This window comes from Scyliorhinus torazame, chromosome 6 (assembly GCF_047496885.1).
Source record: "Scyliorhinus torazame isolate Kashiwa2021f chromosome 6, sScyTor2.1, whole genome shotgun sequence".
In the NCBI taxonomy this organism is placed as follows: Eukaryota; Metazoa; Chordata; class Chondrichthyes; order Carcharhiniformes; family Scyliorhinidae; genus Scyliorhinus; species Scyliorhinus torazame.
Window position 1 is genome coordinate 190476329 of NC_092712.1, and position 126147 is coordinate 190602475.

The 126147-nt window shown below is 48.3% G+C and overlaps 1 protein-coding gene across 5 annotated transcripts; it reads right to left on the reverse strand.

Moving 5' to 3' along the window:
• Positions 1 to 41650: 41650 nt before the first annotated feature.
• Positions 41651 to 121657, reverse strand: LOC140425190 (uncharacterized). 5 transcript variants are annotated; one of them, XM_072509195.1, is made up of 8 exons: positions 121526 to 121657; positions 99466 to 99633; positions 89180 to 89238; positions 88479 to 88657; positions 71556 to 71687; positions 69989 to 70101; positions 67295 to 67554; positions 41651 to 43841 (listed from the first exon to the last, which is right to left on the reverse strand). In XM_072509195.1, exons 5-8 carry the CDS (start codon positions 71557 to 71559, stop codon positions 43481 to 43483), a joined length of 738 nt encoding a protein of 245 aa, XP_072365296.1. In that variant the 5' UTR covers positions 71560 to 71687; positions 88479 to 88657; positions 89180 to 89238; positions 99466 to 99633; positions 121526 to 121657; the 3' UTR covers positions 41651 to 43480. The 5 variants fall into 5 exon arrangements, 3 of the variants coding, with proteins under 3 accessions (XP_072365296.1, XP_072365295.1, XP_072365294.1); XM_072509194.1 differs by lacking the exon at positions 71556 to 71687 and having other exon boundaries at positions 88479 to 88643; XM_072509193.1 differs by lacking the exon at positions 71556 to 71687.
• Between the last annotated feature and the right edge of the window lie 4490 nt (positions 121658 to 126147).

Sequence of the window (126147 nt, forward strand, 5' to 3'; positions counted from 1 at the left end):
GCTTTTCTTACCTTTAAGTCCCCATTGGATTGCGTATTCTTCACAGTACTTGGCGAATTTGCCCATGACTGCCTGGTAATCGTGCCTTTGCTGCCTCCTGAAGAACCTGAACCTTCTGAACATTGCTCTTGCCCTTGCACCGGCGACGATGAGGAGAAATTCAATTTTTTCCTTATCATCCAGGTCTTGGAGTTCAGCTGCCGCCAGGAACAACTCGAACATTTGCCGGAATCGCCGCCAGTTTTCGTGGAGGTCGCCGTCGCACTGGAGCGCCTGCGGAACCGGGAGCTCGTGCATCATGCCTGGGCACTGCTGGTTGTCTGTGTACACTGAGGTATGCCGGCAGGTATCGATCCACTCCTGTACCATGTGGTGTTGGGTGCTCTGGTGCACAGATGAGCCAACACAGTTGTATGTGGTACAACTCTATTTTATTATAACTCTTATAATACAGTTCGTTCTGGATACTCTGCACGTGCTGTCTCCCTGAGTGTCCCCGGCAATAGCTGTGTCCTGGTTCTCCTCTGCAGCTCTTACTGACCACCAGGGGTCGTGTCTGTGCTTTTATATCTTTCTGTGATTGGTTGTGGTGTTGTGTGTTCTGATTTGTCTGTTGGTGTGTCTATCATGATGTGTGTGTTTGAATATCATGACAGTAATCAAAAAGGGCATTGAATGATGAAGGAAGGAAGGATGGGGGGATTGAAGGGGAGAGGGAAGCAGTGAATTGGATGATAATGAAAGACACAGGGAAAGAGTTAGAAGCAGTAGGGAGAAGCTGGGAGCTTGAATTGAGTGCCAGCATTAACTTAGAAAGCATAAGAAGGGAGAGTGCCAACATTAACCATGGAGGTGAGAGGATGGGAAGATTGTCAGTTTGAACTGAGAACATAGGTGAAGAATAGCAAAAAGGTTGAAGAATACCAGGTTGAATGAATGAGGGAAAAGGCGGACAATACCAACCTGAATTGACAGATTTTGTAAGATGGGGCAATTAGATAAGGTACAATGGCTCTGTGACTGGGGAAGTGGGGGAAGAGCCATTGTAAATGGAAAGGGAGTACTGAGCCAGCATTTCAGGAAGTGATGGTGTGGTTAATCATCTGAAAATCAAAATATCACTTTCCTTTCCATTTTTTAAGATTGAAAATTATTGATCAGAAATGTAAACGTTTTTAAAATGGACCAGAACGGATTACTTTAATGTAAAAGTTCAAAATCTTACAGGGGAGCCTGTCGTTAGATCCCCTTAATTATTCCCCACCAATATTGTACCTCCAATATTTAGATTTCTCCTTTCAAGCTTTTCTGTATTGACATTTTTTTCTCCTCCACAAAGCAAACGCAGCCCTCCTCGCCGACAAGGTGTTCTGTGAGAGAATGTCACAAGCCATCGATGGGTACATAACCTGCAGCCAGAATAGGGAGGTCTCACCTTCCACATTCTGGGAGGCACTGAAGGCAGTGGTACAAGGCACTCAGGGACAGAAAGGAGAGGGTGGCTGGGCAACAGCTGATTGACTCCATATTGAGGGGGATCGGCGACACTCCACGGCCCCGCCATGGAGCTACTGGCAGAGTGGAAAAAGTTACAAATACTCTCCATTAGGAAAGCAGCACATCGAATAAATCAGGCACAGGGGTCCTTCTATGGACATGGGGACAAAGCCAGCCATCTACTGCTCACCAACTAAGAAAGCAGGTAGCCACAAGGGAGATAATGCAGGTGAAGGACAGGAATGGTTAGCTAGTCACTGCATCAGATAAGATCAATGAGGCCTTTGCGATCTTCTACCAGGAGCTGTACACCTCCAAACTCCTGGAAGGGGACTCAAAAGATGAGGCAGTTTCATCTGCAGGGGCTGTGGTACGTGTATGAACTGTTTGTTAAAATCACTTTCACACCTACAGAAGCTGCCTTTGTGATCTGTCCGATGCGTGCAGGGGTGTGGTGTGAGATGAGCGCCAGTGTGTGTGTGAGGGGTGATAAAACATCGGCCTCAGGTGAGTCTGCCCCCCCTCCCCCCGGGTCGCCCTCGCCATCCCCCTGGGCAGACGACGGGACCGTGCGCTGCAGTGTCACAGCCGCATGCAGGGACGGTCCGGGTGGAGGGTGGTACTGTGGCCATGGGTCAGACATTGTACAATGATGTAGAGCCCGGAGCTCATCGCAGAGCAAGTTGTCATCATCCTCCATGGCCTGCAATAGACACGTGTGAGCCCGGCCTGTTGTGCCGCAGGTGGATGTGCAATGGAGGGGTTGTGTGAATGCGGGTGGGGTGTGGGTGGTTGGTGGGTGGGGTGAGGGTGGCAGGCTGGTGGGCGGGTGGGGTGAGGGTGTTAGGCTGGTGCCATAATGTGCAGTCTGTACCCATACTCGGCGATTCCCACGCCCCGCTAGTCCGTGAACCGGGCAGTTATCAGCCTGTCCTGTGCCCGCTGGCCCAGCCAGTAACGGTGGGCAGCCTCCCGTCCATTTCCAGCCTGTCTTTCCTGACCATTGCCCCCATCCTCCTCATCTGGGGAGGTCTGCGCCTCGTCTTGCTGCTCCTCCCCTTCCCCCTCCTCTGCCTGAAGCACATCGCCCCTATGCTGGGTTATATCGTGCAGGACGCAGCAGACCACAACGATGCGGCCGACCCTATCTGACGGGTACTGGAGAGCCACTCCAGAGCGGTCCAGGCCAATGAAGCGCATCTTTAGCAGCCCAAAGCACCCCTCTATCACACCCCTGATCGCTGCATGGGCATCTTTGTAGCGGTTCTCCTAATCAGTCTGTGGCCTCCGTATAGGCGTCATCAGTCACGACCGCAATGGGTAACCCCTGTTACCAGCAACCAGCCCCTCAGCCGGGGGGGGGCGTCCCTCGAACATGGTGGGGATGAAAGATTGCCCCAATACAAATGAGTCATGTACACTGCCTGGGTACCAGGCGCAGATATGCAGGATCATCATGCGGTAGCGCAGACCACCTGGATGTTCATGGAATAGATCCCCTTCCTATTGGTGAACACGGCCCTGTTATCCGCAGGTGGCCACACGGCAACGTGCATCCCATTGATCGCCCCCTGGACCATGGGCATCCTGGCCGCCACAGCGAAGCCCGCTGCCCAGCATCCTGGCTGGCCCGGTGCACAGGGAACTGGATGTAGCAGTCCGCAATGGCATATAGCGCGTCTGTCACTGCACGGATGCACCGGTGCACCGATGCCTGCGAGATGCCGGGCAGGTCCCCACTCAGCGCCTGGAATGACCCGTGGCATAAAAGTTCAGGGCCACCGTAATCTTGATGGCCACGGGGAGAGGGTGTCCTCCCCCGGTGCCACGCGGTGCCAGGTGTGCCATCAGGTGGCAGATATGGGCGACGGTTTCCTGGCCCATCTGTAGTCTCCTCCTGCATGCCCGGTACGTGAGGGCCTGGTACGACGAGCGGGGCCAGTACACACTGGGCCTCATCGGGCGTCTCTGTCGCCGTGGCACCACCACCTCCTCCTCCTCCGTCTCCTCCTCCTCGCCTGTCGGGCGGGCCCCCCTCCAGCCTGGGCGCCTGCCACCTGCCTCCCTGCAGCACGCTCCTCTGCAGCAGCCTCCGACGCCTCCCTGGCACGCTCATCCTCCTGCTCCCCCAGGACAACATAGAGAAGTGCGGCTCCCACCACAGCGGCCAACATCGCTGGATGATGACCAAACATAACGGCCTGCAGGGGGTGGGGGGTGGGGGTGGGGGGGATAGACGACATGTCATCATTGCCCATACCACCCCCCCCCCCCCCGCCCGCAGCCAGGTGCCATGGGCTGCATGGTCACGGCTGTTGGAACCAGGCAGACAACCTCCCCAAACCACCCCCTCCCCAGCACTCACCCACCCCCGCCCCAGCACTCACCCTCCCTCCCCAGCACTTGCCCCCCCTTGCCCAGCACTCGCTCCCCCCCCCCTCCCCAGCACGCGCCCTCTCCTCCTCGGCACTCACCCCCGCCCTCCCCAGCACGTGCCCCCCTCCCCAGCATTCACCCACCCCCGCCCCAGCACTCACCCTCCCCTCCCCAGCACTCACCCCCCCCCCTTGCCCAGCACTCCCCGTCCCCCGTCCCGAGCACGCGCCCTCTCCTCCCCGGCACTCGCCCTCTCCTCTCCGGCAAACGCCCCTCTCCTCGCCGGCACTCGCCCTCCCCTCCCCGGCACTCGCCCTCTCCTCCACGGCACTCGCCCTCTCCTCCCCAGCACTCGCCCCTCTCCTCCCCGGCACGCGCCCTCTCCCCCCCGGCAACCGCCCTCTCCTCCCCGGCACCCACCCTCTCCTCCCCGGCACTCGCCCCCCCCTACCCGGCAGGAATCCCCCAATCCCCCCCCCCCCCCCGCCCTCCCCAAACTCCCCGCCTTCCCTTCCCCAAACCACCGCCACAACCCCCCCCCCCCCCCACCCCACAAACACCCCCCCCCCCCCGGCACGCACACTCGAACGGGTCCTGCGCCCCCCCCCACCCACCAACTGCGGCCGTGCCGTCACTCCTTCTCCGGCCGCCCAACGCCGAGCCCTACCACCGCGCTGGCCGGCGTCAACCATCACGACTGGTTGACGCCGTTAAATAGGTGGTTTGATTTACGCCGGCGTGACCCGTGGTCACGTCGGCGGGACTTCGGCCCATCCAGCCGGGAGAATTCGGGCGACCCCGGGGCCCATTGCGTCGCCCCGGTCCTCGCCATTCTCCGAGGCGGGCGGTGCGATTCATGTCGATGGGATTTGGGGGGGGTGGGGCCGGAGAATTCGGCAGCAGCCGGGGGCGGGATTCACGCCGCCCCTTGGCGATTCTCCGACCCGGCGGGGGATCGGACAATCCTTCCCCTGGTCACTTATACATTTTCTTTTTATAAATTTAGTGTACCCAATTCATTTTTCCAATTAAGGGGCAATTTAGCGTGGCCAATCCACCTATCCTGCACATCTTCGGATTGTGGGGGTGAAACCCATGCAAACACGATGAGAACGTGTAAACTCCACACGGACAGTGACCCAGAGCCGGGATCGAACCTGGGACCTCAGTGTCGTGAGGCAGCAGGGCTAACCACTGCGCCACCGTGCTGCCCTTTCACTTATACATTTTGAATGTTTTTTTCATTGTGTTTCCTAATCATTAAGTATGTGTACATCTCTTATATTCAAGGCGGCAACCCAGGCTGGCTCTATGTTCCCCAAAAACATTTGTGCTCAAGGAGGCATCAATCTTTACCAGGGTCCTTGCCAACCATGTTCAAGGAGTTTCCCACACATGCTGTTCCTTTGGTATTCACCCTCTCCTTAATTCCCAAGCCTTTGCTTCAGCAGAACTATATGCTGTGGTTCCCCTTCAGTTGTCAAGTTGAGCTAACCACCCGTTGACCAAACTCCTATCCAGCTTCTCAACATCTCCACCACAGGGCACTGGATAGATGTGAGCAGCTAAGATGTGAGTGGCGAACAAAGAAGTGATCAGAGATGGCCTTATTTATGATGGTACCATGGTATTAGCAAGACCCTGTGAGATAGGAAGGTCAAGTGGGTGGCTGTGAATATGGGTTAGGGATTTTACATGAGGGTGATGCTGAAGGAGCGTAGGTGAGCACTGAACTAAAGAGAAGATAAAACATGATGAATTGAGATGGAGGTTAAAAATGCCTAGGATGAGAAATCTCTCTGCACAGAGGCTGAGAGAGGAAATCAATTAAGATTATTGAGAAAATTAGCATGGTACTTGGGCAGATATTTGAAAACCTGGGGCATGATTCTCTGGAACGGTTTCTAGGGGTGGTAGTGAACAGGAACTGCTGCGAGCTTCCCGGTGCTTTGGCTGGTGAGGCCAGCAATGTCACTCAACGTTAATTGATCCATTTAACAAGGCCTCACAGACATTCGCCACAAATGCTGCCTCGCCAGCCAATTTGCTGGCACGAAGCTCTCCAGCCCCCCACTAAGAAGGTCGAGCGGCACTCAAGTTGCTCTCGCTCAGCTAACTCCAACCAGCTCCCAACAATGGCGCCCAGAAGACCGGCCCCAAGATTCAGGGATGCACATCTAGGGGAGTTGCTAGACGTTGTGGAGGTCAGGAGGAATGTCCTGTTCCCCAGAGTGTCATGATATTCAGATAAACATCATGGTGCAAACACACATACTCACTGATGGACAGATCAACGGACCAATCAACACACACGCAACATCACAGCCAATCACAAGCAAGAGCACACGCACTATCAAACAGGGAACACCACAGTTCCCGCTCATTCCAGCAGGAGACAGCTCAGGGCACAGAGCTCACAGCATGCCACTCAGACATACACCATGTGCTGAGTGCCTCTCTAAGATAGTGTTAGGGCTGGGTCCACAGGTTAAAGGGTAAAGAACGAACCACAGTCATAAGTTTACAGATGTTGTTATTGAGAGTAATAAAACAGAGTTGTACCATCTGCAACCGTATTGGTTCGTCTGTATAGCGGAACACCCAACACGACATAGTACCAGGATTGGAACCCAGTAACTGTGAGACCTACCTGCACATCTTCAGGAATCCGCCATCCTGCGCCATGGACACCATCAGCCCGCCGCAGCCGCTCCAAATTGCTTGAAACCTAGGCGTCAACTGGAAGCTGTTTAAACAGCGCTTCCAGTTCTTCCTAGAAGCCACAGAAAGGGAGAATGCTTCGGACACCAGGAAAATCGCCCTCCTCCTCTCCATGGCAGGGCAACACGCCATCCATATCTACAACTCCCTGGTGTTCGCGGACGATGAGGACAAGACGAAGTACAAGACGGTCCTTCTTAAGCTCGAGCAGCACTTCAACGTCGAGGTGAACGAGAGCTTCGAGAGGTACCTCTTCCAGTAGCGCCTGCAGGGTAAGGATGAGCCTATTCAATCATTCCTGACACACCTCCGTATCCTCACGCAGTCCTGCGGTTATGAGGCCACCTCCGATTCCATGATTCAGGACCAGATAGTTTCTGGGGTCACCTCGGGCACTCTACGCCAGCAGCTCCTCAAAATTAAGAGCCTCACCTTAGCCACCGCCATCGAAGCCTGCGTCCTCCATGAAAACGCGGCCAGCTGGTACTCCCAATTGCAGGCGGCCGAATCGGCACAGCAGGGGTCCTACGAGGCTGAGCGGGTCTAGTCGATAGAGTTCCTCCCGGCCCGCAGCCCGGACGGGGGCGGCCATTTCGCGCACTTTCCGCAGCCTCCCGCGCTTGTATGCGCCAAAAGAGACGTCGACGCAGAGGGACGCGAAGCGCAGGCGCGCTCTACGCAGGACCGAACTGCGCATGTGCGATAGCTCAATGAACGCCATGACGTCACGACGTGCGGCAACTGTGGATCCGCACATTTAAAGCGGCAATGTCCAGCAAAGAATCAACAATGACTCCACTGTGGCAAGATGGGCCACTGCGCTGCCTGCTGTCGAGCAGCTCAACCTGCCAACGCTCCCCAATTCCGCCAGCCCCGCAGGGACGTGCGGGCCATTCAGCCTCCATACACCGAGTCATACCCTGATGATGTACAGACCGGTGATACCGACGACCGGGAAGCCTTCCACGTCGCGGTCATTGACAGGAACCGGATGTCCCCAAGCAGGACCCACCAGCCGTTGCCAGTGAACAGCGTTAATCCGGGTGATGAATGGTGAGCTACCCTAACGGTCAACCCGAATTCGTTGCCCACCTACTAGGCTGGACCTATGAGCCTGTTTGAACATTGGACTCACTAAAGTGTTATGCCACAATATTAATATGTTTCTCTTTTTGTTGTTACAGGAGTTCGTTTTTGATGTTTGATGATGACACTTGTTTTGTTTATGGTACAACCTCGTTGCTATGTTGCACCTGACACCTTCCTATGTATATAGTTTAGCCTCATGTACATGTTGTAGATATTACACACACACATTCAGCTGCACTCAGTACACATCAATATTTATTACCACATAGGCACATATTCTTGTAAAAAAGGGGGGGTAGTCGTGATATTCAGATAAACATCATGGTGCAAACACACATACACACTGATGGACAGATCAACGGACCAATCAACACACACGCAACATCACAGCCAATCACAAGCAAGAGCACAGGCATTATAAAACGGGGAACACCACAGTTCCCGCTCATTCCAGCAGGAGACAGCTCAGGGCACAGAGCTCACAGCATGCCACTCAGACATACACCATTTGCTGAGTGCCTCTCTAAGATAGTGTTAGGGCTGGGTCCACAGGTTAAAAGGTAAAGATCGAACCACAGTCATAAGTTTACAGATGTTGTTATTGATAGCAATAAAACAGAGTTGTACCATCTGCAACCGTGTTGGTTCGGCTGTATAGCGGAACACCCAACACGACACAGAGGGCCCTGGAGAGTCAGTCACAGGGCAGCCAGTGCTACTTGGGGACAGGTGGCGGTGGTTGTGAGCGCCGGGGGTGTGACCAGGATAACTGGCCTCCAGTGCAGGAAAAAGGTCAACAACCTACACCGGGCAGCATGAGTGAATAGATGCCCATGCGCCCCCCCCCCCCCAATCCCCCACCGAGATCTTTCCGCCCACACGTGAGCGTCTACCCTCCAACGCTCCATGCAACCCTGAACCATCTGATCCATCCCACATTCAACCCCCCAACTCTTTCTTCACACTCCACTTTCTACAACTGTGAACCACACGTGTGTCTAATGGCGCCCTCTCTTTTGTCTCCTCAGGAAAAGATCTCCCACAATCGCCGGGAGAGGGCCCAGAATGGCAGGGGTATGCTGGACATGGGAATCCTCACCACCTTCGAGGAGTGGGCCCTGGAGGTAACTGGGGTGGCTGAGGGCAGGGCGGTCACCAACACGGAGCTGATGGATGCCACAGAGGTGAGGAACCACTGGGCTCCATCCAGAAGAACTGTCAAACGTGAGTTGTAATTGCCTTACTGACTGACCCATCCCTCCCACTGACCACATGTCCATTCTCCCGCAGGTCCTCCAGCCAATGATGCCGGCCCATCCCGCGTGGTCCCCTCCCTGTCTCCCATGAGACCACCTTGGAGGAGAGCTCCGAAGATGCCACTATAATGGGCACATCACAGCTGTCATCCCCACCCTCCACCAGCGCAGATACACACACCTCGATGGGAAATATTAGTGGAAAGACGTCTGGGGACAATCTGGTAAGCATCACATCAGGTGGAGGCAGGAACCTCCAGGCAAGGCAGCAGTTGGAGGTTTGCTGGAACCCAGGACCCAGCTGGATCCTAGCCTGATGCGAAGCCCGTGGAAGAGGTAATTCCAGAGCTGATGGAGACGATAGTGTGCAGCCAGAACATTCAGAGGGAGATGGCAGCATCACTCCAGCAGTTTCATAGCCGATTGGAGGAATCCCAGAGGCTGTGGGCACTTTAGATGGCGCCGGCAATGCGTGGCACCAAGGCCAATACTGCAAAGGGGCGGCCGCAGTGGAGAGCCTGATGCACGATGCCGGCACCATTAGTGAAGGTGTCCAAGGCATCGCACAGTCAGTGACGGCCATGGCTGAGGGTCTCGGCAGAATGTCCAACTTGCTGGAGGATGTTACCCAATACCAGGCTGACCTTGATGAGGTGCTGCGGGACATGTCCCGCTCTCAGATGGAAATGGCCGAGGCACTGCAGAGCTTGTCCCAGTCGTGCGTGGGCATTGCCGAGGTGCTGCAGAGCATGTCCCAGTCACTGAGGAGCATCGCCCAGGACATCGACACCATGGTGCAGGCACCGGGGAACCACCGGGGCTGGCAGAGCCAGATGATGTAGGGGCATCCAGGGCTCAAACCGCTGCTCCTCAGTCCCAAGGTGAATGCAGGGCCCAATGGGTACCGAGCGAGAGGTGGGGGCGCAGGGTGCCAACCTAGACCCATCCCATGGACTGGCGACGATGGCCATCTGCTCCCCAGGTTTCATCCTTCTGATGAGGCCAAATCGCACAACCAGCACTCGGGACAGAGTGGCACAGCTGTGCATGTCCTGCAAACAAGTGAGCCGGAGCCCTCCAGCCCCAAAGCCCCTAGAGGATCCCGCCAGGGCATCGAAGGCCATGGAACATGGTAAACAGCTGGCAGCCTCCATCACAGATGTGCATCCTGGGGACACACCTCGACGTAGTGGTAGAGCTTGAAGGTCAAGCACATCGAGGATCACTGAGGGCACTGGGGGGGGGGGGGGGGGGGGGGGGGAGAGTACAGCACCATTGGGAGGGTGGGAAATTGTAAAACACAATAAATGTCCTTGTGCACAATCAGTATGACGCCTCTGTCACCTTCTTCCGTAATTCGTGCCGACCTCCGAACCATTGACCCATCTCTCCAGGCATCCCCCTCCCCGTGGCACTCACCCACCCTCCAGCCGTGGACATGTCCCCAGAGGTAGCCCACATCCCCTGGCTGTTCGGATGTTTGCTGCTGCCTGTTTGGTGTTGCCTCCCGCAGTGTTCAAGCACAGTGTCCAGGCATCATCATCCGATTGGGATGCAAGGCAATGATTCCCACATGCTACATGGCCCACCTACCCACAGGAATCCACTTGGGTTGTGTGAAGTGCTCACTTAACCACAGTTGCCAATTCTCTATTAGCAATAGCCTTCAGCCGCACGGCCAGAAGCCTTGGCAGTCGTTGGGGGTTACGGGTGGTCCGTGAGGTAGACGGGCAAGGAGAAGGGTTGCCCCCGGATCCACATAAACATAAAGTGACGTGCAGTTGGGAAAAATAAAATAAATTTGCCTAAAATAATTTTGAAAGATTAAGAACAGAAGCCCGTCTAAAAAACATATTCTAAATGGAATGTGTAAAAAAGATATGGGGCGGGATTCTCCACTCCCACGCCGAAGTGCCCACGCCGTCGTGAACGCCGTCGAGGTTCACGACGGCGCAAAACGGCCTCTATCCCGACCGATTCAGGGCCCGATAATGGGCTAGGAGAGGGGCCGCGTCATTTACACGCGCCAGGCCTTGTCGCGACGTAAAGGCGTCGCCGCATACATGACGCGGCCGGCGCCGCACAACTGGCATCACCCGCGCATGCGTGGTTGCCGTCATCTCCGAGTCCGCCCCGCAAGAAGATGGCAGACGGATCTTGCGGGGCTGCGGAAGAATGGAGGTCCTCCATCAGAGAGGACGGCCCGACAATCGGTGGGCACTGATCGCGGGCCACCCCACATTTCAGGCCCCCCCCGGTGCAGGATCCCCCCCTCCACCTTCCGCAGGCCACCCCCCCAGCGTTCCCGCGCTGTTCCCGACGGCAGCGACCAGGTGTGGACGGCGCCAGGGGGAACCTGCCGTTTTGGGCTGGCTGCTCGGCCCATCCGGGCCTGAGAATAGCAGGGGTGCCGGAGAATCGCCATTTTGGGTGTCTCCGGCGATTCTCCGGCCCGCGGAACTCGACGGGGCCATTCCCGCCGCTTGGGAGAATCGTGGGAGGGCGATTCTCCCAACCGGCGCGGGAGTGGAGAATCCCGCCCATGGAGCTGGATTCTTTGCTCCCCCAATCCGAAATTGCGTTTGGCGACGGGGCGGAGAATCCGTATTGCCTCCGAAATCGGGAGCAGCCGCAGTTTTTCAATTCTCTGCTCCCTGAAAATCGGCGTACTCGAGGAGCATGCCGCGCCGAGTATCCACCGCCTCAGGCCATTGCCTAAGGCCCACCCCACGATGCTCCATTACCCACCGGCCAAATTCCCGACGGCATGGTTTACGTGGGCTCAGGATCCTTGCGTGGCGGCTGCGGACTTAGTCGCCACAGTCAGGGGAGGGCCGATCAGCGGGTAGGTGGGGGTTTCATTCGGGGCTGGGGGAAATATGAGCGGGTGGTCCGGGTGCGCAAGTGGCTGATGCGGGGCACTACTTTGAAGGTCCAGGTCCGCGGGCTCAGTCCGCCATGGAGCACGGCGCGGCCGCTGCAGTTTTCCTGCAGTAAAAGACCACAGTTTTCATGACGGCGCAGCACGTAGTCTCAAAATCGGAGAATCCAGCCCCATCTTCCTACAGGCTCACTCCTGATAGTCAAAAGGTGCACGCGGCCTAACCTAACCAAAGTGGATAGAAAATGGCAGAGTACTTTTCAGTGTATTCCTACATTTAAATTTAATTTGTGGGTCCTTTTCAGTGAGACTCGCCTGGTATTAAAGGCTTAGTGGAGAATTAAAGTGATGCCAAAGTGTCTGGTGAGCCAAATTTGCCAGTCAGCTGAGCCTGTTTCTCTCCTGTCACCACAACCACAAAAGTATTTTCAACCTAAACAGAATTAACATAGGTTCTACCTTGTACCAATTTAAAGAGGTGAGGCTGCTATGTTCTTGAATTTTGAGCGAGTCTTGAACGAGTGTAGTTAGTTGCTGACTGTTTTATTAGTGTCCTAATGCAAGAGTCATTTCTGCCTCGAGGCAGAATGCTGTCCCTGAATTTTAAACCATTTCCAATGCGCTGTGAACACTGACTGAAGGCTGATCGATAATGACAAACACAGGAATTTATTATCTACATGCCTGAAACAGAGAAAGCTGTAATTTTAAGTAGAAATAAAAGAAATACTGGAAACATTCAATGCGTCACGTAGCACCTGAGGAGCGGGAAAGAGAGTTAATGTTACACGTTGATGACAGCATTTTTATGTCTTGATATTAGATTTCCAGAATCTATAATATTTTGTTTTACTATCGCTACCAATTGATTAAAAACTCATCACCATGCAACAACCTTAAGTAATGCAGCAAATTATCGGCATGTATAAGCAATTTCTTTCAGTTAAGTATACAAATCATGATTCTTTACTAAACAAGGGGACAATGATCAGTAATAATTATAAATTAGCACAATACTTTCCTGCATGTCCATGAAACTATTTTCACAGATGATAACAATCTGAAACTTTAGAAGAAATGGTATCCCTCAGCAGGAAGCCAACACAACAGTGATAGGTCAGCACCCAGCAGCTGCAGTGAAATTCTTGGTTCATTTTATTATGTGGCCTCACTAAAATCCCACTGAGGAAAGCCCTGCCGAGGCAGCTCTTACCTTCATTTCCTGCACTGATGAACTCAGTTCGTCAGGACAAGAGGAGGTCTGAGTGCCATTTTTAAATGCCACCCTGATCTCTCAACCCCCCACAGTGGCCTCTAGACCCCTCCCCAATGTTTCAACTTACTTGTAGGGGGTCTTCGAGCCCCACTCACCCCACCTCATAAGGGCAGGGCACCCCCAGACCCAATCCCCGGCACAGGTAGCCTGCCAACCGGGCACATTGGCACTGCCAGCCTGGTACCCTGTCAGTGTTCCTGCCAGCCTGGCAGTGCCACTTGAGCACCCTGGCACTGCCAGAGTGGCACTGTCAGGCTGCCCAGGTGACAGTGGCAAGATGCCAGGCTGGCAGTGCCAATATGCCTGGGTGTCAGCAGGAATGCCAGGGTTCCACCCTTGCCAGAGCCTGCTTTCCCGGGTCATCTGATGACCTGGGAGACACCCACCAGGTGTCGTTACGTTTGATCCATGTTCGTGTTGACCAATGCTAAACTATACAACGACGAGGTCTCCCAAGTGCAGGCGTTCGATCCTGGGCCTTGGGAGGCTCCAGCATATATTTTAGTGAGGTTAACTGGTCACTTAAATATGCAAATCTCGATCCCACCTAGTGACAGCGAGATCCAGATTGCGACATTGCGTGAGATCTCATTACAACTCGCAAGGCGTTCCGACCATTATAAATTTTGCAAGAGGGATTTAACGGCCTCATCGTGTCCCGAGTAGGGCGCGAATAGGCCATACGATAGCGCTCATTGTGTCCAATGTGATGCTGTGGATAATAATTATGCTGATCATAGATTAACCAGCATGTTTAGGAACTGCATTATATTGCTTGAGGAGATTATGTTATTTTACTGTTTTACAGTGCCTGTAATTTATTTGGTTAATTTATATGGTATGTAATTAAATTTTTACAGCAGACTGTGATAGAGACAAATAGTTGTCGAGAATAACTTTTCTTAGAAGCCAATGGAGGCTAAAAACTTGGCCTTCATTGGGAGTGTAAAATGGGTAATAGAAAACTGGCAGTCCATTTTTTATGCTGTCAGATACTGCATTCCATTATACTACTGCCAAAGGCCAATTCACCCATTGATTTCATGCATCTTACATTAAATGCTGTTAAAAACCATAAAATACTGGGGCTGTTTTAGCACAGTGGGCTAAACAGCTGGCTTGCAATGCAGAATAAGGCAGCAGCGCGTGTTCAATTCTCGTACCGGCCTCCCCGACCGGGCGCCGGAATGTGGCAACTAGGGGCTTTTCACAGTAGCTTAATTGAAGTCTACTTGTGACAATTAGCGATTATTATTATTATTCCATGAGCGTCCGAGAGAGGGCAAAGAGAGGAGCAGTGTTTCAGTGCTTCACATCCGTGAATTAAAGGGAAATGACGTGAATATACTTTTTTTAGAAATTGCCGAAACATTGCAAAGTATATACTAATTTAATCTTTCATTGCCTGGATGCTACATTTGCTTGCAAGAGTTTTCTGAAGTTGTCACCTCGACCAAGCTAAGGCTGGAGGATTGTGGGAATGGAACCCCAAGGAAGAAAACTGCTCGTGACCTATGAACTATAATTGCACTCTCTCCGTGTGAACAGGGAAGAAAACAGGGCCATGGCAGAGTAAGAAGAATGTTAACAGTCAATGGAATCAGAGAGAAAAACTACATCATTTCCTCTGTACAGCTTTTTCCTTAGGGCATCTTTGCAGCTTCCAACAACTCTTTGCTAATTAAGCTTCAAAGTAAAAACAACTTCAGGAGATACTTGTGGAACAGGTTTTCTTGCCTCCAGCCCATTTCCTAATCAACAAATCTTAAAAGTCCTTCATGTCAAGTTAGAATTTACTTTGGCTTCTAGCATCTGTCCCAAGAGGAGACGGAGTTATTACCATGATAAATGCAATAAAATCTGTCTTCATGGATTGTAAAAAGAATCCTCGGGTTAAGCTTTCTTGGCTAATTTATGATGATGAAATGAAGAGATGGAAAGAATAAAAACTTAACAAATGGGAAACAATTTACATAAACATGCTCCTATCAGTTATAACTTACCTACTAACCGTATTGAAAGTAGGCGCATGTCAAAACTACTATTGGAAATAGTAATACATCCTGTAACTTCCCTCTATTAGTTTAGAACAGTTGTTAAATTCATTCGTGAGGGGTCTCATCTGGGGCTGGTTTAGCACACTGGGCTAAATTGCTGGCTTTTAAAGCAGACCAAGGCAGGCCAGCAGCACGGTTCAATTCCCGTACCAGCCTCTCTGAACAGGCGCCGGAATGTGGCGACTAGGAGCTTTTCACAGTAACTTCATTTGAAGCCTACTTGTGACAAAAAGCGATTTTCATTTATCATTAGAACAAAGAACAAAGAAACGTACAGCACAGGAACAGGCCCTCCAAGCCCGTGCCAACCACGCTGCCCGACTAAGCTACAATCTTCTACACTTCCTGGGTCCGTATCCCTCTATTCCCATCCTATTCATGTATTTGTCAAGATGCCCCTTAAATGTCACTATCGTCCCTGCTTCCACCACCTCCTCCGGTAGCGAGTTCCAGGCACCCACTACCCTCTGCGTAAAAAACTTGCCTCGTACATCTACTCTAAACCTTGCCCCTCTCACCTTAAACCTATGCCCCCTAGTAATTGACCCCTCTACCCTGGGGAAAAGCCTCTGACTATCCACTGTGTCTATGCCCCTCATAATTTTGTAGACCTCTATCAGGTCTCCCCTCAACCTCCTTCGTTCCAGTGAGAACAAACCGAGTTTATTCAACCGCTCCTCATAACTAATGCCCTCCATACCAGGCAACAATCTGGTAAAAAAGTGGCGGTGCACAGGAGCGACCGGATGGAGTGGAGCATGTCGGGGAGGACCTGCTGCCAGTGGGAGACCGGGAGATTTCTAGACCGAAGGGCCAGCAGGAAGGCCTTCCAGACCGTCCCGTTCTCCCTCTCCACCTGCCCGCTTCCCCGGGGGTTGTAGCTGGTCGTCCTGCTCAAGGCGATGCCCTTGCTGAGCAGGAACTAACGCAGCTCATCACTCATGAAGGAGGATCCCCGATCGCTGTGGATGTAGGTGGGGAAACCGAACAGAGTGAAGATGCTGTGCAGGGCTTTGATGACCGTGGCAGAAGTCATGTCGGGGCATGGGATGGCGAAAGGGAACCGGGAGTACTCATCAACTATGTTGAGGAAGTACACGTTGCGGCCGGTGGAGGGGAGGGGCCCTTTGAAGTCAATGCTGAGGCGCTCAAAGGGGCGGGAGGTCTTCACCAGGTGCGCTCTATGTGGGCAGCATGGTAGCATTGTGGATAGCACAATTGCTTCACAGCTCGAGGGTCCCAGGTTCGATTCCGGCTTGGGTCACTGTCTGTGTGGAGTCTGCACATCCTCCCTGTGTGTGCGTGGGTTTCCTCCGGGTGCTCCGGTTTCCTCCCACAGTTCAAAGATGTGCAGGTTAGGTGGATTGGACATGATAAATTGCCTTTAGTGTCCAAAATTTCCCTTAGTGTTGGGTGGGGTTACTGGGTTATGGGGATAGGGTGGAGGTGTGGACCTTGGGTGGGGTGCTTTTTCCAAGAGCCGGTGCAGACACGATGGGCCAAATGGCCTCCTTCTGCACTGTAAATTTTATGAAATCTGGCCGGTAGAAGTGCACTCTGCGCAGACTTGGCAGTCTCTGGTTACAGTCCTGACCTCCTCAATGGAGTAGGGCAGGTTGCGGGCCTTGATAAAATGGAAGAACCGGGTGACCCCCAGGTGGCAGAGGTCATTGTGGAGAGCCCGGAGCCTGTCCACCTGTGCGCTGACACATGTACCGCGGGATAGGGCATCCGTGGGCTCATTGAGCTTCCCCGGGCGATACAAGATCTCATAGTTATAGGTGGAGAGCTCGATTCTCCACCTCAAGATCTTGTCATTTTTGATCTTGCCTTGCTGCGTATTGTTAAACATGAAGGTGTAGCCACTTAAAATGGCCAACTCCCGATTCAAAATGGCGAACGGCAAAGGCTGATGGGAAAGTCAGCCAACAAGACAAAAACCAACAGCTGCAGGTTGGCTGTGTATTTACCTCTGGAAACGCCAGACACTATCGATACCAGCAACCATCAGCATAACAAAACACCAGCCATCTGCATACTAATGAGCAATCCCCGGGATCAATAAGCAACATTTAGACACACAAAGCAAAACCAGACTCTTCGGCGCCATCAGGAGCCTATACAAAAGGAGGTGAACGAGCACCTCAAGACCGCCCATCGATCAGCGAACCGCTCCAGCATTGGGGAAAATCGAACCAAGCGATTGGGACAAAGTCCAATCACTTGGGACCAGGTACCGGGTCCGCCCTGAAAGGCGGGAAGCCCCTGGGGACTATAAGAATTGAGCCCCAATTTCAAATCGCTCTCTTCTTCTCCACCTCTTCGCTCTCTTCACGCTCTTCTTCCTGCCCGGGTCACCCAGCAACAACGAACCAACATTGACCGTGACCGGAGCAGTGAAGATCGAAATCGTAAGTCTTAATTCAACGCTCGCTACGAGATAGGCGCTCCTAGCTACCAATCCGTACCAACTTCGAATCCCGCAGGCTCAGAACCCGAACGAAAGGCCATTTGTTCCCTTGACCTGGTGGGCCAGTCCGAAGCTACGTACAGGCCTGTTAGTCGTAGAAGTAACTTAGACGTAGAATTTGTGCATGAGTCGTGATTACTGTGTATAATAAATGTGCTTTGATTTAAACCTTACTAATCGGTGTATTGGATTATTGATCATTACTCGGACTTGAACCTCGTGGCAGTATCATAAAGATACCTGGCGACTCGAGAGCAAAGGTAATAAAACAGAGCAATTGAACCAAGGAGAAAATTAGCAACAAAGGCAACCGACCGTTGGTCAGTGAGGAGAGTGAATCTTCTGCCGGCCAGGTAATGCCGCCAATGTCGCACAGTTTCCACAATGGCTTGGGCCTCCTTCTCGACAGAGAAGTGCCAAATTTCGGAGGCATGGAGGGTGCGGGAAAAGAAAGCCACGGGTCTGCCCGACTGGTTGAGGGTGGCAGCCAGATCTACATCTGATGCATCGCTCTCAACCTGAAAGGGGAGGGTCTCGTCGACTGCGTGCATCGTGGCCTTGACGATGTCCGCCTTGATGTGGTTGAAGGCCTCTCGGGCTTCAGCCGTCAGGGGAAAAACAGTGGACTTGATGAGTGGGCGGGCCTTTTCCGCATAATTTGGGACCCATTGGGCGTAATATGAGAAAAACCCCGGGCATCGTTTCAGGGCCTTGGGGCAGTGGGGGAGAGGGGGTTCCAGGAGGGGGCGCATGCGGTCGGGCGCTAGGACTCCATTTTCCACTATGTAGCCAAGGATGGCTAAGCGGTTGGTGCGGAACACGCATTTCTCCTTATTGTAGGTGAGGTTAAGGAGTTTGGCGGTATGGAGGGATTTTTGGAGGTTTGTGTCGTGGTCCTGCTGATCGTGGCCACAGATGGCGACATTATCTAGGTACGGGAAGGCCCACAGCCCGTACTGGTCAACCATTCGGTCCATCTCTCACTGGAAGACCGAGACCCCATTGGTGACGCCGAAGGGAACTCTAAGGAAATGATAGAGGCGGCCATCTGCTTCGGACGCGGTGTACTGGCGGTCCTCCGGGCGGATGGGGAGCTGGTGGTAGGCGGACTTCAAGTCTACTGTGGAGAAGACTCGATACTGTCAGATATGCATGGGGCGGGGTACGCATCGAGCTGCGTGTACCGGTTGATGGTCTGACTGTAGCCAATGACCATCCTGTGCTTCTCCCCAATCTTCACTACTACCACTTGAGCTCTCCAGGAGCTGTTACTGACCTCAATGATACCCTCCCGCAGAAGGCATTGTACCTCCGACTTGATAAAGGTCCTGTCCTGGACACTGTACCATCTGCTCCTAGTGGCAACGGGCTTACAGTCCGGGGTGAGGTTTGCAAACAGTGAAGGTGGATCGACCTTAAGGGTCGTGAGGCCGCACACGATGAGGGGAGGCAGGGTTTCGCCGAATTTCAAAGTAAGGCTTTGGAGGTGGCATTGGAAATCAAAGCCTAGTAATAGGGCAGCATTGAGATGGGGGAGGACGTAGAGTCTGAAGTTGCTGAACTCTACGCCCTGAATGGTGAGGGTCGCGCCACAGTACGCCCGGATTTCCACGGAAAGGGATCCTGAGGCCAGGGAGATTTTCTGGGTGACGGGGAGTATCGGGAGGGAGCAACGCTTTACCGTAGTGGGGTGGATAAAACTCTCTGTGTTCCTGGAGTCAAAGAGGCAGGTCGTCTCGCGCCCGTTGATCTTCACCGTCGTCATAGCGGTCGCGAGGTTGCGGGGCCGAGACTGATCCAGGGTGATGGAGGCGAGCTGCGGAAGATGTTGGGAGGTCCCGGACTGATCAGCGGTGGCGAAGGTATCAGTGGGCAGCGAATGGCCAGATGAGCAGGGGTCCTGAGGCGCGGTCCCAAATGGCGCCGAAGATGGTGACACCCACGAGGCGCACATGGGTGGGCAGCATCAAAGTTGGCGGCGCCCACGGGCCGCACGTGGCTTGTGGTGGAGAAGATGGCAGCGCCCCTGGATCACATGGGGGGGGTGTAGCAATGCCGGGCCTGGAAACAGCGGCGACCAACTGGGCCTGGCAAATGGAAACAAAGTGGCCCTTCCTCCCACACCCGTTGCAGGTCGTGCTCTGCGCCGGGCAGCGCTGCCTGAGATATTTGCTCTGGCCACAAAAATAACACTTGGGCCCCCCGGAGTTGGCTGGCTGCCGCGCGGCGCAGGCTTGCGGTGAGCTTGAGTTGGCAGCTGGTGGGGCCCACAATGCCCACGAGGGTGCCGCGTGGTCGGGGGTGTAGGCCTCCAGGTTACGGGAGGCCACTTCTAGTGAATTAGCAAGCTGGCTAGTCTCTACAAGATCGAGCGTACCCCCTTCCAATAGTCACTGGCGAATGTACGTAGACTTCATGCCTGTGTCATAAGCGTCTCTGATTAATAGTTCGGTGTGTTGGACTGCCGAAACTGCCTGGCAGTCACAGTTCCTACCGAGAATCTGTAGAGCCCGCAAGAAATCGTCCAGAGTCTCCCCAGGGAGTTACCGTCTCGTGGCCAGGAGGTGCCTGGCGTTCACTTGTTTCACCGACTTAATGTAATGTCCCTTTAGTAGCGTCATCGCTTCTGTGTAGGTGGGCGCATCCCGGATGAGGGGAAAAATTTCAGGGCTCACCCGTGGACTTGGAGCTTCTGTGGGTTGGAGAGGTCTTCAGCGTCTGCTCTGAGTTAGCCTTCGAAGCAGGCTAGCCAGTGGTCAAAGGTGGATGTAGCGTTGGCTGCGTGAGGGCTCAGCTCCAGGCAATCAGGCTTGATTAAGATGTTCATCTTTTAAAATCTTATGCCACAAATTGATGTACCGTTAATGGCCACGAGACGAGAATGGTGAAACAATCGAGGCTTTATTGCACAAGATGTTGTGCCTCCTGCAGCTGGAACCAGAATGGGAGCAGCGCAGGAGAGCATACACTTTTATACGGCGCCTGCTGGGAGGAGCCAGCAGGCAGGGATTTACCGATGTACCTGTAATACAGTATCAGTACCGTAATACATGCAATGTGTTACTAGTGGTGTTTACCACAGCTTGCATTTACAATAGCACCTTTAACTAGGTAAAATATCCCAAAGTGCTCCACAGAGTGTGTTATAATCCACAAAGTGGTCACGGTATCAGGACAATTAGGTTCCAGGTGACCTCCTCTGAACATGTATTCCCCCGGTAACAAAGGGCAGGGTTTCTCTCTAAACTGGGGGAATCAGACCTCAAGTTTGACCCTTCGGGGAGTGGAGCATGTAATATCTCAAATAAATAATAACCTTTGTTTTCTACCTGCCTAGTCAATAATATACTGCCTTAGCGATTTCTACAGTGGTGACGAGAATAAAGTAGAACTGCCGCCGACGTCAGCTACTACACGCCAGACCCACTATGTCTAGGCCTAACGATGCTGCTCATCAATCCACATTTCGGTTAGCTTGAGCCTTTCCAGGCAGGGGTCTGTGACTGGGGGCAGTGTATCGAAAGAATGCCATACTATTTTCATACAAACAAAATCATCAAGGATGAGCAGCAGACGATAGTGTTGATTATGGCTAGCGGGGGGCCACATTCAGCCTCATAAAGAGCCTCAACCATCCACAGCCACCGGATTCCTGGTTCTTCACCATGTTGTTGGCCTTAATAAAAGGACATCTAGACTTGCAACCGCCATTAATCGTCCGAAGGTTCCAGTTTCATACGGCCGCCCAGACCCAGTCGGAATCGAGCAACGACTTCCTGGCTCGCCTCTGCAAATTAGCATGGGAGTTTGGTGCCATGTTTAACAAATCACTGCAAGACAGATTCATATGAGAATCCGCGATGCTGACACACAAAGAAAACGTCTGGTGGTAACTGACCTGACATTGCAATGCACTGTGGTGATAGCCATCGCCTGTGAAAGCACAGAGCAAGGGGGCCAAAAGCTCCCATAAATGGCGGTGCTGAACCTCAGCCATTAAACTGCGTGCCGCCCGGTTCCTACCCCAGAAGCAGAGCCCCGATAGTGGGCAGCTTCCAAAGGGGTACAGGCCACTGCCAGCATTCTGCGGTACACCCTACCCTGACCACAGAAACCAAGAGTATAGTTCCTGGCCGCCTGTTTTTAAGGCCCAATGAATTACGGCGGAAAATTTATTCTTGATCTCGCCGCGATGTTGCCCCCCCCCCCCCCCACCCCCCCCCCCCCCACCCCACCCTCCCCACCCCTCCACCGTCTGCTAAGCAAGGTCAGTGTTGGAGCGGACGCAGGCCCAGGAAACTGCTTTTGTGACAGTGAAGAACCGACTATCCTCATCCCGCCAACTGACTCATTCAACCCAAAGTTATCGTGTGATGCTTCTCCCTAGGCGTCGGGGCCATCCTCGCCCATCGAATGGATGACGGGACAGAGCGCCCCATTGAGTTTGCGTCTCGGACATTGGCCAATGCTGAAAGAAATAACGTGCAACTCAAAAAGAAAGGCTTGGCGGTGGTATTGCAATTTAAATTTAAATTTCATCAGTACATCTACGGATACCCGTTCATTGGCTACACCGATCACAAGCCATTATTATGGTTGTCTAATACGTAAATAAATATGGGGCGGGATTCTCCGACCCCCCCCGCCGGGCCAGAGAATCGCCGGGGGGCGGCGTGAATCCCGCCCCGTCGCCACGAAGGCAGCAGCCGGATTCTCTGGCGCCAGCTTTTCGCCGGGGACGGGAATCGCGTCACGCCGGTCGGGGGCCATTGGCAGCGCCCCCCACCCCACGGCGATTCGCCGCTCCACGATGGGTCAAGTGGATGCCCGTTTTCGGACGGTCCCGCCGGCGTAAATCAAACCAAGTCCTTCCGGCGGGATCTGGCTCTGTGGGCGGCCTGCGGAGTCCTCGGGGGTGCGTAAGGGGATCTGGCCCCAGAGGGTCCCCCACGGTGGCCTGGCCCATGATTGGGGTCCACCAATCCGCGGGTGGGCCTGTGCCCTGGGAGCACTCTATCACTCCGCACCAGCTGCTGTAATGGTCCGCCATGGTCTGCGCGGAATGGAACCCCCCTGAGGCGACACCAGTACACACCGGCGCTCTCGCGCATGCGCCAACCTGCGCCGGCCGGCGAAGGCCCTTTGCCGCCGGTTTGTGTGGCGCCAAGCCCTTCTGCGCCGGTTGGTGCGGCGCCAACCCCACCAGCGCCGGCCTAGCCCCTGAAGGTGCGGCGGAATCCAGACCTTCCGGGCGGCCCAACACCGGAGTAGTTCACGCCACTCCTCAGCGCCGGTACGGCCCACCCCGCCAATTAGGGGAGAATCCTGCCCATGATCTTTGGTTTCTACCTGCCTGGTCAATGCGTGCTACTTTAGCGGATTCTACAGAGTGTAATCTGACAAAATCATCGGCATGGAGCCAAAGAAGATAGTAGGACAAGTAAACAAGAGTTCAGTCAAAGAGGTAGGCTTAGAGAAGTGTCTTAATGGAGGAGATAGACGTGGCGAGGTTTAAGTAATATACCAGAGAAAAGGTACTTGAATTACCATTATTTCTGAGTATGAGGGAAATATCTTAGCAAATGGTTCAAATAGATAACAAGGCCTTCTAAGAGCATATTTCTCAAATTATCACAATCAGTGTGATGAATGGTTGCTGTACCCTTAACACCACGTAGGTGATGCAAAGACCAGGTTTGGAACCCTGGGCGATTCCTCCTCCGGCTCTGCCCACCAGGGAGCCGTATTTCAGGTGACACCCTGTAGGGGCACTCAGTGAGCACTCATCTCTGTAGCTGGCTAGTTCTCTGCTTATTAAAGTCTTCATTTACCATTCCACACTCTCGTGTCGTTATTGAGGGTACTACAATTTAATAAGCAGAGAACGTTAGGATGGACGCCGGTCTCAAGCCAGAAAAGTTCAACCTGGAAGCACGGACACCAGAGGCCAAAGACATTTTTAAGTACTGGCTCCGCTGCTTCGAGGCCTACCTGGAATCCTCGGCAGCTCCCATTGAAGGGCCTCGCAAGCTGCACCTACTCCACGCCCGGGTGAGCCATAGAATCTCCTCCATGATCGACCACTTACGACGAGGCGATCGAGATCCTGCGAAAGCGTTTAGTCAAATCCATAAATGAGGTACATGCACGGCACCTGCTCTCTACCTGCCGGCAGCGCTCAGGGGAAATGCTGGACGAGTACGTGGAAAAGCTCACCGCGTTCGCCAAGAACTGCAACCATCAGGATGTGACGGGGGAAGTCCACATGAACCTGCACATCCGAGACGCCTTCGTGTCCGGCATCCGTTCGACCCATATCAGGCTGCGCATCCTCGAAAATGGAGCTAAAGACCTTCAGGACCCGGTAACGCTCGCCACCTCACTGGAAGTGGCCCACCACAACCTAGGCATGTACCCCGCGGACCCTGCGGGCCCCCCTCAGACTTCCCCAGACTCGGCCACGCTACGGGCTTGCGCCGCGCGGCGACCCGCCCAAACCGGGGGCACACCGTGCTATTTCTGTGGACAGGGCCAGCATCTACATCAACGCTGCCCAGCCCACTCCGCCATCTGCAGCTACTGCGGAAAGAAGGGGCAATTTGCGAGGGTCGCGAGAAACGAAAAGCTCACCAGGCCCGGAATTCGAGCTCACAGGCCCGCAGGCCCCGCAACGCGGCTGCGCACCGGCCGGACATGCCCTTTTCTGATGCGTCATTGGCCTCGTGCGAGTCATGGGGGCAGTCATCTTGGCGGCGGCCATCTTCTAAACCCGACACGTGCGACCGACGGCGGTGGCCATTTTGTGAATCTGACTCGGCTGAGGACTCAGACTACCCGCAACTGGGAGCGATCACCTTCGACCAATCGTGGCCAAAGCACCTGTGGTACTCCATGATGCAGGTCTAGATCAACGGGTGCGACAGTCCCTGCCTCTTCGACTCCGGGAGCACGGAGAGCTTTGTCCATCCAGAAATGGTAAGGCGCTGCTCTTTGCGCACCTATCCCGCTTCCCAAACCATAGCCCTCGCCTCCACGTCCCACTCGGTCCAAATCAAGAGGTATTGTATTGCGAATCTCGCGATTCAGGGCGCCGAATACGCTCGTTTTAAGCTCTATACCCTCCTTCACCTCTGTGCCCCCCTGCTGCTCGGACTGGATTTCCAATGCAGCCACCGAAGCCTGACACTGAAGTTCGGTGGACCCTTGCCCCCCCTCACGGTGTGCAGCCTTGCGACACGGAAAGTCGCACCCCCCTCACTATTCGCGAACCTCACCCCAGACTGTAAGCCCGTCGCCACCAGGAGCCGGTGGTACAGTGCCCAAGATATGACTTTTATCAAGTCAAAGATCCAGCATTTACTGAAAGAGGGGGTCATCGAGGCTAGCAACAGCCCCTGGAGAGCACAAGTGGTGGTAATACGGTCCGGGGAAAAGAAACAGATGGTCGTGGACTACAGCCAGACCATAAACCGCTTCACGCAGTTCGATGCGTACCCCCTTCCCCGCATAGCAGAGATGGTCAATTGGATCGCTCAATACCGCATATTCTCCACTGTCAACCTAAAATCCGCCTACCACCAGCTCCCTATCCGAACGGAAGACCGCCTCTATACTGCTTTCGAAGCAGCCGGCCGGCTCTTCCACTTCCTCAGGGTCCCCTTCGGCGTCACAAATGGGGTCTCCGTCTTCCAGAGGGCGATGGACCAAATGGTGGACCAGTACGGCCTGCGGGCTACTGACCCGTACTTGGACAATGTCACCATCTGCGGCCATGATCAGCAGGACCATGACGCGAACCTTGAAAAGTTCCTCCAGTCCGCCCAGGCCCTCAACCTGACCTACAACAAGGAAAAATGTGTTTTCCACACAACCTGACTCGCCATCCTCGGCTACGTCGTGGAAAACGGGGTTGTAGGTCCCGACCCAACCGCATGCACCCCCTTTAGGAACTCCCCCTCCCCCGTAGCCTCAAGGCCCTCAAACAGTGCTTGGGGCTTTTCTCCTATTACGCCCAGTGGGTCCCCAGATATGCGGACAAAGCCCGCCCTCTCATAAAGACCACGACATTTCCCCTGATGGCTGAGGCCCGGTCGGCCTTCAGTCGCATCAAGGCCGACATCATCAAGGCCGCTATGCACGCGGTAAAAGAAACCATCCCTTTCCAGGTAGAGAGCGATGCGTCAGACATCGCCCTGGCTGCTACCCTCAACCAGGCAGGCAGGCCAGTAGCATTCTTCTCCCGGACCCTCAGCACCTCCGAGATTCAGCACTCTGCAGTCGGAAAGGAGGCACAAGCCATTGTGGAGGCTGTGCGGCACTGGAGCACTACCTAGCCGGTAGGAGGTTCACCCTCGTTACCGACAAACGGTCGGTAGCCTTCATGTTTCATAATGCACAACGGGGCAAAATTAAAAATGATAAAATCTTGAGGTGGAGGATCGAACTCTCTACCTATGCGTACAATATTAAGTATCGTCCAGGGGAGCTCAACGAGCCCCCAGATGCCCTGTCCCTCGGCACGTGCGCCAACGCGCAGGAGAATCGCCTCTCACCCGGGGGTTACCCGGCTCTCCCATTTTATCAAGTCCCGCAACCTACCTTACTTCACCGAGGAAGTCAAGGCCATGACCAGGGCTTGCCAGATCTGCGCGGAGTGCAAAGCGCACTTCTACCGGCCAGACAAGGCTCACATTGTAAAGGCCTCTGGGCCCTTTGAGCGACTAAGCGTGGACTTCAAAGGCCCCCTCGCGTCCACCAACCACAATATCTACTTCCTAACCGTCATCGACGAGTTCTCCCGCTTCCCATTCACCGTTCCCGGTCCCGAGATGACCTCGACCACTGTGATAAAGGCACTGCACAGCATCTTCACCCTGTTTGGTTTCCCCGCTTATATCCACAGTGACCGGGGTACATCGTTCATGAGCGATGAGCTACGTCAGTATCTGCTCAACAAGGGCATCGCCTCGAGCATTACGACCAGTTATAACCCGCGGAGAAACGGGCAGGTGGAGAGGGAGAACGCGACAGTCTGGAAGGCTGTCCTTCTGGCCCTATGGTCGAGAAGTCTCCCAACCACCTGCTGGCAGGAGGTCCTACCCGATGCCCTCCACTCCATTAGGTCGCTCCTCTGTACAGCCACGAATGAGATCCCTCACAATCGCTTGTTTGTCTTCCCCAGGAAGTCCACCTCTGGGGTCTCGCTTCCACCTTGGTTGACGACTCCGGGACCTGTTCGTCTCCGGAGGCACGCGAGGAGCCATAAGACGGACCCCCTGGTCGAGAGGGTCCACCTGATACATGCGAACCCCCGATACGTCTTCATCGCGCACCCCGACGGAAGGCAAGACACAGTTTCCCTCCGGGATATGGCACCCGCTGGTTCCCCCACTGGCGCCCCCCCCCCCTCGTGGTTTCCATACGGGATTTGGCACCCACAGGTTCCCCCACACCGCTGGTAGACACCGACCGCGGGCGCCCCTCCCCAACACCCCCCCTCCACACTCCTCGCCGGTGCCGGCACCGCTACCCCCAGCTATTCCCCCAGCTATTCCCCCTGCCCCCCGGCCCCCTACCCCGACCCGGACAAAGGCTCCGACCACCGTGCTCCCAGATGTACCCTCACCAAAGATGTCCGTGTCCGCCGCACCACCGCCCGAGCTGAGAAGGTCGACGAGGACGATCAGGCCGCCAAAAAGAATAGACATGTAATTCCACTTCACCCCCGACGGATTCTGCGTTTTTTTTAAACAGGGGGTGAATATGATGAATGGTTACTGTACCCTTAACACCATGTAGGTAATGCCACTTTAAGACCGGGTTTGGAACCCTGGAGGACTTCGCCTCCAGCTCCGCCCACCAGGGAGCCGTATAAAAGGTGACGCCCTGTAGGCGGCACTCAGTGACCACTCATCTCTTTAGCTGGCTAGTTCTCTGCTTATTAAAGCCTTAATTTACCATTCCACACTCTCTTGTTGTTATTGAGGGTACTGCAATCAGCATACACTAACTTAGAAGTTACAGATTTAGCAGGCAATGGTGTAAAACAATCTAGATTTTGCAATTAGCGGCAAAGCAAGGGTGCGCAGCACTGGTCTCAATGAAAGCTGCCCACAAAGATCTAGCAAGTTCTGTGGCAGGAACCTTCCCTTTCCTATTGGCAGTTTAAATCTGGTGTCAGTCAAGAAGAAATCATGGCTTGCAGCAGGAGGGATATCAGCAATCAGACAGGCAATCAATCAATCCGATCAAAGAATTCATGCAAACCATGCCGGGAAGTTAAAAGCAGTTAGTCACTCACTTTAAATTTACACTTTCAAACAGTAAAATAAATGAATGGCTAAACTGCAAGTTAAAATAAAGATAAACAGATTTTTAAAGAATGATTTTGAAAAGATGTGGATTATTTTTAGCATAGAGAAAACATTTAACATTCCACAGATATAAAATCCGCTTTTCAGAAAGGAAGGGAGAGGAACAAAGGTTTGTGTTTATATAGCACTTTACACAACCATCGGACATCTTGTCGTGCTTTACAGCCAAGGAATTGCTTTTTGGAGTGTAGTCACTGTGTATATAGGAACTCTGACAGTTAATTTGCACTCCGCAAACTCCCATTAGAAATGAGATAACGGCCAATTAATCTGTTTTCTTGTAATGTTGATTGAGGGATAAATATTGACTAGGACACCAGGGAAACTCCACTGCACCCTTTGAATGTTGTAGTGGCATAAGATCATTTACATCCACCTCGAGTACAGACTTGGAGCAGGATCCTCCATGTGGGACACTCTGGGCTGGATTCTCTGATTTTAAGGCCATGTCCAGAGGAAGTGTCTCGCATTATAATGAAAACGTCAGCGCCGCCCCCGCACCAATGCTGCGCCCAGTGGGAGGCTAGCAGCCACGCCACTCAAAACTCCCAGCATTCCCGACATAAATGGCCGGAGAATTGCCAGGTCCGTCACCGCGCATGTGCACGGTGACAACCTGCAGCGGTCGCGCTGTACAACATGGCGTCTGCCGAGCGCTGACCCGGCCTGCCAGATAGTACCCCCTGTATCCCCTCTCATCACCACCGGACTTCCCCCCACCAGTTATCCCAGCCCTCGCCGAAGGCCCCTCCCTGCCAGCAGAATGGCCCCCCCCCCACCCCTCCCCCCCCCCATCACCCACCCCGACTGTGTCCGTAGCCGCCACATGAGGTTGACGAAAACTTAGAGCACATCTCGGCCCATCGGGGGCGGAGCATCGGTGCAGGAGGGCTTTCAGATGACGTTCTGAGGCCGTCCCAACGGCGTGCAACGTACTCCCCGATGACACCGCTTTGGAGGGGGCGGAGCATCCGAAAAATGGTGCCGGTCCTGATTTGGTCGCAGGAGAGCCCAGTCACAGGCGAACATGTCCCATCCACATATGGACATGGCTGCGGCACTCCAGAGCATGGCCCATTCACAAAGGGGTCTGAGGGCATCGAGACCATGGCTTAGTCAAGGGATGTTGGCATCTCCAGAGGTCTCTCCAGTCTCACCTCCATCCCATGGAACATCCTGGGGGCCAGCAAGAACCCCGAGAGAGGAGGGAAATGATGGGGCCCATGCACATCTTTGGACTCTGGGATGAAACCAGAGCACCCAGAGGAAACTCACGAAGACACGGAGAGAACATGCAAACTCCACACTGACAGTGACCCAAGACCGGAATCGAACCTAGGTCCCTGGCGCTATGAGGCAGGAGTGCTAACCACTGTGTCATTGTGCCCCCCCATGTCTGGCGGGCAGAACAGGGTGCCACATCGTTACTGTTGACACCCGAACGTCGCAGGGCCCATCCATGCCCAGGACCAAGACCCCCAGAGGGCGAACGCTGAGGGTGTCACAGGACAGAGGGCATCGGGCATCACAAGCAGCAGGCCACCACCACTACTGATGTGTTGTCTCGAGTAACACGTAGAAGGAGAGGTAGACCATGGAAGATATGGAAGATAGATACACTAGTGTAATAGATAGCTGATAGTCAGAGGTTGGGGGCACCATGTACATAGTCACCATTAAACACTTTTGCACCACCAGTCCGACCTGCCTGTAACCTCTGTGTGACGAGCATGAAGGATGGGCTGGCACTGGGTGTTGTGCATCTGCTGGGTGGGACGGTTTGGGGAGCGGGGAAGTGGGGGGGGGGGGGGGCAGGACACCCATGACACATGAACATCCCACCTCGTTACATCCTCACCAAGAGGTGCCAGGGCATCGGGGTTGAAGTGTGAGTGTGCCTTGCCTTGTTTAACAGCATCCTCTATGAGTGAGCTCTAACTGTCCAACCATTTCCCCCGCACCCCCTCGCTACCCCCCACACAACACCCCCCACCTCCTCCTAGATATATGGGCCCGTGACAAGGATCTGGCAGCACACGTGCAGGAATCTCGCAGGCAGACAGTGGAATGTGACCGTGACCCTAAAGGCAGGAGTCAGACTTTGTCAGACAATGGGAGTACCAGAGCTCACCTCATAGTGTGCCAACATCACTCTCTGTCCCGTGGACAAGACCCACGGATACTGCCAACCCAGGGCCAACACCCTATGGTGAATCTGGTATGACCCTCGGCGGGGGAAGAAGAAGCTGTGGTAGGGAAGGAATGCAAGACTAGGAGCAAGATGGAGTGAAGGTCTGAGGGACAGGGAAGGTGAAGTCCAGAACAGAGGGACAGAGCAGGGGTGAGAGGTTCAGGAGCAGGAGGATTTTGTATTGCGGGGTGATTTTGAGGGGTGGGGGGGGGAAAGAGGTGGGACTTGTCATAATATACACCAGTATATCATGGTGCAGACACACACACTGATGGACACACAGCAAGACCAATCAACACACACAACACCGCAGCCAATCACCAGTTAGAGCACACTCCCTATAAAGACAGGGGGCATCAGAGTTCCCGCTCATTCGGGATGCAGCCTCCTACAAGGACAGAGCTTACAGCTTACAGCACAGATCCTCACCATGTGCTGAGTGCATAGACTGGTTCGGACAGGCATACGTCTTTAGTTTAATCTAACATCGTGTTAACCCACAGTGAAAATATGTTCAACAATTTCTAACTTAACAAAATAGTGTTGCACTATTTTAAGTGTTGGTGGCCTGTATGTGTTCCATGGATCCAGAGCACCCAACACATCATGATACCAGGAGTTGAGGGATATTAGAACTTCTTAGACCTACCGGCAAGCCATCTTCCTTCCACCAGCATACAGCCATCCTGCAAAATGGACAGCGTCCGCCCGCCGCCGCCGCTCCGCATCACCGGTAATCTAGGGGCCAACTGGAAGATATTCAAACACTTCCAGCTCTACCTGGAAGCCACAGACCAGGAAGATGCCTCGGACACCAAGAAGATTGGTCTCTTCCTAACCACGGCCGGGGAACATGCTATCCACATTTTCAATTCTCTCACCTTTGCTGATGATGAACATAAATCTAAGTTCAAGACGGTCCTCCTCAAGTTTGACACTCATTGCAACATAGAGGTGAATGAAAGTTTCAAGCGCTATGTATTCCAACAGCGTTTGCAGGGTAAGGATGAATCTTTCCAGTCCTTTCTCACCCACCTTCGCATCCTTGCGCAGTCCTGTAATTATGGGCCCACCTCCGACTCCATGATACGCGACTAGATCGTCTTCGGTGTTCAGTCGGACCCCCTACGCCAGCAGCTCCTCAAGGTAAAGAAGCTCACCCTAGCGACCGCCATCGAGAACTGGGTGCTACATGAACAGGCCACTAGTCCGTATTCCCACATTAAGGCGGCTGAAACGGAGCGGCAAAGTCCCCATGAGGCAGAACGGGTCTAAGCATTTGAGCAACTCCAGGGCCTCAGCCTGGAGGAGGGCGGCCATTTCGCGTGCTTTTCGCAGACTCCCGCACTTGTGCGCACCAAACGAGGGGACGGCGATGTCCACGAACGTACTGCGCAGGTGCGCACCACGTATGGCCGCACCGCGCATGCGCGGTGGCGCAGCGAACGCACTGACGCTACAACGTGAGGCAACTGTGGCCCCGCCCACTTAAAGCGGCAATGTCCTGCCAAATCCCGACAATGCCTGAGATGTGGCAAACTTGGCCACTATGCTGCTTTATGCAGATCAGCTCGGCCTGCCAATTCGTATCGCTCTGGCCAGCCTCGCAGGAATGTCGGGGCCATTCAACCCACGGTCACCGAGTCCGATGCTGACCTACTACCAAATATTGACACCGAGGACCCGAAGGCACCTTGTTGAGGCGGTATCGTGACAAAAAACAGAGATTCTCCACTCCCGCGCCGGTTGGGAGAATCGCCTCGGTCGCCAAAATTTCCAAGGGACGCCGGTCCAACGCCCTCCCGCGATTCTCCCAAGTGGCGGGAACAGCCCGGTCGAGTTCCGCGGGCCGCAGGCCGGAGTATCGCCGGAGACACCCAAAATGGCGATTCTCCAGCACCCACGCTATTCTCAGGCCCAGATGGACCGAGCGCCCAGGCCAAAACGGCGTGTTCCCCCCGGCGCCATCCACACCTGGTCGCTGCCATCGGGAACAGTGCGTGAACGCTGGGGGGGCAGCCTGCGGGGGGGCGAGGGGGGATCCTGCACCGGGTGGTACCACAAATGTGGGATGGCCCGCGATCGGTGCCCACCGATCGTCGGGCCGTCCTCTCTGAAGGAGGATCTCCTTCCTTCCGCGGCCCCGCAAGATCCATCAGCCATCTTCTTGCGGGGCGGACTTAGAGAGGACGGCAACCACGCATGCGCGGATGACGCCAGTTATGCGGCACCGGCCGCGTCATTTATGCGGCGCCGGCCGCGTCATTTATGCGGCGCCGCCTTTACGCGGGTGACAAGGCCTGGCACGTGTAGGTGACGCGGCCCCGATCCTAGCCCATTGTCAGGGCCTGAATCGGTCGGGACCGGGGCCATTTCGCCCCGTCGTGAACCTCGACGGCGTTCACGACGGCACGGCCACTTCAGCGCGGGAGTGGAGAATCCCGCCCCAGGGTGTCCCCGAAGCAAAGAATCCAGCCTCTATCGATATACAGCATCGATCCAGACGTTGAGTGGTGTGCCACCCTTACGGTCAACCGGTCCCAAATACGATTCCGCCTGGACACTGGTGCCTCCGCCATTCTTCTTGGTGTCTGAGGCATCTTCCTGGTCTGACATCCAAAGCCTTTGTGTCAAACCAGCCATCCTCCCATCAGCCTGGCAGCTATTAGATTATAATGGCAATGCCATTGCTGCCAGTGGCTCGTGTCAACTTGAAGTGACGCACAGATCACGCAAAGCCATCCTTCCCTTTGCAATCGTGGGCTCCTCGAAAGCCTCCCTGCTTGGCGCGCAGGCATGCAAGCTGTAGAACCTAGTTCAGAGAGTCCACTCTCTCTCTCCTGCTGACGTGTCTGCCTTTCAGGACACCGACTTCAGGGCGCAGCTCGACGCCATTATCAACCAGTACCACGATGTCTTCGAGGGCATGGGCACGCTCCCGTACACCTACAAGATTTTATTAAAACCGAATGCCACGCCTGTGGTGCACGCACCTCGCAGGGTCCCAGCACCCCTTAAGGACTGCCTCAAGCAGCAGCTGCAGGACCTCCAGAATCAAGGAGTGATTTCCAAAGTCACGGAACCTTCCAACTAGGTCAGTTCCATGGTATGTGTAAAAAAGCCTTCCAGCGAATTGAGAATTTGCATTGATCCCAAGGATCTAAATCGCAATATCATGAGAGAGCATTATCCAATTCCCAAGCGCGAAGAGCTCACATGTGAGATGGCTCGCGCCAAGCTCTTCACCAAACAAGACGCCTCAAAAGGATCTAGCAAATCCAGCTCGAGAAATCCAGCAGGAAACTTTGCACAATTAATACCCCCTTTGGCAGATATTGTTACAACAGGATGCCATTCGGGATCATATCTGCATCAGAAGTGTTCCATAGGATTATGGAACAAATGATGGAAGGCATTGAAGGTGTTCGCGTCTATGTCGATAACACATCATTTGGTCCACCACCCCGCAGGAGCATGATAGTTGCCTCCGGCGTGTATTCAGACGTATACATGAGCATGGCCTCCGCCTCAACAGGGCCAAATGCTCTTTTGGTCAGATGGAACTCAAGTTCCTCGGGGACCACATCTCCCAATTGGGTGTGCAGCCGGATGCGGACAAGGTAGCTGCCATCACAGCTATGAAAACACCAGAGGACAAGAAGGCGGTCCTCCGATTTCTGGGCATGGTCAATTTTTTAGGGAAATTTATCCCTAACCTCGCCTCTCATACCATGGCTCTCAGGAACCTGGTCAGGAAGACGACAGACTTCCAATGGCTCCCTGCCCACGAGCGCGAATGGAGAGAACTCAAAGCAAAACTGACCACGGCCCCGGTCTTAGCTTTCTTTGATCCAGCAAAGGAGACCAAAATTTCAACCGATGCCAGGCAATCCGGCATTGGGGCAGTGCTCCTTCAACGTGATGAGGCCTCATCATGGGCCCCCGTTGCATTTGCGTCACGTGCGATGACCCCCACGGAGCAGCGCTACGCACAGATAGAAAAGGAGTGCCTGGGCCTTCCGACCGGTGTGGTTAAGTTTCACGATTATATCTACGGACTTCCTCAATTCACCGTCGAGACCGACCATCGCCCGCTGGTCAATATAATACAGAAAGACTTGAACAATATGATGCCGCGCCTCCAGTGTATTCTTCTCAAGCTCCGGCGATAGACTTCCAGCTGATATACACCCCAGGCAAAGACCTCATCATTGCTGACGCTTTCTCCAGGGCTGTCAACACTCCATGTGACCCAGCAGGATTTGTCTACCAGGTTGACGCCCATGTGGCATTCTCGGCCTCCAATCTACCTGCCACGGATGAACGCCTGGTCCAAATTCGCCGCGAGACGGCGGCTGACCCCTTACTACAGCGTGTCATGCGCTACCTAACGGACGGGTGGCTCAAGGGCCAATGCTCTCAGTTCGATAATGTCAGAGATGATCCGGCAGTAGTAGACGGGGTTCTTCTAAAACTGGATCGCATTGTCATCCCGCATAGTGACGAATGTTAGAGATTATGGGGAAATGTTTGGATAAATTTCAAAACAAAAGAACATCCATAGAACTGGATGCTGCATGTTAGTTAAAGCAGAAGTCTCTCAAAGGGTTTAACAGCAGGAGTCAAAGTTAACGACTACAGACAGTGCTTCTCACACGGGCCTTGAGATAACAGGCAGCTTGTGGTGTAATTGGATACCTTTCTTTCGAGTCAGTGAAACTCCAGCAAAGTTACGTTTTGAATTAATTAAAGGAAACCAGTGGATTTCTCCACCTCTTTGATACAAGTTAATTATTTTAGCAAGCAATTGATTGAAATTGCCAGAATCTTAAGTTTGAATTACTTGAAATAATGTTTATTTCATTTTATTTGTGATTTAATAGAAACTTAAAGAAACTCACTGGCACCATTTAAAAAAGTGTAAATCTGGAGATGACAGTTGACTTTGCTCCGGTATAAATCACCGCAGCTAACTGCTCCCTCATTGATAGCAGCCAACGTTTTTGTGAATGTAAGAAAAACTTGTTAAAAGAAAATTGTTAAGCTAAAGAGTTAATTAAGTTGTAAAAGTTATACAAGTTTGTGTTAAGCAAATCATAAATTCAGTTCTGAGTTGAGATTAGAGCTAAGCTTGCAGGTTGCAGTAATTCAATTTGAATTTTCAAACATTTTAAGTTTTAAAAGAACACTGTTAAATCATTTTAAATAATTTTGCCAGGTAGCAAAAATTGCCATTGGTTATAAATAGGCAAATAAAAAATGTTTTTTAAAAAAGAGACCCAAAGTATGAAAGCTAAAGAGTTAATTAGATTATGGAGACAATATTGTCAACATGAGAGGGATAAGATCATGTTACTAAGTTGGCAAGAAAATGCCCTTAAAACGGGCATTCCAATTAGTGAAAGGGGGAACCAGAAAACTCTGGAGATCTTGAAAAAGGAGTGTGCATTCAAAAAAAACGTGCAAGTAAAGAGAGGGTGGACTCGAGTTTAAAAAATGGGCTACGTAGTTCAATGGCTGGCCTTGCATTGACAGAAGCAGATGAGGACCTAGAAAATTGGACCATGTCGGCTAGAGTCCCGACAGCACCAGTAGCATTGTCTGCACTAATTCCGGAACCACCAGGGTATCATAATTTAGATTCAAATCATGCCAGCCTCTCCAGCCCCTTCGGTTGATAGCTTGGGTCCTATTTCAGCATCTTCACTGTCTGTTAGAGAAGGGGAGCTCTGTTCAACAAGCCCAGTTATCTCTAGGACCCAATCTCGGACAATGAGAGAGGGGCCTGATCCTATCCAGAAACAATCACGCATACCACCTAGATCCCTTCAGACCGATATGGTAGGACAGAAAAGTATGAGAACAAAGAAAGAGGATGGGAATGGTTCTGAGGAGCTGGAGCTCCCCCTAGTGGAAGGGAAGGACATCAAAGTCTTTGAAGAACCAGAGGAATCAGCTAGAGCGCCCCCTAGTGAGACTCTGAGACAGTTGCCGATTAGGAAAATACCAAACCCTGATGCTGTAACATCAGTTTGTGGTGACTACTGGATTGGACTGTAACTTGTTGGCCCGAGAATTACTGTGTATCTTCCAGCTACAGCTAGAGTGCGGAGACGAAGGGGTAACGGTTCAATCATGGAGGATGAGACAACAGTGCTATATTTCTATCACTCCCCAGTGGTGGACGTTAGACATTGAACATTCACTGCATCACGTTACCCTGGCCTATGACAGAACCGGACAAAACAGGGAGTTGGAGGACAAATACCAGTCGTTAATTGTTACCGAATGGCCAGTCAAGGTTACAGCCACAGTCACGGGAAAAGAAGGTACAGCCGATTTTGTTGCAATACCACCACATTTATGGCCACAGTCAGCTTCTGTAGGCCCTCATATCACACGTCAGGTCCACGACCAATACCATGCCAAGGATCTGGGGCCTATGGGAAGGGTAGGCAGTGGATACCAAACATCGCTGTCTATACAAAGCTGCTGACGCCTTAAACTAGTGAAGGGGGGAATTTTACTCTCAACACCGAGGCACTCGAAGCCTTCCGTTGCCTGAAGTAGGCCTTGTTCCAAGCACCGGCCCTCAGTAGGCCCTTGTACGACCGACCATTCCAGATATACTGTACTGTTCTGGAAGGATGTTCAACAGCGGTACTCACCCAGCAACATGGGGACAAGCACCGGCCTGTAGCATATTACTCTTCCAAGCTTGATCCAGTGGCGTTGGACCACCCTGTTTGCCCCCAGATCTTGGCAGCGATATACAATAGTTTGCAGGCTGCTGCCAATATAACTCTCCAACAGGATATTACGGTGTATAGCTCCCACTCGGTCATCGTACTACTGGGGCAACTGCAGACTCAGCATCTTATCGCAACTCGTCAGAATAGGTATGAGATATGCCTTTTGAACAATCCACGTCTGACATTTAAACATTGTACCACTATCAATCCAGCCTGTTTACTTAGTGGTCCCCCTGTCCATGAAGACGCACCTGGCCACAACTGTTTAGCCTTGATTCAGGAAACTACCACAATAAGGGACGATCTGAGTGATATTCCGTTAGAACAACCTGACATGATTATGTATGTTGATGGCAGTGCATTAGTAAGCCCCACTGGCCGGAGACTGTCCGGTTACGCAATCATAGATCAGGATGGTCTGATCCTAGAAGCGGCCGCTTTTCAGACGCCTTATTCAGCCCAACAAGCCAAACTTTTTGCCCTTACCCGTGCATGTATACTTGGGGTAGATCGTCGGGTAAATATTTACACTCACTCCCGATACGCCTTCGGGGTAGTTCATGACTTCGGACAGCTCTGGCAGAATAGGGGATTCCTTACCTCGGCCGGCACGGAAATATCCCACCGGGGTTTAGTTAATGACCTACTGCAGGCCCTCCTTATGCCCGTGCAGATTTCCATCATTAAATGCGCTTCCCATACAAACGGTAAGACACCAGTTGACGTTGGTAATGAACAAGCAGATTGTGTAGCGCGGACAGCCACGCAAATTCAGCAAGTGATGGTGCCTAAAATGTTAAGTCAGACTAAACAATCTACTATAAATATGTCTGCTTCTGACAAGCCAATGCCAACCATCCAAGACGTCATAAGGTTACAGGAGGACGCTCCTGAGAGTGATAAACAAATGTGGAAACGGTTAGGTTGTACATATGATTCTGTTTCCTCTTTATGGACCACGCCAGCACATCAGACTTGTATGTCTGATGTACTGGCTTTATGGGTCATCGAATGTGTACACTTTGCAACTCATTGTGGGGCTCGGGGGACTAGTGATTTGTTGCTGGACATTTGGTGGCACCCTAAAATGCAGGGGTTGGCCCAGAGTATCAGTAATCGGTGTTTGATTTGTCAGCAAAATAACACCGGCAAAGGTATCCCTTGTGGTATGAGGCAAACCCCGTTGCCCAGTGGTCCCTTTGAGACGCTCCAAATGGATTACATTGAGTTGGAAAGATGTCAAAGTTGTCAATGTTATAAATATGTTTTGGTCATAGTGGATGTGTTCAGCAGATGGGTCTAGGCGTATCCGACTACCGATAATAAAGCTGCTACTGGTATACCAGCTCAGTTAAGTTCTGATAACGGGCCTCATTTTATTGGACAGATTAACAAGGAGTTCTGCTCCCAGTTGGGCGTACGCCAGCAGTTACACTGTGCGTACAGACCGCAGGCGGCCGGGTTGGTTGAGAGACACAATCAGACCCTCAAAACTAAATTGGCTAAATTAAGAGCAGACACTGGACTGACATGGCTTAAGTTGCTCCCCGTTGCCCTCTTCCAGCTGCGGGTTACACCTGCGGGACCGGACCGGCTCTCTCCTGCAGAGATCCTTTATGGCAGGCCTCTTAGAACTCCCTGGAGCCTGCATGTTCCCAGACTGGTTCAGTTTCACCATATGACTGAAGAGATGACCACCTATATTCTAGCCCTCACTAAGGTCCTCAAGGAGCTCCATGGCCAGGTCCGCGTGGCTCACCCGCCACCGTCCCCATTACCTAGCTCACTTTCAGTGCAGCCCGGTAGTTATGTCATGGTCAAAAAATTGGACTCGGAAAGCGTCAGATCCGCGATGGGAGGGGCCCTTCCAAGTTCTCCTTCCCACCCCCACTGCAGTTAAAGTGGAGGGGCGGAGTGCTTGGGTCCACCACCACCACTGTAAATTGGGTCCACCTCTACCACTGTAAATTGGGTCCACCTCTACCACTGTAAAAAGGTTGGTTACTAACCTGCCTCCCTTCCCCAGCGCTGTTTTACAGGTGTGAAGCACCGCCTGTGTAATCTTCGGCCTCACCTCGCTTGGAGTGACATCAGCGACGGACATGGAAAAGGGAAATATCATCTACATCTGTAACCCCAACCAAACTACAAGGACATTTTGTTTATGCAGAGGTGATGTTCTTCGCTGCCCCCATATACGAGGACATGGTGTTGAAGTGGGAAATGGTTCAAAAGGGCACTTGGCACAGAAGATGGCTGCCTGACACACAAGATGGAGACACAGAGAATAAAGCAGACATAACTGATGCCTGGAGTCCAGCGGGGTGCCAGTAGGACAGATAGGAACAGATCCAGGACAAAGGAAGCCAGACAGGAAGATTAAGAAATACATAAATGTGGGACACCACTTGAATAAAGCTGAGTTCAGGCAAGGTGTACACAATGATATGCTAATACGAATTTCTTGGGCCATTTCCTAAAACAAAGGGACAATCGATACTACCTTCCTGCTGCTGCCTGTAACCTGTTAAACCTCTTTGACTGTGGCCATGTGTAAATGGCAAAATGCTTACAAATAGCGATGTGCAATCGATAAAATGTTTAAAGGTAACAAGGTGATAATTGTTTTGTATCTGGGCTCATTGTGAACCCAAAGTATAAAATGAATGACTGCCATTCAAACCGGGAGAAAGGCTGGCTCCTGTACCGCGGGGTACATACGCTTTCTCCCGAAGCTTCGTGTAACAATAAAACTGCATTTATCTGATCACAGCAAGTCTGACTCTTGAAATGGTTGATTTTTCCCACAACAGTATCGATTCATGGATGGTCATCAGGTTAACTGACAACGCAGGGCTCATGAAGCAATTGCACCGGTCCTGGCGATGGGAAGGGAACATTACATGGACATTGCCTTGTTTTTGGAGTACATGTAAATTTGATTTTGGATGTGTTACGATTGGTGCCATAAAGGTGAAATCAGACCGTCAGGAGAGGGTAGGAAGAGGTTGTGAGAGAGAGAGGGGGGACTAGAGAGAGTACAACTAGAACGCAGGTTATCAGGAGATACACTCAATTCATTTAGGGGTCAGACTGAGGAAAACCTGGGTAGTATGAATCTCTTCTACCAGATTTACCACCGCTTGTATGGCCAGGGACGGGTTGTCTGCTACCCGAACCCCGCAGCGGTGTCTAGGTTATTTTCTGTTTCACCGCTTTGGGGCACTCCCCAAACGGTGGTTCATTGTCAGCGTTCCGAGCCACCGCCCGAGCAAGTCACTCTTCCTTACGATCTGGGTTCAGCACCACCGGCTATTTGCCTTCCCCTTCCTCGGGATAATTCCCACTCACAGTATGATAGGCTGCAATGGTGGAGGGCGTACATACCTAGCCACTTCACTCCCAATAGGGACTCCCGGTCGTACGAGAATTGTTTCAGCAGTGACGGGTACGGCTGTTTGCTGGTAGAGGTGGAAACGAATATAACTTTTAATGGCACAGCGACCAATGTTTTGTCACCCCCATTTCCCCGCCAAATTGCTATCGGGACTCTAGTCCCTACCACAGTCCCCTGCCCCTCGGTGTGGATGCTGCATAATCAGTTAGCACGCCAGGCAGTCTCAGCTGAATTCTGCGAGAACTGGAAAAAACCTCAGGTTCTCGCACCCAACTAGGTCCACTCAGCCGGGTAGGGAATTCTGAGCGTTTTGACACTGGGAGGTGTGGGGGTTCCTCGGCGGTTAGCGATAGGAATTATTTTATTTGTGGCCTTACCATCCTGGGAAACGAAACCTTGGGCGTCCTCGGGGCAATAACCAAGGAATTGTCTCAGCTGCGGTTGTTTGCAATGCAGAACCGGTATGCTCTTGATTATCTTCTGGCCCGTGAGGGTGAGGTATGTGCCATAGTGCAGGGCAAGTGTATCATGGGAGTTCAAGACCTAATCGTTAACATCACTAAATTTATGGATCGCCTGGACGGAATGCAGGACCCTGGCTCTTGGAGTAACTGGGGATTTGGAGGTTGGAAGGACTGGTTGATAAATATGGCCACGTATTTAGCAGTGGCACTCGGCTGCATCTTTGTGGGCCTGGCCATCCTTAAATGTGTGATGGGTAGAATGCGGGGTGCACTGGAGCAGATAGACGCCCCTAGAATCTTGGCTGTTAGGATCCACGAGGGTGCAGCGGATGAAGGGGGGCTACAACAGGAATTGGAAATGCAGCGACAAATCTTTTTAGATGAGGGGCCGTAGCTACGGATTGAATAGATAGGTTATCATGAAATGATAAAAGGAGGGAATGACGAATGTGATATAAAATAGTTTAAATATATTAGTAACAGTAATGTAGATGTAGGCCGATCTAATTCTAGTGAGCTCACAGACAAAGGATTTCAGAAAGCATGGCAAGGAAGGGGGAGGGATGTCTGGTAGAGGTGGAGAAAAGGATGCTGGGTAACAAGAGGCCAGGGTTAAGGAATGAGAAGTGAGCCAATTAGGATGTATGGCCAGATCAGGAGGGGTATAGGATGACCTATGGGAATCGTGTCTGTGAAACTTGATGCCATTTGAATGTATTTACAGAGATCACTTTGTCTCCTTCCTCATTCGTTTCCAAGGGGCCCAGGAGACTGGTTCTGTGTTCTGTGTCCCTGAGAAGCGAGTCAGACTTGCAAGTTGGTTAAAAATAAATAATACTATGCCTACAAATCGATCTCGAGTTTTATTGAGGCCAGACTGACGGGTAAAGAATTCAACATTTGTCATTAGCATGCGCCAACTTGTCCTGTAACAACTACATGAGGGCCACCTTGGCGTGGAAAAGTGCTGCCCACGGGCCCGAGAGGCAGTGTATTGGCCCGGCATTAATGACGACATAGCCAACACAGTGCTCAACTGCCCCACTTGTCTGCGCTTCCAGCCGGCCCAACCACATGAGACCCTGCAGCCCCATGAGTTGGTCACATCACCATGGACCAAGGTGGGCATCGACCTGTTCCACGCACTGGGTAGAGACAATGTCCTGATCGTGGACTACTTTTCAAATTACCCGGAGATGATACGATTGCACGACATCACCTCGTATGCCGTCATTCGTGCATGTAAAGAAACATTTGCTCAACACAGCATCCCGCTCACGGTTATGTCGGACAATGGCCCGTGCTTTGCCAGCCAGGAATGGTCCAACTTTGCCAGGCGGTACAATTTTTCCCATGTGACATCCAGTCCCCTGTACCCCCAATCCAATGGCAAAGCGGAGAAGGGAGTACATGTAGTCAAACGGCTCCGAGGCAAGGTTGCTGATGCTGGGTCCAATTTCTATCTTGCTTTGCTGGCCTATCGTTCCGTCCCACTGTCCACTGGCCTGTCGCCAGCCCAGTTACTCATGGGTAATACCCTGAGGACGACGGTGCCATCCATCCATGTCCTAGACCTCGACCACGTTCCGGTCCTTCGCCGGATGCAGCTGTCTCGTGCACAGCACAAGGCGGCTCATGACTCCCGTGCAGCTGATCTCCCTGCTCTGGCTCCAGATGACAACGTCCGCGTCCATCTTCCGGATGGGGGCTGGTCTGCAACCGCTGTTGTCCTTCGGCAGGTGGCCCCCCACTCGTTCCTGGTTCATCTACCGGGTGGCTCTATTCTGCGCCTCAATCAATGCGCCCTTCGTCTCGTTCCACGCTCGCAACGTGAGCCTCCACTGTCGCCTCACCCTCCTGCTGACCCTTCCACGGCCTATGCAGAGCTCCCTGTCACTCTGCATCCCCTTGACTCTGACGCAGTCCAGCCCGCTCCTGAATTGGCGGCTCTCGACCCACCATTGAGGCGGTCAACCAGAATTCGTCACCCACCTCAGAGACTTAATTTATGAACTTTGCGGACTTATAGAGTCGCTGAATTGTTTTGTTGCTTTGTTTGATCGTTTCCCTGGTTTGTATATAGTGTTGATCTTGTTATTCTTGTTGCATACTGCTTCTCTGCACCAGGCACCTTCCCATGTAAATAGCTTAGTTCTCATGTACGTAGTCCTGTAAATATGTCTTCGCACCCCACACGTAGTTCGGAACATTCTCACCATACATTATTTATTGCCACACACATGCATTCTTTTATAAAAGGGGAGGATGTCATAATATACACCAGTATATCATGGTGCAGACACACACTGATGGACACACAGGAAGACCAATCAACACCCACAACACCGCAGCCAATCACCAGTTAGAGCACTCTCACTATAAAGACAGGGGGCATCAGAGTTCCCGCTGATGCGGGATGCAGCCTCCTACAAGGACAGAGCTTGCAGCTTACAGCACAGATCCTCACCATGTGCTGAGTGCATAGATTGGTTCGGACAGGCATAGGTCTTTATTTCAATCTAACATCGTGTTAACCCGCAATTAAAGTATGTTCAACAATTTCTAACTTAATAAAATAGTGTTGCACTATTTTAAGTGTTGGTGGCTTGTATGTGTTCCACGGATCCAGAGCACCCAACACATCAGGACAGACCGGCAGATCTGCCGGTGGCACAGTCCCCTAGTAGTTAAATCGGGATGGGATGAGATTGTCCCATGTGCGGCAGCTATAGATCGCATGTTGGTACAGGTGGCGCACGGACTCCCTGGTGAGTCGGCACCAGCACATGCGCTCCAACAACTCCTCGAAGGACAGGCGCTGACAGTATACACGTGGCCTGATGCGGCACCTCCTGCACACCTCCACCTCGGTCTGATGGATGGCCGGCGCTGAAGGCTCACCAGCTGATCTCTGCTCTTCTGGGGCAGACTCCTCTTGTGCAGAATCCTCCCTGAGCTGGCCCTGGCCTCGGTACAACCGCAACAGTGGAGCAGCCAGGTAGATAGCGAGCATTTCCGGCTGTACTCTGATATCCATGTAACTGCAGGGGGAGCAGGGAGAGACAGAGAATTTTAGCAAGAATATTAGAATGGCGGAGCAGGCTCGAGGGGCTGAATTGCCTACTTCTGCTCTTAATTCCCATGTTCCTATGTACGTTCGAAGATTTCCTTGACCATCCAATGCCAGCAGTCACCCTGAGTTGTACTGCTGCACCCCCTCCCCCCGCCTCCTTCATCCTAACTGCACTCTGTCCCCATCAATGACTGGCACCTGGCATGTGATGTGGGAAGCCTCTATTTTCACCACCCATTCCTGCCAGCAGGGGCATGGGTGGCTGCCGCAATCGATGTTAGCGATAGGTTCTGTACCCTGACCTGTTTCTCCTAGTGAGGTGCACGGTGGGTCTCTTCACTGGGCGAGCGTCGTGTTATACCATAGGAGGGTGACATCTGGTTGTATGGCAGAGACGGTCAACTTGTGCTGTCAGTCGCCTCCATGCTAAGAAGCTGGTGTACAGGCAGGTCCTACAGTTGGGGGTGAGCGAGGAATGTGTGCATTTTCTGGCAGCTTAACTGCAGTGTCATGTGGAGCCTGGGTTAAACACACATGTTGTGACAGAGAGCTGGTCAGGTTTCCTGGCCGGTGTCAGGTTGGATGGGATAAGTGCCGTGCTGGACAGGCAAGGCTTGGCGACATCTTGTGCTCCTCAGGATGGGCTAGCTGATAATGTCATTGGTGAGGTCTCTACACTGAGAGGAGCTGTAAGCAAGGGAGGGTTCCACTGGCATGTATCCTTTGTTTGGGGTGAGCTCTGCTGATCCCCTGCATCCTCTGCTGTGGACAGCCCTTCAGAAGAGTGCTCTGAGGAGTGCCAACACCTGCAGGGCCGGTGACGGAGCATGGCCACACCCATCCCCTTGATGATACTGCTGGGGTATGGGTTTCCAAAGGGGTGGGCTGGGTGGGTTACCACATGGGCAGAAGCCTTCCGAGCATATATAGAATGAAGTGAATGGTCAACAGTGTGAGCAGCCAGGAGCCTGTAAGTTGCAGCCAGAGGTGGATATGAATGAATGAATGCAGCAATGGGGGACTGAGCCAGGGCACCCTGATCCTGAGGGGGCACCCCATGTCCATGCACCTGCCAACAAGCCATTCCCCACTACTCCCTGAGACCTAGGCAGACACCCCTGAAGTATTTTGAAAGTTTTCTTACCTTCTTGCTCCCCTCAACAGCCATGGCGCCCAGGCCCCACTTGCAAATACTTACATCATTCACGCCCGCGTGACTCCCGCCTGAGAGGGGTGGAACATCCGAGGTACAGCCCATTAATCATCGGGCAGCAGGGGACAGGAGCATGGCAATGAGATCAACATGGGCATAAATCCTGTATTGAGACTCAATAGTCCTTTAACTATCATTAATTATTTCAGCTATGGGTTCTCTTGAGGATTTTGGGGCAAATTTCATGACCGTTGGAAATTGTGAACAGACACATTAGTCAAGGTCTTACGTCTGATGGCTAATCTAGGAACCTTACTAGAAATTCACACCTATTGATATTTAGGAAAGCCTGGATCATCTTGATGGTGCTAAAGTCCATGGTCAAATCCTCCCAATGTTCAATTCCCAGTTTCCTAAATGTTGACCATTTACAGAATTTATAGAATTTTACAGTGCAGAAGGAGGCCATTCGGCCCATCGAGTCTGCACCGGCTCTTGGAAAGAGCACCCTACCCAAGGTCAACACCGCCACCCGATCCCCATAACCCAGTAACCCCACCCAACACTAAGGGCAATTTTGGAGACGAAGGGCAATTTATCATGGCCAATCCACCTAACCTGCACATCTTTGGACTGTGGGAGGAAACCGGAGCACCCGGAGGAAACCCACGCACATACGGGGAGGATGTGCAGACTCCGCACAGACAGTGACCCAAGCCGGAATCGAACCTGGGACCCTGGAGCTGTGAAGCAATTGTGCTATCCACAAGGCTACCGTGCTGCATTTATGAGATAAATTTTAGTCGGCTTCTTAAAAGCACCATTTTTGACTGAAGCTTTTGGTTATCTGTCCTATTTTCTCTCCATTTGGCTCAGTGGAAAATTCTGTTTGCTAATGCTCCTGTGAAGTGCCTTAGGGCATTTTATGATATTAAATGTGTCAAATAAATGGAAATTGTTGATATTGGCCGGGACTTTCCCTTTGGGAGACTAAGGGCGGGGTCTACCAGTCGCGATGCACCCAAAAAGCAGCACAGCGTGGAGCAACATGACCGCTCTCCCTGATATGTTGCCTTCACCCCTGCCCCAATCAGTGACAGCACTGGGCCATTGATATGGGGAGCCACAATCCTTACCACCTGTCCCTGTTAACAGTTGAAAACACAGACTGCAGCAATGGTGGCCTGAGCCAGGCCACAGCGATCCTGAGTAGGACACCCTGACTCCATGGACCTGTCACAAAGCCGCTCCCCGCTACTTCCCCTGATTCAGGCAGCCTGTATTGTGGGAGGCACAGCCGGCAGTTTTGAACTTTTAAAAAGTTTGCTTACTTTTTCACTCCCCCTCAGCAGCCATGGCACCCAGGCCCCATTTGTAATTACTTGTAGTAATTCATGCCCACGTGCCTTCCGCCCGAATGTGATGGAGCACCGCAGATGAGCGGCGCATACTGTGTCCAATCCGCTTTTCAGACTTAAATGCATGCAAGTGATGGTTTTACATGCCCCCGCCAGCACAGGACACTAACCTTGTTTTCACCACCATGAAGGACCGGAGCATGGCACTGGAATTGGCACCGGCTGCAAACCTCGATTTGTACAAGAGGCCCGATTCTCTGCCCATTCACAATTTGTGTTTCTGGCATCGCGAGATAGAGAATCCAGCTCAATGTCTTCTTGCAATACACCATTCAAGTCATGACTGAATTAAATCTAATTTCCTAAATACTTTCTCTTGTAATCCATACTTCTCACAGTCCTTTACTGTCCAACATTTTTATAGTTCACTCATGATTCAAAGTCTTAGAATCATAGAATTTACAGTGCAGAAGGAGGCCATTTGGCCCATCGAGTCTGCACCAGCCCTTGGAAAGAGCACCCTACCTAAGCCCACACTCCCACCCTATCCCCATAACCCAGTAACCCCACCCAACCCAACCTTTTTGGATACTAAAGGCAATTTAGCACGGCCAATCCACCTAACTTGCAAATTTTTGGACTGTGGGAGGAAACCGGAGCATCTGGAGAAAACCCACGCAGACACGGGGAGAAAATGCAAACTCCGCACAGATAGTGACCCAAGCCGAGAATCGAAACTGGGACCCTGGAGCTGTGAAGCAATTGTGCTAACCACTGTGCTACACTGCCCCCCTATTGTGCTAACCACTATGCTACCTTACCCCAATATTAGCTGCCTATCCAATCCAAATACAGTTGCAGAGTCCAATAGTCTAACACAGCAATTACTCATACTGAGTTCAACAGAATACAATTGTTGCACCAACAATGTGAGTAATTACTGGACATTAGACTATCTTTCATTGTTGCAATACACTGGTTGAGAGTTCCCCTATGAAACCTAATATACGTCTACCAGCTGCTGCCCTCAAAAATCTACATTTTGGTCAAGAGTAACATTTGGACATATATTACTCATGTAATCTTAAAAATCTTAAAATGTGACAATGCCACAATAAATGATTATGCTAGTTCCCATGTTTGATATTAATCTTTGTCTGGGGCATAATTCAAACAAATTTAGCAGTGTTAGATTTGTTCAGTCTAACACTCTATGTTCCTCCATTTGAAATGTGTGTACATAAGGAGAGGCAACAAACATTTGATTAGCTGTGGTTTCTCATGCCATACAATTTAGGATTGTCAGGAAAATTATAAAAATTGTATGTAGAACTACAGAATAAAAGTGAACCAAAGAATAAAACTGAAGATTTGGCCAACCTTTTGTTCTTAAATTTAGAGTACCCAATTATTTTTTTCAAATTACAGGAAAATTTAGCGTGCCCAATCCACCTACCCTGCCCACCTTTGGGTTGTGGGGGTGAAACCCACAGTCATGGAGAGAATGTGCAAACCCCACACAGACAGTGACCCAGAACCGGGATCAAACCGGGTCCTCAGCACCATAGGCAGCAGTGCTAACTACTGGGCCACCAAGCTGCCCAATATAGCCCTTCCTACCCAAGATTCCAACTCATACACTTTGGTAAGAACCTAAACTGCCATAACTTCCCACAGAACATTTTGTCAATTCTTAAATAAAAGTAGAACAATTGATTTTCTTCAAGTAAGCAAATGATATGTGAATTAGGAGTCAACATGGTTGTTCTGTCAAAAACATTCTGGTCTATTATAGTACAATAATCTATTTACATGTCCTAAAGTAACATATTTTTCACAAATAGTTTATATTGCAAGTGAAGGCGATTTTTAATCAAGTGAAATGGACGATGAAATTTACTTTTCATCAGTTAGATTTAGCATTGCCTTTCTCAGAAACAAATTAAGTGTGTGAGAGGGCTAGTTAATTCTTGCAATTGATTCAAACATTGTTTAAACGTGAATGATTCTCCTCATGGCATATGATGTAGAATATGTTGAGTCACACCTCTTTTCATATATCTTTTTTAATTTTTAAAATAAATTTGGAGTACCCAATTCATATTTTTCCAATTAAGGGGCAATTTAGCGTGACCAATCCACCTATCCTGCACATCTTTGGATTGTGGGGGTGAAACCCACGCAAACACGAGGAGTATGTGCAAACTCCACACAGACAGTGACACTGAGCCGGGATCATACCTGACACCTCGGTGCCCAGATGCAGCAGTGCTAACCACTGTCTTTTTTCATATATCTGACAATATCAAAGAGTCCATTTCTCTTGGTTATAGATTGACAAGTCTGGAGATGTTGTAGAGGTCCTGACTTTTGGTGGGAGTCATTGAGGAATACACTCCACTGAAGTATGATTTCAATATTAACATCTTTAACAAGGACAACAGGATTATTCAGATGTTCAGTGACATAAGAATTGTGACAGAATAGAGGGCAACATGGAAGAAACTCATGCCTATGGTAAGGGAAATCTATTTCTGAGTTGAATTACATTTATGCTGGCACTACAGTATAACTACAGCGCAAATCCCACATACTATTCATTGAAGTAATTTTCATTCATTCTGTAAAAATTTATTTTTAAAATTCCCTGAAAGTAGACCGTAAAATGAGAGGTTTGAATAACAACATTAAAATGCAATGCTTTCAGCTGGAACAAAGTGAAAACAGGAATTGGAGCCACATTATTCAATTGACCATGTTGGGTGTGTTTTATCACATGGAATATGCATTTGTAGTGAATAAAAGAGGCATTTGTATCAATATACCTGGTTTGGAATCTTATCATTTGGCCAGAGGCTTCTGCCCTCTTCCAATGACAGGTAAAGTTAATACATTGCTAAACATTTATTCTTGGCTCGGTTTTTGTACGTATTTTCTCTACAAAGTGTAACCATTAATCTGAACTGTTGACAGTCAATTAATTCACTAGACATAAAATCTGATTCCACCCCTCACCAGAAAAAGTGCAGGGATTGCAATGTCCAATTAACCCACACCCATTGCATGCAAACTTTGTGCTGCCTGCTTATCTGTTTATTACCTTGATTATAGTCTGAAATCAGCAGCAGGATAGTCATTCAGTGGTTGCAGGGAGTACAAAATCATGAGGTGCAGGTACGAGTTAAAGCTTGTCTGCATTACTTAAAGCCAGCCAGTATCACTTCCCAGAAAAAAAAAACAGTAAGACAGGAAAAGAACACTGGTCTTGTATACTTTAAAATAGAACACCAGTAAAACGGGGAAATAAGAATCTTTCTGGGTTAAAGTCAACCTGTGCCTCAGGAAGGTCCAGTAAGAAGTCTTACAACACTGGGTTAAAGTTCAACAGGTTTGATTCGAATCACTAGTTTTCGGAGGTGAATTCACCTGATGAAGGAGCTGCGCTCCGAAAGCTAGTGATTCCAAACAAGCCTGTTGGACTTTAACCTGGTGTTGTAAGACTTCTTACTGTGCGCACCCCAGTCCAACGCCGGCATCTCCACATCTCAGAAACGTCAGATAACCATAGCAATCAATGCTAAGAATCCAGCCTCAAAAAGCTGAATGCAGTGTCACAAGAAGTTCAATGATCTCTCAGAAGTGGTCAAAGTCAATGAATACGGGCACGATCAACTGGCCTCATCGCACCCAATGCGGGCTGCAACGAAGCCATTAAATCTGGAGAAAGAACTCTTGCAAGATTTACGATGCTTGTTTCACTTCGTGAGATCTAATGGGATCTCGCGAGGTGTCGAGTCTGTATCCCTCCCTCAATGGGCGTGATCCAGGTTAGCATATTCAAGTGAATCGAGCGCAGACGTGATGTGCATCTTGTGGTCACACTCCAGCTGCACTTCATCGAGTGAAAGCACTTTCAGTTTGTGATGACTGGCCTGTCATCTGCAGATGCTTGCAGGGGGGCATGCATCCCATCAATTACCCCTTGTCCCAGGGTATCTTGGTGGGCTCGGACCACATTCAAATAGATGTATTCTGTCGACTGGGTATATAGAGCCTCCGTGACGGCGCGGGTGCACCTGTACACCAAGGTCTGTGAGATCCCGGACAGGTCCCCACTCAGCGCCTAGAAGGACCCTGTGGTGTAGATGTTCAGAGCGACCATCAGCTTGACGGCCACCGGGAGTGGGTGTCCTTCCCCATTCTGCCCCGGTGGCAGGTGCACCATGATCTGGCAGATATGTTGCACTGCCCTCCTGCTCAGTCGGCGTATTCAACATCATGCCCAGTCCGGCAGGTCCTCGATTGACAGGCGCTGCCGGTACTGCCCTTGCCAGTTGTATGCTCCATTGTCCCTGCCCAGCACCCCCCTGCAGGGGCTATTGTGGGTGTTGCCCTTGAGTGGGCCAGGTGATGCCCCGCTGGCGGTGGCAGCCAGTTGGGGGGGGATATGGCGGAGGGAGGGGTGTGGGGGTGGTGGGGTGGAGGATGGGGGCACCCATACAGCCAGTGTCACTCTGCAGAACCACGAGCCAAGGTGGGTGGTCAGTGAAGTGCGCAGCAGAATGGTTACCTTGCAGGCCGCTGCAATGGCGCTCTGTGCCTGGGCACCCCAGTTCCGTGAGGTGTCGCCCTGGCTTCATGGCATGTTCCCTGGTCACCACCTCGGTCACTTCCACCGGACCCTGGCAGCCCCGCCCCCCACACCTCCCCAGCCAGTCCGGCCAGTGTCACCGTCGCACCTTTGCGTGTCCTACTCCTCTCCCTCCCTCATCAGCCACAGCCACTGTTTCCCTAATTTTAAAAGCACAAGTGAACTTCGTCATCAGGAATTCCCCCCAGTGGAGCTGATGATATGCAAATGAAATTTACTGTACTTGCGGAGTGGAACGCACTGTCGAGGCACCGGAGAATTGTGATTTGGCCTGAATCCGGCGCCCGCCAGAATTTCGGCATCAGAACCAATTATCCGCCCAATTGTCTGTCCTGATTTCGGCGTCAGCCGAGGGAGAATCCTGTCCCGTATCGTTGCAGGTAATTTTCCTGACGTGGGAAGGCCAAGCAGCAATTCTCCTGGCTGAAAATCCAGCTTATTTTTCTCGCTGGGATTCAGTAAGTAGAATTGTTCTCTGAATAATCTATGTATATATAACCGCTTCGCCCACTTCTTCCCCTTCCCACAGTTATTCTTTTTCGGTGTTCTCTCTCCTCATTCTTGCTGTAGTCCAAGACGGCTGAAAATTACTGGGGGCAAATAGTTTATGTAGGATTCCTACAGCAGGGGGGCATGTTCAAATGGGAGTTGTGATGAATACCCCGCAACGAGGCAGGTAGCGGGCCGGCCTCGGTGCATCCGTACTGCATCGAGGTTTTAAAGAAAAACATAAAACAGCCCCCTAGCCTTGCCCCCTCACGCCCCCACCCACCCTCTATGGCTCTCTATAGCTCTTAGTGCCAACCTATGCCTCACGACCCACACCACATGGCCCGAACATTTATCATGCCAACTCATCCAGTAACTACCATAGGCAGATCTCAGGACACATACTGTTGCTAACTTTTGGTTGGTTCACTTGGCTCTGTTTTATAACCTTTGCTCTCGAGTCGCCAGGTATCTTTATGATACCGCCATGAGGTTCAAGTTCGAATAATGACCAATAACTCAATACACCGATTAGTAAGATTTAAATCAAAGCACATTATACACAGTAATCGGTTATCATGCACAAATTCTACGGCTAAGCTACTTCTACGACTAACAGGCCTGTACTTAGCTTCGGACTGGCCCACCAGGTCAGGGGAACAAATGGCCTTTCGTTCAGGTTCTGAGTCTGTGGGATTCGAAGTTGGTACAGATTGATAGCTAGGAGCGCCTATCTCGTAGCGAGCATTGACTTAAGACTTACGATCTCTCGGCGGCCACTGGACCGGTCACGGTCAATGTTGGTTCGCGTTGCTGGGTGACCGGGTCAAGAAGAAGAGGGGCGATTTGAACTTGGGGGCTTAACTTTATAGTCCCCAGGGGCTTCCCGCCTTTCGGGGCGGACCCTGTACCTGGTTCTAGATGATTGGACTTTGTCCCAATCGCTTGGTTCGATTTCTCCAATACTGGAGCGGTTCCCTGATCGATGGGCGGTCTTGAGGTGTCTGTTAACCTCTTTTGTGTTGGCTCCTGCTGGCGCCGGGGAGTCTGGCTTAGTTTTGTTTGTCCCAAATGTTGCTATTGTTCCCGGGGATTGCTCATTAGTATGTAGATGGCTGCTACATTATTATGCTGATGGTCGCTGGTATCGATGCTGTCTGGGCTTTTACAGAGGTAATTACACAGCTAACCCGCACCTGCTGGTTTCTGACTGTGTCGGCTGAATTTCCCTTCAGCCTTTGCCGTTCGCCATTTTAAATCGGGACTTGGCCAACTCAGGTGGCTACAATACCAAGTGGAGTTAAAATACAATTCTTGAGTGTCTAATGCAGGCTTTATGTTTTTTAAAACTCCTATTCATAAAACCCCATTCATGACATTTACATTCATTAAACTACATAATCCCTGAAGAAAGAAACATTTTATTCAAGTGCTCAATCATTAATAAAACAAACATTGGAATTCATAGTGCTATAATTCCAGTTGATGTTAGCACTGGACAAATGAGATCCCAGAGTGGAAGCTTGGAACTTGACGCCGTGGCCGGATAAATGGAGTTCCACAACAGCAAAACCCACGTCGCACCTGGACCAATTCCCGACCATATAGGTTTCACCAACTTTAAATAACAATGGAGACCAGCAAACACTTCTACAATCATAGCAACTGCCAGTAGAAATAAATCAGCAACTAGCCTGAAAGTAGTTGGTAGTCCCTTTAAATCGCATTGTTTGGTGGGAGAGGTATTCCAGTTACTGAAAGCTTGTATGTTTAAGAGAAGGCTCCAAACCGGCAGCGTTGACATCAAAGCTGGGATTCTCCATCCGTTCAGGGCAGCAGGATTCTCTGGTCCCGCTGCAATCAATAGGAGATTTACGCCAAATTCTCCGTTCTTGGTAGCCACGGGAGTGGGGTGGACTTGCAATGGAGAATCCCAGCCCAGGTCAGTGCCACACTGATTAATGCTGCAATCTGCCTATGGTGTTATGCCTGTAAGCAATATCATAGATGGCTGGTGATGCAACCTCCAACCAGCATGTGGCGGTACAGTCACACTATGCAGACTCAAGACAGTGCTCATGTGGCAAGGCACTCCAATATAAGTGGGGGCACATCCAGTCACAAGGAGATGGTTATAAGACGTACAAGTGGACAGTCATGCCTAGGGGTACTTCCAGAGGAGTACAAAGAAACTCCATGATAACTTGCACTGTAACAGATCGCTATTTTACCACCTGTGATTCAATAAAGATCCTCGTTTGGACAAGACTCAAGTCGTTTGGTAGATTCCTTGCTGGACATCGAACATCAAACACAACACTACCCACTCTTCATATTTCTGAGGATGCTCCCTATCTGAGTGCTAATGCCTGTACCAAATTGGTGTCCAGCATGGCTATCACCAAAAGCATGCTTGCTGCAGATATCATTTGGAGGCAAAATGTCACTTGGAGTACTGTAAAATCATGCACGATGGCACTGAACTTCTCAAAAATGAAAGATTCATCTAGTGGAAGGGCTGGTGAGTATTTAAGATGATTAAAGTATCAGGTACCTACTGGAAATTTATAATATGAATAATTATGATTCAGGTAAGTGCTGAAATTCTCGGTCCCAGGTTGGGTCAGGACAATTCCCAGCTCTGCAAATCTAACCCAGGAAAATGTTCCCCAGAATATTGGCTTTTTAGTCCAGTAGGGCAGGGGGGCATGTTCAAATGGGAGTTGTGATGAATACCCCGGAACGAGGCAGGTAGCGGGCCGACCTCGGTGCATCCGTACTGCATCGAGGTTTTAAAGAAAAACATAAAACAGCCCCCTAGCCTTGCCCCCTCATACCCCCACCCACCCTCTATGGCTCTCTATAGCTCTTAGTGCCAACCTATGCCTCACGGCCCACACCACATGGCCCGAACATTTATCATGCCAACTCATCCAGTAACTACCATAGGCAGATCTCAGGACACATACCAAGTGGAGTTAAAATACAGTTCTTGAGTGTCTAATGCAGGCTTTATTTATTTTTTTAACTCCTATTCATAAAACCCCATTCACGACATTTACATTCATTAAACTACATAATCCCTTAAGAAAGAAACATTTTATTCAAGTGCTCAATCATTAATAAAACAAACATTGGAATTCATAGTGTTATAATTCCAGTTGATGTTAGCACTGGACAAATGAGATCACAGAGTGGAAGTTTGGAACTTGACGCCGTGGCCGGATAAATGGAGTTCCACAACAGCAAAACTGGCGTCGCACCTGGACCAACTCCTGACCATTAAGGGGCTAACACCAGCACGACGTGGAACACAATCAATTCCAATGAGAAATGTGTTGGATTCGCCGGGGTTGGGATTGGCACTCGAGAGGCTGACAAGCTGTAGCCGCATATTAGCACTCCACACAGACTCTCATCCCAGCCAACAAGATGGCAGCAAGACACGCGGCCCTGGCACCAACTTCCGTCCCACACACTTGTGACACCTTCCTCCCCCACCAGGAGGGCAGCCAAACCCGTACCCTGCACCATATGCACCCATATTGGGCGCCATGGCCAGGTGCCCTGCCAACGTGCCATCAGCCACCCACTCCCTGGGCTGCACGTGTCAGGCTGTAACACTGTTGTTTTCTGTTCCCCCTGCCCCCTCCACTCCCTCCCCCAGGAGATGGCTGCCCATAACTGCTGGGAACGGGGGAAATGTGGAGGGGGGCCGCTGGATCCGCGGCCCCTCATTATGGCAGAGCAGCAGGCCTGGATGTAGTTGGCAGCCCTGAGGAAAGGGTAGTCGCCAGGGAGGAGGTCGGCTGTGAGCGAGGAAGTGAGAAACCACTTAATTGCGGTTCCCGGTGACGGGTGTGGCAAACCGCTCCAACACCACCCCGGGTGAATGGCTGGGAGCACCAATATGGCTGCTGTTACTCTGCAGAATGAAGGCCAAGGTGGCTGGTCAGTGGGGTGCACAGCAAGATGGCTGCTTTGCACGTCGCAGCAATTCTTCAGTTTTCTCCCATAGTCCGAAGATGTGCAGCTTAGATGGATTGTCCATGATGAAATTTCCCCGTTAGTGTCCAGGGATGTGCAGGTTAAGTGGGGTTATTGGGTTACAGGGATAGGGCGGGGTGTGGGCATAAGTAGAGTGCTCTTTCAGAAGGTCGGAGCAGACCTGATGGGCCGAATGTCCTCCTTCTGCACTGTAGGAATTCTATGGTCCTAAGTTGTTTCATTTGCAAATGAATTTTGGTTAACTCTGAGCTGTGATACCCCCACTCAGTTTTCTCTCCTTTTCATTCTAAATGCTGGATAATTACTTTAATTATACCATCCTTACCAAATCCTGCTTTAATTTCCATTTTCAATCTGCTAACTCTCTTAGTGTAGCCTTAAGTCAAATTTTTCAAATATTCCACTGGTACATGTTCTACTCCCATAAAAGTCTTAGCAACAGTCAAAAACAATTTTTAGTTCCAACTGGTGCAATATATCTCACGGAAAACCCACTTCATGTGCCCAGTACCTCCATCTCTTTATAAATTCACAGATCCCAGTTAAATTCAGGAATTTTTATCCCACAAGAGCCCCTGTTTGTTATGATTCCAGTAGATGGACAAGTCAGATCCCAGAGTGAAACTTGATAGGTCCTAACTTTTATTTTATTTTTTGAAACTGTGGAGTAAAGTTACTGAACAAAATCACAGGATCTGCTGCTGAACTTCCAAAATAAAAGAATAAAACATATATTAAACAATAGAAATGAACTATTTTACACCACACTGAAAGGTTGGAATAATCTCAATTCAAACACAAGAATATGTTTCAAATATTCATTATTCCTTCACCCTAGCTATGTCTTTACAGACACGTAAAAATTCAGAAAGATGGGGCAGCACGGTGGTGCAGTGAGTAGCACTGCAGCCTCATGGCGCCGAGGTCCCAGGTTCAATCCCGGCTCTGGGTCACTGTCCGTGTGGAGTTTGCACATTCTCCCAGTGTTTGCGTGGGTTTTGCCCCCACAACCCAAAAGATGTGCAGGGTAGATGGATTGGCCACGCTGAATTGCCCATTAATTGGAAAAATGAATTGGGTACTCTAAATCTATTTTTTTTTTAATTCAGAAAGATAAAATAGTTGACCGTATCGATCTTCCACTCTAATATTCAGGGTAAGTATGCAGCACATGTGAACCAACTGCTGAACTGTGGCCAGACACATCACAATTCAAAGTAAATGACAGCTGCAACCAAAGCAGATTCTATGGATTTCTCAACAACTCATCTATTCGCTCATCATGCCATGAGCCAATTGGTCTCATTGAAGCTCTGTCTTTCTCATGAGGGATTCCAATCTCCACATTTGAAGAACTCACCTTGGAATACTATCCAAATGTTGCTCCCACTCAGACAGCATCAACAAGCATCTACTTCCACAGTTACAATCTCACCTTCGGAGATCCCTTTCCCCATGATCTCTGAACACACGCAAGCTTCACCTTCCAAGCACAATTCAAAATCTTGAGCCACACCAAGGAGAACGTCACCACTCCCAAAAAGCCCATAGTAAGGAGTCACCAACATTCAGCTGCCTCCTTGAATCTTCAGGGCTTCTTTCATGAAAATTTCCCTCTGATTCTGCTCCCCACAGCTCTTTCTTTGACTTGGGGTCTTTTTTCTCTGCTTCTGTCATCGTAACGCAACGTGACCTTACTCTGTCCCCTGCCTTCATCCCTGCCTGGGATGTGCTCTTGGTTTGGGACCTTCACCCTGTCCTCTCCCCCATGCCCATTCCATAGGACGCCTTCTCTCGAATGGTGCTTTGGTTCAATTACCTGACCTACTTTTCATGCCATTTTCCGTTTGTTCTGCTCATGTATGTAGGACCAGTTCCCAGCTGAAGAATGTAAAAAAAATCCTTCAACTGCATGAAAGTCCCAAGGGCTGTGGGACCTGTAGGTTCTGGGCTCCAAATTCCCCATCACCAACTTCTAGTTAAAGAAAGTTCCTTGGGGTTTGTCACAAATAGTCTATAACCATTTGCAGCTATCAATCAAAGTGGCAGGCACCCCAATATTATAATGAAACATTGTGAAATCGGTCTGCAGCACTAATGCAGTAATGATACCCCTCAGGCCTATATCAACAGACAGTGCGAGATAGCAAGCAAAGTTACTTTTGGACAGTTCCTTTTCACTGCTGTCTTGACAGTTCTAATGAACTGCACATTCATGCCCACTTTTAACAATCCCAAAGGCCACATTAATCTCTGAAAGGGCATCAAAGGTGTCATGGGGTCATAACCAAAGGTGTACCGCACCGCTCCAAAGAATTCCATAAAGTTTAGATCCACTCCTACCAGATCGAATTTTAACAATGTGAGTGGAATCACTTGTAGTGGAAGTGAGTGTGATTTCCACGTGGGGTGGAAGGCTGGCCACACACAGTCTTGCACTCATACGCTCAAATGATCTGCATGTGTGACGTGCATAGCAACTAGTGTATCGACATTGGCAGGATGGCTAGTGGACATATCTAGTAGAAGTACAGAGTTGCCTACAGACAGCATTTTGCATGCCTGAAGTGATCTGGAAACAAATTATAGTGATCCATCTCATCAGTATATTCTCCAACCCTTAGTGTGTCAGTAAATGGGAAAACTCATAACAAGTATTGTTCTACCGCTGGACACCCCACCCCATCATGGTGAAGCCCATCCTGGAGGACAACAGGAAAGTTATCCTCTCGTTGACCCATGCATGGAGACTGCAGCATTGATCTGGGTAATGAAAACCATGTCCACTCACTCTCACCTAAATACTATTGGTTGTCCCTCCACCTTTCCTTGACATCATAGACGTATCATCCACCCCATTATCAGGCATGAACATCTACCAGGACACTCGAGGTTCTAAATGGCATATTGCTGTTTCCCCCTGACCCCCAGCTCTCCAGGCCCTGGGGAACTAACATCTGTTTTCCTCCCTCCATGCCACCCTCCAGCCCCTGCCTTGGTCAATTTGAATTTCCCTTCAGTGCAGATTTTACTGTGGCTTCCAACCTGACTGGGATTTCAATGTTATGAGGCCCATGGTTCAGGGAGCAGACCTTCTGCCCTGTGGGCTTCACCGTAGAGAAGATGACACACCTCAGCATGGATTCTCATGCAGTTGACTCACGATGAGGGTGTCCACTTAGTCAGCCAGTTGTGCTCACCTTTAAATCTATCCACATGAAAAGTCCCTCTTCCCACTTTGAGATTTCACACGGACAAAGCAACTGTGTTGCGAAGACTAGCTTGGAGAAAATGTAGCGTAACTTTTGAGACATGCGCCACCACCTTCCACCCTTTCCCTGTCACCCATCAACAACTCCCCTCTGCCACACTTGAACCCCCCCCCCCCTCCCACCCAAACTTCCCTCTGTTGCTCAGTATCTTCAGTTAATTCTCCAGGGCCCCAACTTAAACAGCAGTCCTTTTGGATCTTCTCTCCCCATCCAGGCCTGCCCAGATATGCCCTATGCTCCACCCATTCACAGAATGCCACGCCCAACATGCAAGACCCTTCCCTCCTTCCCCGACTCAGTCTCTACCCTATACCCCTTCCCTCGGTCAGCCTCCCTATTCCATACCCGTGTAGTTTCCATAAACCAATCATCGCCAGAGAGGGAAAAAAACAGTGATTATCTCTCCACCTCCAGCAATTTACCTACTTGCCACTGATAAGCGGTTGGAAATCTGAAAGCATGCATTACTCTCTCATCAATTACTTAATTCTGGGGATCTCATCATTTAATGAACATGCGTGACATGCGGATACATGCAAATGTGCTTCCCGCCTCTTGCCTGATGAAAGATCGAGATACTTTCAAACTTCCCTGAACTTAATTGCAAACGTTTATCATGCCATTGGAAAAGTGATAGTTAGCCTCCCACTTAGTTAAATTTCCCTTGCCGCTTTGCTTTCCACTCCCAGGAGCAGCTCAAGATTCCACCTATTGAAATTCCGACTATTCACGAAAATCCGACATGACTGGAGGTAGCTACTGTTTTATGTGGGTAACTGCCTCTGTGAAACGTATATGTGCAAATCCCCACTCACCCCCATTTCTGCACTTGTGAATTGGTTGATGCCTTTGTCGTGAAAATCCAGGCTAAGGACCTTGCTCTATATTGTTTAAAACGTAATGGCAAATTGTTAAGAGGTGGATGGATTCACTTTACCAAAGAAAAACAGATAAAAAGAAGCTCAGCTTGTATCTTCAACCACATAGTGGGATTCAAATATTTCTCATTTATACTGATCTCGAAGTGTCAGTTTCCACAGGAAGATGAATGAGAGAGCATGGTAACAGAACCATTAAACTTTATTGGACCCAGTGTGAAATGTTCCTTATAAGGATCAATCTGAAACTTTAAAAAATCTTAATGAATCAATTCATCAGATTAACTATGTTGGTGAGATCTGGTACTTTCATCCCCCCACAACCATTAGTTGCAGAAGATATGTTATCTCAGATGTATAAAATAGCTCATGTTGTGACAGACTTTTGAATTGCATTACATAGAAAGCAACAAATATTGTGTTGTGACAAGAGTCTTCTATATTTTAAATGATATAGAAGGTCAATCATAAAATGAGGAAGGAGGAGTAAAATTATGTACAGTTTTATTACTGTATTTATTCAAACCAGTTATATCATGATTGAAAAGCTGTGGATCAAATGTCGACTTTTGAATGGATAGTCAGCGAAGCAGAAAAGATAAATGGTTAGACTGATGCATCTGTTCACCAGAAAATGTTAACCTAATGTTCCTGAAAAATAGTTTCCAATTAGCACAAAAACGTGGAGAGTAGTTTGGAGGTATTTAATTGCACTAAAATCCATTGGTTTTCTTCAAACAAATGGCACAGAAAACAAATGGAACCAAATTATCCTCAAGTGAAGAGCAAAGTTTCTTTTTTTAGCAATTTGAAGATGATGGGTGACAATTGCCTCAAAGTAATTTAACTTTGCTTCAAACTATTTGATTATTCAAAATAATCAAAAGAAGTCTGATTTTGGATTAATTTGCAAACACCCGAGAAGCAGGAAAGTAAGGAAGGAAAAAGGGAAGGGAAAGTTTGCTAATATCTGAAGCTGGGGGTAGTTTGGTAAATTTGATTTGCTTGGTTTGCAGGTGTCTGCGATGCCAATTATGTGGACAGCTTTCCTGGTTAGTATTGAGCTTTTTGAGTACTATTGCAACTGCACTCACCCAGACAAGAGGAGTACGGTCCTGCCTTGTATTGGAAGAGTTTTGGGAGTCATTAAGCCAGCCACTCACCACAGAATACCCAGCTTCTGGCCCGCTATAGTAGTCGTGGAATGGATGTGGCTGGTCAAGTTAGGTTACTAGGTTACCGGTTAATGAGATCCCTACAATTCTGATGGAGAGGACTTCACCAGGTTGTCACCCTGCTCTCAAGTACAATTGGTGCTGCTTTTGGCATGCTCTAACAGGTGGCTGAAACAATAACCCGGTGAATCTATGGATTGTAGATTCAAGCCTCTGAGTTATTAGACCAGTCACATAGCCACCATTCCAGCACTCCCAGGAGAAATCTTAGAATTGTTACGGAACAGAAGGAGGCTCTTCATCCCATTATGGCCATACTAGCTCTGAGAACAATTCCCCCATTGACTCTCCCTGCCTTTTCCCCACAGCCCTGCAAATTTTCCTTTTTCAGGTAATGATCCAATTCTCTGTTAAAGGCCCTGATTCAATCTCCTCTACCACACTCTTAGGCAGTGAAATCCAGATCCTAATCAGTTGCTGCATAAAAAAGTTTCCCTCCTGTTTTCATTGTTTTTTTTAAAACCAATTACCTTAAATCTAAACATTTTTGTCCGCAATCCTTCCACCAATGGTAGAAGTTTCTTTCTCCTTAACCTCATGGTTTTGAATACCCCTATCAAATTTCCACTTGCCTTTCTCTTCTCCAAGGAGCACAGCCCAGCTTCTCCAATCTATCCACATAATTGTAGTTCCTCATTCCTGGAACCATTCTTAATACACACACAACTTTATGACAAACAAGATTAATGCTTTCAAAGTCTGAAGATCAAGAACTTACTAAAATTGGAATTAAATTACCATGCAGAAATCAATAAGGATGAAATAAGGGCAATGAATCTCTTAGAACAAGATGCCCTTCTAGAATTTACTTTGCTAAAGTGGAATGAACATATACAAATTTTATTATTTGCAGTCAAATCCTAACATGGCAATATAAATCAGAGGGAGAAAAAATTGGACAAGGAATCTTTCTTCAGAAAGTGTAATTTGAATGGAGACAGCAGCAGCAGGTGTAACTTTATCAATGGGATATTTCAGAGAAAGCAAAAAAATCAGAACAATTGATGGCATTTCAAAAGAAAATAAACATAAATGGCAAAGTAATCCATTTAATTTATTATTGACTCTGTATTTAAAGCTCCTCTTCTGTTTCCGATTAACTCTGGTCAGATGATTCTGTACTCATTTATGTAGGCTTGATTTAAAAAATCTATTAAGAAATAGAGCAATCAGAGAAGTTGCCTAAAAATTCGTTAATGTTAAACCCATTTTACAGGAAGAGATGTTGTAATGGTCCATGGCTGAAACTGGCATTAAGATTTTTGCATATTCAAATAGCAGTGTATGACATCTACCAGATGCACTGCAGGAAGTCAAGGTTCCTTCGGCAGCACCATCAAAACCTGTTGTGTTAAGCACACTGAGATAACACGGGCTGCAACTAGATGCAGCTATGACGGAAATAGACTCCAGACCTTGAAGTTTGTTCAATTTGATTTATTGAACCGCTCACACAGTTAGCACCGTTCTCTGTGAGTTCGACTCTCTGCTAACCTAAGTGTGATCTCTCTGTCTGACTGAACCAGACTAACTCTTAGCTACATGCTGTGTGCGTTACGTGATATATACACCGGACTCACTCTGTAGGTGTCCCTAGTGGAAAGAAGCGGAGTGTGAGTGCCTCGTGCCTTTTATAGTGGGAAACCACCCCCAAATGTTCTGCATGCTGATTGGTTATTCCTGTTCTCTGTGTTCATTAGCTGCCTGTCTGTATCTCATTATGTGCATGTCTGCATATCATGACAAAACCCACAACTGCTATCATCATGAATGACAAGGGCAGCAGGCACATGGTGTCACCGCCACCTGGAAGTTACCCTCCAAGTTACTCACCATCCGGACTTGGAAATATATCGCTGTTCCTTCATTGTCACTGGGTCAAAATCCTGGAACTCCCTCCCTAACTTCATAGTGGGTATCCCTACACCACAGGTACTGCAGTGGTTCAAGAAGGCAGATTACCACCACCCTCAAAGGAAACTAGGAATGGGCAACAAATGCTGACCTAGCCAGTGACACCCACAGCTCATAAATTAATAAAATAATAAAAATAGGCCGAAAGTCTTTTTGAGACCTTCACTGCAAATTAGCCTGTCTTGGATACAGCTGATGCCTGGCCAGCTGTCATCAAGAATAGATGGCCGACAAAAACCTACAAATGCTGCAGATGTCGGAAATCTGAAGATCTGGCAGAATCTTAGGAGAGGGAAACAGTGTTAATGTTTTGGGTTATAAACCCATTATCTGGTCTCCAACTAACCTAATCAGCAGCCCTTAAATAGACTGCAAGAGCCAACCTCTTTTCTAATTCCCTTTTGAAAACCACAATTATCTCCACCACACTCGGTCAATGCATTCCAAATCCCAGCAATTAACTGGATAAAAGCGTTTTTCCACAAGTTGTCATTGTTTCTTTTGCAATTCACCTTATATTGGTGTCCTCTGGATCCCAACCCTTCCACTAATGGGAATATTTGTATCTCAAAATGTATTTGTTCCAGCACTGGGGACATTTCCTGTTAGGTCAACATGAACCAGTGTCTAGTCCCATATTCCTTATTAACCCATTGTCCTGTGAAACATTTTGGAGACTTTTACCTTCTCAAAGAGGCAGAATTTCATACTGTAAAATTAGGGCTATTATTGTGCAAATACTTTGCTGTTTCGAAAAATTCTTCTTCTTAAATTTTAACCACAAAACATGCACAATTGGCTATTACCAGAAGGAAAAAATAAATGTGAAGCTACTTCTCAGCAACAGTAACATCCCAATTGCCGTTAACCCCACCTGAAAATGATTATCGGTGATCTACACTAGTTTCCTGTGTCAATGCTTTCGTCATGTAACCTCAAAAAGGCTCATGTCAGCATTAACCTGCCATGAATAATCTTGGATGACACTGCATTACCAGGCATCTCTGCTTTGTGCATTTGAGCTCATGAAACTTGAAAGGGTTCCACAGAATTACTCACAGAATAAAATCATTGCAATGTTGCCACATCATATGTAACACACCTTGGACACACCTTGGTCTTAGAACAGCATAAAAACTGATGTCAAAACTATGGCATCAAAATGCCCCGGCGCCTTTCCTGTTCAGAGGATTAGACAAACGTCCTTAGCAATAAGCCTGCAAATTAATGATGTACTTATCTTTAAACCTCTGGATTCCCAATGCCGAATTCTGTGGATCTCAACTGGGGCAACACTGAGTTGCTACAACAAAAGTACTACTGACGTTGAAAATCTGAAATTTAAAAAACAGAAATGGTCCGGTAACATAGCATTGGGCCAAGGAAATGAATTCCCTCCACTGATTATTATTCAACAATTCTTGCTGATGTTGTGGACTTTTGAGAGCAGGATAAAACTTAGCTGGGATGACTTCACAGATGAATAGCCTGTTTACTCTTCTTGCTTAGACTCTAATGCAAATGACGTCTATGTTAGTAAAGTACTGGAAGACTGTTGGACTTACAGGGTCGGTACGGTAGCACCGTGGGAGCACTGCTGCTTCACAGCGCCAGAGTCCCAGATTAAAATACCGCTTGGGTCACTGTCTGTGCGGAGTCTGCACGTTCTCCCCGTGTCTGCGTGGATTTCCTCCGGGAGTTCTGGTTTCCTCCCACAGTCCAAAGATGTGCAGGTTAGGTGGATTGACCATGCTAAATTGCCCTCAAAGGTTGGGTGGATTACTGGGTTACGTGGATAGGGTGGAGGTGTGGGCTTAGGTAGGATGCTCTTCTTCAGCCCCTGCTGGCCCGGCACCGCCACATAATCCTAATCCTCCTCGGAGCTTGTGGTAAACCACTGTGTTCCTATATTAAGGGTTGTACGGTAGAACCTGCACTACAGGTTCACCTGGGCCCCTGCATGCTAGCTCCGCCCAGGAGCCGGGTTATAAATATGCGTGGCCTTCAGCTCGCAGCCATTTCGTCAGCTGCTGTAGGAGGCCACACTTAAGATACTAATAAAGCCTCAGTTTGAATTCAACTTCGTCTCCGGTCAAATTGATCGTGCCTCAATTTATTGGTATCAGATTCAGAAGATGGACCTCCGGATTAAACCAGGTCGACTGCAGCTGGATCCACACGCAAGCGAGGCCAGAAAGTACTTCCAGCACTGGCTAGCTTGTTTTGAAGCGTATATCAACGCGGCGCCGACCCCTGTTCCAGAGGCTCAGAAGATTCAAATATTGTACTCCAGACTCAGCTCTAAAATCTTCCCGCTGATTCAGGGTGCGCCCAATTACGCTGATGCTATGACTCGACTCAAAGAGAGTTAGAAGACGAACACGCTCTTCGCCAGACATGCGCTCGCAACGCGTACTCAACTACCTGGTGAGTCAATCGAGGACTTCTGGAGGGCCCTGATCCCACTAGTTCGGGACTGTGACTGCCAGGACGTTACAGCTGAGGAGCACTCAGATCTCCTTATGAGGGATGTTTTTGTAACTGGGATTGGGTCCGATGTTATCAGGCAGCGGCTCCTAGAGGGGGCCACGCACGACCTTTCAGAGACTAAAACACTAGCGCTTTCCATGACGGTCGCCCCGCGCAATGTACAGTCCTTCACCACCAACCGCGTGGCCCACTCCTCCTATGCTTCATGGGCCCCACAGGCAGCCACCCCAATACGCCTGCGCTACCCGCCAGCCAGTGATCTTCAGGGGGCCCCGATGCTATTTTTGCGGCCAACAAAGACACCCCTGCCAATGCTGCCCGGCCCACGCTGCCCTTTGTAAGGCCTGCGGGAAGAAGGGCCACTTCGCTGCGGTGTGCCAGGCCCGCTCAGCGGTCACGGTCGCCCCCACCACCCCCGGTCGCGGACAATGGGCGCCACTATCCTCTCCTCCTCCCCAGGCCATGTGCGAGCAATGGGCGCCGCCATCTTCTCCCCCGCACAACACGTGCGTTTCATGGGCGCCGCCATTTTGTGACCCCCAGGACCTTCGGGCGCCGCCATCTTGGCCACCCCGCAGCACATGGAGACCAATGGCGTTTCAGGACCCCGACGCAGCGGCCGCCTCACTACCCGACGATCAACCATGACTCTCATCCATGGTAATCGACCAGTCCCGACCACACACTCTGACCAACGCATCCACCGGCGTGAAAGTCAACGGCCACGTGACCTCCTGCCTACTGGACTCCGGGAGCATCGAGAGCTTTGTACATCCAAATACGGTAAGGCGCTGCTCCCTTAAGGTACACCCTACCAATCAAAGTATCGCCCTGGCCTCCCGATCCCATCGCGTAGCGATCCGGGGGTACTGCACAGTCACGCTCACAGTCCAAGGCATAGAGTTCCATGGTTTTCGCCTCTACGTCCTCCCTAACCTCTGTGCTGCACTTATCCTTGGCCTGGATTTTCAGTGCAACCTCCAGAGTCTGACCCTTAAATTCGGCGGACCCTTACCACCCCTCACTGTGTGCGGCCTCGCGACCCTAAAGGTCGATCCTCCTTCCCTCTTTGCCAATCTAACTCCAGATTGCAAACTCGTCGCCACCAGGAGCAGACGGTACAGCACCGAGGATAAGGCATTCATCAGGTCAGAGGTACAGCGGTTGCTTCAGGAGGGAGTCATCGAGGCCAGCAACAGCCCCTGGAGAGCTCAAGTGGTAGTGGTTAAGTCTGGGGAGAAAAATCGAATGGTCGTGGACTACAGCCAGACCACCAACAGGTACACGCAGCTCGACGCGTAATCCCTCCCACGCATATCTGACATGGTTAACAAGATTGCACAGTACCAGGTCTTCACAACGGTGGAACTGAAATCCGCTTACCACCAGCTCCCCATCCGTAAATTGGACCGGCCATACACCGCCTTCGAGGCAGACGGCCGGCTATATCACTTCCTTAGGGTCCCCTTCGGCGTCACCAATGGGGTCGACTGGTACGGCTTGCGGGCCACGTTTCCGTACCTAGACAATGTGACCATCTGCGGCCATGATCAGCAGGACCACGACGCCAACCTCGCTAAATTTCTCCGCACCGCCACTCTCCTCAACCTCACGTATAACAAGGAGAAGTGTGTGTTCCATACAAACCGCTTAGCCATCCTCGGCTACGTGGTCCAGAACGGAGTTCTAGGGCCCGATCCCGACCACATGCGCCCACTCATGGAGTTTCCCCTCCCCCACTGCCCCAAGGCCCTCAAACGCTGCCTGGGATTCTTCTCGTATTACGCTCAGTGGGTCCCAAACTATGCGGACAAGGCCCGCCCACTCATACAGTCCACTCATTTTCCCCTGACGGCAGAGGCCCAACAGGCCTTCGCTCGGATCAGAGCTGATATTGCCAAAGCTGGAATGCACGCTGTAGACAAAACAGCGTGTAGGCTACCGTTGAGGCTGTGCGACATTGGAGGCATTACCTGGGCGCACACAGCGGAGCAAGATCAAAAACGCCAAAATCTTGCGTTGGAGAATCGAGCTCTCCACCTATAACTACGAGGTTAAGTATCGCCCTGGTTGATGAAGAGGATTTTGGCATGTTCCCGGAGTCAACTTCGACCACGACAGCACCAACATCGCCGGCTCCACTTCGTCGATCCCAGAGGATGATCAAGGCGCCGGACCGGCTGAACTTCTGACCGGCCCACCAGATGACCAGAGACATTTTTTTTTCATTGTTCTGTAAATATTAAAGATTGCGAATTGTATATAGTTATCCACCACCCCCGCCGGACTCAATTTTAACAGCAGGTGAATGTGGTAAACCACTGTGTTCTTATATTAAGGGTTGTACGGTAGAACCTGCATTACAGGTTCACCTGGGCCCCTGCATGCTAGCTCCGCCCAGGAGCCGGGTTATAAATATGTGTGGCCTTCAGCTCGCAGCCATTTCGTCAGCTGCTGTAGGAGGCCACACATCAGATACTAATAAAGCCTCAGTTTGAATTCAACTTCGTCTCCAGCCAAATTGATCGTGCCTCAGAGCTGGCCACATGTTCCTCATCACCAACCTCCAGCATATCGCCCCACTGCTGTGCGAGGTTGTGGAGGACACAGCATACCACCACAAACTGGGCGATCCTCCGGGGGGGGTGTACTGCACTGCACCATTGGAGCGGTCAAGGCATCGGAACCGCATTTGAGTCGTCGATGCACCGCTCAATCACAGCCCTAGTGGCCACATGGGTCTTGATGTACCAGGTCTCTGCTTCTGTCTCTGGCCTCCATACTGGCATCATTAGCCAAGTCCTCAGCGGGTACCCCTTATCCCCAAGAGCCAGCCGCCCATCCTGGGGTGGTTCTCAAAGATGCCGGGAATGACGACTGTCCCAGGATGTAGCTGTTGTGGACTCACCCCGGGAAGTGTGCACGCACATGCATGATCGTCATGTGGTGGTCGCACATGAGCTGTATGTTCATGGAGTGGAACTCCTTTCTGTTAATGTAAGGCACTCCCTGATGGCCCAGTGAGCACAGGGCAACATGCGTGGCATCTATTACCCCATGGACCTGGGGAACCCTGGCAATGGCAGAGAAACCAGCTGCCTGGGCATCCTGTTGTGCTTGGTCGATGTCAAAGTTGATGTAGTTTTCCGCCCGGGCAAGCAGGGCATCTGTGACCTGTCGGATGCACTTGTGGGCTGTGAGATACCAGACAGGTCCCTGCTGGACCACAAGAAGGAGCCAGAGGCATATACGTTCAGGGCTGCGGTGACCTTGACGGCCACAGAGAGTGGGTGTCCTCCTTCTCTTCATGGTCCCAAGTCAGCGAAGATATGCCACAGGTTTCGCACCGTCTCCTTGTTGACACGGAGTCTCCTGTGACACGCGCTGTCGTCATCTGTTCAAACAACCAGCGAAACCTGTACACCTGGGCTGTCGCAGGACTCTCCCTCTGAGTCCCACCCTAGCCTGATAGACTGCTGGGTCCTCAGGGAGTGGAGCAGGGCCTGGCACTTGGGCCACCAACTTGAGCATCTGTTGACGCTGCTGCTGCTGCCACTGTCTCTGGCAAATGGCCGCCCGGCCTAGCAGCAGCACCACTAGGCCAAGTTCTGCTGGGTCCAGAATCGCTGCCATAGTATTCAGTATCTGTAAGGCATTAGGAGCAGAAGTTAGACTGAAAAGCAGCGGTGGCTCCCACCCCGGGACCCTCCTTTCCATCATTGACCACCCCCCCCACCCCCCACGGCCGCAACACCCAGCCCACGCACTCCCAGCCACAGCAGGCCCTCTCACCAGACCGCAGACCCTGTACCCCGGACACCCACTCAAAACGTCACCTGGACCTGGTGCTGGTGTCCTCCCGTGGCACTCATCCACTCTCCGGCAGTGGACTTGTCCCCGGAGCTGTATGCCATTCCCTTGTTGTTCGGACTTCGGCTGCCGCTCGTTTGGCTTTGCCTTCCACAGTGTTCAGGCACAGTGTCCAGGCATCATGATCTGATTGGGATGCTAGACAATGATTCCCACCTGCTACATGGCCCACCCACCCACTTGTGTTGTGTGAAGTGCTCACTTAACCACGATTATCAATCCCCTGTCAGCAATAGCCTTAAGCCGCATGACCAGAGGCCTCAGCAGTGGGTAGGGGTTATGGGTGGTCGGTGGAGAAGACAGGTAGGGACAAGGGTTGCCCCTGGAACAGATACACATGATCCAGGGGTTGACATGGTGGTGCCATGCGTGTTTGCCCCTCCGGTCCCCCCCCTCCCCAGCGCCTCCCCAACCCCTCCCATGGTGGCCCACCCCTGCGGAGGGTCCCCTACCCCCAGCCGGGGTTCCCCGCGCCAGCTGATGATCCCCCACTCCCTGCCGAGCAGTGGGGTGACAAGACCAGCACCCCAGGGCTTGTGAGCAAAGATTTTTTTTTAATACATTTAGAGTAGCCAATTATTTTTCTTTTCCAATTAAGGGTCAATTTAGTGTGGCCAATCCACCTAACCAGCACATCTTTGGGTTGTGGGGGTGAAGCCCACGCAGACACAGGGAGAATGTGCAAACTCCACACTGACAGTGACCCAGGGCCGGGATTCGAACCCGGGTCCTCAGCACCGCAGTCCCAGTGCTAATCACTGCACCACATGCAGCCCCGAGCAAAGATGACTACTCACCTCCTTTGGTCCCCACAGAAGTATTCCGCCAGGTTCACATTTTTCAAAAGGAGTACTAATCGGCGCCAACGTGAGCACTTGCTGGGGAGTCCATTGGGCAGTCGGGGAGGCTCCTGTTAATTGTATGGAAACAGGGCTTAAGTGGTGATAATTGGTTTCTCGCCATGCTACGGCGAGATCCCGATTTTGCCTACGGAGCGATACAGTTGCATTGCAAACTGTTTGGCATCGAGCGCGGTTCTCGGTTTTTGGCCTCTCCTGCTATTCACCAGCCTTGATTCACTCGAGCAGAGGGCAACGAGGCCGGAGAATCGAGTCCTATATTTCACCAGGAATATCACGGCTCACAGCCAGTTTACAGCTAACATCCAAATTGAGCTGCAGATATCAGATAAATCCATGAGCAATGCCACAAATCCCTAAAAACGGAAACTTCAAAACCTTCCAAATAATGTACCCCCAGAAATTGAATTCTAACAGTATTTTAAAAATCTTCCAATCACTCGGGTCCTATCCTCCTTGCGATTTATTAACTAAAAGATGAACTGAAGGTTTTCTGGACCATTTTGGTCAGGTTCCTTTTCTAAAACAGAGCCTTTTTCAAAACGTACACTGGAAATTTACTCTGACGTTCCCTCTCTTCAGCCACTGTCGCTTCAACAGAAATTTAGATGGATAAACAGATTTTCTTTCCAAATTAAAAAAAAAACTGGATTGTGAAAATCCCGGAGGAGATTCCAGTTTCTGTACTCAGCAATTTGACTGCTTGGAATTGCTGTGACATCAGCGACAACAAGAGGTTAAGTAGCGAGATCAATGTTAATTCAATATCTAGAGGAGGGCTTTGATCTTAAAACATCCACTTTCAGGCTTCTCAATAGCTTGGCAAGCTCACAACATGCTTTGTTGAGCTATAGAGACCCAGCACAGCCAAAGATTCAATCGCCAACCTCTGGTGAATGAGATGACCTGAGCCATGGTGGCAGAGGCCCTTTGAATAGAACTGCCTCAATTACAAAGCAGACATTTGTAGTTTCCTAACTGTAATTGCTACACAGTGAAAGTTGAAATCATGCATGTATGGACCTTAGGAAGGAGAGGATCAGATTTTGCTGTGCTGCCTTTGCAGTCAAAAAGCTTGCGCCTGCCCTAACATTGCCAATGGATACGTTTGAGCTTCTTACAACAAGGATTCAAGACTATCCTAATACCTTTAAAAAGCTTTCATTTATAACAAAGTAGAGAAAAAATAAAAGTTGAATTGAACATACTACACACAACTGTGCCAATTTCTGAGCTCTCGCAAAGACTCATCCTGACGCAAAACATTAGTTTCTTTCTCTCTCCACAGATGCTGTCAGACCTGCTGAGATTGTCCAGTATTTTCTGTTTTTGTGCCAATTTCTTGATTGTACCAGTTTAACAAAGTTGCCAACCTATTTAAGCTAAATGGATTGATGAGGGTGTTAGAATAGCTTGTATAGGACTTTGATACAAACCAGTATGCTAAAAAAAAAAGATAAATCAGCTAACGGTTCTGTTTATAGCTTAGTAACCCATTAGTTACCCATTCTGTTGATGAAGACATTATTGCAGATGCCTGGACTTTGAAAGCGATGATTTTCCTTGTGGCCTTATGTCTGTTACTGAAACGGTAAATGCAAAACTCTCCAACCATCACTGCAAGCTGATAGTGAATCTGTGGTAACACAAGGGTGATTTGCCAGTGCAGTTCTTAGCAAAACTTTTACAATGACAACAAAAGTTTGCTAAATCCTGCAGTTACGTTCCTATCTGGAACTAGTAAATCTAAGAGGGAGAAAAGACAAAGGAGCACAAACTATTCTCTTTGGGGTGTACCTTCAGTAGAAATCAAACCCCTCGGTTAAAGGGCAATGAATAAGTATTGTCATCAAACAAAAAGTGACAAAGCACTTTTAGAAAACATAAATTTCAAGCACAAACTAAAAGAAAATAATGTTGTGGACTCTTTTATTTCAAACTCTATGATCTTTAAGGAGAAGAGGAAACAGGAACAGACTAGCTACATTTCAACAAGGATGAAAGACTGGGGAGCCAAAATCAGGCCTTCTGGGATGACAAGAGAAATCAAGATTATGAAGAAACAAAAAAGGAGGGTTTATGATGCAGGTCAGGTGAATTCCTCAAGTGGGAAGAAGATCAAACACTGTAGTTTCTGAGGGTATGTGAAGAGGAAAATAAAACTGGCAAAGAGAGTTTGAGGCAGTCAACGTAAAAGGGAACCAAGAATCTTCTACCATCATATGAACACGATGTGGATTGTAAGAGGTGAAGTGGGTCCTATTAGTGGTCACTATATGCATAGAAGCACAGGGCAAGGCTAGATTATTTAATGAGTCTTCTGTATCTGTGTTTTATTAAGTGGTTCTATGGTTCTGAGAGAAATTTGGCCAAACATCAGTAGAAGCGGAGATAGTGACGGCAATGGATAGTGTGAAACATGAAAGACAGGAGGTTCTGGAAAGGTTGATTGAATCGGATTGAATTTTATGATGAAGTAACAGAGAAGGTTGATGAAGGAAATGTAGTATATGTTTTCTATGTGGATTTTAAGAAAGCATTTGACAAGGTACCATGCAAAAGGCTGATTAACAAAATTGAGGCTTATGGAATAGGAGGGTCAGTGTCCGAATGGATTTAAAAAATGGTCTGTGGACAGAAAGAAAGCAGTGAGCTGTGCTGCATAATCATTTTTGGACTGGAGAATGACAGATCCCAAGGGGCAGTGCTTCGAGCACTACTTTTTTGCAATGTGAAAATGATTTAAATTTTGCAATATGCAGTAAAATTTCAGTTGCTTATGATACAAAACCTGTCAGAGGGGTAAACAGTGAACACGTTCCCAATTGACTGCAACAGGACATAGATAGGCTAGCAGAATTGATAAATAAGTGGCAGATGGTGAGGTGATGTATTTTAGCAGAAGGGAGAGGGAGAGCTAATATAAATTTCATGGCACAATTCTAAAGAGTGTGCAGGAGCAGAAGAACCTGGGAGTGTACGTGCCTTCATCTTTGAAGATGACAGTATATATTGAAAGAGGGATTAGCAAAACATAGATTTATAAATAGATGTATTGAGTTAAAAAGCAAGGAGGTTATACTGAACTGTTACACATCTTTGGTTCGGCCCCAACTAGAGTATTGTGTCTCTACACCTTAGGAAAGATATAAAGTTCCTTGGGAAGGTGCAGAGGAGATTTACCAGAATGGCCTTAAGGTGGGATGGGGGTGGGGGGTGGCGTTGGTGTTCATTACAAGTTTAGGTTGGAACGGTTACATTTGTTCTTCTTGGAGCAAAGGAGATTGAGAGGAGATTTGACAGAGGTATACACGATTATGGCAGGCAGTAGAACAAGAAAAGTTTTTTCTGATAGTGACTGGGGACACCGATTTAAGATTTTAGGCAAGAAATGCAGGGGTAATATGAGAACTTTGTTTACACAGCGAATGGTAATGATCTGGAACTCACTGCCCATGAAGCAGAAACAATCAATGATTTCAATAGGAATCCGTATTATCAGTGAAGGAAACTGCCCAAGGGGATCGAGTGGGGGGGATGGGACTGATTGGCATGATTTGCAGAGAGTCAGCATGGACTCGATAGGCTGGATGGTCCCCTTCTGTGCTGTAAATTACTCTATAACTGTAATTAAACAGTTCCCAAGAATCCCTTACAAATCACATTGCCTAATTAATTATAGATTTTCTGTAGAGAAAAGCTAATGCTACGCAAGAGACACATTTGTGAGATTAAAATATTTGTCACATGAAAAAGACCAGAGGGGGAAAATACAGTTGAACCACAGTTTAATCACATAAATATTGATAGATCAGTTACAGAAAAAGTTATTTCATAAACTTCCTAACATTTTTAAAAACATTATTGAGAATTGTTCTTGTTTAAAACATGGAATTAGATTCATCAGCATGAATTGTGTAAATATATTTGATTATAAACCTGAGCAGTTTTACATCAGGTTGTTAATGCAGGCTTAATTGAACATTTTTGAAGTGTTATAAAGCACAATACTGCAGATGCTGGAAATATGAATTCAAAGCAGCAAAAGCTGGAAATACATAGCTGGTCTGGTATCATCTATGGAGAGAGAAACAGACCTTTTCCGACCGTTCCCACCGGCGGGACCTGAAGGTCCCGGTGACCGTGCATACCCGCCACGGGTTTCCCAACAGCCAGGGGCACATTCAACAGAAAACCCCATTGACAATGGTGGGTCACCTCTGCCGTGAGACACGTGGAGGGTTGCATGGAAAATCGCAGCCATTGCGTCAGGTTCGTGACCTTTCATTAGCTCCCATTTTGTAATATGACTAATGGGATACCCAATGGACAGAATCAGTATCAATAATTAGCATTTCTTAAATGTAACAAGCAGCCACGGTAACTCTAAAAATAATAGAGGAGCCCAGGTGAACTGATTCATTGTCATTTTTCCTCATCAATGGAGTTTTCTATATGCTCACTGATCATGCTGAAATTCAAGAACCATAAGTCCTTTCGCACATAAGAAAAAGCATTCAATCAATTGTGCTTGTGATTATTTTGTGGAAAAGATTCCCATGCCTTCATTCCTTGCAATCCTAGTGGCAATTTTGAATCAGTAATCCCCTATTACTGTCTCTCAACCAACTCACAACTGTCAAAACCCTTCATAATTGCTGCCTGAATGGAATCATGAGTCAACTTTGTCTGTGCAAGGCTTACTGGTGGATCTGGAGCAGAATATGTAGAATACTAAAGGGCTTCAAAGTGCTTCATGGTCAGATAGCGACAACCTTGAGGAAGGCTTCACAGACTAATAAAATGGGATTAAGGAAGAGCAATTAATTAAAAAAGGCTGGACAGTGATTAATGAAAAAAAGGCAGAAAATGTAAATCAATTTTTTAAAAATCTCTGCCACTTTAATTTTCCTGTGAAGTGATGAGTCTCCACATTTCATAATTTTTCAAATTTTAGGGTCAAAGAGATTGGTCAGCAGAAAAACCCAATTTGCACCTAATATACAAGTTCCAGCTTTTTTGTTTTAGCTCTTTACACTGCAAAACTAGAGGACAAGTACCCCCATTCATACCATTGCATTCACTTGCCAAGTCTATGCATCAGTGAGACTACAAAAGTGCATCCTATGGAGGAGCAGGGAATATCTGAAAACAATTTCCAGATTCCTGTGCTTAACGTATGTATGTGTGGTTGCCAGAAGTTGTTATCTGATTTACCCCATTATAAAGTGAGTGCTATTAACTTCAGTGTTGTTACTTACTGTCAAGTTATTATAATGATATAATATTAAGAATAGGCACATGAGGAAAACAGTTAAATATAGGTATCAAGCTTGAAGACATTGGGGTTTGTGCTCTGCTCAAAGCAAAAGTGAAACTAAGACTAGATCATATGACACATTTTCATTCTCATGATATAATGCTGATAAAAATGCAGGTGATAACACAATAAAAATTGCCAAGTTTACAATTCGCATCCAAGATCCCACAGAACGTACATGGCAACCAGCTGAGGTGACGAATGTTTGTTCGGAATCAAGGGCCTATGAATCATTACATACAATGGTATAATGGTGCACTGGTGAGGTGTTACTGTTGGCAAACCAGATCCATTCCAGCTCCTCAACCATCATACTTACATATTGCATTTAGGACAAGATCCCAAATGCAACCAGTAACAACACCCAATAATGACAATCCCAGGGATATTACTGTGCATAATATCATCACTCAAATCTTCAAGTTCAATGTCAATGGAGTCAACTTGTAGATCTAAGGATATATATTCTGCTGTCGCTGGGGTTAGGGAATCATTTGAGAGTAATTGATGTAGCCATCAAGTTACCTGCCTTGTACCTAATCTCACAGTTGTAACCTTGAATCGTTATCCAGAGATGTTGCAATCTTGGCAGTGCCCCTGATGATGTTTTTCCCCAAATCATCTCCAGTGGCGTGTGGGGTCGGTCTCGACCACAAAATATTTGCCAAATATATAGGTATGAAAATGCATGATACCAAACACTAAAACTAATGTTTCCCACTCAATGTTGTAGTTGGATTGTGTTACAAAATTACATCGAGATTTTGAAGCAAATGCAATTGGTTCGCCTTTTTGTAGTGTACATGCTCCCAGAGCCTTTCTGTGAGGCATCTATAGCCAAGGTAGTTGTCTCCCGAGGAATGTAACATTGCAATGTGAATGCTTCTGATATGACTGATTCAGTGCTTTGAAGAGGTTTGAGGTTTTGGTAGTCTTCGAGCCATAGAGCCATAGAATTCCTACAGTGCAGAAGGAGGTTATTCAGCCCATTGAGTCCACAACGACCCTCCAAAAGAGTACCTCACTGAGACTCACTCACCCGCCTTAGCCCTGCAACCCATAACCCCACCTAACCTGCACATCCTTGAACACTAAGGGTCAATTTAGCATGACCAATCCACCTCATCTACACACCTTTGGACTGTGGGAGGAAACTGGAGCACTCAGAGGAAACCTACACAGTCACGGGGAGAAAGTGCAAACTCCATACAGTCAAACATGGCCAGAATCGAACCCGGGTCCCTGGCGCTGTGAGACAAAAGTGCTAACCACTGTGCCACCTTGTCACAGGAAAAGCACATTCTTTTTCAATAATTCCCTTAAAAATTAAGATTTTTGTGCGACATTGAGAATGAAAAGAGACAAAAAATGGTAGAATCCTTCATGAAAATGGAGACTGAAGGAGTTAAATCTGAATTTAACTAAAGAAACTATGAGGGTATGAGGCATGAATTGGCAAGGATAGAGTGGGAAACCTTACCAAAGAGTTTGATGTTGGATATGCACTGGTTCATATTGAAAGAACGAGTGTATGATTTGCAATAATTATTCATTCCTGTCTGACGCAAATAGAAAGGAAGAAAGGTGGCTCAACTATGGCTTACAAAGGAAATTTGGAATAATATTAAATCTAAAGAAGAGACACATAAAATTGCCAGAAAAAGCAACGAGCCTGAGGATAGGGAGCATTTCAGAATCCAGCAAAAGAGGACAAAAGGTTTGATCAATCGGGGGGAGAGTATGAGTAAAACTGCACGGAATAAAGAAACTGACTGTAAAAGCTTCTATAAATATGTGAACAGAAGACAAACCTAGACCCCTTTCAGTGAGAAGCAGGGGAAAATGTAACGGGGAGAAGATTTGAACACAGACTTTGGTTCTGTCTTCAAAATGAAGGCACAAACAACATTCCAGAAATTTTAGGGAAAAAGGACCAAGGAGAGCAGAATTGAAGGAAATCAGTATCAGTAAGAAAATGGTGCTGGGGGAATTAATGGGGTTACAGGCTGCCAACTCACCAGTGCCTGATAATCTACATCTGAGAGTATTAAAGGAAGTGGCCCTGGAAACATTGGGTGCATTTTCCAAAATTCTCTAGTTTCTGGAGCAGTTCCTACAGATTGGAGGTTGACAAATGTAACCCCACTATTTAAAAAGGGAGGGAGAGGTAAAATAGAGAACTTCAGACCAGTTAGCCTGATGTCTATAGTGGGGAAGATGCTGGAGTCTCTTATAAAAGACTTGATAACAAGGGAGGCATGGTGGCACAGTGGATACCACTGCTGCCTCATGGCGCCGAGGACCCGGGTTCGATCCTAGCCCCGGGTCACTGTCCGTGTGCCGTTTGCACATTCTCCCAGTGTCTGCATGGGTCTCACCCCCCCCAACCCAAAAAGATGTGCAGAGTAGGTGAATTGACCACGCTAAATTGCCCCTAGATTGTAAAAAGAAATTGGGTACTCTAAATTTATTAAAAAATAGACTTGATAAGATTGGACAAAGCCAGCATGGATTTATGAAAGGCAAATCATGCTTGAAAAATCTACTCGGGTTTTTGAGAATGTAATTATTAGAATAGATAAGGGCGAACCAGTGGATGTGATGTATTTGGACTTTCAGAAGTCCTTTAATAAGGTTCCTCATAAGAGGGGAGTGGGCAAAATTAAAGCACATAGGATCAGGGTAATGTATTGACATGGATCCAAAAACTGGTTGACAAATAGGAAACAGAGAGTGGGACTACATCAATTGTTTCATGAGTGGCAGTGACTAGTGGGGTACTGCAGGAATCAGTGTTTGAGCCCCAGCTGTTCATAATATATATATAAATGACCTGGACGAGGAAACCAAATGTACCTTTTCCAAGTTTGCTGATGACACAAAACTGGACAGGATTGGTGAGTTGTGAGGAGGATATAAGGAGGTTTCCAGGTAATTTAGACCAGTTGGGTGAGTGAGCAACACATGGTAGTTGCAGTAAAACGAGGCTAAATGTGAAGTTATCCACTTTCTTGTGAAAAACAGAAAGGAAGAATATTATTTAAGTGGTAATATATTGGGAAATGTTGACGTACAAAGGGATCTGGAGTCCTTGTACACCAGTCAATGAAAATGGAGAGGCAGGTACAGCAAGCAATTAAGAAAGGCAAATGGTATGTTGGCCTTTGTTGCAAGAGGCTTTAAGTTCAGAAGTAGAAATGTCTTATTGCACTTATATGGGGTCTTTGTAAGATTACAGCTGGAATATTGCGTGAGTTTTGGTTTCCCTACATAAGAAAGGAAAAATTTGCCTTTGCTGAGGTTCATTACGCTGATACCGGGGCTGGCGGGTCTGTGATATGAGGAGGGATTGGTTCAACTGGACCTGTATTCACTAGAGTTTTGAAGAATGAGAAGAAATCTGATTGAAATGTATAAAACTCTAACAGGGCTTGACAGACTAGATGCAGCATCCTCATGATTGACCTGATGACATGAAGCTTTGTGGAGTCCAGAATCAATGTTTAAGTTCCCAGGGCAGCTCTCCGACAATATCCAACTTTGTCACCATGTCAGCTGGGTCTGTCCTGCCGGTAGAACAGGCCACACCCAAGGAAGGTGACGGAGGTGTCTGGGAAAGTATCAGCAAGGCATGGTTATGGGTGGAGGATGTTTTCCCTGGTTAGGGAATCGAGAACCTGGGGACACAGTCTCAGGATATGGGGTAGACCATTTGGGGCTGCGATGAGGAAAGATTGCTTCAATCAAAGGATAGTGAACCTCTGACATTCTCCACTACAGAAGGTTGTGGCGACCAAGTCACAGAACGTATTCAAGAAGGAAATTGCTAATTTGTTTAAATTTTAATGGCATCAAGGGATATGGGAAAAAGGCAGGAATTAAGGGCGTGATTGAACCAAATGGGAACGATGTCCCATAGCGAGTGCGTTTAGCCGCATGTTTCCCGGTGCTCGCAGTGTCGACAAACACAACACTATCTAACGTGACTCCTGTTACATACGGGTCTTCAGCGGGGAACACACAGCCGAGGTCGCACTTTGTCCCATTTCCTGCACTCAGAAGCCCCACTCGCCAAACTCCTCAGTGCAGGGAGAGATCGGGACAGGCTATGGAGAGTGAGGAGGCGAGTTATTCACCGCAGGATTCCTAGCCTCTGACCTGCTCTCGTAGCCACATTATTTATGTGGCTAGTACAGTTCAGTTTCTGGTCAATGGATGTTGATTGTCGGGAATTGAGTGATGATATTGCTATTGAATATCAAGAGGCAATGGTTTTATTCTCCGTTATTGGAAGTTGTCATTTCCTGGCACTTGTGTGGCGCGAATGTTATTTGCCACATGTCAGTTGAATCCTGGATATTGTCTGTGTCTTTCTGCATTTGGACATGGATTAGGGGGGTGCATTGGAGTCATGGTATTTTCACTGGATTAGTAATCCATAGACCCAGGATAATGTTCTTGGAACCCAGTTTTGAATTCCATGATAGCAGATGGTAAAATTGGAATTCAATAAAAATCTGGAATTACAAATCCAATGATGGCCAGGAAATCATTGTTGATTGCCATAAAAGCTCACTGGGTTCGCTAGTGTCCTTGAGGGATGAAAAGGTCCTTACCTGATCTGGCTACAAATTACTCCACATCTACAGCAATATGTTGACTGCTGTCCTCTGAAATGCTCTAACAAGACATTCAGTTGTATCAAACCGCTAAAAGGTCTGAAAGAACTGAAAGAAATGAAACCAGATGGACCACCCGACATTGATCTGGTTACCAGAACAGCAAAAGCAAACTCAGCCTTCCTGACCCTGTAAGTTCCTCCTTACTAACATCTGGGGTCTTGTGACAAAATTGGGAGAGCTGTCTCACAAAATAGACATACGCACATAATCATTCCTTGCCGATACTTTCCCAGACACCTCCGTCACCTTCCTTACGTGTGTCCTGTTCCACCGGCAGGACAGGCCCAGCTGACATCGTGGCAAAGTTGGATATTGTCAGGACAGAGCTGCCCTGGGAACGTAAACATTGATTCTGGACTCCACAAAGCCTCATGCATCACGTCAAACATGAGGAAGTAAACCTCCTGCTGATTACCACGTATTACCCCCAGCTGATGAATCGGTATTCCTCCATGTTGAACACCGCTTGGGGGAAGCGTTGAGGGTAGCAAGAGTGCAGAATGTTCTCTGGGTAGGGGGAGTTCAATGTCCATCGGCAGAAATGGCTTGTAGCACCACTCTAGACTGGACTCGCTGAGTCCTAAAATACACAACTGCTAGACTCGGTCTGTGGCAGATGGTGAGGGAATCAACAAGAGGGAAAAACATTCTTGACTTCACCTTTGCCAATTTGCCTGCCACAGATTGCATCTGTTCATGACAGTCTCAGTAGGAGTGACCACCACATTTGCTGGAGCTGAAGGCCTTCTTCACATTCAGGCTAATCTCCATCGTGTGTGTGGCTGTACCATTGTGCCAAATGGATAGATACTTCAAACAGATCTCGCAACTCAAGACTGGGCGTCCATTAGGCACTGTGTGCCATCAGCAAAAGCAGAATTGTACTTAACCATTCACTGTAAACTTACAGTCTGGCATATCCCCCACATTACAATTACCATCAAGCCAGGGGATCAATCCTGGTTCAATGAAGAGTGCAGGAGAGCATGCCTGGAGCAACACCAGACATTCCTAAAAATAAACTTTCAACCTGATGTAGCCACAAAATAGGACTATTTGCCAGACAAATAGCAAAAGCAAAACATCAGTGATAGATAGAGTTAGGCAGTTGTGCAACCAATGGATCAGATCTAAGTACTGCAGCCTGGCCAAATCAAGTAAAAAATGGTGGTGTACAATTAAATAACTCACTGGAGGCGGAAGCTCCACAAATATTCCCATCCTCAATGATGGAGGAGCCCAGCACATCAGTAAAAGACATAGCTGAAGCATTTGCAACAATCTTCAGCCAAAGGTGCGGAGTGGATGATCCATCTCAGCCTCATCTGGAGGTCCTAAGCTTCACAGATATCACTCTACAGCAATTCAATTCAGTCCACATGATAGAGAAATGGCTGAAGGCACAGGATACTGCAAAGGCTTTGGGCCCTGACATATTCCGTCAATAGCACTGAAAACCTTCACTTCAGAATTTGCCATGCCCCTCCAACTACAACACTGGCATCCACCCAGCAATGTGGGAAATTGTCCAGGTATGTCCTGTACACACAAAGCAGCACTTCAGTGTTGTAAGCTGCAGGACTATTGGCCGTGCACAGGAAGATGGGTTCAGAAAGGGCACCTGGGTGTCTTTGGGTCAGCTGATGGACTTAATGGCCCCCTTCTGTGCTGTATCATTTCTAAAGTTCTATGGTTCTAAATCCAGCCCAGCCAATTACCATCTCATAAATCTACACTTCATCATCACTGGAGTGATGGATGGGGTCAGTAACAGTGCTAGCAAGTGGCACTAGCAATAACCTGCTCAGTGATAGTTTTGTGTTCTACCAGCTTCTGACGTTATTGCAACCTTGGTTCCAATATAGGCATAAGTGCTGAACTCCAGAGGCCAAGGTGGGAATGACTGTTCTTCACATCAAGGCCATATATTACCGAGTGTAACACCAAGGAGCCCTAGCAAACTGGAGACAATGGGAATCGGGGGGAAACTCTCCACTGGCTGGTGTCATATCTGGCACAAAGGATGATGGTTGTTGGAGTACATCGAGACACCAGTAATTTGAGTTTAGATGAGATTAGTCCATTCAAACACTAGTAAAGGAGCAAGATGCAATACTCGGCAATTTAAGTTGCTTTTATGTTGGTTTTACTGGCCTGAACATGCCTAATATTTTCACTGTTGTGATACTGAGCAATCACATCCTCTCATCAACAATTTGGCAGCAAGCAATTCTAAGTGGGAACAGTGTGCTCCATCACAGTCACAATATTACTGCTCTCAATAATACAGACACTCCATCTTATGACAACAGTAATTGCCAAGATACAATTCATTTACTAAACAAGATCATATTTCAAAGAAGTACCGGTTCAAAACTCATCACAATCATGCCTAGCATTGGAATGAATGGATTGATACTTAAAGATTAAACTGGAAGCTGTTAGCAAAGATATTAGCAACTGTTAAATTTTCAACATTAGATTAAATCTTTCTCAGTTTTCCAGCCAGATTTTGTGTACATTTCAGAAACATAAGCCTTGATATTAAGTAAATTGAACATTTAGCTTAATGTTTCATCTTTCTCATTGGCACCAAGAAACTCTCTGGCCTGAAGATTTGGGCATAATTTTCACAGGCGTTTTGTGACCTCAGCACCAGAACAATTTTCAGGTCACAGCCCCACTCAAGGTTGATATGTGACCTCCTGCTGAATTTTGTGGGAGGGAAGGGACTTTTGTGGGAGGGAGACGACCAATTAGTTGGTTGCCCCCGTGATCTGTGTGGTCAGGAGGTTGGAGTTGGAAGGGGTGGGCCCCAGTTAAAGCCTGGGCCTATCAGCCATCAATCTGGCTGAAAGTTGATATAGTATAATTACAGGGTGTGAAAGAATTCAGTGCAACAGCATGGCAGCCAATTGTGGAAGGCAGTTTCATAATTCAGCAAAACGTCCCTGGGGGTGATGTTCGGGGGCAATAAAGAATGTGCTCATTCCAGAAAGCAGAGGAGTTACTCAGCCAGTCAACCTAAGCAGCCTTGACAGACATGTATGGTCTCTCGAGGTCAGCAAACATGGCGTGGTGAGCAGGACATGGATGCAGTGCAGGAATTGCTCCACGAACCTCTGAGGTCTGGCAAGGTGAGTAACATGCAATTCCCAGCTGGCAATTTAAAAAAATTAATATTCTTTAAGGGATTTGCCATCTCTGGCTAAGTCCACCCTCATTCATTGCCCTTGGTTCCAACCCCATCTACAAGTTTGCTGACGATACGACCATCGTGGGCCGGATCTCGAATAACAATGAGTCCGAATACAGGAGGGAGATAGAGAACTTAGTGTGGTGGTGTAGCGACAACAATCTCTCTCTCAATGCCAGAAAAACTAAAGAGCTGGTAATTGACTTCAGGAAGCAAAGTACTGTACACACCCCTGTCAGCATCAACAGGGCCGAGGTGGAGATGGTTAGCAGTTTCAAATTCCTAGGGGTGCACACCTCCAAAAATCTGTCCTGGTCCACCCACGTCGACGCTACCACCAAGAAAACACAAAAGCGCCTATACTTCCTCAGGAAACTAAGGAAATTCGGCATGTCCACATTGACACTTACCAACTTTTACAGATGCACCATAGAAAGCATCCTATCAGGCTGCATCACAGCCTGGTATGGCAACTGCTCGGCCCAGGACCGCAAGAAACTTCAGAGAGTCGTGAACACCGCCCAGTCCATCACACAAACCTGCCTCCCATCCATTGACTCCATCTACACCTCCCGCTGCCTGGGGAAAGCGGGCAGCATAATCAAAGATCCCTCCCACCCGGCTTACTCACTCTTCCAACTTCTTCCATCGGGCAGGAGATACAGAAGTCTGAGAACACGCACGAACAGACTCAAAAACTGCTTCTTCCCCACTGTCACCAGACTCCTAAATGACCCTCTTATGGACTGACTTCATTAACACTACACCGAGTCGAGGAACTGGAGGGGGTTGGTGCGGGGTGGGGAGGAGCATAGGGTGTCGCTTTATGCGGACGACCTGCTGCTGTATGTGGCGGACCCGGTGGGAGGAATGCCAGAGGTAATGAGGATGCTTAGGGAATTCGGGGACTTTTCGGGGTACAAGCTCAATATGGGGAAGAGCGAGCTGTTCGTAGTTCAGCTAGGGGACCAGGAGGGGGGGATTGGCGAGCTCCCACTAAAAAGGGCGGAGAGGAGTTTCAGATATTTGGGGGTCCAGGTGGCCAGGAGCTGGGGGGCCCTGAATAGGCTTAACTTTACAAGGCTGGTGGAGCAAATGGAGGAGGAGTTTAAGAGGTGGGACACGTTGCCGCCCTCCCTGGCGGGTAGGGTGCAGTCAATCAAAATGACGGTGCTCCCAAGGTTTTTGTTCCTGCTCCAGTGCCTCCCCATGTTTATCCCGAAGGCGTTTTTCAGGCGGGTTAACAGGAGTATAATGGGGTTTGTGTGGGCGCGAGGGACTCCGAGGGTGAGAAGGGTGTTCCTGGAGCGGAGTAGAGATAGGGGGGGGCTGGCGCTGCCCAACCTCTGTGGGTACTACTGGGCCGCCAATGCGACAATGGTGCACAAGTGGGTGATGGAGGGGGCTGCATGGAAGAGGCTGGAGACGGCGTCCTGTGTGGGTACGAGTCTGGGGGTGCTGGCAACGGCACCGCTGCCACTCCCTCCAAGGAGGTATACCACGAGCCAGTTGGTGGTGGCGGCCCTCAAAATTTGGGGGCAGTGGAGGCAGCATAGGGGGGAAGTTAGGGCCTCGACGTGGACCCCATTACGGGGGAACCATCGGTTCGCCCCAGGAAGAACAGGTGGAGGGTTTTCGGGGTGGCACAGGGCAGGGATACGAAAGTTGGGGGACCTGTTTGTGGACAGGAAGTTCGCGAGCTTAGGTGAGCTGGAGGAGAAGTACGGGCTCCCCCCGGGGAACACCTTCAGGTACATACAGGTAAGGGCGTTTGCCAGACGGCAGGTGGTGGAATTCCCACGGCGACTGCCACACACAGTACAGGACAGGGTGCTCTCGGGGGGGGTGGGTGGGAGTGGGGAAGATCTCGGAAACTTACCAGGTGATGCAGGAGGAGGAGGAGGCCTCGGTGGTGGAGTTGAAAGGTAAGTGGGAGGAGGAGTTGGGAGAGGAGATCGAAGAGGGGACGTGGGCAGATGCCCTCGGGAGGGTGAACTCTTCCTCTTCATGCGCGAGGCTCAGCCTCATACAGTTTAAGGTGCTGCACAGGGCACACATGACCGGGACAAGGATGAGCAGGTTCTTTGGGGGTGAGGACAGGTGTGTTAGGTGCTCAGGGAGCTCAGCAAATCACACCCATATGTTCTGGGCATGCCCAGCGCTGGAGGAATTTTGGAAGGGCGTAGCGAGGACGGTGTCGAGGGTGGTAGGATCCAGGGTCAAACCGGGCTGGGGGCTCGCTATATCTGGGGTGGCAGAGGAGCCGGGAGTGCAGGAGGCGAAAGAAGCCGGAATTCTGGCCTTTGCATCCCTGGTAGCCCGGCGAAGGATTCTCCTTCAGTGGAATGATACGAGGCCCCCAAGCGTGGAATCCTGGATCAGCGATATGGCAGGGTTCATTACACCTGTTGTCTTAAGTCGGGGTGTTAATGTTAATTTATTATTTAGGTACGGGGGGGGGGGATTTGGGGGGTTGCTTTTTTAGATTGTGTTTTGTACTTAACCCTGTTGGGTTCTTTTTTCTTTCTCATTTTGTTATTGATATTTTATGAAAACCTTTAATAAAAATTATTTTTTAAAAAAACACTACACCCTGTATGCTTCATCCGATGCCAGTGCTTATGTAGTTACATTGTATATGTTGTGTTGCCCTATTATGTATTTTCTTTTATTGCCTTTTCTTCTCATGTACTTAATGATCTGTTGAGCTGCTCGCAGAAAAATACTTTTCACTGTACCTCGGTACACGTGACAATAAACCAATCCTATCCAATCCAATCCTTAATTGTTCTCGAGAAGGTGGTGGTTGGAAGGATGCACCCATTAACACTGAATTGCTAGGATCTGCACATGAGATTGTGCTTCATGTAGTTCGGATGGGACATATCACATCAGTCAGACATTTGGGTCTACAGTTCCATCCTCAAGGAGGGTAATGGGAGTCAGGAAAATTACTGACTCCGCCTGCCCACCTCAAAGAGAAAGTGCCCACATTGGGGGGGGGGGGGGGGTGCATGGTGTGGGTTGGAGTCAAGTCAGCCAACCTGGGTAAAAGACCTCCATGGCCCTTCATGCACCTTTATACCAATCATTGGCACATTGTTAATGAAAATGCAAAGATGTCATTTGAAACATGAAGGTCTGATGAAAACCCAAGGAACATGAGAAAAAGCAAAGTACAGAAAAGATCCCATAAAAGTTAATGTGATGAAATGCTAAAATGAAATAGCAGAAGGAGCTCGAAGGGCTAACTGCAGACAAAGGTTCTTTAGAAGGCAGACAGCCATTACCACACAGGCCTTGAGATAAGGAAGCAGTTCATGCTGTAACTTAATATCTTAGTTCAAGAAATTCTTATAAAAAATTAAGTTTTAGGTTATATAAAGAGAATGAGTTTTATACCCTTTAATAGAAGTTAATTAGTTTAGCAAGCAATTGATTGGAATTGTCAGAATCTTAATTTTGAATAACTTGAAACATTTAAGAATACAAGAAAATACAATGCTTAAAAAAGATAAGGGAATGAAAGGCTGGAATGCACCAGAATACTTAACAGAAAGCCTCCCTTCCAGTAAGCTGGCAAGCCAAGGTCAAGTTAACATGAAGGCCCTCTCATGATATTACGAGTACTCGATGTGAAATCACATGGACAGAAAGGGTATTGCGATCAGGAGCAGAAGAAAATACTTTAGAATAATGTCATGTAATCAGCAAGGCTGTTAGAAAGGTGATATATATCCTGAATTGCTTCCAGCCAGGATTCTCTCTCACTCACTCTCAGCTTGCAGGGTGATCTCGGTCATGGGAAGGACTGAACACGAAAGCCGAGCAGAACCCCAAAACAACCGGGAGAAAACCAACAGATAAAGAAGAGAGATTGTCGAGGAGGCCCAGGAAGGTTTGATCAACCAACCAGGCGAATCCAGAAGCAAGAACCTTTTACTGTTCTGTAAAGACAGTGATTTTATCTTTTAAAAGAAAAAATAATAATAAAATAACTTAAAATTTTAACCTGAAACAGTGGTTATTACAAAAGTCTACTTTACTTACTTAGCAATGCGGGACCCAGGATCGATGCTACTAAGTGGTAAGTTGATAAAATTCTTCTTTGAAGATATGGGTTATCCCGGGGGATAACTTGAAACACTAGTTTGACCCGAATAGCACCCACAAAAGTCTGCGTAGGAGTCAGGGAGTGAGAATCCCTGTCCACCATTTAGAATCTCTTGACCCTTGTTTGGTAAAGGGGAAACCTAAGAATTCTAAGAATAGTGGTGAGGTTTAAATACAACATCCATGACCATTCACCTCCTAGGTCAGTTGGCTGGATGGCTGGTTTGTGATGCCGAGCAATGGCAACAGCATGGGTTCAATTCCCATACCATCTGAAGTTATTCATGAAGGCCCTGCCTTCTCAACCTTGCTCCTCGCCTGAGGTGTGGTGACTCTCCAGCTAAATCACCACCTCAAGGGATGGAGCAGCCGATGGTCCTCTCGGACTGTGGCGACATTTACATTTTCTTATACATCTGTGTTGTGTTCTCTATTTTGCTTTACCTGGATAAGTTGGATGGTAGTGTTGAATAAAGATCACAAAGCTTTGTTAATGAACAAAACTATAAATTTATTACACTATACACTAAGATTTGTTCACATTTCTAAAGTAGAAGGTTACTGTATTAAACTATGCTATCTCTAACTGCAGAACTCTCCAGTGCACAACCTCTCTCTCATGCCTCATCTGTCCTTCTGTATCTTCTGTCCCACAAGGCTCAGCGTCATCCCTTATATACTCATAGGACAGACTCTCTCTAGTGGCTGTCTGTATACACTTCATTAACCCTTGCATTGTCTTCATGCATGATAATACCACAATATGGATCAATGAACTCTATAGTTTCAGGAAGATATCTTAAATAACAGCTTTAAAAATATAGTCATTCACTGACAAATTTCCACATTCTTAAAATAAATTCTATTTACAAGAGCCCCATGTCAATCATCCAGACTTGTTAAAGTTTCAATAGCTGGAACTGCTAGCACTTGAAACCTCTATCTCGTGTAAATAAATTCATTGGATTGTTGAAACACGTGAGCCCTGGCTACTATCTCTAAATGGCACCATAGTCATCCTGACTCGGTAAAAATCCAGGCCTTGATCTTCACCTTGCAGGAGAAAAGAGCTTGCAACTCTGGCCAGATGAGTTGTTCAGGAGTTTAATGGCTCACCTGATTGTGAATGGAGGAGGAGGAGGCCTTTGACACTAGTAGGGCAGCCGCAGTGCAGGCAGAGAGGGTGGAAGCTTCTGGTCTGATCCATGCAAGTGGCTTGGAGCGACTTCCTCACTTGTACAGCCATATCCAGTCAATCAGAATTGATTGGCTGCAGGATGTCTGATGAAGCATGTCTGATGGAGAGATAAGAAGTTGAGTAACTGTGTGTTTCTATTGCACAGGACCAATACAAGAGGAGCAGCAGCAGGCAAATGTACTAGCCACAATGACATCAGAGGAAGAGATGTACTGAGAATCCACCATCAAAGGACCCCAGTGCATCCTTCATTAATACAGTTAGACACATTCTCTCTGGGGCCTCGGGTATGTATACAACAGGTGGCATGACATCAAATGTGGACAGGAGCATACAGTGTAGGTAGCAGCAGTTGTTGGTACAATACATTGGAGGACAAAGCACAGCTCCAACTAGGTCCAACTGGACGGAGAGGCTGGACCTTGTGGTGTGGTATACAAATCTTGTGCTTGCAGAGTCACAAAGGGAAATATGTGGCCAATTGTAGAGTTCCCTGAAGCGGTTTTAACCCTTAAGTTGAGCATGGAAGATTCCATTGAAGACATGAGCACCATTTAAAGCATATGAGCATCTGAACTCCTCCACTGAAGGAATTACTCTTGTAGAGAGTCATACATACCAGTCCAGTGAATGGATGCAGGAACAGAAAATGCTGGAAATACCCAAGTCAGTCAACATCTGGGAAGAGAAAGGGCAGATCAATGTACCCATTACATAAATGTCACTCCCCAGGATAGAGAAAAGACAAAGAAGAAAAGTGAAATATTCTGCTGCATTGATCCTCCACTAAAATGATGGTGCATAAAGTCTGGACAGGCAGCCAGTTGCTTACCCCTGTAGCCATCTAAGATGGCCACCTGCAAAGGACCATGGGAATTATGGTCAACCCAGGACTCAGACAGATCCAGAGCCTATGTGTATCTGAAACACAGGTAACCAGACCTGATTGAAACCCCCGCTCATTTGCATTTTAATGGCCCATTTTTCCCAGGACAATAGAACTCCAATCAAGCAACCAGTACAGCCACATACTGATCGGCGCCACTCCCTTTAGTCAGGAAGCCCAACTGCCAAGGTCAATGACCGCTAAGGACCCGCTCAGCTACCAAGGCACCCGCCCCTTTATTGGCCGAAATCAAAGACAGTGATCAGAGCCCTGTCGAACTATTGGGTCCAAGGTTAAGGACCACCCCAAAGAGCGCAAAATCCCAGAGGGAGAAAAGAGAGCACAGCCATGTGTTCTGTCTCTTTTGGGTCGGCCTGTGCCAACCCAATTGCTGCAGGAACAGCCAGCTAAGTTCAAGACCACAATCGCTTCCCGATGGATGAGCCCAGCAGAGACAGAGCCACTTTCTTCGAACCAGCCAAGTGAAATCCAGATAAAGGCCTTATCCATTTGCACAGTGATGGTCGACCTGAAGTTAAGTATAGGTTATTGTAGCTGATAGGTTTAGTTGAACTCGTAGTAGATATTGTGTTTGCATGTTGAGATAACTCTTGTGTATGTAAATAAACCATCTTTTGAACTAACTAACTGGTTGCGTGGTCATTTGATTGATATAAGGGAAGGCTTGTGGTTCACTAAGATAAATAGAAATATCCACAGTATTGGCGACGCTGTTGGGTGGGAAAAAACACCAACACCCCACTCCTGATCAATGCGGACATGACGTTAGGCCACGAGAGGACTGAGGCAGGTAGGGATGATGTAGATGGTGCCATTCCCGATGGGACTCTGTCTTCTGATGCCACCATCGTGCTATCTCTGATGGAGACACATGTTTTAATAATCTTTATTGCCACAAGTAGACTTACATTAACACTGCAATGAAGTTACTGTAAAAAGCCCCTAGTCGCCACATTCCAACGCCTGTTCGGGATTGTAATTTTGTAAATCAAGCAGCTAAGTATTTGCATTTAACAAAGCTGAGAGGGAAAGCAACATTTACAAGAAAAATGGTTTGGATAGAAATGAGGCTATTTAAATAATCAAATTCTCACAACAATCAACCCAAATAAAAATGGGTAGAATAATAATAATCTTTATTGTCACAAGTAGGCTTACATTAACACTGCAATGCAGTTACTGTGAAAGTCCCCTCGTCGCCACATCCTGTTCGGGTACATGGAGGGAGAATTCAGAATGTCCAAATTACCTAACAGCATGTCTTTCAAGACTTGTGGGAGGAGACCGGAGCACCCGAAGGAAACCCACGCAGGCACGGGGAGAATGTGCAGACTCCGTACAGACAGCGACCCAAGCCGGGAATCGAACCTGGGACACTGGAGCTGTGAGTGAAGCCACAGTGCTAACCACTGTGCTACTATATTGCTCATGTGATGCCCATGGATAATCTAGCCAAGAAAGGCAAAGGTAAATCCATTTGGCATAACATGACAGAAAAGTAGCATAGATTCTTGGCGCTTCATTGAAATTTCAAGGCCAGGATTCTCCGGCCGTTCACTGGTGGTGGGATTTTCTGATGCCGCTGGTGGTGCCGCTGGCGACGTGGGGTGGCTTCAATGACAAATACCATTGACAAGCGGCAGGAATAGAGAATGCCGCCGTCACCGAACAGCACGCCAAATTCTCCCTCCTCATTAGCAGCAATATCAGAGTGGACTCGCAACAGAGAATCTAACCCCAAGTATTTCAAATACAAAGTTTGTATTGTATTACAAAGAACAAAGAACAAAGAAATGTACAGCACAGGAACAGGCCCTTCGGCCCTCCAAGCCCGTGCCGACCATACTGCCCGACTAAACTACAATCTTCTACACTTCCTGGGTCCGTATCCTTCTATTCCCATCCTATTCATATATTTGTCAAGATGCCCCTTAAATGTCCCTATCGTCCCTGCCTCCACTACCTCCTCCGGTAGTGAGTTCCAGGCACCCACTACCCTCTGCGTAAAAAACTTGCCTCGTACATCTACTCTAAACTTTGCCCCTCTCACCTTAAACCTATGCCCCCTAGTAATTGACCCCTCTACCCTGGGGAAAAGCCTCTGACTATCCACTCTGTCTATGCCCCTCATAATTTTGTATACCTCTATCAGGTCGCCCCTCAACCTCCTTCGTTCCAGAGAGAACAAACCGAGTTTATTCAATCGCTCCTCATAGCTTATGCCCTCCATACCAGGCAACATTCTGGTAAATCTCTTCTGCACCCTCTCTAAAGCCTCCACATCCTTCTGGTAGTGTGGCGACCAGAATTGAACACTATACTCCAAGTGTGGCCTAACTAAGGTTCTATACAGCTGCAACATGACTTGCCAATTCTTATACTCAATGCCCCGGCCAATGAAGGCAAGCATGCCGTATGCCTTCTTGACTACCTTCTCCACCTGTGTAGCCCCTTTCAGTGATCTGTGGACCTGTACTCCTAGATCTCTTTGACTTTCAATACTCTTGAGGGTTCTACCATTCACTGTATATTCCCTACCTGCATTAGCCCTTCCAAAATGCATTACCTCACATTTGTCCAGGTTAAACTCCATCTGCCATCTCTCCGCCCAAGTCTCCAGACAATCTAAATCCTGCTGTATCCTCAGACAGTCCTCATCGCTATCCGCAATTCCACCAACCTTTGTGTCGTCTGCAAACTTACTAATCAGACCAGTTACATTTTCCTCCAAATCATTTATATATACTACAAAGAGCAAAGGTCCCAGCACTGATCCCTGTGGAACACCACTGGTCACAGCCCTCCAATTAGAAAAGCATCCCTCCATTGCTACCCTCTGCCTTCTATGGCCTAGCCAGTTCTGTATCCACCTTGCCAGTTCACCCCTGATCCCGTGTGACTTCACCTTTTGTACTAGTCTACCATGAGGGACCTTGTCAAAGGCCTTACTGAAGTCCATATAGACAACATCTACTGCCCTACCTGCATCAATCATCTTAGTGACCTCCTCGAAAAACTCGATCAAGTTAGTGAGACACGACCTCCCCTTCACAAAACCGTGCTGCCTCTCACTAATACGTCCATTTGCTTCCAAATGGGAGTAGATCCTGTCTCGAAGAATTCTCTCCAGTAATTTCCCTACCACTGAAGTAAGGCTCACCGGCCTGTAGTTCCCGGGATTATCCCTGCCACCCTTCTTAAACAGAGGAACAACATTGGCTATTCTCCAGTCCTCCGGGACATCCCCTGAAGACAGCGAGGATCCAAAGATTTCTGTCAAGGCCTCAGCAATTTCCTCTCCAGCCTCCTTCAGTATTCTGGGGTAGATCCCATCCGGCCCTGGGGACTTATCTACCTTAATATTTTTTAAGACACCCAACACCTCGTCTTTTTGGATCACAATGTGACCCAGGCTATCTACACCCCCTTCTCCAGACTCAACATCTACCAATTCCTTCTCTTTGGTGAATACTGATGCAAAGTATTCATTTAGTACCTCGCCCATTTCCTCTGGCTCCACACATAGATTCCCTTGCCTATCCTTCAGTGGGCCAACCCTTTCCCTGGCTACCCTCTTGCTTTTTATGTAAGTGTAAAAAGCCTTGGGATTTTCCTTAACCCTATTTGCCAATGACTTTTCATGACCCCTTCTAGCCCTCCTGACTCCCTGCTTAAGTTCCTTCCTACTTTCCTTATATGCCACACAGGCTTCGTCTGTTCCCAGCCTTTTAGCCCTGACAAATGCCTCCTTTTTCTTTTTGACGAGGCCTACAATATCATTCGTCATCCAAGGTTCCCGAAAATTGCCGTATTTGTCTTTCTTCCTCACAGGAACATGCCTGTCCTGTATTCCTATCAACTGACACTTGAAAGCCTCCCACATGTCAGATGTTGATTTGCCCTCAAACATCCGCCCCCAATCTATGCTCTTCAGTTCCCGCCTAATATTGTTATAATTAGCCTTCCCCCAATTTAGCACATTCATCCTCGGACCACTCTTATCCTTGTCCACCAGTACTTTAAAACTTACTGAATTGTGGTCACTGTTACCGAAATGCTCCCCTACTGAAACATCTACCACCTGGCCGGGCTCATTCCCCAATACCAGGTCCAGTACCGCCTCTTCCCTAGTTGGACTGTTTACATATTGTTTTAAGAAGCCCTCCTGGATGCTCCTTACAAACTCTGCCCCGTCTAAGCCCCTGGCACTAAGTGAGTCCCAGTCAATATTGGGGAAGTTGAAGTCTCCCATCACCACAACCCTGTTGTTTTTACTCTTTTCCAAAATCTGTCTACCTATCTGCTCCTCTATCTCCCGCTGGCTGTTGGGAGGCCTGTAGTATACCCCCAACATTGTGACTGCACCCTTCTTATTCCTGATCTCTACCCATATAGCCTCACTGCCCTCTGAGGTGTCCTCTCGCTGTATAGCTGTGATACTCTCCTGAACAAGTAGCGCAACTCCGCCTCCCCTTTTACATCCCCCTCTATCCCGCCTGAAACATCTAAATCCTGGAACGTTTAGCTGCCAATCCTGCCCTTCCCTCAACCAGGTCTCTGTAATGGCAACAACATCATAGTTCCAAGTACTAATCCAAGCTCTAAGTTCATCTGCCTTACCCGTAATGCTCCTTGCATTAAAACATATGCACTTCAGGCCACCAGACCCGCTGTGTTCAGCAACTTCTCCCCGTCTGCTCTGCCTCAGAGCCACACTGTCCATATTCCCTAGTTCTCCCTCAACGCTCTCACCTTCTGACCTATTTCTCCCGTGCCCACCCCCCTGCCATACTAGTTTAAACCCTCCCGTGTGACACTAGCAAATCTCGCGGCCAGGATATTTATGCCTCTCCGGTTTAGATGCAACCCGTCCATCTTATACAGGTCACACCTGCCCCGGAAGAGCTCCCAGTGGTCCAGATAACCGAAACCCTCCCTCCTACACCAGCTGTTTAGCCACGTGTTTGTCTGCTCTATCTTCCTATTTCTAGCCTCACTGGCACGTGGCACAGGGAGTAATCCCGAGATTACAACCCTCGAGGTCCTGTCTTTTAACTTTCTGCCTAGCTCCCTGAACTCCTGCTGCAGGACCTCATGCCTCTTCCTGCCTATGTCGTTAGTACCAATATGTACAACGACCTCTACCTGTTTGCCCTCCCCCTTCAGGATTCCCTCTACCCGTTCGGAGACATCCTGGACCCTGGCACCAGGGAGGCAACATACCATCCTGGAGTCTCTTTCACGTCCACAGAAGCGCCTATCTGTTCCCCTGACTATAGAGTCCCCTATAACTATTACTCTTCTGCGCTTTGACCCTCCCTTCTGAACATCAGAGCCAGCCGTGGTGCCACTGCTCTGGCTGCTGCTGTTTTCCCCTGATAGGCTATCCCCCCCGACAGTATCCAAAGGGGTATACCTGTTCGAGAGGGGGACAACCACAGGGGATTCCTGCACTGACTGCCTGCCCTTTCTGGTGGTCACCCATTTCTCTGCCTGCACCTTGGGTGTGACCACACTTACATAACTGCGATCTATGACGCTTTCCGCCACCTGCATGCTCCTAAGTGCATCCAATTGCTGCTCCAACCGAACCATGCGGTCTGTGAGGAGCTGCAGTTGGGTGCACTTTCTGCAGATGAAGCCATCCAGGACGCTGGAAGCCTCCCGGACCTGCCACATCTCACAGTCAGAGCACAGCACCCCTCTAACTGACATTGCGTCAATTAATTAAAATTAAAATTTGTCTTTTTTTTTAATAAATACTTTTTTTTTTTTTTAAATTACAAAGTTACTGTCAACTATCTGTTTCCTAGCACTAGATTTCTAATAGAAATGCGATAGCTAACTATAATATCCTCCGATCTCTGGCTTAGATATCCTCTAAATTATAATTAAGTTATTATGTTTAATTAGTTCCCAAATAGTCAAAAAAATTTAGGTTAGAATCCCAACCAGCCACTCAGGTCACAGCTTTTCTGTCCCCCCCGACACACACAATTTGAAAAAAGGTATAAAAGTAAAAATCACTTGCTTACCTTCTGAGATGTTCTCAGGTTCTCTCGCTGACAGAGACTGCTCCTCCACCTCCAATCCTTGGCCTGCACAATGCTAATAATATATAATATAATATGGCACTTACCTTACACCAATGGGTCTTATTATTAGGTTAGAGGAGGAGGGTGGGTGGGAGACACTACACGTGTAGTGTCTCGGGTTTCCTCTCCACCAGAATTTATTGGGGGGGGGGGGGACTTGCCAGAGGTCGAACTTCCGGTTCCCGCCGAAATCCAAAGGGCTGCTCCTGTAAAGGTAAGTGCTTTTAAACTCACTACTCACCTCCAAGAAGGCCCCTGCGCACCGCTGCCGCCGAAATCCAATGGGCTGCTCCTGTAAAGGTAAGAGCTTTTAAACTAACTACTCACCTCCCAGAAGGCCCCTGCGCACCGCTGCCGCCGAAATCCAAAGGGCTGCTCCTGTAAAGGTAAGTGCTTTTAAACTCACTACTCACCTCCAAGAAGGCCCCTGCGCACCGCTGCCGCCGAAATCCAATGGGCTGCTCCTGTAAAGGTAAGAGCTTTTAAACTAACTACTCACCTCCCAGAAGGCCCCTGCGCACCGCTGCCGCCGAAATCCAATGGGCTGCTCCTGTAAAGGTAAGAGCTTTTAAACTAACTACTCACCTCCCAGAAGGCCCCTGCGCACCGCTGCCGCCGAAATCCAATGGGCTGCTCCTGTAAAGGTAAGAGCTTTTAAACTAACTACTCACCTCCCAGAAGGCCCCTGCGCACCGCTGCCGCCGAAATCCAAAGGGCTGCTCCTGTAAAGGTAAGTGCTTTTAAACTCACTACTCACCTCCAAGAAGGCCCCTGCGCACCGCTGCCGCCGAAATCCAATGGGCTGCTCCTGTAAAGGTAAGTGCTTTTAAACTCACTACTCACCTCCAAGAAGGCCCCTGCGCACCGCTGCCGCCGAAATCCAAGTATTGTGATTATCTTTTTAGTTTAGGATAAATTGGAGGAATAAAGGAGCCATGTGACCTGTTCTGAATTATGCCCAGCTACAAGCTTGGTTGGCTTTGTTGTTAAAGATTAAAAGGGTACCCAGGTTGCGTAACTAGGAAGAAGGTGAATAATATTCACACTTGTAAGCAACAACCAGAGATACACAGGGGAATATCATGAACTTTGGGTTTTGCGGTTAAACTTTAAACTATTTAATTCCAAGGTAGAATGAAGTTGAGGATTAGAAGGTAGCTGGATACCATGCATATTAGGCCAATGTGTTCACATTGCCATGGAGATGGGCTTTGAGTGGAACAGGCCATAAAAATACATTATAATGTTGGCTTACAGGAGTCCCTGAATCTCACTCAACAAGAATTTGATAAGAAGAGAGGAAGAAAATGACAGAGAGAATGGAGAAAGGTATAGAAAGCAGGCCTTGTGTCTTGAGCAGAGAAAATATTGGCCCTTAGATGGCCAGCTTAGAAGGAACACTGTCTATGGAACTCCTGCACTACCAACATCAGATAGAAATGTCACCAAATGAATAACATCTTTATTTCAAACATGGAATTCTCCAGCCATTTGCTGGCAGAGGGATTCTCTGGTCCCACCGCAGCACAGCCCTGTCCAGTGGTTTCCCAGTGGTTTTGGGTGTCTTCAATGGGAAATCCCATTGACAGCGGTGGGAACAGAGAATCCCGCCACCAGCGAAAGGCACGCCACCTCTCACCGCAGAGAAACACATGGCTGGGGGACCGCAGAATCCAGCCCCAAGCAGCAAAATCTCAGCAATCTATTCACCCATGAAGTTCAAGTACAACTATTGAGCTTCCTTAAATCATGTGCTCCTACATGGTGCTGCTCCTTCGCTGCCAGTTGTGGTGGAGGCTTCACCTTGCTACCCTGTGCCATAGCATTACCATGATAGCTGCTCTCAGCCTGAGGCCTGGAGGGCACCGGCATGCTGAGGTGCTCCTGCTTAGACGCAAGGAGACTCCTCTGTTGTCATGACTACTGGAGGCACTGATATCACAGGTAGAGAGGGTGAGGAACTGCTATCCATGTTAGGATTTCCCCGAGTCCAGACCCAGGCGTGGAAGGCAGCCACTCCTACTCCCGCGCGCGGTACACTAATACTTCCCTGCTGACCTGAGAAGGACGAGGACTTGGCTCCAGTTGCCTCATACCCATTCTGCATTGCCATTGCATTCACTTCGGCACTCATTTCCCACTCGGAGGTAAACGGCTATCTCCCTAGATACGGCTGCTCTCTGTTCTTGCAGGTATCCTAATTTGAGGAAGGATTTGGTGGCATTGGAGGCCATTCAGAGAAGGTTCACTAGATTGATTCCAGGGATGAAAGGGTTGACAAATGAGGAAAGAAAGAACAGTTTGGGCTTGTACTTCATGGAGTTTAGAAGAATGAGTGGGGATCTGATCGAGATATATAAAATATTAAAAAGGATTGATAAAGTATAATATTAAAAAGGATTGATGTCCCCCCTTGTGGCGCAATCTGGGATGAGAGGTCACAGATGTAGGTTGAGAAAAGGTGGAGTTAAAACTGAGATGAGAAGGAACTACTTCTCGTAGAGGGTGGTGAATTTGTGGAACTTGCTGCCCCCACAGTGCGAGTCTGAGTCATTAAATGGTTTCAAGAAGGAGATAGATATATTTCAGGTGGGAGGTGGATTTGAGACCAGGAAGAGATCAGCCATAATCTATTACCTACTTTTGCTCCTTGTTCCTTTGAGAGAACAGAAAGATCAAATGGTTTTGCACTTCCAAACACGAGCCTCAATAATTGACTGGCATTCAGATAAATGAATGTACATTGGAGGATGCTAGAACACCTCATGCTCACTTGAACCTGGTCAGGAGGCTACTCACCCTTCTGTGACTGTACCCCTGCCTCTCCATCCATGATGGAGTGGCTGCTTTGACCCTCTGGCAATTCCAGAACCTCCTCTTCCATGGAAATGAGTACAGCAAGAAATGGGACACATTACCACTCTGGGTCCTTACTTTGGCATTGTTGGCTTTCTTCTCCTACAGGAATAAGGACAAGGAATGTTTGTTGCCCCACAGTGGCATGTACAACCCCTAAAGGGGCAGCATCCTAGCTGTTCGTTTTGGGCCTACTCATTCAACTGCTCTGGAGCAACCTTGCGAAGTTTGGAGTGTCAGGTTAATCGCCCTCTGACCGAGTTGTATCTGTATCTTTCATTGGAGATGATGTATCCTGACCAATTGCCACTGATTGGCTGTGTTCTTCCTCCACCCCACCTCTCCCCATCAGCCACCCCCTTATAGGTGACCATTGATCAGGAACTGAACTGGACTAGCTATAAAAATACTGTGGCTACTAGAGCAGGTCAAAGGCTCGGAATCCTGTGGCGAGTATCTCACCTCCTGACTCTCCTAAGCCTGTCCACCGTCCAAGTACTGGAATACTCTCCATTTGCCTGGGCGAGTACAACCACAACAACACTCAAGAAGCTCGACACCATCCAGGGCAAAGCAGCCCACTTGATTGCTACCCCTTCCGCAAACATTCAATCCCTCCACCACCAAAACAAAGTGGCAGCTGGGTGTACCATCTACAAGATGCACTGCAGGAACTCACCTATGCTCCTTAGGTAACACCTTCCAAACCCACGACCACTGCCAATTAGAAGGATAAGACCGGCAGATATATGAGAACCCCAACACCTGGGGGTTCCCCTTCAAGTCTCTCAACATCCTGACTTGGAAATATATCACCATTCCTTCATTGCCGCTGGATCAAAATCCTGGAACTCCATCCCCAACAGCATTGTGGGTGCACCTATGCCTCAGAGACTGTAGCAATTCAAGAAGGCAACTGACCACCATCTTCTAAAGGACAACTAGTTATGGGCAATAAATGTTGGCCTTGCCAGCGACTCCCATATCCTGTAAATGATTTTTAAAAATATTGTTGAACCCAAATGAACCAAGACATGGAGTACTCACCATGGTGGAAAGGAGAAGGTCATTGATGTGTCTGTGGCATTGCAGTCTATTTCTCCAGACATTAAAGCTGCTGATCTCCTCTGCCCCCTCTGCAGGCATTGTTGGTTATGAGGGGCGGCCTCTTCCTTCTGTCTCTGAGGAAGGGACTTTCCTCCTTACCAGAATAGCCTGAAGAAAAAATTTGTCACTGAACCACGGGGCCACCTAGGATTTTCCTTCTGCCAAGCCAGCAAATAACTTGCTCTGCTGGCCTTCAGAATGCCTGCTTCACTGACCCGTTGTCCTCTTCCCATCAGTGAACCTGGGGCTTCAAAGAGGACTCTAGTCCATGAAAGGATCTGGTTGCGTTTCAGTGCTGACAGGCCTTTAATACCGGCACCAACCATCAGTGTCAGCTAATGTCTCGACCACTGCCTTAATGTCCACCTCCATCCCTGGAACGTTGGCTTACCCATCTCCCCCCATTCCAGCAGTGACTTAGTTGGTTGGCAGGAGAAAGAGGTGCAATTAGGTTAGGAGCAGCAGTGCCACCTGCTTCCAGCCCCAGCGGCTATACTTCTAGCGTGGGCTTGTAATATTCCAACCTTAATGTGTCCAGATGGTGGAGACCATGAAAGTAAAAATGAGAGCAACTAAGAGTTATTTGGCTTCAAAAAATAAGTCATCCTTCTGTATTTTCTGTTAATGGCCCTCGAGCACTTCTAGCAAAGCTGCCTCATGCACAAGTGCAACAACAGCTGACAGTGGGCAATTGCCCAGGTACATCCTGTCCACAAAAAGGACAAATCCAATCCAGTCAGTTAATACCCCTTCAGCATAAGAATAAGATTGAGTTCAAACAAAACTGGGTTTGATCCTCTGACAATTGGGTACTTTTGCTTATTTAGTTGGAAAATTAATTAAATCTTGTTCCCTCCATTGATCGATTATTGCGAGGATATAATGTGGTGCAAAGGCCTGAGGTGAATTCTGAGTTATAGCCTGTACACAAAAAGCAGGACAAATCCAACCCGGCCAATTACCATCCCATCAGTCCACTCTCAATCTTCAGCAAAGTGACAGAAGGTGTTGTCGACAGTGCTGTCAGGCAGCACTCACTCAGCAATAACCTTCATATTAATACTCAGTTTGTATTCCACTAGGGCCACTCAGCTCCTGACCTCATTACAGTCTTGGTCCAAACATGGGCAAGAGAGTTAAATTCAAAAGGTGAGGTGAAACTGACTGCCCTTGACATCAAGGTGACATTTGACTGAATGTAACGCCATGGAATCTTTGTGAAATTGAAATTGATGTGAGCTATTTACTTTAGGTAACTAACTAGCCATGTTAAAGGATATGAAAGGAGAATTTCCAGTAAGTTTGAGCACTGAATAAGTAATTGTTCCCGCGAATCTATGAGGGCAGAGGCAATGTCACTGTATCTCCTTTATTACCTGTGTTCACTTGGGTATGTGAGTAGAGCCAATTACTGCAGTAAAGGCACAGGGAATTGGAGCAATCAGCTAGGACTTCATCAATACTGAGGAAGACAAACTGCCAATTACCTTCTGGAGAAGTGTATCGCCAGTTTTATGTTTTCGCACAGATATGCCTGGTGACATTAAAAAAGATGCGCGTGACAGCTAAATCCTGGTGCTGCTTGAATTAAAGTCTGTCGGGGTTTTTTTCTATGTCTGGTTAAATTCCCAGTGGAAAAGAACTGAACTCTGAAGTTAAATTAAAGTCTTTACAAATAGTGTACTTTTATATCTGTGACTTTGCCAGGAAAAAATGTTTTTGGCTTGAAAGTCAGGATTGCAATAGATTGTTCAAAATACAGCAAATGAACATGAGATCAAATTTTATTGGGGGGAGGGTCACGTCTGCAGACCCCATTATAAAATAAACCTGGCAGCGTCAGTGCTCACAGCTCTCTGTCAAAATGTCCAGATCTGCCTTAGTTTCTGCCTTTAATCCAGTCCAAAGAGTGGGGTGTTTCCTATTATTGCAGCATATTCTACAACAATCCCAATGAGATGAGGGTTTACTGGCTTAAATTGTAGGAAATCCAAAGGGACTGCGGCAATAATCATGGACGTTAGAATAAACAAACAATCCTATCATGGGTATGAAGGTGGAATATGAGTTACAAGAGGGAAATAAGACTAGGAAAGAGACAGAGAACAGAATTAAGTCCCTGCCAAAACAATGGGATCTTTAGCAAGTTGGAAACTTGCTCACATTTGCCCTCATATTATTACCTTCCATTACCCTCTTGGAACCATGCAACACATTCACCCTCCACAAATGTTATCCTTCCCTCATCTGCAGTCAGGCCACTTCTAATACTCAGAACCCTCCGTTTTCTCTCCTTGGGAAGAGACAGAGACCCAGATGAGGATGTGTCGTGGTGGGTAACCCTCCAGTAATAGACACCCTGATTGGCATTGGAAATATGTGGCCATCTGGTCTATTGGAAATGAACTTTTTCCAGGAGGATTTAGATGTCAGCAACAACCTGCCATAAAAATGTGAACCTTCTGAAGCTCACATGTGGAGAGAGCGGATTCTTTACAGACCGTCTGTAAAACAAGTGATTGTCAGGAAATTGATAATCACCTATCAAACATCGTAGGCATTCTGCGAGAAGGAGTCGTGTGAGCAGCTGCCTTTCACCCAGCAATAGCTGGAGTTCTTGTTTCCGTGATCAAAGGCTTCCGAGTTTGTCAGTTTCGCTGAAAGGCTTCCCAGTCTGTCAGTTTCACTGAATTAATTACTGTGCACACATCTGATTTTAAAATGATGCAACGGATAGGCCAAAAATCTGTAGGATGTCTGTCTGAATTCAGTGGTGGGCAAATTATTGGAAGCAATTCGGAGAGACAAGTGATACTGTCACTTAGCAAGACATGGATTGATCAGAAATATACGGCGTGATTTTGTTCAGGGAAGATTGTGTTTTACTAACTAAACATAATTTTTTGAGTAATTAACAAGAAAGATAAATTAGGTTAGTGCAGTGGATTGTGTCTCCATGGATTTCAGTAAGGCAAGGTCCCACATCGAATCCATAGAACACCTACATTGCAGAAGGAGGCCACTCGACCCATCAAGTCTCCACCAACCCTCCGAAAGAGCATCCATCCGAGACTCATTCCCCCACCCTAATCCTGTAACCCCATAACCCCACCTAACCTGCACATCCTTGGATACTAAAGGGCAATTTAGCATGGCCAATCCACTTAACTACACATCTGTGGCATGTGGGAGGAAACCAGAGCTCCTGGGGGAAATCTATGCAGACACGGTGAGAACATGGCCGACTCGGCAGAAAAGCAAGATCTCGTGGGATTCAGTGGACGTTGGCAGGTTTGATCCAAAATTGGTTCAGTGACAGGAAAAAAAGGGTAATGGGTGATGGATGTTTTTGTGAATGAAAAACCGTTTCCAGTGATGTTCCACAGGGCTCAGTGTTGGGGGCTTTGCTGTTTGTTGGAATTATCATTTAGACTTAAATGTGGTTGGTACGATTGGGAAATTTTAGATGACACAAAAATTGGTCATGTAGTTGATGGTGAAGAAGATAGCTGTTAACTCCAGAATTATATCAATGGTTTGGTTGAGTGGACAGAGACGGGACAAATGGAATTCAATCTGGAAAAGTGCGAGGTAATGCATTTGGGAAGGACAAACGTAGCAGGGGAATACTCAATAAATGGAAAGCTGTTGAGAGGAGTTGAGAAGTGGAAAGACCTTGGAGTGCATGTCCACAAGTCCTTGAAGGTGGCAGGAAAGGTGGGCAAAGTATTCAATAAAGCATATCGAATGCCTTCCTTTATTGGGTGAGGTATTGAATTCAAAAGCAGGGGTGTAAGGCTAGAACTGTATAAAATGCTGGGTATGCCACAGCTGGAATTTTGTGTACAGTTCTGGTCACCACATTACAGGAAGGACATATTTGCTGTGGAGAGAGTGCAGAGGAGATTTACAAGATTGTTGCCAGGGCGACTTCCGGTGGGGGCCATGGAGTGAGTGGTCGCACACACGGCAGCTCCGGCTCAAAGGTGGTTTGGCTCTTTTTACCCGAAAGCAGGGGAATTTTGACAGGAAAGTGTAGCTGAAGGTGTGGAAAGAAAGTTCCCCCGGGAGTGGCATATCCGCTGGTTATCAGACCCGGCAGAAGAAGATTAAAGACTTGGCCAAGGAACTGGAGGATACCTGTGGCGTAGCAATAATTGGAAAGATGGCGGCGGGGGAAAGGCTGTCACAAGCTGGAAAACCCCAGAGGGAGCAGCTGATGTCGTTCATCAGAGAGGAGTTACGCCAGCAGCGAAAGGAGATGCAGGAAAATCAGTCAAAGGTCATCGAGGGACTGGGAGCACCTTTGAAAGGATTGATGGGAGAGAATTGAGAAGTGCCTGGAGGCACAGAGATCACAGATCAGGGAGATGGAGAAGGTGATGTCTGACCACAGTGATGGGGTTGTGGCATTGGAGGCGGAGGTGGGGCTCCTGGGGGATCTTTGCCAGTCGCTAAGGGCAAAGGTCGGGGAGCATGAGAATAGATCCAGAAGGCAGAATCTCTGTATCGTTGGCTTGCCTGAGGACGTGGAAGGCTTGAGTGCCACGAGATAAGTCTCAGGGATCCTGGCGGGGCTGGTGGCGGAGAAAATGCTGGACAAGGCCCCGGAGGTGGATAAGGCCCACGGGTCCCTAAGGCAGAAGCCAGGAGTGGGGCTGTCACTGCGAGCGGTGATTGTGAGGCTCCATAAGTTTGTGGAGGAGAAGATCCTGCGCTGGGCCAGGAAGAAACGGAACTGCGAATGGGAGGGGAACAGGGTCCGAATCTATCAGGACATTGGAGCGGAGCTGGCAAAAAGGCATGCCGGATTCAAGAAGGCCAAAGCGGTTCTATACTGAAAGCAGATCACGTTTGGGGTGCTGTACCCAGCAAAACTGTGGGTGACGTTTGAAGGCCGGGAGTACTATTTCAAACCCCCCGAGGCGGCCAATGTCTTTATTAGAGACCATAAACTAGGAGAGAACTGAACGTTGATGGGAGGAGCAAGAACAACAGATTTCGGAAGATGCCGGTCGTGTGGGGCCTAGGGCGAGGGGGGGGGGGGGGGGGGAAGGGTCTTCTCAGATAGGGAAATTTTGTTGTGAGATTGTTTGCTAAGGGGCAATAAGTTTGTAAGGGGGCAACTGCCCACCCACCGCTTTTGGTGTTTTTTCTTTTTTGGGAGAACGTGACCTTTGGTTTTGGATGTGTCTTTGTTCATGTGAGGGAGGGTGCGGTCCACACGGAGTCATTTGAAGTGATCAGGGAGGGGATAGTGGGAGGATAGGGAAGATAGGAGGAGCCTTTAGGCAGGAGCTGGGCAGTTAATGCTGTTGAATGGACGTGAGGCGGAGGAGGGGGAAGGGGGACGCGATGTGGCAGGGTTGGAGTGGGAACGGGGCCATGGATGGAGAAGGGGGCCATCTTGGATGGGCCCGGTTGAGGGTGAAATTAAAGGGGACAGAATCGGAAGGGGAGGATTGCAGACAGTAGAGGGGAGTGGGGGTGTAAGCCTCTGGTGAGGTTCGTAATATGGAATGCATGGTGGCTGAACGGGCCGGTGAAGATGTCTCGGGTATTCATGCACTTGAGGAGCTTGAAGGCGGGGGTAGTCTCTCCGCAGGAGAAAGGATCAGATTAGGTTGTGAAAGGGTCAGATATTTCACTTGGGGTTGGATTCAAAGTCGGTGGGGGTGGGGGATGGCTTCCCTGCTGAGTAAAAGGACAGGGTTTGGAGGGGCCAAGGAAGTGCAGGATCCAGGGGGGAGATACGTGATAGTGAGCGGGGAGTTGGAGGGGACGCTGATGGTGCTAGTGAATGTTTATGTGCCTATTTGGGACAACGTGGGGCTTGTGAAGGGGTTGCTGGGAGCCATTCCAGACCTGGGCAAGCATCAGTTGATTATGGGGGGTGATTTTAATTGCGTGTTGGAGAAGAGGGTGGCTAGGGCGAGCCCTAATTCAATGGGAAGGCTGAGGATGGCGAAGCAGCTGGGAGGGTTTATGGAAAGGATGGGAATGGTGCATCCGTGGAGGTTTAGGAACCCAAGGGAGAGGGAGTATTCCTTCTTCTCGCAGGTGGACAAGGTATACTCCAGAATTGACTTTTTTGTGGTGAGTCGAGAGGTGTTGGTGGGGGTAGAGTATGTGGGAATCGTAATCTCTGACAATGCGCCGCACTGGCTGGAGGTTAGACGTAGCTCGAGGCAGGAGCAGAGGCCGGAATGGAGGTTAGACTGAGGGCTTCTTGCAAACAAGTGGTTCTGTGATAAGATGCGATCGGTGATCAGACGTGGAGTTAAATCAGAATGGAGAGGTATGGGCGGCCACACTTTGGGAGACGTTGAAAGCGGTAATTTGGGGGGAAACTATCTCGTTCAAGGCGCACAGAGATAGGAGAAGGAGGGAGAAGCATGGACGGTTGTTGGATGAGATAGTCGAAGTGGAGAGGGAATATGCGAGGTCCTCACCGAGGAGGAGTTGCGGAGAGAAAGAAGTTAAGAGGCAGTTAGATAGGTTGCGATGGGGAAGGCAGCAGGCAGCCACGGAGGGCAAGGGTGTGCAGTATGAATATGGAGAGAAGGCGAGACATATGCTAGCCCATCAGCTACGGAGGCAGGCCGTATCTCGGGAAATCCTGAGAGTAGTGAGAGGGAAGGTGGAGGTCATGTCGGAGCTGGGGAAGATTAACGAGGCATTCAGGGAGTATTATGAGAAGTTGTATGGGGCTGATCTGGGTGGGGAGGAAGGGGACATGGGGTGGTTCTTGGACAAATTGGAATTCCCACGGCTGGACGAGGAAAGGAGGCAGGCGCTGGAGGAGCCTTTAGGGTTGAGAGAGGTGATAGATAGCATAAAAGGGTTGACGTCGGGGAAGGCCCTGGATGGTTACCTAGCGGAGTTATATAAGGAGACAGAGCTGGCACCACATCTATTGGGGATGCTTAGTGAGGCGCTGGAGAAGGGGGAGCTACCGGAGACATTGACCCAGAGGTTGATCACACTAATTTCAAAGCAAACAATCTCACAACAAAATTTCCACGCCCGCTAGGGTGTGGGTCATATAAGCCCATATCACTGTTGAATACAGATGTGAAAGTGTTGGCTAAGTTAGTGGCGGAGAAGATGGAAGGATACATTCTGTGTGTGGTTGTAGAGGACCAAATGCGCTTTGTGAAGGGCAGGCAACTTTCCAGTAACATTACTGGAAAGCTGTTAAATGACCCGGTCGAAGAGGTGGGTACTGGAGGCAGTAGATCAGGTGGAATGGTGGTACCTGTTCGAGGTTCTGGGAAGGTTTGGCTCTCGACTGAAGTTTGTGGTGTAGGTGCTTCTGTTGTACGTGGCCTGTGGTGAGTGTATGGACAAACAAGAGGAGTTCACGGTGCTTCAGGCTGTACAGGGGAATGAGGCGTGGGTGTCCGCTGTCGTCGCTGCTGTTCACACTAAATCCTTGGTGATGGCCCTTAGGGGATCAGCAGAGTGGCAGAGGATTGTGAGGGGGTATAGGGAACACCGGGTGTCGCTGTACGCAGACGACCTGCTGTTCGTGTCGGACCCATTCGAGAGTTAGGGGAGAATTCTGGGCATACTGGAGAGGTTCGGGGCCTTCTTGGGTTATAAGCTGAATGTCGGAAAGTGTGAGGTGTTTTGAGGAGCCAATTTGGGGATATTGCCATTTAGGGTTGCCAGGGATAGGTTTAGGTATTTGGGGTTCAGGTGACGGGGGAGTGGGCGACGATGCACAAATGGAACCTGACAACATTGGTGGAGGAGGGAAGAGCGGACATTAGGAAATGGGATATACACCCATCACTGGCAGGGAGGGTCAAGGTGGAAAAAATGTACATTCTGCCAAAGTTCTTGTTTGTATTCCAGATCCTCCCGATCCTCATTCCGAAGGCCTTTTCCCAGAAACTGGGTGTAGCGATTTTGGAGTTTATATGGGCAGAGAAGGTACCTCGGGTGAAGAGAGCCCTGCTACAAAGGCCAAGAGGGGGTTTGGCATAACCGAATCTGCTGCACTATTATTGGGGGGGGGCGAATGCAGAGAGGGTGAGGCAGTGGTGGGAAGGAGGAGAGGGGTTAGACTGGGTTAGGATGGAGGAAGAGTCCTGTAGAGGGTACAGCCTGAGGGGCATGGTGATGGCGGCGCTACCGCTGGCACTGAGGAGGTACACGGAGAGCCTGGTGGTACAGTCCATGATTAGGGTTGAGGAGACACTTTAGGATGGAGGGGATGTCGATGCTGACACCGTTGCGTGGGAACCACGGGTTTAAGCCAGGGGAGATGGATTAGATTGGATTTGTTTATTGTCACGTGTACCAAGGTACAGTGAAAAGTATTCTTCTGCGAGCAGCTCAACAGATCATTAAGTACATGAAAAGAAGAGAAAATAAAAGAAAATAGAGCTACACAAGGTACACAATGTAACAACATAAACACCGGCATTGGGTGAAGCATAACATAGTGTTGATCAGGTCAGTCCACAAGAGGATCATTTAGGTGTCTGGTAACAGCGGGGAGAAACTGTTTTTGAGTATGTTCGTGCGTGCTCTCAGACTTTTGTATCTTCTGCCTGATGAAAGAAGTTGGAAGAGTGAATAAGCCGGGTGGGAGAGGTCTTTGATTATGCTGCCCCCTTTCCCCAGGCAGCGGGAGGTGTAGATGGAGTCAATGGATGGGAGACAGGTTTGTGTGATGGACTGATGTATAGGATGGCATGTATAGGAGTTGGATGGAGGTGGGGTTGGTGAGGGCGAGGGATCGATATCTGGAGGAGAGGTTTGCAAGTCTGTAAGATCTGTAGGAGGGGGTAGAGCTTCCGAAGGAAGCAAATTCAGGTATATGCAAGTGAGGGACTTTGCACGGAAGGAATGGAGAACGTTTCTCAAGCTGCCGGAGTATATCTTATTGCGATGTTCTCGTAACTGTGCGGCACTATGTAGCAAAATGTTTCTGCTTGCAACACTTTACACACAATTTCCTGAAGGCTGGGCATTTTTTGACTGGGTGGGTGTGACCACAACGCTTGCTTGACACAATGCTATTTGCGGCATCCGCAAAATGGCCACCGTCTGTAGCATGCTGCTTTTCCGAGTGCAACACAGCTTCAGTGGCATCAGCTATGTTGTTTGTTTTCGCGCCACATTCTGGCATTAACATTTCAGAGTACTGACTCTTAGCAAGTTTGCTCGCACGACTCATACTGATGGTTTCTTCCAAGGCTAATTTTTGTTGCCAGAGCAATTTCTCATGTAACCTTTCATTATTAATACCAAATACTATTTGAGCACATGGCTGGTAGTCTGTTAATACCGAAAAATCACAGGTCTGAACCTTGAGCCTGAGATCAGTTAGAAAACAGTCAAACATTTTGCCTGTCTTTTGGACACATTTTCAGAAAATATAACACTCAAAAGTTTCATTTATTTGGGATTCAGTGTCTGTCAAATTTTGCTAAGATAATATCATATTTCTTCTTGCCACTATCATTCTCAAATTGGAATGAATTCTACAATTCTAATGCTTGCGGACCAGCCATGGTTAAAAACAACACAATCATTTGCTGATCACGGACTGCTTTGAGGTCGGAGGCTGAGAGGTACAAATCAAATTGCTTGCACTGCACATCTACTTTACCCATAGTGCAAAATGGCTTCGGGTCTGTAGACTTTCCATTGGGCTGCTCTGTTTGATATCTCAGCGATCAGAGTCTGGATGAGATTTTCTTCTTCGCAAGGCTTTGTTCTCAGCGAGATTTTTTTTTCTCTTTTCTCTATACTAGCTAAACTACCTTGGGGGCCACTCCTGGTACCATGTGATGTTCTCTGTTGGGTCTATCAGGATGCTCAGAGAATGTAGTGTTGACAAAGAACATCAAGCTGAGTTATTGAACAAATCTGATTTATTTTACACTACTAAATTAAAGATTCTAACCAGTCATCAAGGAATAAGTTAAGTAAAACAATATGATATCTCTTACAACAGAACTCTATGCTATACATCTGCTCTCCCGAACACCTTAATACCTTCTCCCAGAAGTCATTTATACCATTGCTCCTTATCTCCATCTGGTGGTGAGAAGTGTTATTACCGTATTGTTAACCCTTGTATTCCTTACAATACACATATTGTTGCACTTATTGCAGTGGTTGCTGCTCCCGGACGTGGAAGGGGAGGGTAGGATTAGGGATATATATGGGTGGCGGGGAGAGCAGGGAGAAGCGCAGTTGGTGAGGATTGAGGAGAAACGGGAGGAGGAGCTGAGGGGAGGGGGTGGAGATAGGTGGAGTGTGTGGAGTGAGTCGATGCGCTGGGTGAATTCGACATCCTCGCATGTGAGGGTGAGGTTGATTCAGTTTAAGGTGGTGCATAAGGTGTATATGAATCGGGCAAGGGTGAATGGGTTCTTCCAGGGCATGGCAGACGAGTGTGAGAAGTGTGGGGGAGGACCAGAAAATCACGCGCATATGTTCTGGGGCCGTGAGGAGTTGGAGAGATACTGGGAGGGGGTGTTTGGGATTCTTTCAAAGATTGCCTGAGCTGATGGAGAAGAGGAAGGCCGGTGTTGTGGCCTTCGCCTTTCCAGTTGCCTGGCAAAGGATCCTGCTGGAATGTTGGTTGACAACTCCACCGCAGGTGGCAGCCTGGCTGGACGATTTGTACGACTTCCTCCTGCTGGAGAAGATCAAGTTCAAACTGAGTGGATCAGAGCACGGCTTTGAGACACGGTGGAGACTGTTTATGACCATGTTTGAGGAATTGTTCGTCGTGGGGGAGGGGGAGGAGAGAGGGGATGGTGAAAAGGGAGAAGAAACTTGCACAAACTGTGAGATATGGAGATATTCATTTATGCTTTTGTACTTTTGAATATGTTTGGAATGAAATACATTTTTTTTAATTTAAAAAAAAGGAAGTTGCCAGGGCTTGAAAATTACAGCTATAAAGGAGAGATTGGATAGACTAGGGTTGTTTTTCGGTTAAGAACAGAGGAGACTAAAGGGTGTTCGAATATAAAATTATTAGAGGCCTAGACATGGCAGACAGGAAAGACTTGTTTCCCCTAGCTGAGGGGTTAATTACCAGAGGGCATAGATTTAAGGTGATTGGTAGAAGGATTAGAGGGGAAATTATTTCACGCAGAGCATCTGGAATTCACTGCCTAAATTGGCGCTCAAGGCTGAAATGCTCAACTCATTTAAAAGGCACCAGGATTTGCATCTGCAGTGCTGTAACCTGCAAGGCTACAGAGGAGGTGCTGGAAAATGGGATTAAAATGAGCGGCTGGTTTCCTTTTTCTTCTTTTTTGGCCAGCGCAGTGACGATGGGTTGAACGGCCTTTTTCTGCACCGTAACTTTCTCTAGTTGCATGGTGGTGGGGAATTGATCCAACTGATTGTCTTGCTGAACCACTTTAGAGGGCAGTTCAGGGTCAACAATGCTGGAACAAACATCAGAGAAGAGTTGTCATTGCTGTAACTGGAGAAGGAACTGACAACCTCTGTGCAGCATGCTAATGTGGTAACACAACTATAGAGTAAAGTGTCAGTAAGTGGAAATACAGGTTTGCTTAGATTTTCACCCAATGGTGGAAAAGTTTCCTGAAGCATTATTAGCAATTCTGTGGACCAGGTGCCTGCACCTTCTTAAACTGTGGGGTTAATTTCATTAGATAACGCAAAATGAATGTAGCATGACATCAAAGGGAAGGGGTGCTATCTGTCCATCCTCAATGCAAGTCCCAAGAAATTTGAACTCTCGAGTCTGACATTGAGGTTGGACCGATGGCACCCCTTCACTTTGATATCATGCTACATTCATTTTACAAGAAGTCCCGAGAAATTTTAACTCTCGAGTCTTATCACTATGTTTGCCATCAGTCTACCGCCCAGCACAGAGAAATAACTGACAAGTGGACAAGCAGGAGTTTGGTCAGAAGTAGGCCCCTGCTGGGGATCCAATGGAGCTGTCGCTCCAGCCAGCACAAAACATAAGTGGACAGATGTAGATGGTCAGAGGTAGGGGAAAACCCAAATAGACAAAGGTCATCATTTCCTCCTAGCCCGCAAGATAAAAAGGTAAATGAAAATAAACTTATCTGGCAGGATCCCCTCGACCCCCACTTCCTATTCCCAATAATGTGTCATGGCAGAAAACCAGGGAGAGCTTCTTCACAGAGGCCTTTATTAAGATTGCAGTCAATCCCCGAAGACATAATTCGGTCCAATCTGTATATTTAAAACAGGACCCGGTTGCCATCCAGCGGGTGTCCTGCTTGTCTGTTAAAAAGAGCAGGTTAATATTGGGATTACAGGCAGTGGGGCCAAAGGGGCAAGTCATTCAGGACATTTTACAGCCTGCCAGCTTAGTTTCAATTGGACGGACAGTGAAGGTTTGCGGGGTTAAGTGGCATTGGTGGAATTCGGGGTTAAAATTCCTTCCAATGTTTATAAAGTTGACCATACAAGTTTCATTGAAAAACTTGGAAGCAGATAGCTATTTTAAGACTAGGATATTAAAAAGTAAAGATCAATTTTAATTCCTGGTTGAAGGAAACGATTTTTTTTGAAACTGCCATCAGTGTGTGCAATATAAATGTGAGGAAACATTGCATTGTTTACTAATTGAAGTAAACCTTGCTACTGAAGGGACTGTTGGTTCCTGTAAGTTGGGGGTAAATGAAGGACATTTATCAATGACAGCTTAAGGGTTACAGTTAAATTGATTTTGGTCTATGCTAGTCTAATCTCCAGTGACCACGGATCATACCACAAAGCCATTCCTTATTTATTTGCTTCTGTTCTCAGTGGACCTGTTTTTAAATGTGCTGAGATGTGAATAAGTTACATTTCCAGAGCAACATGATGAGAAACATAATATTCCAGCTAACTCACAGATGTGGTGAAATAAACATTTTGTTGTAGACTCAGTTCAAATGTTATTTTATATTTGCAATTGTCCTTGGCAGAATGGAGTTTCAATAATCTGTTTCATTGGATACTTGCAAAGCAAATTAAGAGCAGCAAATTCAGTGGAGTAAGTTTATATAAAGTAAATGTATATTGGTCTTATTTTTGGACTGTTGGATGCAAGGGAAGTTTATTTAGTATTTTGGTATTGAGCACACACATTTACTGCCAAACTGTTAATGTTGCTTATTCCAGGCCATTGTGTCTCAACTTACTGCTGACAGAAAATTAAGGCATCAACCATTAGGCAGCTGAAATAATTACAGTTACATTCCTGAATAAGCAGGAAAAGAGTTTATTGGCTACATGGCTGAGTTAGTAAACAATTAGTCAAAAGGTAGGAAGGCCAGATTCACAGAGTTGCCCATGAATGAAGAGGCGATAATAATGTCCAAAATGATAAGAGCTGGTACTTTTTCCCAAATGTGTGGACATGATGAAAGCCTGAAATAAAGTTACATGGAGGCACAACTTAATCTCCAAAATCTGGCACAAAGTTAGGAATTCACGAAATTATGTCAAGAAAGCCACAAAAGAGAATTATGTTCATCTCTCAAGGCAGCAGAGCAACTGAAAGAGGCCACCAGCAACTAATGAAGGTCTTTGAATCCAAGTGGAAGGTGCTAGTCATTTTCCATTTGCAATAATTGCAAGAGATGTCATTGGCTCTTGTGGGTCATAGCACAATTGACTCTGACAGGCATCTTCACAACAAGATTACTAATTGTAGTATAATGGTTAAACCACAATTTTTAATTGTGTTGTGTAATGTTTGACATAGCCCCTTCAATGATAAATTCTTTTGAATTTCTTCAATACAAGTTTAAACCTGTCTACAGCACTGAACCTGTTCTTTGTGACTATGATCACAGTGATCATCACTCCTCTTCATTGTTTACCATTCTACATTGTTCAAAACAATTTTTTCCATCATTGCTCTTATGCAACACCTCCTGAAAGACAATATCTTAGCCTGGCTATTTTCCTGGCCGTTTCAACGAAATCACCATACCTCCGGTAATCAGTTGCCCATTTTACCCCTGCATATGATCCCCTTAGGTGTTTGGGTTGCCTTTAACCCCTGCATGATCCCCTTAGCCAGGTTTAGAAGCTCCAGCCTTGACACATTTCTTTCCATGTCCACTTACTTCCAACAACACAACATCACCTGTTTTCTCTTCTATCTCATCACTTCTGCCATTAAAATTTGGGTATTTTCACCTTTAGGACATTTTATTGTGTTAAAAGCACCATTGTTGTTAGAATCTAACCTTCTCTGCTTGACATTCAATGGCACTATCATTGCTGAATCCCCCATTATCAACATCCTGCGGAGTTATCATTGACCAGAAACTGATCTGGACCAGGCGTATAAATACTGTAGCTGCAAGAGCAGGTTACAGCCTGGGAATTGTGGCATGAGTAACTCACCTGCTGACTCATAGTAACACACAAAATAGGAGCAGGAATTGGCCCTTCGCCATTCATTGCGATCATGGCTGATCATCCAACTCAGTATTTTTCCTGCCTTCCCCCTCATATCCTTTGATACCTTTAGCCCCAAGAACTATATCTGTCTCCTTCTTGATGTTTCAGCCTCAAGTACTTTCAGTAGTAGTGAATTTCACATGTGCATCTACCCTGTCAAGTCCTGTTTGAATTTTATAGGTTTCTACGAGATCCCACTTCATTCTTCTGAACTACAGTGAATATAATCCTAACTTACTCAATCACTTCTCATAGGTCTGTCCCGCCATCCAAGGAATCAATCTGGTAAACCTTTGTTGCACTCTCGCCATTACAAGAACATCCTTCTTCAAATAAGGGGACCAAAACTGCACACAGTACTCCAGGTGTTGTGTCACGAAGACACTGTATAATTGCAGCAAGACACCCCGGCTCCTATACTCAAATCCTCACGCCAGTAAGGCCAAAGAATCATTTGCTTTCTTTACCACCTGTTGCATCTGCACGCTTACCTTCAGTGACTAGTGCATAAGGACACGCAGGTCTCATTGCACATTCCCATCTCAATTTATAGCTACTCAGATAATAATTTGCCTTCCTGTTTTCCTACCAAAATGATAACCTCACATTCATCCACAATATACTGTATCTGCCATGCATTTGCCCATTTCATTCAACTTATCCAAATCACAATGAAGCACCTCTGCAAACTCTTCACAGCTCACCCTCCTGCCTAGCTTTATGTCATCTGCAAATTTGTAAATATCACATTTAGTTCCCTCATCTAAATCATTAATATATATTGTGAAACGTTGGAGTCCAGCACTGATCCCTGCGGTACCCCATTGGTCACTACCTGCTATTCTAAAAAAGACCTGTTTATTCCTACCCTTTGTTCCCTGCCTGCCAGCAAATTTAATCCACCTAATCCCATAAACTTTAATTTTACATGCTAATCTCTTATGTGGTACTTCATCGAAAGCTTTCGGAAAGTCCAAATAAATCATATCTGCTGGTTCCCCCTCATCAACTCAACTAGTTACATCCTCAAATAATTCCAGTATATTTGTCAAGCATGATTTCTCTTTCTGTCCGATTCTGGTACTGTTTTCCAATTGCTCTGCAATTAAATCTTTTATAATATCATATAATTTACAGTGCAGAAGGAGCCCATTCGGCCCATCGAGTCTGCACCGGCTCTTGGAAAGAGCACCCCACCCAAGGTCAACACCTCCACCCTATCCCCATAACCCAGTAAATCCACCCAACACTAAGGGCGATTTTGGACACTAAGGGCAATTTATCATGGCCAATCCACCTAACCTGCACAACTTTGGACTGTGGGAGGAAACCAGAGCACCCGGAGGAAACCCACGCACACACGGGGAGGATGTGCAGACTCCGCACAGACAGTGACCCAAGCCGGAATCGAACCTGGGACCCTGGAGCTGTGAAGCAATTGTGCTATCCACAAGGCTGCCGTGCTGCCCCAATGGACTCAAAATGTTTCCACGACTGACGTCAGGCTGACTGGTCTTTAATTCCCTGTTTTCGCTCACCTTCCCTTTTCAAATAGTGGGTTACATTAGCTACCCTTCAATCTGTAGGAACGGTTCCAGAATCTATAGAACTGTGGAAGATGACCACCAATGCACCCACTATTTCTAGGGCAACTTCCTTCAGAATGCTGGGATGTAGATTATCAAGCCCTGGGGATTTATTGGCCTTCAAACCCATCAATTTCCCCAACACGATTTCCCTACTAATACTCAGTTCTTCTCTCTCCCTAAACCCAGTGTTCCACCATTTTTCTGGTATGTTATTTGAGTCCTCATTTGTGAAGACAGGACCAATGTATGTATTTAGTTGGTCAGTTATTTCTTTATTCCCCATTGTAAATTCCCGTTTCCAACTGTAAGGGACCTACATTTGTCTTCACCAATCTTTTTCTCTTCACATTTCCACAAAAATCTTTTACATTCAGTTTTTATGTTCCTAAAAGCTTACTCACATTCTATTTTCCCCCTCTTAATCAATCCCTTTATCCTCTAAACTGGGATGAGATTCTCCGACCCCCCGCCGGGTCGGAGAATCGCCGGGGGCTGGCGTGAATCCCGCCCCCGCCGGTTGCCGAAGTCTCCGGCACCGGAGATTCGGTGGGGCCGGGAATCGCGCCGCGCTGGTTGGCGGGCCCCCCCCGCGCGATTCTCCGGCCCGGATGGGCCGAAGTCCCGCTGCTAAAATGCCTGTCCCGCCGGCGTAAATTAAACCACCTACCTTACCGGCGGGACAAGGCGGCGCGGGCTGGCTCCGGGGTCCTGGGGGGGGGCGCCCACGGTTGCCTGGCCCGCGATCGGAGCCCACCGATCCGCGGGCGGACCTGTGCCGTGGGGGGCACTCTTTCCCTTCCGCCTCCTCCACGGTCTCCACCATGGCGGAGGCAGAAGAGACTCCCTCCACTGCGCATGCGTGAGATGTCATTTCCGCGCCAGCTGGCGGGGCACCAAAGGCCTTTTCCGCCAGCTGGCGGGACGGAAATTCATCCGGCGCCGACCTAGCCCTCAAGGTTGGGGCTCAGCCCCCAAAGATGCGGAGCATTCCGCACCTTTGGGGCGGCGCGATGCCCGTCTGATTTGCGCCGTTTTGGGCGCCAGTCGGCGGACATCGCGCCATTTCCGGAGAATTCCGCCCCAGAATTCTATATTTCTCTTGTAAGTCATGGTTTGGCCTCCTTTCTCATTTTAATTTTGCGCCAGACAAGAATAAACTATTGTTTCAGTTCACCCATTTGTTTTTTTAAATAAATTTAGAGTACCCAATTCAGTTTTTCCAATTAAGGGGCAATTTAGCGTGGCCAATCCACCTACCCTACACATTTTTGGGTTGTGGGGGCGAAGCCCAGCTTGATGAAGAATTCTATCATATTATGGTCACTTCTCGCCAAAATGCCTCGGACAACTAGCTTGCCAATTATTTCTTTCTCATTACACAATACCCAGTCTCGGATGGCCTGTTCTCTAATTGGTTCTTCAATGTATTGGTCCAGAAAACCATCCCGTATACACGCCAGGAATTCCTCCTCTATGATATTATTACTAATTTGATTTTCCCAAGCTCTATGCAGATTAAAGTCTCACATAATACAGATGTTCCTTTATCGCATGCGTCTCTATCCTGTTTAATGCCATTCTCAACATCACCACTACAGCTTGGGAGTCTATACACAATCTTTGTGAGTACTTTTTTGTCCCTTAGTGTTTCTCAGCTCTACCATACTGATCGCACATAGTCGCAGCTAATACCTTTCCTCACTATTGCGTTAATTTCCTCTTTAACCAATGGTCCCACTTTCCCAAAGCCTCGCCACCATTTACAAACCCAAGTCAAGTGTGTGATGGGATACTCTCCACTTGTCTGGATGAGTGCTGCTCCAACAACACTGCAGAAGCTTGAAACCATCCAGGACGAAACAGCTTGCTTGATCGGCACCCCATTTACCAACTTAAACTTTCACTCACTTCACCACCAACATAGTGGCAGCAGTGTTTATCACCTACAAGATTCACTGGAACAACTCACCAAGGCCCTTTCGACAGTGCATCCAAATTTGGGCCATCCTCAAAGGATAAGGGTAGCGGATGCAGGGAAGATCTCCACCTGAGAGTTCTGCTCCAAGCCACACACCAACCTGAATTGGAAATATATCCCCATTCCTTCATTGTTGCCGGATAAAAGTCCTGGAACCCTTCTCCCTAACACCACTGTGGGTGAAACAACACCACATGAACTGCAACAAGTCAACAAGGTAGCTCACCACCACTTTCTCAAGGGAAATTAAGGATGGGCAATAAATGCTGGCCTTGTCAGCGATACCCATGTCCCAGCAAATAATTAAGAAAAAGTTGTTCACCTCATTCATAACCATTAGGACTTCTGATGTAAAATATAAAAATTACGAAGATAAACTTGAGAAAGAAATCAGAAGAACAAAAGCAGAGATTCATAAGATGGCATTGCTGGATACATTTCTTCAATAATTCTAACTATGCTGGCTGTACCATATTATAAATGTACCCAATTCCTTCAAATACATAGAGCGTTAGTGAATACCAGGATGAGGGAATCAGTTTGGAACTTTAAGGGGAATAAAGACTCGGCTTCATGTAGGAACTATTTAAAAAAAAAATGAAATGTGTTCTTGAAAGGTTCGAGAGAAATGGTGTGACTTCACTATGGCAGACATTTCTTAAACAGAGTGAGATAATGATTCAGATATTGTGGTCAGTGGTGAAAGCACAGCTCTTACTGCTGACTGACCTTAAAGTAACATGCCTGCAGAACCTTAGTTGGCTCTGTGGAATCAGTTTTACCTCTTGCAATATCAATTTCATTCTGGCTACATCTGCAGGGAATCCCTTATGTCCAGGAACAGTGAAGTCACCAAATTAACCAAGGAACCAATTGGGGTGAATAAACCTTAGAAGCAAGAAGTGAAACACATTGCTTATCATTCACTTTTTAATCATAATGCAGAGAGAGAAATAAAGGTTGGGACATACACATGTGATTAAGGTAGAAGCTGGAATATCAAAAACAAACTCTATATTTTTTTCAATGTATGGCACCCTTATCACGAAATGCAGGGAACGCCACTCCAGACTTAAAAAATTAGTTTTTCAATCCCAGAGAGGTTGTTCAGCTGAAATTATGACTTATATCATTAAAATCTCAGTTATATCTCAGTTAACAAAGCTTAACTTCTCCCATGTTGTTTTACAGCAAGTATGTATGAAATATTGAAATTCACATTAAATGATTGGTTCTGCCCTGATCGCACCAGCAAAGGCTGCAGCAGCCCACCATATAGGTAGCCAGAGTGTCACTGATAGAAACTTCCAGATTTCCATGTTTAACTTTGCCGGTGCAAACACCATGGGGCTGGATTCTCCAATATTGGGGCTATGTCCCCACGCCAGCGACAAGCTCTGGTGTTTCACTCTGGACTTTCCTTAAGAAAGTCCTGGGTGATTCTCCCATCTGCAGGGGGCTTGCAGGGCCCCAGAGTGCTCCTCGCATCTCTGGCTGCGGTACAGCACCCCACATTTCCGGTCCTGGAAGTGGACCCGGACCATGAAGCGGCACCAAGAATGAAGGACCCCCCCCCACCCCGGAATTGCACGAGGACGCGGGTACGTGATGCCCAATCCCTCCCCTGGCTGTCCATGAGCCCCCTACCCCCCGGTGAACAATCACCCCCACCAATCCTTCCCAGCACTATTAGAGGTGATAGCAGCCAGGAGGCGTGCTCCATGATTCTCATAGAGAGCCCTGATCAGACTATTGGATGGAAACCAGCAGAGACGGACTTCCTGTACCCGCATTCCAAAAAGCAGCCCTCCAGCAAGGTGACCACCCCACCTGAGAGGCTGTGGCTCCTTTAGTAAATGTCAGCTCCCTGCAGAAGAGGATGAGCAGCAGTGCTGAAACAAAATGAATGGCCTTCTTCACACTGCCAGGGTAAGCCTGTCACCTCCAGTCTCTTGCTGTACTCCTTCACCCATCCCTTGCACTTCCCAAGGTGTTCTCCTGCCCAGCTATCTTGCGGGTTGCCCATCTGTCATGAGGCTTTCTCCACACCCCCCACCCACCCCACATCTCAATCCTCAATGGTGCCCCCCCCCAGTCTCTACTCTGATTGTCATCTCCGTTCCTACGCCAGTCCCATGCATACCACCCCTCAACCTTCTGACCTGTTAAGGCTCCCACCTACAATCTCCCAATCTGTCTCTCTGCAGGAAAAAACCGAGCACAACAGGCGTGAGGTTACAGCCACACAGAATGATGCAAGAACTCCACACCCTCACCCCATATGAGCAAAGACCCCTTGAGCTGGCTGGCGAGGAGCAAAAAACGCTCCTGCGCTGATGACAAAGTGGGGGCAGCAAGCAAAAGTGAGAACCTTAAGGACACAAGTCATTCCTCAAGCATCACGAGTAAACATTTTGCATAATTTATCCCCTGTCATGCACTAATGCAGTCTTCCTTCCCTTGCAGGACAATCGGATGAGCAGATCGGACCATCCTCACATTCCCTGGATACCACTGACCCGAGCAGTTCAGCGGGGGAATTTGCAGACATCGCCATAGAAGAAGCATCACAGCTGTCACCCGCACACTCAACCAGCGCAGATACTCACACCATGGTGGGATTAAGTAGTAGGCAGACTTCTGCGCCACTCACTACTGAGCACCTCACAACTGAAGATCCCAATTAAAATTGGGTATGTTCACTAACTAAGACCCTTGAATACGTTTGAATAAGTTTAATATGTCCCAAACATTTGTGCTTAATCATTCATATATCAATAAAACTGTCATCAACTTCACGTGGTGAAAACAAAATAAAAAGTTATGCTTGACTGGATGCAGAGGGAGCTCAGGGTTCTCACAGTCAATGTTGTGTGCAATCAACACACACCTCACTTCACATGACCTTGTTTTACATGCATATCACTTGTCATCTGGGTAGGAAAAAAAACAACACTGATGGAAATCAGCAGAATGCGGCAAGTCGGGCCTGATTTCTGAAAATATTGAATATATGTATTTCAAACTCCAATATTCAACGGGTGGGGAAGTCCAGAACTAGGGGTCATAGTTTGAGGATAAAGAGTATAACTTTTAGTACTGAGGAGAGGAGAAATGTCTTCACCCAGAGATGGTGAATCTGTGGCATTCACTACCACAAGAAGTAGCTGAGGCGAAATCGTGTAATCACAAGAAGGAGTTTAGATTATAGGTCTTGGGGCTAAAGGGATCAAGGGATATGAAGGCTAGGCCTGAGCAGGAAATTGAGTTGGATGATCAACCATGATCACAATGATTGGCGGAGTAGGCTCGAAGGTCGAATGGCCTCCTCCTACTTTTATTTTCTCTGTAAACTTTCAAATGTGGTGCTGGAATTCATTTCTCAGAAATTGAGAGGTTAGATGGTTAAAAAAGTTTTTAATCGAGTGAGAAGAAAATGAACAAATTGGCAAGAATCGTTCGGGCCACCGTGTATAGCAAGATCAAAAACATATTTTTGAATAAATTAGTAATAGCTACAACTAGTGATCAGAACGACCCCTGTATTGTAACTAATGTTGCATGTGTGAGAAAAATCAGTAAGTTGTGGAAGCTGACGGAATAAAGATTTAAAAAAAAACACATCAGAACAGAAATGTGCATCACAACACTGCTAAATGAAAGGATTACTGAAACTTGAAAATAATTACGTGTCTCTGGAAACTCCCAGTAAACAAGTTACATGTCAGTATACTAACAATGTCACCTTGCACAGTATTAAAATTCCAAGGGTTATCAGTCACACAAAGTGTGCAACTTGAGGTCCCAATATGGTGCATACGCACAAATGAAAATAAATAAAATATCACAGTGGACTATAAATATGTTGATTCAGGTGCATTCTTCACATAACACATAACAGGAAATTCCAGTAAATTAACACCACCCAAGGGATCACTTCTGATTCGGCTATGTTGAAACTATATTAGTTTAATTCACTTGAGATACTTACAGCTGACAGGAGAATAATACGTTAAGTCTTAGAGCAGAAGAAACATGTTGCCTAATCACCCATGTTAACACACTGCAGAGCCGCACTGAGGATGATCCATTAGATAAACAGAACGACGAATTACCGTAATTGGAGTGAGCCTGTAATAGACAAGTTACATGACCCTTTGAAACCTATAACACTGCAGTCATTGTCTGCACTTCAGTTCACTCTGCATTCCATCTAGAAATATATTTTGAAGAATTAAGCACGGCAGACTTGATTTGCAACACAATAGCCATTAGGCTGTTGAAATACAGGATTGCCAGAGCTGTACAAACATTGATTGTCGCAATATCAATATTTGCCTTTGATTTAGGACGATATATACATTACTAATTAGTCATTAGGTCCATAATTTCTTCTTCCATTGCCGTTTTCAATAAAAATTAAGAATAAACATTTTTAGAAAGTTGATATATAGTGGAAAATTGCTTAATTAACATTTCAAAGTTTTACATAATTCTACATTGAAATTATTAATATTTCTAGCTCACTAACATGACCACAGTTGTCGTCTTCTACAAACATACCTTACAATGCTTCCTGACCATTCAACCATATTTTAACATTTTAAAGTAGTTTAATGAGGTTTCCATAAAATTAAACTATCTATTAAACATGTTCCTTGCATTCAGGTTACAAGCTGTAAACAGAGCAGATTTTAACTTGACTATTTGAATAAAACAGTAAGTCAATCATTGCTTAAATATTTATGAGCAAACTAAACTGTAGTAAAATTATATCATGAAGTTTTGACAATCCTAATTCTGGAAGCCATAACCAGGAATGTGTCTATTTAAACAATGTGTAAAAAAACTGCGTAACAATTAATGGGCAGAAAATGACAAATAATAGATTCAAATCCATGTTATTACAACACCACCAGTAAGCAAAAGCTCTTTCCACATCTGGCCGTGTCACTAAATTGCAGATTTGATAGAAATGTTTTAGAGGCCAGAATATCGATATTCAGGTCCCCATTTGTACAAGCACTTGTAAAACCTAATTCACTTGAGATTTCCTCTTGTGAGAAATTGATTGAATGGCTCTTACCAAATATAGAGTGCAACTGCAAAACGCATATTACTGCTGCAGGACCCTTACAATGTGCTTCATTTTTGATGTGATTCCATACACACATAAAATGATGCATAAGATGGGAGCAGGAATTAAATATATTAGCCACAGAAAGTCAAAATGCAACTCGGCAAAACATCTTTTTACAAAATCTTAATGACTCTTCTCATTGATATAAAGCTTGCAGGGTTTTAATTCATTTTAACTGATATCCTAAATATAGTTTAAAAATAAAATCTCATTAATAGAACTTTAAGTGAATTGTTGTGTCAAAACCATTTATACTCTTTTTGGTTAAACTAATTAAACTAATTTAAACGAACTCCGGGACAATGTGTCCATTTATAATTATTTTGGAGTTAAACCAATTAAAGTAAATTAAACAAATTGAGGGATGAATTAAAGGAGTTGCCCTTTAAAGGGATACTGCATCAAACATAAAGAAATTGCAATGGAAACGTAAAACATCAAATCAAAATGTGATTAGAGGTCAAAAAAACACCCCAGTCCCCATCGTGCCCACTGGGCATGGAATGCCACGACTGTGCCAGCAGACACCATGAGCTCCCTCTCCAAGGACACCTGACAGTGAATGTAGCCGTCATAGAGGGGGACGACAGTCGAGCTGGATGATTACCCACAGCCTGGACCTGTTTATGGCAAGTTTGGGCAGGCCCAGGAGCAGGTTCGCAAAGAGATCCTCGTCCTTCCTCCACCCATCTCCACATTGGGTGACCATAGATCAGGATTTTTAAATAAACTAAAAAGGGAATTCAGTCTATCACAACTTACATACACGTGGTCCACAGACTCCATAAGGCCACAGAGAACAAGAACAGCTTGGGGGTCTGTGAACCAGTGTATCCTACAATTGTATAGGATTGTTGCATGCAGCACCCTATACACCAGGTCCCCAATGATAAGGGGGCGGGGGGGGGGGGGGGGGGGAGGGGGACTTCCACATAGAAAGCAATCCACCGGAGACCTCCGCTATCTGATGACAATCAGGTATGTTTGTGCGACAGGCAAGGGATTGAAGGGTGTGCAGCAGCAGCCCATACAGGATCCCCCCCCCCCCCCCCACCCCCACACCACACACACACCCATACACACAGTGCTAAAGGACACTGAAGGCATTTCCACGAGATGCCTCGGGTTGGGCGATCCCGGCTCTAAGAGAGGGTTTGGGGCTTGCATTGGCCACAAACTGCACATCCGCCGACGTGCAACACATAAATTCATGGGGTGTCACCCAGCCCATTCCTCTGCAATGCAGCACGTCCCTGATCCTGATCACCCCAGCTGCCACAGGCCTGCCTGCTGCTAGCCACCTGAAACTGTATTGATAGAGGTGACAAAACCATTTCCAGAAGGATATTTAACAATATGCAATGAACTATGGTGTTAAACACATATTGATAATTATAATCACAAAACAGAGATTCTGGCATAATTGGCCCATAATTGCTAATCTCTGGAAGGCGGAATGCAGCAGGCACCCCCAAGAGGCATTGTGGGGCCCCCACACCCTTGTCCACAAAAGTCCAATTCAAAGACTGTGCAGGAATTGCCTGTGAAATTGAAACTTCAGATCCTGCACTGGAAACCATCCAATACTCAGATATAAATTAGAGACTTTGGATGTATCCAACTCTCTTACCAGAATAGTTCACAGGAAAAGTTAGAAGGATTAAAACTACTTCTAACCCCAGGGTAACTATAGTACCCCCCACAGGAATCTATAACTACCTCAACAGCCCCCTGATAATGCTGCTGAACCATCGACTATCGTCCAGACCCCCAACTACCCCCTCCCCAATCTCCCAACTACCCCTCCGAGTACCCAACCACTCCCCACTCGACCTCTCTGATCCCGTCTACCATCCTGACATCGTGGCTAGCCCTCAACCTTACCCACTCTACTTTACCCAACCTTACCAAACTACCCCAAATATACCAGAATACTTCCCCACCCTCCCGGCTACTCTCATTGCCCCTCCACCTAGCCCCCCACACCTCATTACCCTCCCGATCCTCCAACTACCCTTCTTAACCCCTGCTGGGGACAGCCACACTCAGCTGACAGCACTTTGGCGATGTGTAATGCTTGTCTCAGTAAGAAAAAAGCATTTAAAATGTCCTGCAAAGAAAATTGCTTAAAATCTCAGTTGCACGGATGTTAAGTGACTTTGGATAATACTACATATCAGCCCATATTAGTCTTTAGATTATTGGAGACCAGGCATTTGACGGAAGATACCCTGCTGAAGTTCAGATGTGCATGAATTGCCCGGGAAGTTTAAATTTCCGATGGTCTGATTCCCTACTGCCCAGGACCCTCGCAAATGTCTCCAACTCGGAGCTAGAGTCAGAGACTTAAACGAGATCTGCATGAATTACCTGGATAGATACCCAGGAAATGTTGTACAGTTTAAAACATGATCTAACACATAGTTAAACCCAACACCACCCTGGCCACCTGACCAACAATCTGCAGACAAACCCTCACTCCCCTTGACAAAGTCTATATCCCCAGACTACCACACAACTAATCCCTGACCATCCGACTACCCCCTCTGCCCAACCCAACTACCACACGATCTGACACAACTAACCCCATGATCACCCAATGGCCCCCCCAACCACTCAACTATCCCCTCCACCCAACCTGACTTGATCCCGATCACCCAACTACCCCTCCAACCCGACCAAGACAACTCGTTCCCCCCCCGACCACCCAACTCTTCCCCCCCCCCCCCCACAAGCACCCAATTACCATACAGACCACCTGACTAATCCAGTGACTGGACTGTCCACTTACCCACCTTCCCATCCAACAGATCTACTCAGCTCACCCATCCACTCACTCACCCATCCACTCACAAAAGCTCGAGACTTAAAACACTTATAGCATCAAAGAATCTGCAGTGCAGAAGGAGGCCATTCAGCTCATCGCGTCTGCACTGGCCCTTAGAAAGAGCACCCTACCCAAGCCCACATCACCACCCTATCCTCATAACCCACCTAACCTTTTTGGTCACTAAGGGCAATTTAACACGGCCAATCCATCTTTAGACTGTGGGAGGAAACTGGAGCACCCGGAGGAAGCCCACTCAGACACGGGGAGAACGTGCAGACTCCGCACAGACAGTGACCCAAGCTGGGACTGGCACCTGGGACCTTGGAGCTGTGAAGCAACTGTGCTAATCACTGTGCTACAGTGCTGCCCAAATTTTGCAGCTGCTCTTGAAATGGGAGCATGTCCTCTGAGCTAATCCTTTTTGCTGGTCTTTCCGTGGATTTGTGCACCAAGGGATTGCTTCTGAATCTTGAATCAGAGGTTTGGCCAGAAAAACATATCCAGGTTAGTGGGCAGCTATCTCTGTCTGATCAACCTCGGGTGCAGCAGTTCCAAAGCTGATCGGAAGATTTGGGCCACTGGTTCTTTTACCATTGAGTGTGCCAATGGGCACAGTTTTTCCCTATTTATTCTGTCCACATCC

Coding starts and splice junctions, on each gene's coding strand:
- LOC140425190 (XM_072509194.1), bottom strand. CDS start 88,608: ATGGCTGTACAAGTGAGGAAGTCGCTCCAAGCCACTTGCATGGATCAG. Junction 70,102..88,478: donor CCTCCTCCATTCACAATCAG/GTGAGCCATTAA, acceptor TACAATTAACAG/GAGCCTCCCCGACTGCCCAA. Junction 67,555..69,988: donor TTCTGTGGGGACCAAAGGAG/GTGAGTAGTCAT, acceptor TAATATTTACAG/AACAATGAAAAAAAAATGTC.